The following is a 144,179-nucleotide window of genomic DNA, read 5'->3' on the forward strand; positions in this document are numbered from 1 at the left end:
CTGACCTACACAGACATTTGAAAGACCTGCAGAGTTTAATGCTAGACCCTTTTTAGTCTCTGTTTATTGTATCCACTGAAGTGAGCTCATCCTTTTCAGAATCCTTCTACATGTTGGTGACTCCCAAATGTTTATCTTCAGACCTGACCTGCCACCTGACTTCTGAATGATCTTGGTTACCTACCTCTAATATAGGCCCACTATTACTCTGAAATCTGGGTAGACAGCAGCTTATACATGTGTCCCCGCCCTAAGCACGCGGCCCCGCCCACAGGCCACGAGAGCCAATCCGCGCGCACTGCCCAGCCCCGCCCTTGCACCCTCCTCTGCTGGGCCCCTCCCTCCGCCCACCCAATGGTCACTTCATCAGGTGGGCAGGCGGCAGTTGGTCAAGTGGGTGGCGGCTCTGCGGGTCTCCCCGGGGGGTGGGGGGGGCGGCCCTGCTCCCAACCGCCAGCGGCGGCGGCCACGGAGCTTCGTGTCCGGCATGGCGGAGGCGGGCGCGGGCCCCGAGGTGGTCCGCGGGCAGGTGCTCAACACGGGCCGCGCTCCAGCAACCTGCGATCTGGGTGAGGGCTCCCACAGCGCGCTGTGGTGAGTGTCCGCCCCCGCCTGGCCTCGGCGGACGCAGCTGAGCCATCGGGCCGGCCCCGAGACCCCAATCCCGAGCCCGGCCCCGACCCCAGTCGGGCTGTCCCGCCGTCCATGCGCCGCGGGTGTCGGGGGGGGGGGAGGGGTAGGGGCCGGGAGCCCGGCACCCAGGGACCCCCCCAGAAAGGGAACAAGGCTCCCCAGCCCTGTGTGCTGGCCTCGCAGCCTAACCCTTGACGTCCCACTGTGAAGCTGGGAAGTCCTTCAGATGCTTGCAGCCGCAGCCGCAGTCTGGAAAGCGGTTGGCAGGGGCCTGTGTGCACAGCCCTGAAATCATTGTCTTGTCTGCCGCCCTCGTCTGCGTTTTCCATGAGCGGCTTTGGTTCAGCACTTTCCCTGGCGCCAGTGGAAATTGCCCATCACGTCCAGGCCCTTAGAAGAAATTAATGCTTAAATGTGTACTGAGAAAAGTCCTTAGTTTCATGACATGTCAGTTGAGAAGTTTTTTGTTCTTGTTTTTTTTTAATCTGTTAACAATTTTTCCTAGCCTTAAGTTGATTTAGATCTGATAACTTTCTATCACGGCTGTCAACTTACATGACATGTCTCTCTTAGATGAAATGTCAAGTCTTAGTGTAATTTTTTTTTCCCTTTCTTAAGTAAGATCCAAGTACAAATAATGGATTGGAATCCTGGGTCCAGATGATAGCTTTTAATCTTCAGGTTGATGATATTTAATATAAGTTTAATCCATATTGTGCTTTATTAGTATTTAGTAAATGTTGGTTAACAGTGCTGGGTTTATAAAGGATTTCTTGATTGAAATATTAATGATATTTAAATAACTGATATATTTAACTTATTTAATTTTTCTAATTGAGATGTAGTCACAATGTGTCAATTTCTGGTATACATCATAGTTTGTCATACATATATGTACATACACATATATTTGGCTTCATATTCTTTTTCGCTAAAGGTTACTATAAGATATTGAGTATAGTTCCCTGTGCTATAGAGAAGAAATTTGTTTTTTGTCTATTTTTATTTTATTTTATCTTCTTGATTTCTTGATTGAAATGTTAATAATATTTGAGTCACTGATATTTTTTAAAGCTTGATGTTTCCAGAAGGACTTAAAGATTTTGAGGAAGAAAATTTTTTTTCATTTTCTGAATCTGTTCAGTAGGAATTTTGCCTTTTCTGTACAAAGTTCTTTCCTAATCATTATGTAGAGGATATAAAGAGTGGAGTCTGAATTGAGCCTTTCCGAGTGGGTGTGGTTTTGATAGGAAGACAATAAGTGCAAGTGACAATCTAAGCTGTGGAATCCAATCCTGGAAAAGGACTTAGGTGGCAAATTGTGGAGGACTCTGTAGGCAGAACGGAGTTTGATTTTATATCTGTGCGATGGAGAAGCATCAGAGTTTTTGAGAAGAAGCAGGCGCATGATCAGTTTTGAGATTTTTTGGAGAACCTACATGAACACTGGTGGAAATGACAGGAGAAAACTGAGGTGGAGAATCAGGCTTTGTGACCTTCTGGAGGTGAAGTGATGTAGTGGCATGGAAGATGGAGATGTTAGAGTCAGTAACGGAGTCTTGTCAGAGGAGTAGTGGACTTTTCATCATGGCAGGTATGGGATGAATCAAAGGATGATGAGGTCTTACAGGGTAAGATGCTGAAGAGGAATTTGGATTTGGGAGAGATTCTAAGACAGGACCTGGTGATGTGGTATGGGGAAGGTTGTTAATTCCAAGGCTTCTAGCTTAGGGGCATGGTGGTTCCTTTCTGTAACATTCCTTGTTAGAGGAGGAATGCTGTAGGCAGAGGAGGTTTGTTAAGGAGAAATAGTGAGTTCTGGTTTGGACTCGTTAAGTTTAGGATGCTGTTGGCCCTTTAGGCTATATCCAGAAGGCATCCTGAAAATAAGAGGGACGTAGAATCTGGAGATGAAAATTTGTGTAAGTGGTAGTCTGGTGTGGATGAACACAGATTCTTATTTGAGATCATAGGTTAGGTGATATTGCATGCATATATTATGCGTGTTTATCTCTTTAGTAGAGAATCTGTAGGGTTCAGTACATTTTCAAAGTGTTCATTATCCCAGAGAGATTAAGAAGCAGTGAGACAGAACAAAAGAGCGAAGAAGGAACCTTGGCAAGCAAGTAGTTTTAAGAGGTGGGAAAAGGAAGAGGAAGCTGAGGACTGGTGAGATGTGTAAGACTTGGGGAAAAGGGAAAAATGGTATGAAAGAGAGAAGTTCAAGTTGTATGTTTCATCATCTAATTAAGTATCTATGTTGGATAAATTCAGCTTGAAACATGTTCTGAATGTGACTGAGAGATTGTGAGGTCATCTCCATAGAGATCGTAATTGAAGCCTTGAGAAGGGACAAGATGAGAAAAAACGTGTGAGTTGAGCTGAAGGAATGCCTGAATTTAGGTGTCCAGAGCAGGCAAGCTACAGAGGAGGAGGAGGAGGTGTGGTCAGAGACCAGAGACCTGGGAGTCCACATTGTCAGCGGAGCTGGGGGACACAGTGGTCATAGGGATCAGTAGTGAGGACTGTAGAGAGCACGGTTCAGTGGGAGGACAAACTGTTGGGTTTGTTGACGTTCAGCTCTCCTAAAAACATAGTTTTAACCAAAATTCCATTGTGCTGACATTCCTGATGATACAGTGTCTCGTCCTGTTAAGGTGTCTGTGACTCTGGCAGGCCAGTCAGAACTGCCATTTAGTCAGCGCTTTCTGTTACTTTTGTTTTATTTTAAGCAGATATTAATCAGTCCTCTTACCCACATTGCAGGGGTGATTCCTTTCAGTAAGTGGAAATTTGAGACCCAGCGAGGTTACTTAATTTGCCCACAGATACCCAACTAGGAAGTGGTAGAGCATCTCTGTCTGGTTCTTAAGTGATGCTCAACCAAAGATCAGAGTTGAAAAAAATACATGCTTTCAATAGTAGAAAATATCTATTGTCTGCTTTCTGTGTGATTTGCTTTGTTAGCCTTTTACAAAAACCTTCCATGCAAGGTCATTCACTTAGAATTCATTGAGCACCAGTTCCCTGCAAGGACTCAAGGGGCGCCTGCCCTTCAGTAGCTCCTGCTGCAGACAGTGGGATGCAGTTGGGTGGGAGCACAGAAGACCCGTGGGGAGGGCTGTGAGGGCAGAAGGCCGAGGTGGCGTGGGGCTGCCTGTGTCTGGCTTCACAAACCTTGGCGCTGGGTGTGGATGTACGACCGGGAGTTTGCCTTGAGCCGTGCTCTCCAGGTAGAGCAGAATGCACATGCCTGGGCACAGAGGTCTGAGCGTGGCACATCTGGTCAGGGAAACCAGGAGTTGTCTGGGAAGGGAGGGTGTGGGTGGGTACCTTGGGGAGAGAGCTGGAGGGGAGGCAGCTGGGATGGGTAGGGCTGAGTTCTGAAGGTCTTTGTTTTCTAAGGAGCTGGGACTTGAGTTGGTAGGTGAAAACCACTGAAGGATGCCCTTTTTCTGCTGGCTCCTCATCAGATTTTGTGTTTCCCTTGTTGTCTCTCTTTGACTTCCTACCCTCTGTGCTTGTTCTGTCTTCTTTCTGGTTACTTAGGGGTACTCAGTGGGTGTGATTTTCCCGTCTCCTGGGGCATTTTGACATGTATGTGGATTTTGTTTTGCTTTTTGTTGTTACGTTGATTGGAGGTGTTACTGGCCTTCGGTGTGCATGTGGTGTGGAGGTGGACGTGCCCAGTGACCCACATGCAGTGCGCACACGGCAGTCAGTCCCTGCACCGGAGAAGCGTCCTGTTAAGATGCCAGTGGTGTTCCCCTCCAGCCCATACCCAAGAATGGATGGGCCCTGGGCAGGTCCTGCCTCTCTCTGAGATTCATCTCCTCCATGACCTTGCCCTTGTTACTCTCTGCTCTAGCCCTTCTCCAATCCCTCCCCGGAACTTTGCTGGGTTTTGGTACCACCTGTTTGAAAGGCAGGACCAGCAGTAGTATAAATCCTCTACAGACATTCCGGACCAGATTCCTAGTTGTGCTGGTTTAACTGTTAATGTAACTTTTAATAAAAAAAAAAATGTCTCTTGTATGGTTTTTGGAGCTCAAAGTTGTGAGGAGGCCATCTCACATGAGCAACAGAACATCCAGAGTTTCTGAACAGATTCGAGTGCAAGTAAAATGCAGACAGAATTCATTTTGGTGTCAGTAACATCCCTAATAGTGTGCTCCTGGTGGTGGCTGTAATTGGCTATAATATATATGCCATTCTGCTGAATTTAAGTTGTATGTTCTCAGTTCTCAAGCATAAGTAAAAAGGTGTTTTTGAAAGGCATCGAAGTTGAGTTTTCCGGGAACTCTGTATAGTTTATTCCTCACCTTACTCACAGTAAGGTACCTGCTAAGTAGAAAACAACCAAATTCCCCGACAGACATCTCCAGCTACCCGACCCCGCATCCAGCCTGCTCTGCCCGGCCCCCCACCCCCGCCTGACCCTGAGATGCTCTTTCTTCCTCTTTGCTTCTGTTTCCTCTTTCACTTCTTAAGGCTCCCATACATTGGAAAGCCAACAGGATGTTCTCCAAGTTCTCTCTCAGGTGCACAGTCTTAGGGCAGGCTCTGGGCTCTGAATCCGGCCATGGCTGGTGGGAGCTGGGGGTGGGGTCTAGGGGTGAGATCTGCGTGGACTTCACCGTGACCAGCTGACTAGTGTTAGTTGGAAGCTTGCCTTAGGTGCTATGGTTTCAAACTCATTTTCATATTCACCTTTGAGGTTTTTTTTTTTTTTTTTTTTTTTTAGCTTACAGATAAGGAAACTGGGTCTCAGGTAACTTGTCTAGGGTTCAGAGCCAGTAAATGTACAGCAGAACTGAGATTTGTTTAGACCTCAAAACGGAGTAATGTCTTTTCCCCTGAACTACTATAGACTTTCCTGTGTTACAGCGAGTTACCTGGAAACGTGCTTCCTGCAGCCTGGGTTCCTGAGTTTGTTGGCACCAAGGTATAAAAAGATGATTGTCATGACCAGCTTGGGCCTGTTGTGGAGATGCAAGAGGGAGGAACCAGAAACTTGGAAGGGGTGAGGGAGGTAGGGTCAAAGCAGCTTCACATTTCTCAGAAGGGTGTTTACCTGTGTTTATCCTTGTCACTCCTCTGTCCCCCATCAGTTTCTTGATTTTCATTCATTTAGTAACGTTATTGAGCGTGTACCTGGCTTGTGTGCTAAGCAATAGGACTGAAGTAGTTTTTACACTTTGGTGTTTACAGCCTAACAGTAAAGTAATCCCATTTACTGAATATGGTGAGGTGCAGAGTGCTCCCTTTTCTACCCATAAAAAGTGGAGCAAAGTTTTTGTGGAGTAGTCTGGGAGGGTTTCCTGGAGGAAGTGCTCTTTAAGCTGGGACCTGGAGAATGACGTGGAGCTAGCTGAGGGAAAGGTGGGGAAGGGTGCTAAAGCGTTTGAGGCACGGCTTGTAGAAAATGAACTGTAGAAATTGGGGAGTTTGTGATTCAGATCCAGGGCTGTTTCTGATGGTGTTGCAGGGACAGGAAGAGCAGTTAGTTTCAGGTATGGACGTAACCAGGAACTAAAAGTGAGACCAAGGCAGCTACTCCCCTCCCTCTTTACATTTACAAAATCTTGTTGCAGCCTGCATCTCTGCACAGCTGTTTTGTTGTTGTTGGTTTTTTTTTTTCTGTGTTCACTTTTACCACATCCCCATGCACTTGGCAGAAGAGAGCTGACCCTAGCTGCCCAGAGGTGTGTGTCTTCAGAGCACTCTGACTCCTGAGGGAAAGGATCTGATCCAGCTTGGGCCAGTGTCCACCACTGGTTGTTTCAGCAGGAGAGGGGCTTTGGGTGGCTTTTAGGGCTCTTCTGCCTTCCTGTCTCTGGTGGTGTGGAGGTGGCAGTCAAGCTGGGCGGCATTCTTTACAATCTCTGTAATACTGGATACATGTATAACATGTGAGTCCTGCAGCCTAACAGTAAACATCCAGGAACCCACTACCGACTGACTGACTTCAGAACAGGTTATCTGGGCCCATGTTCTGATCCGTGGCTGGGCATCTGTACAATAGAGCGGGTGAGAGTCTGGGCTCTGGACACCTGTCTGTGACCTGAGCTTGTTCTTCTGTCCTGTGGAGAAGGGGTAGCGATACCCACCTCAGGGCTCGGAGGATTGGGTGAAACACACAGGTGAGCGCTGAGCCCTAGGCCTCGGGTTAGTGCTCTGGTCGTCACTCCCTGGAAGTGAGTGGGCCTGGTGGGGCTGGGGTCTGTCACCTCAGTCTCTTGGACTTCGTCCTGGAGTGCAAAGCAGAGTCCACGGAAGTGAGACTGTCAGGCTTGGGTCTCACAGCGGTGTGGGCTAGGGCAGCCCCCTCTCCCGGTGAGATTTGTCAGTTAAAGCATCTTCTCTGCCAGGCCCTGGTCCCGTTCCCGGCCTCCCTGAGGGGTGCTGCAGGTCCTGTTGGAGACAGACTGATAAGGAAATAGGTTACTGTGTCACTCTGTGAAAACACTGATATAAGATCATTCAGGACAGAGCCGCTGACTCCACCTGGGCTTCCCAGTTACTAATTAATTCAGCAAGTGGTGTGTGTCTGCACTGGCACACAGACTAGCCATTCAGCTACTTCAGTGAACAAAGCACCAGGTCCCCAGGCAGCTCGTGGTCGGTGGATGGCTGGCTTGGAGAAAGGATTGAAAAGGCTTGATCAGGCCTTGGCTTTAGGTTCCTTCTAAAGAGTTTCTTTTCATTTCTCTTTTTTATTGCACTTATCACAGACACAGGTCTAAGATATTCTTTTCTTTTTTCTAGAGTTTATTGATAAATCATTCGATTTTAAGTGACCCTTCCCATTTTTGTGCATCTAGAAAACTGAAAAAGATGGCTTATGCACAAACCTGTTTTTAAAGTGGGTTGTTCTTTTTATCATAATTAAATGAAGATAAACCACCTCTGAGCAGATCCTGCAGTTAGCAGATACTTTTCTTTTGTCTTACATATGCCCCCTAAAATAATTTTAGAGACTTTGAAGCCGTAACATGATTGTCCCCCCTATTTAAGAATTATATAATCTGTTGTAAGACATAAAACTATGGTTGAGAAATGAAAAATGGGTGGCACATCTTAACCCAGAAGGTGAAGTTTCTTTTTTGGCCAGAGTCTTCTACACACATTCAAACTTTTTCGCTGTAGTTTGCATTTTGTGCTGGCACTGATGGGTTTGTGGTTTCCAAGCCCAGGCACTCCCAGAGCCTCCTGCCCGGGTGCTGGGGGGGTGCTGGTGGTGGTGTCCAGTGGAGACTCTGAGAGTTCCCTTTGAGGCAGCCTGGAGGCGCTGGGCACAGGGGAAGAGTGTGAGACTGCCACTGCTCCTGACTGTCCGGGTCCCACATCTGCAGTTTGGACTTTATTACTTCAGGTTAACGAGCTCCCTTCAGAGGCTCATCCCTGTCTTTATACCATCCTGGTTTTCTTTTAAATTGACCAAACAGCAAGCAGAAGGAGGCTGTCCCTTGTTCTCTGCTTTTTATTTTAAAACAGCTATATCAACATAGTATAAAACTCATAAAATTCAAATGTTCAGTTCACTGCATATTTACAGTTGTGCAGTCATCACCAAAGCCATTTTAGAACATTTTCATCATTCCAAAAAGCTTTTTATCTGGTGTTTTCCTCACCTATAATAATATTTTGAGATTCATCCATGTTATTGCCAGGACAAGTAGTTCTGGAGCTTTTTGTCATCAAACAGTAATTAATTGGATGGCTTCAGTAGATTATGGACATTTGGAATGTGTCCAGTTTTTGTCTGTTGTGAATAATTGTGCAATGAACATTCATCTCTAAGTTCTTATGTGGACATACATTTTCACTTCTTTTGGGTACACAGGGTTAGAGTTTCTGTGAGCAAGTGATGTGTGTGTGTGTTTTGGGGGGAAGGGATGGTAAATGATTTTATTTTAAAGCATAATAAGACTGCAGGTTAACTTATCAAACAAACATGAATACCCTGTGCACTGGCCAGTGTGCGGGCACTGGAGCTGGGTGGAGACCAGACCTGGTCCCAGCGCTTGCAGGAATTTACTCTCAGAGGGGGAGGCGGACTATCCTGCACACATGATGCTTCAGCCGCTGCTAGGTGCTGTGAAGAAAACCAGAACTTGATTAAAAGAGTAGAGAGTGGAAAGGGGAGGCCATGATTTTTTTTTTCTGTAATAAAGATGTTTTAAATGCTGTGTATTTAACAAATTTTTTCAGCAATCTTAAATGTATAGAAATAGTGTAAAGAGAGTATAAGGAAGGTTTCTCTCTGTGTCATGAGAGTGAGTTCCTGGTACAGTGCTCCGTCTCCCCAGCACACCCCACGCGGCACCCCTGTGGGACCGTAACACAGCCGTGCGCGTTGGGCAGGGCGCGCCAGCCGGGACTGCTTCCTGCCCTTCGGCCCCTGCTTGGCGGGCGCATGGTGCACGTAGCCCCTGTCTGTGTGGTCCCCTTCAGGCCAGAGCAGTTCCTCACTTCCTTTGGCTTTAATGCCTTGATACTTTGTCAGATTGATATGTTTTTAATTTTTAAAGAAAGCACCAAACCATTTTCCAGAGTACCATTTTACCCTCTGTCAGCAGGTATCAGGTGTTTCAGTTCTTCACCTCCTTCCCAACACCTCCTTTTGATTCTGTCCCATCTGGAGAGGGTGTGAGTGGTACTGCATGTGGTCTCACTCCGCCTCTCCCTCGTGACTATGACAGTAGTGTCTCTTTATGTGCTTACTTACCAGTTGTGTACCTGGTTTGGTGACATGTCCACTCATGTCTTCTACCCGTTTAAAAATCCTCATCTCTAATTTGACTACAGAGATGCAACCAATGAGGGAACTATTAATAACTGGCAAACTGATTCATGTTAAAAGCCCAAAATTAAACCCTTGAGAAAAATGACTATTTTCTATGCTGTACAGATAAAGTTGGGACTTCCTAATACTGCTGTAGCAGAGGACTAGTTTACCTTGACGGATTAGATAATTTACACATATTTGACCGAAGAGATTTTAAGCCAGTGGCTGGAATGAATGCTCCTGCTGCCGTGTTGTCATTGGGAACAAATGTATAGTGAGAGAATGTGGCGTTTCAGAGAGAGGGAAATTCTTAAATAGAACTGATGAAAAGTAATCCTGGAAGAAAACAAAGCTTAGTGTAGTCTTATTTATAGAACAAGTAGTGTTAACTGAACAGCTAAAGAAAATAAACAAAAATAAATTTCTCCAGTTAATATCTAAATTGCCACTGATCACAGGTCAGGCTTGCAAAATAGAGAATAAAACCTGCAGGATTCACCTGGGTCACAAGGATTTATCCTGGGTCAGTGACTGAGGTCAGGGGACTGCTGTTATTGATTGTTTCAGTAGATATGGGAGAGTGTTGAGTTTGGGGCTTATTTGAAATTTCCTTCCCTTTTCAGTCTGTCATTGCTGAATCCATCCTGAAGCTTGTATTTCTCTCATTGCATCATCTTTCTCTCTGTTCCGTGGTCGAAGAAGATGCTTTTTATCTTTTTAAAGGATCAATATACTGCTTTCCTGGGTGTTAATTGTTACAGTAGGACCATATAGGCCTATAAAAATACCCGATGTTATGTTTCAGACCAGTGACACACCGTTTGATAGTAGTGCTAGGTAACATTTTCCAGCTGTTTCCAGGAATGTCCACCTCTTATTGAGCCATTCCACCTGTTTTGTATTTTGCTAATGTTTTCAAGCATCCTTTCAGGACAGCTCTGATCCCCTAATATTCAAATGATGATAAAGTTGATATTCCTTAGGGGTGTTATCAATTCTTTCTTTAGTCCAAAGTGAGCTGGAAGAAAAAGACGTCCGTGAGTCTCTGTCCGCTCTGATGTACCTGCTAGAAAGAGCCATTTATTTCCTGCTACTAGGAAAGTCTAATAAGACAGAAATTAATCAGGAGAGTGCAGCCAGGCGGGCGGAGCAGGAGCCATGGCGGCTGCGAGAACCTAGTGAGCATGAGGCAGCCACGGCAGGGCATGGCTCCCGGGGCGGGCCGGGCCTCGCCTCAGGGGCCTCTCACAGTGACATGGAAGAGGAGGGCAAGAAGGGCAAGAAGAGGGAGGGCTAACATATGACTGTATTTTTCAGCAAGATCGGAAGTGAACAGAAGGGAATGCACGGTAACTGTTGGCAGAAGGGGAGGAGCCAGAATTCCCCCAAGGAATACCTCCTCAGACTTTCCAGTGGGCCGGGAATTGAGTCACCATTTAAACGAGTATTCCTAAAAGGTGAAAAGAGTAGAGACAAGAAAGCCCATGAGAAGATGACAGAGAAGTGCCCTCTGCACACTGTGGTGCTGTCCCTGCCTGAGCGCGTGGAGCCCAGCAGACTGCTGAGCGACTGTACTGAGAAGGAGATGAGGTACTTAGGGCAGTTAATGTCCGTAGCAGGATAGCTGAATCCCTCCGGTAGGACCGAAATCCCGCGTTTCATAGGCAGTACAGAGAGAGCCCACCAGCTCCAGACACTTGACCCAGGAGCATGATGCTGTGATCAGCCTGCCTACAAAGTCAAGCTGGCCTGGAGGGATGGGGAGGACACCATCCTCAGGGTCCCCATCCATGACATCACTGCCGTGTCCTGTGTGCAGGATGACGCCTCACACCTGGTGATCCTGAAGACAGCCCGGGACCCCGGCATCTCCCCCAGCCAGAGTGTGTGTGCAGAAAGTTCCAGAGGCCTCGCCGCAGACTCCCTGTCGGAGAGCGGAGTGGGGCCCATGGAGGCGTGCTGCCTGGTTGCCGCGGAAGAGCTGTGCTCCCTGCTTTGCAAGTCTTCCAGACTGTGTACCCAGAGTCCACCATCGACTCCCTGGACAGAGCCGTATTTGATGGGGCCTCGACCCCTACCCACCACCTGTCTCTTCACAGTGATGACTCTCCCACAAAGGTGGACATGAAGGAGCCCTATGACACAGAAGCCAGCACTTTCTCCTTCCCTGAGTGCACATGGAGGGCGTCTCGCCCTTGTCCTTCTGCATACAGATGGCACCGCATGCCAGGACGGTCAGCGGGAGCGAGCTGAGCACCACGGCTGCTGAGCTGCTGCAGGACTACACACTCACGCTGCACGCCAAGCTGTCATCACAGGAGACCCAGCAGTTTGCCTCCCTGCTGCACGAGCACCGCGCCAGGGCCTCGGTGCACGAGTTCTCCGTCAACCTGCAGCAGCTCCATGGGGACGGCCGCCAGTTCCTGCTGCTCAGTCTGAGGCCCTTCATCCCTGAGAAGGACAGCCAGCACTTCGAGAACTTCCCGGAGACCACTGGGTGTATCAGTTCCTAGCTTATCTTCTCAGGATTTCTGCTGCCATTCATAGAATTGGTAAGTTCTTTTTTTTTCTAGGGAAAAAAAGGCAGCAAATGTTAGGCTCCTGGATTATAGCTAAAAATGTCCTTCTTTATTAGTTCTCTGATGCTTTACAACAGACTAAAAGGTTTTGCATCATTTTTATAGTAGTACTCAGTGTGTTTATTGTTTAAAATTATCTGCTTCACCATTCCTAGAAGTTGAACTCATGGCTTCCGTGTTCACTTTTGAAAACGGTATCTTTGGATGAATAACTGCATTAAAATTTTGTTACAAACCCAAGTCTTCAGTCTTTTCCTTTTTTCATGGTCTGTGGTTTGGAGTGAAGGTCTGGAAATTATTTAATCAATTCCCCAAGTTGAGTGAAATGCACAGCCAGTGTTTAAAACCCCTAGCATAACCATTCTTTTGCCAAATTATCTTCAATGTCACCTTGGCCATACAAATTTCCACACGATTGTAATTTTGTTCCTTATCTTTTATCCTCTTCTGTTATCCCACCCCTCTCTCTGCTACATTATTACCTCTCTCCCCTATTGTAGGATAAATACTTAAGTTTCTCTGTAGTTGTCACTGTCATTGCTGGAGAGAGTCATTTAAATAAAATATAAACTTATTTTATTAAATGTTGAAGACAAGTAGCTCTGTGACTAGGCAGCCAGAATCCATTCCACTTTGTTCTGCTTTTTTCTGGTCTCCTCATGAATTCCTTCCTCTGCCCAAGGAAATAGAGAAATTCCCATGAAAGTGTCCCTGACATAACAGAAGAAAAACTGGAAAATTCACATATACGTCCACAGTAACAACACAAACAACCAATGGACCCCCCCCAAAAATCAAATTAGAAAATACCTTAAAACAAATGAAAACAAAAAACATATACATGCTGTACCCAAACTTACGTGATGCAATGAAGTATATACTCAGAGAAATGTATAGTTTTAAATGCCCATATTAAAAATAAATATCTCAAATCAATTAATCAAGAAGAATAAACTAAACACAAAATGAGTAGAAGGAAGGAAATAGTCAAGATTATAGTGGAGATAGAGAATAGAAAAACAAGAGAGAAAATAAATCATTTAAAAGGGCAACAAAATTGACAAAACCTTAGCTAGAGTGATCAGAAAAAAAAACAAAGCCTCAAATTACTAAAATCAGAAATGAAGGTAAGGAAATTACTACAGACCTTAGTTCTAAAGATAGCACAGAATTGTACTCTTAAAAATAGTTAAAATGATGAATTTTATGTTATGTAATTTTACCTCAGTAGAAAAGCCTGTATTTGTGTGGATTCATGAACTGTCTGGTTCCATTGATCTGTATGTCTTTCCTTTCATCAGTACCATATTATCTTGAGTGTCATAACTGTCACTTTATAGTAAGTCTTAAAATCAGATTTTCTTCTTTTCAAAAATATTTTTGCTATTATAGTTATTATCACTTTCTATATAGACTTTAAAATTAATGTGTCAATATACACAATAGATAATACTGGGGTTTTTATTGAAATTGGGTTAAATCTATAGATTTTTTTGTTTTAAAGGGTTGATACTTTAACTCTATTGAGACTTTCAATCCATGAGCATGATCTATCTTTCCATTTATTTAGACTTTCAGACATCCTTTGTTTTCTTTCGTTAGCTTTTTTTAGTTTTAAGTATACGGTGCCTGAATGTATTTCTTAGATTTGTATCAAAGTATTTCCTTTTTTTTTTTTTTAAAAGAAGCTATTTAAATGGTATTTAAAAAAAGAGCTGGCTTCTTATTTTTCATTAACATTCTATACAATTTAATTTTTATACATTGACCTTTTATTGTGCAACTTTGCTAAAATTCACCTACTAATTCCAACTTTTTATAGATTCTGGAGATTTCTACTTTCATGATCATATCATCCTTTCCAATTTCTATGCTTTTTCCCCCCTTGCTTTATTGTACTGACTAGTCAATGTAGGATGTTGAATAGGAGTGGTAAAAGTTTTATATCCTTGCTTTGTTCTTGATTCTGGGATAAAACATTAACTCTTTTACTACTATGTATGATGTTAGCTGTAGATTTTTTCTGTAGATGCCCTTCATCAGATGAAGGAAGTCCCCTTGTATTCCTAATTGGCTAGAGTTTTTAATGATGGATATATTTTGAAAGTTTCAGGTTTCTTTTCTGCATCAGCTGATATAATCATATGGTTTTGATTTTTTCTTAGTCCAGGGATCAGCATACTGTGACCCACAGACCAAATCCTGCCCACTGGCTGTTTGTGTAGAGGCAGCAAGCTAAAACACATTTTTTACATTTTTTAACGGATTGTAAAAATAATAATAATATTCTGTAAAAAGTGTATGTCACCCACAAAGCTTTAAATATTTGCTGTTTGGTCTTTTACTGAAAAAAATTGCTGCATCATCCTTTAGTCAGTTAATATAATGGGTTACATCAGTGATGTCTCTTTAACTAGGTTTGCATCATAAGAAACCGCCCCCCCCCCACTTGTTTGTGATGTAGTATTCCTTTTATAAATCTCTGGATTTAATTTGCTATAATTTTACTAGAAAATTGTATGTCTATTTTCATAAGATACTGATTTGTAATTTTCTTACAAGGTCTTTTAAGGCTAATACTAGACTCAAAAACGAGTAGGGGATTGTCCCTTTTTTCTATTTTTTATTTAAAAATATTTTCTTAAGAGGCTGTGTTTATTTTATGTTTATTTTATGTTCATAGCAAAATTGAGCAGAAAATACAGAAGTTACCCCTTGCTCCCAGACATGCACAACCTCCCCTACTACCAACGCTTGTACCAGAGAGTACATTTGTATGTTATTGGATAATCAATCTAAATTGATACATCATTGATACACTACACCAAAAGTCCATTAGGGTTCACTCTGTGGGTTTTGACAAATGTATAGTGACATGTATCACTATTATACTACCATATGGAATAGTTACATGGCCCTAAAAATCCTCTGTGCTCCACAGAGTTATTTCTTCCTCCCTCTTTCTGAACCCCTAGAAATCACTGATCGTTTTACTGTCTGCATAACTGTACCTGATCTAGAATTTCATATATTGGAATCATACAGTATGCAGCCATTTCAGATTGTCTTCTTCCATTTAGTAACAGGTATTTAAGTCTCTTCCATGTCTTTCCATGGCTTGAGAGCTCATTTCCTTTTAGTGCTGAATAATGTTACATTACCTGGATGTACCATGGTTTACTTATTAATTCACCAAATGAAGGACAAGTTGGTTGCTTCCAAGTTTTTGAAATTGTGAATAAAGCTGTCATAAACTTCCATGTGCAGGTTTTTGTATCCATGTGCAGGTACACAAGCTTTTAATTCCTTTGGGTAAATACCTAGGGGTACAATTGCTGGATTGTGTGGTAGGAGTATGTTTAGTTTTGTAAGAAACTGTCCAGCTGTCTCCCAAAGTGACTGTTCCATGTTTGCATTCCCACCAGCAAAAGATGAAAGCTCTTGTTGCTCCACATCCTTGTCAGCATTTGGTGTTCTCAGTGTTACAGATGTTTGGCCATTCTGATAGTTATGTAGTGGTATCTTACTGTTGTTTTAGTTTACAACTTTCTAATGGTATATAATGTTGAGCATTTTTTCATATGCTAATTTCTCATGTTTATCCTCTTCAGTGAGGTATCTGTTCAGGTCTTTTGCCCATTTTTAAATCATGTTGTTATTTAATTTTAAGAGTTCTTTGTATATTGTGAATAACAGTCCTTTATTGAATAAATCTTTTGCAAATACTTTCTCTCAGTTTGTGGCTTGTTTTCTCATTCTCTTGCCAGTGTCTTTCACAGAGAAGAACTTTGTTGTTGTTGTTGTTGTTATGAGTGTACCTTATCAATTCTTTCTTTCATGGACCGTGACTTTGGTGTTGTATCTAAATAGTCATCACCATACCGAGCACCATCTAGAATTTTTTCTATGTTACCTCCTAGGAATTTTATAATTTTGCATTTTACATTAAGGTCTATCATCCATTTTAAGTTACTTTTTTTTTTTTTGAAAGGTATAAGGTCTGTCTCTAGACTCTTGGGTTTTTTAATATGTGGATGTCTGGTTGTTCCACTGCCATTTGTTGAAGAGATTATCTTTTCTCCATTGTCGTACCTTTGTGATTCATCAAGATCAGTTCACTGTAGCTATTCTTTATCAAGTTGAGGGAATTCCCCTCTATTCCCAACTTGCTGAGAGTTTTTTTTTTTTTTTTATCAAGAATGAATGTTGAACTTTGTCAAAGGTTTTTTTCTGTATGCATTGATATAATCATGCGGTTTTTTTTCTTCTTTAGCTGCTGATGTAATGGATTGCATTAATGGATATCCAAATGTTAACCAACCTTGCATAACTGGGATTAATCTCACATAGTCTTGGTGTATAATTATTTTCATATATTGTTGGTTTTGATTTGCTAGTATTTTGTTGATGATTGTTGCATTTGTGTTCATGAGAGATAATGGTCTGTAGTTTTCTTGTAAAGACTATCTGGTTTTGGTAATGCTGGCCTCATAGAATGAATTAGGAGGTTTCCCTTATTTCAGTATCTTCTGTGTTTTCATAGAAATTTTAGAATGATTTGTTGCAATTTTGTGAAAAGTGCCATTGGTATTTTGATAGGTGTTGCATTGAGTCTGCAGATTTCCTTTGACTGTATGGTCATTTTGACAATATTAATTCTTCCAATATATGAACACAGTATACTTTCCCACACAAAAGACCTAAATAGCCAAACAGTCTTGATAAAGAAGAACAAAGCTGGAGGTATCATGCTCCCTGAATTCAAACTATGCTACAAAGCTACACTCATCAAAACAGTATGGTAAAGGCTAACCTTTTCAACAAACGGTGCTGGGTCAGTTGAATATCTATATGAAAGAAATAATGTGACTTGACCCTTAACTTATACCATACATGAAAACTGACTCCATATGGATTGCATACCTAAATGTGAAGAAAAACCAATTTGACTTCTAGGCTAAAACATGAGAACCACTTCATGATACGCACCTGATAGTTGACATCTAAAAGATGGAAAAAGCAAGTGTTGGCATGAATGTGGAGCAATAGCAAATCTCACACACTCTTGATGGGAGCATAAGTTGGTCCAACCACTTTGGAACGTTGGCAGAGTGTATTTAAGCCAAACCCGTGCATACCCTATGACCCAGCAATTCTACTCCTAGGTCTATATCTATCACCAATATGCACATATATTTATTGAAAGACATGTACTAGAATATTCATAGCATTAATTATAGTAGTCCCAAGCTATAAACTGTAAATATCTGTCAACAGTGGTGTGGGTAAACAAATTAAGACACACTAAACTACTATGCAGCAATGAGAATCAGATACCTATAACTGCATGTGATATGGATGAATCTGACAAAGACAACATGAAGGAAAATAAAACTACAGTTGATCCTTGAACAACACAGGGGTTAACCTGTGTGTAACTTACAGTCAGCCCTCTGTATCCATGGTTACTCTGCTTGTGTAGATTCAACCAGCCACAGACTATGTAGTTCTGTACTATTTACTGTTGAAATATATCCACATATAAGTGGACCCACAGTCCAAGCCAGTGCATTCTAGGGTCAGCTGTGTGCAGTATACCACATAACACAATATCTGATTTCATGCATGCAAAGTACAAAATAAAGCAACACTAATCTGTGCCCTCAGATGTCAGGACAGTGGCTACCTTGAGAGGTTCAGGCTAGAGGGAAGTTCAGAGGGCTTTGGGGGTCCCAGTATTGTTCTCTTTCTTGATTAGAATGCTGACTTCATGAGTCTGACCAGATTGTGATATTTTGGGGGGCTTTAGACATGCAATATCACATTTTTCTGTATGTACAGTATTTTTCAGTAGAATGTTTAAAAATGTTTCCACAGCACAGGTGTGTCATAATTTTTTCAAACTTTTCTGTATTTATTGGTCGTTCAATTGGTTTCAGCTTTTTACTTCTACAAATATTGTGAAGTAAAGATCTCCATACATATTTGATTCATGGTGGTCCCCTTTAAGAATAAATCATTCATATGTTAAGTGGCTGAAGTCTTCACACTAAAATACATTGTGATATTTCTTCCCCCCAAAACGGGAAACTCAGATTTTCATTTTTCACTAGCAATGTTTTTATTTTTTCTCTTATAGTCTCATGAGAATGTCTTGTCTTTTTCATTGTGTTTCATTTCATTTCCTCATTTATAATAGATTCAATCATTTTGCTTTCATAGATGTTGCAGCTACTTTCCCTAATATAGCTGCTCTACATTGAATTTGTTTATAGTAGGCTTTCTATAAAACTTATGGTGATTTTAAGTACACAGGTACTTTCATACCATTCCTTTGAAGAGATGGAGGTAAATTCCTCTGTCTTTCAGCATGGACTGGGTTTAATGACTTCCTTTTAATGAATAGTATGTGATAAAGTGACATCCCTATGAAGAGGCTTACATGGAAAGGAGCTGAGGCCTCCAGCCAACAGACATGTGTGTAAACTTTCATAGAAGTGGATCTTTAAGCCCTAGTCAAGACTTCATATGACCACAGCCCTGGCCGATGACTTGACACCAAAGCAAAGCCACCCACCTAAGACAATCCCTAAAGCCTTGCCTTCAGAAATATGTGGGATAATAAGTATTTGCTCATTTAAACTGTTAAATTTTGTGATCAATTTCTATACAACAGATAAGTAATACACAATTTTTAAACTTTTTATTTTGAAACACAGTGTATGTGCAAAGAAGCAAATGAAACATAGATATAAAATTTAGCAAAGTATTATAATGCAAACGCAAATGCAATGGTTATGAAATAGAAAATTGCAGGTCCCCAGAAAGAATGTGCATGTTCTTTCAAGTTCAAAACATCTTACTCCAGTTTGCATGCAATCAAACTCTTGAATTTCATGGTAATCATTTATTTGCTTTGCCTTATGGTCATATCTCCTATGTTTACACCTCTGAACAATACAACTTAGTTTTGCTTATTTTTGAGTTGCATATTAATAGGACCTATGGAATCATAGATTTACTTTGTTATACCTTACTTCTTCTGTTCAACCTTCTGTAAGAGTCACCAGTGTTGCCCGTAGCTCTAGCTTGTTTGTCTGCATTACTGTAGAGTTTTTTTGTTGTTTGATTCCACCGCAGCATATTTTTCCATTTTACCTGTTAAATACTTTCTAATTTGGGATGACTCTGCTTGCTTTTACAATCCTGTTCATGTTCACATGTGCAAGAGCTTCTCAGTGATATATATTCCTAGGAGTGGTAATATCTTTTTAAGATCTTGATTTCATTTTCCTCAAATCTGTATCCCCAAGTGGGATTGCTGGATCATTTAGTAATTGTATCTTTAAATTTTTTAAGGAAACTCCATACTGTTTTCCATAGTGGTTGCACCAGTTTATAGTCCCACCAACAGTGCACAAATGTTCCCTTTTCTCCACATTTTCACCAACACTTGCTATTTCTTGTCTTTTTGTTATTGTTGTTGTTCTTTGTTTTCATTGAACTCAAAATAGCTAGTAACAAAAACATCTAAAAATATCTCCAACATTTGATTCTTCAGTCATTTTTGGTTGATGACATTTGATTATTTAGTTCCTGCTTGTTTCCATCGTGGAGTAACATGTCTATCAAAATATATCTCTGAGAGTTTGCAGCAAGCTTTAAACCTGTATACTTAGATCCTAACCCAAAACCATGATTTAGTTGTTAGTTTTAAATCTAAATTTTTTCTGCCAGACAGAAGCTTATTAAACTAATAATCATAAATAAGCTAGCTATTAATTAGTTTTCAAGAAAATGCCCAAATACAGCACATACATATAGGTCGCAAATATCCTTTCATCCTTTACTACTCATATAATATGAATGTAAAATGTACAGTGGAGTTACATCATAAACACATTTAATTTACATTAATTCAATATGTCATGTCAGTGAAAAGGAAATAATGAGGAGTAAGGAAAATAACAATAAAACCATGGCTAGAAGAAGCTGAAACAAGTTTCAAAGGCACAGTCAAGGAAATCGATACCTACTAAATTAACCCAAACTCTCTGACATACCACTCTCGTGAGTGGTGAAATTCACAGCCCCAGTTTATTTGTTGTCTTTTCAATAATAGCCATTCTGACAGGCGGAGGTGATATGTCATTTTGGTTTTGATTTGCATTTTCCTGATGATTAGTGATGCCAATTATCTGTTAGTCATTTGTAAGTTTTCTTGGGAAAAATATCTACTGAGGTCTTCTGTACAATTTTAAAATCAGACTGCTTTTATTTTGCTCTTGAATTGTGTGAGTTCCTTATTTACTTTGATATTAACCCCTTATCTGATAGATGGTTTGCAAAGATATCCTTCCATTCCATAGGTTGCCTTTTCATTTTGTTGATTGTATCTTTTTTTGAAACATTTTTTATTGATTTATAATCATTTTACAATGTTGTGTCAAATTCCAGTGTTCACAACTTTTCAGTCATTCATGGACATATACACACTCATTGTCACTTTTTTCTCTGTGAGTTATCATAACATTTATTGTATCTTTTGTTGTGCATCATTCTTTTAGTCTGTTGTCGCCCCACTTATTATTATTATTTTGCTTTTGGATGGAATTTCGCAGTGCTGGCTTCTTGACAGTTGAAATATCTTTTTAAGATCAGTACTTTAAGGCTTAAAATCCTTTTTATGATTTAAGGGGTCTCGTTTACATTTAAAATGGTACCCTAGGATACATTTTAAACTTTCAGAGCGGGGCATGTTTCCAGATCTTGGCAAAGGCCTCAAACAGAGAAAGAGCTTTTCCTAACAAATGAGTGAGCTGGAGAGAGCAAAGCTGACACTTATCCCTGTTTTACTCCAGACCAGGATAGGTGGACAGCAGAACAGTGTGGCCCTGCTTCTTCTTCTTCTTCTTCTTCTTCTTCTTCTTCTTCTTCTTCTTCTTCTTCTTTCTTCTTCTTTCTTCTTCTTTCTTCTTCTTCTTCTTCTTCTTCTTCTTCTTCTTCTTCTTCTTCTTCTTCTTCTTCTTCTTCTTCTTCTTCTTCTTCTTCTTCTTCTTCTTCTTCTTCTTCTTCTTCTTCTTCTTCTTCTTCTTCTTCTTCTTCTTCTTCTTCTTCTTCTGTCTCTGTTGGGGGTGGGGGGTAATTAGGTTTTATTTATTTTTTAGTGGAGGTACTGGGGATTGAACCCAGGACCTCGTGCACACACTAAGCATACTCTTTAGCCCTGAGCTACACCCTCCCCCCAAAGATCTAAATTGCTTTTAATATCCTTACTGGAGTTATTTGTCTCTGGTCTTGGAGAATGGTGTTTATTACCTTCTAGGATAACACAGACAAATGAACAAACTATGCTCTGAGGCCAAGATACCTTGTGGAGGGATGAGACATGTACATGATGATCACATTTTTTCCTTTATTCACTACTTCAACAGGTATTTGTGGGGTGCCTACTAAAGGGATCCTGTGTTCTAGGGTTCCCGGGACCCATCAGTAAACCTGGGCTTCATGTGTGCTTGGTTATTAGGGTCACGCGTGGTGTGCTTTCTGTGCATTTCAGAACCTTTGAATACCTCGGTGTACGACCCTTCCACCAGCACTTTTAATGTTCGCTGGGAGCACACAGAGCAAAATCCTCATCAGTACAAGCTCTTCTATGCACCCACAGCAGGTGGTCTGGAGGAACTGGTCACTATTTCTTGTAGGGAAAAGTGTGTGTTAGTTTCAGCTGTAGATTGCAAAGTGAAGATCAAGAGTTAACTAGTGTACCATAGCGCCGAAGGAGTTCATGTTCCTTCTGTAGAACTTGACGGAGGGTAGTCGGTTGGGGCCTCAGTGCCTGGGTGATGGGGGCTTTTGGGGGACTGGGGCTGGGGGATCAAATCATTCCAGGGGCTTTTCAAGAAGGAGCTGGGTGTGTGCAGAGAGGCCTTCATCAACTCTTAGAACAGTTTGTATGGGGGCACATCCTTAGGTCCCAATAGTACAGAACCTGCTTCTTGACTTTGTCTTCAGTTAGTATTTTGAGTGTTTGGTTGTTCAAAGTATTATTTCTTATACAAGATTTTCAAATCAAGTACTTTACATTTTATTAAAATCTTTAGGTGCCAATCCCTGGGAATACCAATGATGCCGTTCTTAGGAATCTGCAGCCAGGTGTCCCAGACACTGTTACAGTGGTTCCCCTTTATCCTGAGGGTGATGGAGGACGTACACCAGACACTGGAAGGACATGGAAGTAAGAAGGCAGACAAATTCAGCATTTTCATGATGCATTTTGCTTTTTAGTATAGCATAAAGTTTAAAGTAGAAAGAAAATTTGGGAAGTACATAACGGTGGAATAAAAATGTAACAATTACACATAGTTTATCTTCCAACCCCCACCAATTATTAATATTTTAGTGTGTGAAGTAAAAGTCACATTCTTCTGAAGTGGTAACTTCAGGATTTCTAAATGTGTTTACAGTTATCAGTATTCTCTGTCACTGACAAAAGTTCATGAGCTTTGCTTTGTGCTCAATAAATTTGTATGAAGCAGTATTTTGTCACTGGCTTTCAGTGTCAGTTGTTGAAATCTGCTGGTCTTGTTACTTGATAGCACATTTCTCTGCTGATGAAGTGCTTTTTGGCATTGAAAATCTCTGTGCTCTCATTTGCTATTAACATGTTGAGAAACCAGTTTATAGTGGTTTTACAATTCTTTGTAGTATTGTTTAAAGGCTTTGGTGCATACCTCTAAATTTTTTTTTGGCTTAAAAATATACGTGCTGTTGGCTCAAAGAAAGCAAGTATAGATGACTTCTTTTGGCAAAAGATTAGTGGTCAAGAAAAATGATGTTATTCCTAAAGTGGAGTTTGGAGATAATACATGGATTTAATTTGCATGTTTTTCTAAGTCCCTATTGGGGCAGTTAATTGAGACCTGAGTGTATCTTTGATTTCTCCCTATGTTTGCCTTTTCTTTGAATCACAGAAGACAGTCAGTGTCTGTTGAATGAGAAGAAATGAACGATTGAAACCAGCTAATCTAGCTGCCCTGATTAGATGGGCGTCCTCCGTGTTGTCAGTTCTCATTTAGAGGCAGAGATGATAGAATCCTCTTGTCTCTCTTTCCATGACCTGTGCTGGAAAACTGAAGCTGCTTTTCCAGTTTCTCGCTCTTGCCCCTTGTCCCTTGTCCTTTTGTGGCCAACCCAGTATTACTACTTTTACGCCCTTGTCTTTATTGACAACAATTTAGCTTCCATAGAGACGAAGGCCCTAGTTGACTGAGTTTGGCTAAATGTGGATTTGGAGAGTTTTCATGTGCTTTTGTGCGTAGATAATTCAAAGTTTAAGGAAGTAAGTATTTCTCCTACAGAGCAGAATTTCGGGGTAAGTGATAGCTTGCCATGTGTAAACAGGTGTAAGAAATATGTGTTGCCTTTTCTTTTCTCAGTGGTGAGAGGACTGGCCAGAAATGTCCAAGTGTACAATCCACTGAACAGCGGGGACATTGGCTGGACCCTGCCCCTGGCTGGTGCAGCAGCACCACGTGTGTGCGCTCCCCTGGCTGGCACGAGGCCCCCAGAACCTGTAAGTACTGTTGTTGGCTCAGAGCTGGCAGAAGAATTTCATAGATTTTATGGCGCCTCCTGCTGTGGTTGCTGGCGCAGGGCAGTAGTTGGTGTGGCCCTGTGTCATGTGCACACTCATTTCCTGATGAACTTAGTCTCATGTTTGTGTCGTGCTTGGCAGCCTGTAGGAACGCAGGCCACAAACATGCCCGCGTACAGTGCTTAAGTGATTGCTTTTGATGAATTAAATCGTAAGGGTATCAACTGTAGGGTTAGTAAGCAAAAATGAATTTGGGGAAAATGCAGATTAGCTATATATGAGTTAAAAAACCCCAATAGTAAATGCAAATCATTCATAGACTCTGTCAATATGGGCTTTCATTGTAACAGACACGTTTTTGTTAGGAACCTACCTGAAAGTTTGCCTTCATTGGCTCTTAACAGATTGCCAATCTATCTTAGTACCATTTTATTTTCTAAGTAGATTAATAATACAGAGAGCAGAAATTACTAATTTGAGTGGGAAGAGTATCAGAACATCGGAGGGCAAGTAAACTTACAAGACTTTACAAAAAGAAGCAGGGACCATGAAAAAAGATAAACAAAACTTGAGCCTGTCCGAATGTTGACTTGCATCCTGTGTGTGGCAGGACGTGTTCAGACAACACTGCTCTCATCCACTGCCTGGAATAGCTGTTTTAATAGAGAGATCTGTCCCTGCGAAGTGTATCTTAGTTGTACATGTCTCTAACATTTGGGATGCTTTGGGGTCACTATCATAAGCCCTGGATGTTGTATGTGAGAACCTTCCCCAGGAACCTAAATGGGAGGTTGTTGAAGTTGCTAATGGTCAAGTGTGAGCTCACATTTAATGGAGAGGGAAATTATGAAAGTAAATTACATCCAGTGCTGTGGCCTGGGCAGATCTCATGAGGTAGCACAGAGGTTGACTTCTGCTGTGTCTGGGCTCAGCCCTTTACTATAAACACTATAATGCTGACTAATAAGACTCGGTAAGCATTTAGGTTGTCGTCAGACAGAATTTGTCAGGTCCTCCCCTCTAGATTGTGGTGCTAGGAAACACCCACACGGGGCACTTGGAGCAGCTGATTCCAGACACACCCTATTCTGGGGACATCATTGGCCTCCACTCAGATGGAAGGGGAATCCCAGCCCCGCCCAGGGCCAAACACACGAGGCTGAAATCCTTTCCACCCAGTTCCCTTGTGACTCAGTGAGGAAGGCTGGACAGGTTGGTGGTGAGGAGGGTGCTGAAAGCTGCCTCCACCTTGTGCAGGTGAGGGAAGGGCTCACGCCTACTTCTGCCCAGGTTCCCCACATTCACATTCAGGCTGAAGGCCCTGTGGGCTGAGTGTCACTGGGCCGTTTTTCTCATCTGGGACCTTTGTTAAGGAGGTTCCTTCCCGTCTCCTGCCCTGCAGTGGGTCTTCTCACCAACTGGGCCCTTTTGAAATGGGAGGGCTTGGCCTCTCTGTTTCATTCAACAGGAATTGGTCAGAATAGTTGAAATCCCTTTCTCTCCCAGTCTGTACATTTAGGTTCCAACCTAGTCTCTGTCCCTAAAAGATCAGCATGTAACCATAGCTCTGAATGGAACACTTTTTTTTTTTTTTAACATTTTTTTATTGACTTATAGTCACTTTACAATGTTGTGTCAATTTCCAGTGTTGAGCACAATTTTCCACTTATACATGAACATACATATATTCATTGTCACATTCTTTTTCCTTGTGAGCTACCATAAGACCTTGTATGTATTTCCCTGTGCTATACAGTATAATCATGTTTATCTATTCTACATATGCCTGTCAGTATCTACAAATTTCGAACTCCCAGTCTGTCCTTTCCCACCCCCCAACCCCTTGGAAAACACGTTTGTATTCTATGAGTTTGTTACTGTTTTGTATTTATATATATATATATATATATATATATATATATATATATATATTTTTTTTTTTTTTTTTTTAGATTCCACATATGAGTGATCTCGTATGGTATTTTTCTTTCTCTTTCTGGCTTACTTCCCCAGGAGAGAGAGGGCAAGACCAGGAGAAGACAGGCCCAGGTGAGGGCAGGTCCAGGAGAGGGCAGGCCAGGTGAGTGGAGGTCAAGGAGATAGTGGGCAGGACCAGGTGTGGGCAGGACCAGGTGAGGGCAGGACCAGAAGAGGGCAGTCCTAGGGGTGGGCAGACAAACCCGAGGGCAGACCCAGGTGAAAGCAGGCTGAGGAGAGGGCAGCCCCAGGAGACAGTGGGCAGGTCCAGGTGAGGGCAGGCCCAGGACCGTGCAGGCCCAGGTGAGGGCAGGACCAGGAAAGGACAGGACCAGGATAGGGCAGGAGGAGAGGGCAGGCCCAGGAGAGTACAAGACAAGGTTAGGGCAGGCCCAGGGTAGGGCAGGACTCAGAGAAAGCAGGCCCATGAGAGGGCAGGCCCTGGAGAGTGCAGGACCAGGAGAGGGCAGTACCAGGTGCTGGCAGTAATTAGGAGTGGGTAGGCCCAGGAGATGCCAGGCCCAGGTGAGGGCAGGCCCAAGAGAAGGCAGGCAGAGGAGAGGGCAAGACAGGTGAGGGCAGGCCCAGGAGAAGGCAGGAATAGGAGATGTCAGGCCCAAGTGAGAGCATGTCCAGGTAAGGTCAGACCCAGGTCATGGCAGGCCTAGGAGAGGGCTGGACCAAGAGAGGGAAGGTCCTCAAGAGGGTACGATCAGGAAAGGGTAGGCCCAGGAGAGGGCCAGCCCAGGGGAGGGCCAGCCCAGGAGAAGTCCTATTAAACTTCCAACAGATGACGTTGAGAGGCAATGGGTATTTGAGTCTGGAATACAGGAGGGAGGTCTGGATTGGAAATAGCAGTTTGGAACTTACCAACTTGTAGATAATACATAAAGCCCTAAGGCTGATGTGGGCGGCAGCAGACAGTAGTAGAGGCCAGAAGACTGAGCCTCAGGGGTGCTGTGTGCCAGCATTCAGGGGCTGGGACTGAGAAGACCGGCCAGGGCTGTGGGAGGAAACCAGAGCAGCCCGAGACCCAGGAAGCCCCATGAAGAAAGGGCTTGAGGAAGTCGGGGAGAGCAGCGGTGGGAAGGGTGGCTGCCGGGCCGTGCGAGGAGAGGACTGAGAGCTCCCCGTGGAGTCAGCACCTGGTGGGTGGTGGGTTACCCTGTCGTGAGCAGTTGCAGTGAGTGGACACACTTGCTTGGATGGAAAATGAGGGGAATCAGAGGAAGTGAATGGGAACAGCTCCTTTGCAGTGGCAGGAGGCGTGTGTGCTGGAGAGCAGAGAACTGGGGCCGCAGTTGGAGGGTGAACGCATCTTTTTTTTATAAGATGAGGGTAATAACAGTGTATGCTAATAGAAAAGATAGTTTAAATGGGGAGGTTAGTAACACCACATTCCCTTAGGTCAGAGGAATTGCAGGTGGGGACACAGAAATGCCCCTGAGAGAGTCAGCTTCAAAACACTTGCCAGGTCCAGTCCACTCAAGACCAGCTCCCAGGAGTGTCAGCCACTTAGGAACTTTACCGCCCCCTGCAGTTTTGATCCTGGCAGGGCCAGAAGCCATAATTAGCCAGCTGAGGAAGGATGGAGTTAGGCAGGAAGAAGAGGCCTGCCCTGCCTTCCCCCCCTCCTGCAAGTGGTCAGCCAGCAGCATGGCCTCACTGAGTAACTGACGTGGTCTTTTCATAGTTATGTGGTTAAAAATTTCTCAAATGTTATACCATGCTCCCGAATAAATCTCAGATTGATTCAAGATTTAATTGGTGGAAATAAAAGAAAAAAAAAATACAGTGAAGAAAGCGTGTAAACATAAGGCTGAGCCACAGAGCAGGGTCAGCAGACATGAGGAAACACATTTTCATTTCATCTGGAGAGCGAGTGTTGGCTTCTCAAGTTTGTACTTAATGATACATATTGCCACAATCTCTGAAACCATGAAAACAGCTTTTTGCTGTTTGCATCTGCTAAATTCCCTGGAGACTGGCTGGGGCCCAGAGGGATGGGGAAAGGAATACACTGGGGGATAAGGAGATACAGAGGTTTTTGGTGGGGAGCTCTCTGGGGGACTAGGCCTTCAGCATCCTGTGGTTCCACCCCACTCTAACCGCAGTTGCATACAAACATGGCTTTCTCAGGGTCAAGCCTCACTTCTGGAAATGTCCCAAAACACTCAGCCACCTAGCACCAACATTTCAAAGGAATCCAAAATGGCCCACAAGCAATTGCAGAGATTTGAAATGCCTTAGGCTCCCACGTGCGCACCGGGCACCCTGGGCCTCTGGGCCTCTGGGCACACTCACAGGGACACTGGCTCTGGAGGGACAGTTGAGGGACAGTTGAGGGTCAGTGCTGTTGCTAGGCTACGAGTGTTCCGGACCAAACATTCCAAGCCGCTGAGCTTCACAGCCAAGGTGTGGCAGCGAGACCTCTGTGGCTCTTCTGCAGCGCCAGCGCTGAGATTGGGAGGTGGCAAGAGACCAGGAGGGAAGTGAGCGGTGTCGGAAGGCGATAAGCCAGATGAAGAAGAGACTCGTTGAGTTCGTGAACTGGGTGGACTTCAGCATCCACCAGAGAGAGCGCAGGAATCAGGAGAAGCCTGTGCCTGGGTATCATGTCCATAGGTGTGAGCTAAAGGAGTTCCACAAAGCCGCATATTTAGGTGACACGCGTACAGTGCAGGAGCTGCTGTCACATAAGAAAAATGTAGACAGCAGAGACAGGAAGAACAGGTAACAGAGGTGGTGTGGGGTGGGGTGGGCCTAGGAGGAGCTGCCAACTGTGGTTGTAAGACATGGATTTTAAATTGCCTTCCCATGTCAGAGATGTTCAAGTGTGAGACAATGAGCATGTTAGAATCATTGAAGTACAGTGTTCTCATCCTTGCAGCAGCAAAGTAGATACACTATCATTTTACTTAATTGAAATGTTGTCTTGGTAAAACAGTAAAGGTAACAATTATAATATTATCTAACAATTATTGAGCTGTTCAACTGCCAGACACTTTGCATAGCTTTTCATTTAAGCATCACAGCGGCGTCCTGTAAGAGAACTACTACTTCATGCCCATTTTGTTGATGAGGAAATTGAGGCACAGTCAGGCTAAGTGAGAGCTAATAAGGGACAGTGTTAAAGTAGAAGTCAGACCCAAGGTGAGCTGAATTTCAACGGCATGCCCTTTCTATTCAAACAGGTAGTTCTTCCATTAATGTGGTGAGTAATAAGAGCTAATAAATATTGTTCTTTCCCCATAGAAAGAACTAAGATAAGAAGACTAAATGTTAGTTTTAAAGGGGTAGGAATAGCATGCTGTTGAATGTTTACAATTACACGAGTAACTGTACCTTTGAACAAGTACGCTCTAATTTCCTAAAAAGTCCTCTCATGTTCTCAGGACTGCACTACACTTAGCCTGTGCCAGCGGCCAGTCATCAGTGGTGGCTCTCCTTATCCAGCGGAAGTGTGACCTGGATGCTCGTGATGAGGAAAGCAAGACAGCTCTCATCAAGGTGTGTAGCAGCCAACCGTGTCCACGTGAGATGGATTCGATTTACTTACTTAGAATAAAAATGAATGTATCTGTTTTAAATATAATGAGCTGCTGGGACTTGAGGAATGTTAACTTGGAATGCCTAGTACTTACAGTCTGTTTCTTGGCTTGATACCAACAGGCTGTACAATGCCAGAAAGAAGTGTGTGTCACTATCCTGCTGAAACAGGGTGCTGACCCAAATCTTGCGGACAACTGTCAGAACACTGCTCTGCATTACGCCGTCTTGGCTGAAGATACATCAATTGCAGCAGAGCTGCTCCGCTATAAGGCAAACATCGAGGCGATAAACCAGGTATAGCTCAACTGACTATTTACAAGATATTTGAAATACAGGGACTTTTCTAGCTACAGGTGTTTTATTTATAGTAGAATGTATACTGAATACACCAGGCCCTGTTGCCATGGAAACAACTCCAAAGCCAAGGCCAGGGGCTAGAGGTAGTGCCCACAGAAAGGGCAGAGCTCTGTCTCCCAGCCGCACTTGTACCCCAGAAGGAGCAACTTCCCATTAGGAAGTGCCTGGGAGTGGGTGGTAGGCTCAGAGCCTAGAGAAGATGAAGGCTTGCGGGGAGTGAAGTGATGGCAAGGGCTGGCTGCCTGCCTGGGGGTGGGTGGGAGGAGGAAGGAGCCCAGTACCCGGCAGGGGGAGCTGGGTGACTGCACCTGGGCAGGGGAGGCGGCAAACCGCAGGCCCTGAGCACCCCAGGATCCCAGGTTCTAGAATCTGGGCAAGTGAGGTCAGGTCATGTTTGACAGCCAGCAGGGGCATTCACCTGTGCTGGCGGCCACATGGCCCTCCACGTACACCTTCACCTTGGGGTCTTCCATGCTCAGCCGGGTGCAGCTCCCCTGCGGGGCTGTGGCCGTAGGTGGGGAGCAAGTGATGGCGCAGGTGGTCCTCCTGCTTTTCCTCCTGGCTCTCCCCTGAAGATTTGGATTGAATAAGTCTACTCAGGTCTGGACACAGGTATTTAGAAATACTTCCCTGAGATTCTGATACAACCCTTGGTTAAGGACTATTGAATGGATATATATAATACATGTAAATTCACAGATCTCAAAAAGAAGACGTCTCTGGAAGAGCGGGGGTTTGATAGATGCTGCTTCTTTCAGTGCTCTCATTTCCAGCCATGTTAGCCTGACTTCTATCCGTCTCTTCCTGGCAATACTACTGGCAGTATCTATTGCCTTGAAGAGTGGCTCCTTTTCCCTTCTAACCACTGATCATTCAGTGGCTCTCAGACAGTCTTAGAAACTTGGTCGTGGTGAGCGACTCAATAAGTAGAGTCGGACCCTTTAAAGATTTTGCACCATTTGTTCCCATCCAGGTCATTAGGTCAACAGGGTTTTTCTGATTGCAGTAATAGGAAATCATGAGCCTTCTTTTGGTAAAAGCTGTGTGACAGACTCTTGCAATATATCTGTTAGATTCACTGAGCCCTAGCATAATCAAGATGACAGCTTTTTAAAATTAAAGTCTAGTTACAGTGTTGTGATAGTTTCTGGTGTACAGCAAAGTGATTCTATTTTATATATATATATTCTTATTCAGTTATATATATATTCTTATTCAGCTATATATATTCTTTTTCAGTTATATGTAAAATTCTTACTCAGTTATATATATTCTTATTCAGTTATATATTTTCTTGTTCAGTTATATATATTCTTTTTCAGTTATATGTATGTACATATATATATTCATATTCTTTTCTGTTATGGTGTATTACAGGATATTGAGTATAGTTCCCTGTAGTATATACAGTAGGACATTGTTGTTCATCTATTTTATATATAGCAGTTTCTATCTGCTAGTCCAAAACTGCTAATTTATTCTTCTCCCACCCCTTTCCCCTTTGGTAACCACCAGTTTGTTTTCTATGTCTGTGAGTCTGTTTCTGCTTTGTAAATAAGTTCATTTGTATCATATTTTAGAGTCCACATATTAAGTGATAGCCTATGGGATTTGTCTTTCACTTTCTGACTTACCTCACTCAGTATGAGACTCTCTAGGTCCTTCCATGTTGCTGCAAGTGGCATTATTTCATTCTTTTTTATGGCTGAGTCGTATTCCATTGTATATAAGTGTACCATGCAAGATGGCAGTTTTAAACATCAAGACCCATGACATTAGTAACAAATTGGAATTGTTATAATAATTTAGTTTCAGCCGTCTTATGAACTGATGATCCATTTGATTAACAATCAGGGAGAATAAGATACAGGTAGATTGTAGTTTTAGCAGGCATTGGAAAAATTCTTGAAGTGGGTATTATGAGTCTTAATCACAATTTTTATTTCATGTTGGGGTGCAGTGTTTTCGTGTGTAAGACATATGATTCTACAGGAAGGCAAGGTTTTACATACAAATACTTGATTTACACCCAACTGTTTGGAAACACAGCAAACATAAAAACACAAGTGGGCTATAGACTAAACATGGCCCTGGGTATGTTCAGTTTGTCTCCACACATTGAGTCAACATTTAAAATTTAGGAGACTTGTGCAGAAATCTGCACATCAGAACTTCTCCTCAAGAATCAAATCTGGTCCCCCTTGAGCCCAGGCTCCTGTGCGGTCTGCCCTGCAGAGGTGGCCCCTTCTCGGTGGGGCATGTGTTCTCCGGTGTGCTGTCTTCACCTGGGACCTTCACTTACTCAGGCCACCTATGTTGCCTCTGTAAGCATTTGAATTTACAATTCCTGTTGTATATTTTGATAAGTATTTCAATATTTTAAAGACAGCCTATATTAATTTATAGTCTACTTCATATTTTATAACAATCCCTTAAGAGTGGGATGGAAGTTTTCTAGTTAGAATTTATAAGTTGGTTAAAGAAAAACCTTTTCTTTACATGCAAGTAGTCATATTCCCATTTGAATGTCTGCAAGCTTTATGAGATTAGTCGTAGTTGTAACTGGATAGGTTATGCATGTTGCAGACAGTATGGTATCTTTCTCCTCAGCGTGGCTCCTTAAAAATGTAGTTGATTCAGTAGCTAAATGGCTCTCTCTGGAGCAGTGTTTAGAGTGTCAGGAGTAGTAGTTGAGCAGTAAGGTAACTAGAGAATGCCTGACACACGCTGCGATAGAAGCGAAGGTTCTTGGAACCAGCAAATGTCTGAAGTGGGTTTCAGAGAATGACTTCACAGGGAAACTTTCCAGGAGGCCAAGGAGGAACCTTTTCAAGAGAAGGGGCACAGAGGGGCGAGGAGGAAGGGGCTACTTGTTATTTACTTTTTTTATAGTATATGTTTTAAGTTCAGAGGCTTAAGTTTTTAAATTCAGTTTTGAAATGTATATGTAATTTTGTACATTATCAAATGTTTTTACTATTTTACAGTCTAACTTCACACCATTTTTAGTCGCCGTCAGGGAGAACAAAGAAGAGATGGTCAAATTTTTGATTGAGAACGGGGCAAATGTACATGCAGTCGACAAGATACAAAGGTACAATAGTTTGTTCTCTCTCTCTCTCTTTTTTTTTTTTGTTTAATCTTAATGTTGTTCTAGAGTAGTAACAGCCAATCAGAAAGATTAACTTAATAAGAAGAGGGTTAACTTGGAATCAACACATCCTCAGTCAGGTAGGAAAGCAATTATTCTGCCTGGTGTCACGAAGAACGGTATGCAGCAGGATTCATCTTCCTTTATGTTAGTGACTGCTGTCATTTGCAACCTGATTTTTTTGGTCATGTGATCTTACCATAGTTCAGGGATTTCATTTTAGTTTTATTAGTATGGACTCTAATTTTAATTTACCTTATAAGACAGTGTTGAATTTCTTCATTCTTTTATAATTTTTTTAACCTCTACTTGGTGTATATTTTTTTCTTAAAAGATGCATATTAAACAGAGAGGAGTTTGTTTTGCCTTTTGGATGATTCTGCTTTAAATTACTTTCTTTGAAGGATAGTGATGTGATTAGGTTATCACTAAGTGAGTCTCACTAAGAGAGTAACTATGACCAGATACTGTGGGCTCATCAGTTTTTATCCTTTTTCATTTCTAGTACAGTTTGATGTTTTTATTTTCAATTGATAATGGTAGAAGGAAGAAAAATAGCTTGAATTATTGAATAAACACTCCCTTTAAAGAAGACAGGTCATTGGTGGATGATAGAGAGGAAGGAGCTGGGCTTTAGAGTCAGACGAGGTTGAATTCCCAGCTCTCCTGCTGGTCAGGTGTGTTACCTGGGGGACATGATTTATCACCAACCAGTACGTTTCCTGTCACGTAAAGGAGGGTCGTCGTACATCCTTCAAGGGTGATTGTGCCTAAGAAAGACCATGCGTAGACTGTTCAGGTTAGTGCCGGGCACATGCTTCTCAGCGTGGTTAACTGCAGCCGTGACTATTTTTGTTGCCATTTTTATTCATGTTACTGTTTTCAGCCTGCAAACAGCTTCTCCTTACCTGACCTCTAGCTGATTTTAATGTATTATATTTCAGACTAGAGAAGAAATGGGGAATCCTTTATTTAAACCTTTACCTACTTCAGATAAGTGACCTCAGCATCCTTTCTTGTCCATCAGAGGACTTTAAGTTAGCAGCTTCTACTATGTGCTACCCAAGTAGGACAGGAGGCTTCTTTTTTGTCCCTCCATTTTGGCCTTGGAGGTGATTTGCAAAGATGAGCACTTGATCATGTAAATGGTCAGTTCTCCAGGGGTGGGCTAGATATTAACTTGGTAAACTAGACCAAATTAACTGCTTGAGTTACGCTAACTAAGTTCCTAAGGGTGAAGTTGTCTCTTTTATTTTAGATCAGCGCTCATGCTTGCTGTGTTTCATGACTCACCGGACACAGTCAAGCTGCTGCTTCAGAAGCACGTTAATGCCAGTTCTCGAGATTTACACGGAATGTCTGCTGAAAGATATGCTTGTCGTAATGGTTTTAAACAGTAAGTGTTTACATTAAAATGGCAGTTATCTGTAAATTGAGGTTGAAAATGACCTAACTGTTACTTGTTACATGACAGGTGAGAGTTCCTAGTTGGGAGCAGGCACTTTGGGGATGGCAGTGAGACCCTCCCCATCACCAGCTGGAAACCAGCAAAAGGCCAGACTAGTGAGATGGAGCAGTGGGCACGGGGTTCTTTATCTCAGGGTTTGTAAGACCTTTATCCTTAGGGTCCTACTGGTCTCCATTTCATTTCAGTGTAACCCGTATGCATGGGGTTCAAGTAATGTCACATATCTGATTTTTCTAACTAGTCATTTGGGTCTTGAAATGTTTAGCAGAGCAGAAAATCCTGTATTTTCCTTTGGGGGCTTTCTTCTATAATCTTCCTGTTGAATTTTTCAAGAACCTAAGGGATTCCCTAAGGCCACAGTGACAATCCTCTCCCAAAGGCATTGGGGCAGGGCGAGGGCATGCTAATCGTTCTCTTGTTTCCCTTGATTCTGTTGCTGCAGCGTTGGTACTAAAACTAGTTTTAACAGGATCTCCTTGGCAGCTGAGTCTGGGTCTGGATGTTGCTCTCTAAAGACCTTTAATAAAATTTTAAAAGAAGAAAAGGAAAAAGAAACTGGTCGTGCAGTCGGGTCATGACTGACCTCTGCTCCCGGGATGCCTGTGCTGATCCAGTTTCCGCGGTCTTCATGGCGATCGACACGTAAACTTCAGCGTGACAGCTTGTTTAGTTCTCATACATATGCTTGTATGAGGTCATATATTTATAAATGAGTTTAGCTACAAGTTATATAGTAGCTGAGGTGTCCTGAATTATAAACCACGAAGAACAGCTAATCACCATACTTTGTAACATTTTCTGAAAACTGCCACATCTAAATGTTACACCTATAAAAAAAACACACATTGGGTTTTATTTGGGATTCTCAAATAGTTCCAGCATTAAAGTTCAAGAACAGATTATTCCATTCTTCCCCTATTTCTCTCAGCATCTGAGGAATACATTATCTCATTAAATCTTTGTAATAGTCTTATGAGTATTAATAACTAATTGCCTAACAAGACAGTAAGATCCCAGTTTTATAAAGGAAGACTTTGAGCTGAAGAGAAGCCCCTTTTCCAGGAACAAATAGCTGTTGGTTATAGAGCTGGGACTTCTGAGTTCGAGACACTTTCCTTATGTCAGGCTCGCTCTAGTTAACTTACTGAGCTGTACTGCCCTCAGTTCATGACTACTTCACCTTCCTTTTCTTTCTTTTTAAATTATACATCCTAAATTTAAAAGTGTAGATTGTACAAGTTTGAAGAATATGGGACAGTTGAAGTTTTGATATTACCTCTGATATTGTCTGAAATAATCTAAGAATTTAATATACTTGGTAATTGATTTTGATATTAGTATTCAAGTAGTAATATTTATTTATCCCATTTTTTAATACACAGCCTTTACCAGCTGATTGTCGACTACACAGATGGAAATATACCAACCACTCCCCCTCAAAATACCGACCTAGGACAGAGTTCTGGTAATAAGTTACTCTTGTTGGGCCTACCATAGATAAGGAAGTAAGATTGAGGAAATTTTGATAATGGAAGAGCAGTGAAAAAAGCCAGTGTGTAAATTTCATGTATGTTTTTATTTTTTTCATTAATTTTTTCTTAATGGTCTAGTATTCAGAATTATTTAAGAAGTTAATTGTAGGTAATTTAAAATGTGAGACCATATTGTCTGAAAACAAATTCATTTATTCAATCATGGCTCCTGAAATGCCATATTACATCTTTGTGTCAATAAGAAAAACAGGGTTTTCACTTTGTTGTACATTTCCTCTAACATTATAACAAGTTGGCCTTGTTACAGAACTGGATCTTTAATTTTTACAGCAAATGGATTACTTCCGGTAAATGAATGCTAGTTATTGCATAATGAGTAGTCTCACTAAAAAGTTATTGTCTTTAACACTGGGAGCTCAGGAATACCTTCCTGGTGCTGTAAACAAATGGCCAACAATTAGAACTGCACAGCTGGGCCAGAGTGTAGCATACTAATAAGAGATTGTTTTTTAAAGACACGTAGTGATAGTGCAGAAGTCAGGAAAGCAGTGTCTTGTTGAGAAGCACTGGTTACTTTTCACATCATTACACCAACAAGGTCTCTTTCTTACCGAGTGCATTCCTCAGAAGTGCAAACTGAATGAGATATGTTGCCTTCATGAGAGTCAGATGTTTTCTTGTTTTTGGGGGATTCTTGTCATGAAACTATATTTTGTTGGAACAAGATTTTCTATTGCCATTAGTTAAAGGATTGTCATAATAAATACTCAAATAGCACAACTCAGGACTCAACAAATTGTAATAAAAGCACAGAAGTGCTTCACATGAAAAAAAGAAGACTATGTTGCCTAGATGTGACCCCTAGGGTGCTGTTCGGTCTGAACTGTATGAGGGCACCTTTAACTTGGTAGGCCTGGATCAAGCAAAGAACTTTTGTTGTAGGAAATACAAAGATGGAATAGACAGAGTTTTGGTCTTCAAGGTGCTCATAACACAACAGGGTTGTCCCTGGTTAATATCTGTATTTTTTTAAAACAGGATTTTCAAAGAAAACATTCTTATCTGTTAATTCATCCACTTAACAGATGACTCTCAAGTGTCTTTTAGGTACTAATCGCCACGCTGACTTTACAGAATGCGAAGAGGTCAAAAGCACAGTTCCTGGCCTCCGGGAGCTCGTTACTGTCATCACCATTTTTAAGATTTGCTTTACTTTATTCTCTGCTTACTGTGTCCCAGAGCCCACGAGGACTTTGTAACTGTCTTTATATTTATTTTTATTGGTATTTAATACGTGCCAAATACTTTAAGTCCATGGTGAGGAAAGAAGTTTTTGAAAAGTGGGTAGGATGTCAGGTAAGCCATGCAGAGCGAGTAGAAGTTTGCCAGGGAAGGAGGCAGAAGGGCAGTGTTTGGTGGGCGGAACATCTTTGAAGATTACATTTGGCAGAAAGGACAGCAGTGCAGAGGCTAAGATGTGCCAGTGAACTTTGCAGGATCTATGAGATTCGTTTTGTTGGTGCAGGAAGGATGCTGAAGGAATGGTTGCGAACGAGGTGACTACCTAGCTCAGGCACGCTTCTGAAAGCCTTTCTAGTACTATAGAAAGGAGGAGGTCTGCTGTAGACCTTGGGAAATGTGTCAGAATGCTTTTAGCCACAAATAATAATAGGAGCCCTAAATAACAGTGGCTACAGCAACAGGAGTCAGGATTGGTTAGAAGGTTCGGTGATGTCGTCAGGATCCCAGACGCTGTCCCTCCTACAGCTGTGAGGCTGCTGGTGTTTGATGTCGCCTTTCCTGGTCTGCTGATTGGCAGCAGCTCCAAGCGTCGTCTTCTCACCTGACAGTATCCGCAGTCCAGGAGGGCTGCTTCCCTCTGCATGTTTCCTGTTAACGAGGAAGAAAACAGACGCTTCCGGTAGACTTCCCCTGGCATCTTACTGGCTGGGCTACATCGCATGCTCATGCCTAAACCAGCCACGGGGGAAGGAGATGTAGTTACTGTGATGACAGCAGAATAATCATTTCTCTTTTTGCAGCTAAGAAGAGATTACCTTCTTCGCGTACTGGGGCAGAAAACATCAAAGAAAAGTTGCAATTGTCTGGCAAGGACGACAAAGAAGAAATGGTTGTCGAGTTGGGAACCAGCAATGGCAGCCGCATGGATCCACTGAAGAATGTTGAGCAGAAGAGTAAGAAGATTCGATGTGAGTCTTAGGGTTTCCTGGTTGTGACATAAGGCAGGGATGCACAAGCTTTTTCTACAAAGGGCCAGAGAGTCAATATTTTAGGCCATGTGGTGTCTGTCACATGTACTCATGTCTGCCATTGCAGTGTGAAGGCAGCCCTAGACCGTATGTGAGCGAAAAGGGATGACCGTGCCCACATAACACGAGGCTGACAAAGCCAAATGGCAGGGTGGTTTAGTCCCATGGGTGTCGTCCAGAAACACCACGCTGTGTGAGCGTGATGTTGTCAGTTTATGATGCTGATTCTACTAATGATTATCATTCTTTTGTGAGTCTTGTAAAGTTTGGTTGGGATTTTGGTCCTTGTAAACAACAATTCACTTCAAGATACCAAACTTGGATAAACACCCTTTTTCTTTTTGATAAATATAAAGGAGTGGTAGTGGTTTTTATGCATTAATTACCTACCAGGAGTATACTCAGTATTCACTCAAGTGTGTAGTCTCCAGGTGTGGTCCCAAAGGAAAGCTTGTTAACAGAACATTGGTCTTACACTTTAAATATTCTGTGTTTTTCTATTGCTGATATGAAGTCTATTTTACTTTTTTCCTTAATAGCGGATTTAGTGGTTGAGGTTTCACCGAGGAATGAAGATATCTCTTTCATCAGGTAGGATTTTATGGATTTTTAAAAATTACATGTTGACTAAGGGAACACAGATAAAAGAAACAAGGCTTGTTGAGTTTCCTACTCTGGGTTAGACACCGTGTTATGTACTTGATATTTGTTACCTCATACAGTCACCACAACAGCTTTGCAGAGTAGCTGTGCTTTTACAGCTTACTGTTAGTTAACTAGGCAAGTGTAGCTTAAGGAGGTTGACTGGTTGACCCATGATTCCATGGTTAGCAAGTAGTTGACCTGTGACTTGACCATCAGGCAGCCTGGCTCCCAGATCTGCTTTCTTATCCCTCAGCATAGACTTTTGTGACTAGTTTGTTTAAAGAAATGAACTCACTCATTTTTGATGTGTATTTTTGCTCCAAAGCGTTTCACCCAAACATGATATTGATGATTCAAGGCCTCCATCAGATGATGACTTAGCTCTTACTCCCAAGGTAAAGTGTTCTCTTGTGAAATTCATTTTTCTGCTCTGAATTTAGTTTTGTGTAGTATTTACTCTTAAAATTTAGCAGTGCTCCGCCTATCATTGTTTTATGTTTGTGTTAGAAAGTTGGTCAGAGTAAACCATTTTATAAAAATATGACAAGTTGATTTTTTTCTTATTCTTTTTCTTTTCTTTTTTTTTACTTTGGTAAATACTGAAGATAAGGCTGAAGCAAAATGGACTAGAACATATATAGTGACAGGAAAACTGTACTGTGAAAAGGTTTCCCACCATAGAGGAAGTGTGAAGCTTGGCCAAGGATAAGTGTTCTTTGACTTTTAAACCACACTGACGGCACTTGTATAATACTCGTGCTTCAGGGACATCTTCAGTGCACACAGCTACTTACTGTGATAATCATGGCCTCTTCCTGGAGGCTTTCAGTTCCAAAACTGCGTAGCATGTGTTTGTTTTTTTCCCCTTGGACACTTTTTCTTTTGGTATCAGAGAGTTGTGAGGAAAGAGGTTTTTGTTTTGTTTGTTTGTTTGTTTGTTTTACTTTATTTCTATCTCTGGTTCTGCATTAAGACTAAAATAATAATTGAAATTATAGAAATTTAGAAATTAAAATTCTGTTTCTCAAAATCCATATTATAGATTCCTCTGTGTTTTCTAAATTATCCCATTAAGAGTATATTCAAAACTCCTCATCTAATTGAAGAATACATGTTTTCCCTGAAATAAGAACCAGCTCTCAATGTAGACTGTTAATAACAACCATATGATAAACCTACTTCAGAATTCTTTTGTACTATAGTTTAAAATATATGTCCTGTCCTCGTGTCCCATTCTAAAATTTCAAGTTTCAGATACTTTGTAGTATAGTTATTTACATATTCATTTTATAACCCCTGCATCAGTATACACCGCTAGAGATTAGGGAATGTAATTGTGCATTTCCTGGAGCACCTAGAATAAAGTCTTAAATGTAAGAAGCATTTTAGTATTTTTTGAATGTGAGTGCATGAGGAGACATGGACTTCTGCACCACGCTGCAGGTTATATAACACACATACTCTATCATAATGAAATCTATTTGATTGTACAGGTAATATAATACACGTACTATGTCATAATGAAATCTATTTGAATTCTAAAAATATGACTTAAATTTCTATTCCCTTTGTTTAGGTTGTAAAAGTTCAGTTGTTATGACAGGAAATCTGTCATAAATGCCAAGGAAATAGATAAGAAGTATATGATGAATAGGAATAAGTTACAGTCTGTTTTCCAGTATCTACCAATTGTGAGCTTAGAATTTGAGATGAAAACTTTTTAACCTTCTTTTTAGCCCCCTCTCATTTTCCATTCAATGTATCTTTTCAAGCTATATATTATCCTTAGAATCCTGATTACCTGTTCTTCCTCTAAGTGGAAAGTTGATGTGTTAGGAAGTTTCTAAAATCTATTTTCCTCTCTCTCTAGTAATAATTCACAATTCTCAGGTAGTGAGAGATGACCGTGTTCAATTGAGCGACTTCTAGTGACAAAATTTAAGTCTTACTTATAGTAGTATTTACAAACAAACGGTTGTAGATTAGTACAAGTCAGTATTATTGGGGATATATTATGAACAAAGGCGTTTGTTTTATATATCATATATTTTGATATTTTTATAAAATTTGCTGAAGAATAATATATATACTTGCATATGTAATTTATATATTTTTATATATATAATAAAAAGTTTAAACAGAGGCTTTCATTCATAGTATATCCCTGACAATACTGATACATCACCGATCTATTATATATAAATGCTGAAATACATGTATTTCTCCACATGCCTTGTTATACTTACATTTTCCTTTTTTTCTTGCCTTAAGTTTGTACCTGACTAGTCATGTTAAAACATAAATGGAGGGATGTTTTGACTTCACTTTCTCACTTTTACATTTGCCCAGCAAATTTTTTTCCTCATTTTATACCACACTTAGTAAAGTCATTCTGTACCACGTGTCATACCACTGCAGACTGCACTTGTGTTAATTTTCCAGACTCACCTAATGAAACTGGTGTATGTAGTGCAAAAACCAAGGGTTAGAAGTTATAGGGAATCGGCTTGGGTTCTGAAGTTACATTTTCTAAAAACTAAAGAAAATAATTCTTTGTCAGCCTGTGACCAGCTGTTTCTTTGTTATAAATGAATGTGTAAAACTCTTAATGAGACTCAGAGAGAAACAGGTTGTAGTAAAAAAAAAAAAAGCCCACAAAAAAAGGGTGTTTTTGTTTGTTTGTTTAACCACTTTGACCTTGAAAAGACAGTGCTTGTGACTTCAAAGTATTAATGTATTTGGATTGTCAGTTAGAGCTGCAAAGAACATTTCAGGAGAAGCAAAAGCGTGGGGAATAGTAATAAGTATGTGGGGTTAAAATACCAGCAGTTTGGGTTAGTGATGTTTTACTGAGGACAGCCCATTTCGGGTAGGGAAAATAGCGTGCACTGAGTACCTTTATGGTGACCGGAGTTGAAGGCAGCTAAGTGCAGGGTAGTGGTGACCTATTCCAAGGTGACAGCCGTGGAAAGAGGTAAGAGCCTGAGCCCTTGGATCCCGGCAGCTCCTGCCTGGTGGCACAGCACTGTACTTGAAGTCAGCAGACGTGGCATCCTGGTTCTGACCCACTGTGGGATCTTGGAAACACTTGTCTGACTTGTTTGAATGTCAGTGACCTCGTTCAAAAACATGGTACTGATACCTACCTCTCAGGTTATGTGTCGTGAACAAAACTGTGGTAACAAATGTGAAAACACATTGTCAACTGTAAAGGGTGCTATCGAAACATAAGACAGAATGATCACAGTGGCCACTAGGGACCTACTGAAATGTTGAGGACACTTTTCTAAAATCTGAAGGACAATAAAATGGGAACGCTAGAGCGGGCACGGGGACTTCTCATTTGGGGTACGTTAAGTGTCAGCAAACTAGTACCGGACATCTCCGATAGGTATGTAGTGCTTTGGTACTTGACGCCTTCTGGGGACTTGAGATGTTTTGACCTTAAATAAACTCCTGTTCCTGAACACCGACTAGCACCAGGCAGCTAGACACTGAATGTAGCAGTTGAGGGGTTAGGCTGTAGTGGCAGGAAAAGAAGAACAAGTAAACAGGAACCCTTTATCAGGGACAGTACGTCCTTCACTTAAGGAACGTGGAGAGCGTTAGGTTAGACAACAGTGGGGGAGTTTGTAGTTAGGCCGGGGGTGGAGTAAGGGTGGAATTTAGGTAGTCAGAAAAGAGCTGAGTGTGACCAAAGCTGCCAGGTGACGGACAGGAAGGAGCCAGTCACACGAAGGTCCCGGGGAGGGATGTTCTGGACAGAGGGAACAGCGGGTCCCATCTGCTCATCACGGTGCTCCAGCATCTTGGAGTGGCCAGGAAGCAGCAAGTGTGTAACCGTCCTTAGGATCACTTTTATTATTGTTGTGTGTAGAGAAGAGAATGTGTATCATAAGGGCCTGGCACATGCGGGTGGTCACTAAACAGTGTTCTTATTCTTCCCTTAGTAAAGTAAAGCTTATGGTACTTTTTTGAAGAGCTGCATAGCTACAGTTAAAATTTCTCTGCTGTTAATTTAAACATAAATGTTTTTCTTTCTACTTTGGTACTTTATTCAACTATTTTTCTTATGAATAAAAGTTTTATCAAATAATCATTAGATTCTGCTAAGCCTTTGTTTCCTGAAATGTAGCAGTTTCCACAGTGTTCTGTTGATACTCAACATGACACATTCCAAGGCTTCTTTTCATGCCAAGTATGTTATTTTAATTTTAAAAGCAATATCTGTCCTAAGAAACATTTTAAATTTATAGCACGTATACTTATTAAAGGATATATTTAAATATGTATATTTTAAATTTTATTTTTTATTGAAGTGTAGTCAGTTTATAATTTTAGTTTCAAGTGTACTGCAAAGCAATTCAGTTATACATATAAAAATATGTATTTTTTTAAATGTCCTCTTCTTTTGTCGAGGAATGCAGAATGGAATTAGGTATTTTGAAGTTAATTCTTTGTTGAAATCTGCACATAAGTCAGTATTTTGTCTATGAAAATATTTGCTCTGGCTTTCCATGCTCAGTTTACAGAGTCAGAAGCCAACTGAAGATAAAAGATAGACTTGATCTAGAGAGTCTATATGAAATTTTCTCTTTCAATGTTTGGGTTTCCAGGATATGCTTATTTTGTTTTTAAGTCTAATTGCTTTTAAAGTAGGAAATTTAAAAATAATAATAAGGTAGGAAACACAGGTATTTTCTTAGAAAGGGATAAGGGAATCTTTATGCAACTCATTATTAATATTAATTTTAACAGAGTACCTCCGAGATTCAACTATGGAGCCATGTTGGTCATTTATCTGGAGCTGCAGGTCTAGGAGAAAAAAATACTTTAAATGGACAAATAGAAAGTAAGCACTGTATTTTATAAAAAAAGTCATTTGACAGAATGTTGATTTAAAACATGGATTTGGATCTATTCTCTCAGCCAAAGAAAATCACCTGTTGAACGTATAGTGAGAAACAAGAGGAAGAAAGGAAGTAAATTGTATATCTTATCAGGTGTCAGCAACAGATTAAACTAGAATGCTGTTTAAGGAGCTCAGTTGTTAGCTTTCTTTCAAGATGCTCTGTGACCTGAGGACAGTCAGGAAATCAGGAAGAGGAAAGGAGGGAGCGAAGAATGAGAGAGGTAGAGAGGAGGGGAGAAAATGAAGGAAAAGGAGGGGGTGTCCCTGGCAGGAGGTGGTAATGAATGTAGGATAGTTCTTTAGAAGAAGGAAGAGGAGTGTTTGAAATGAGGTGGGTATGAAGTGAGCTGCTTCCAGCACCAAAGCTTGTCCGGGAACCTCAGCAGAATGTTCCACTCCCCCGACCCCCGATCATTAGGAAGGCGGTGAGGACTGCGGTACCTGCTCACGCAGAGCTGGGTGTGCCTGCCGTGGGTGAGCACAGGCGTGTGTGGTCAGCTGTCAATGTCTGGACCTTCGTGTCATGCAGCGTGCTGCTGCCTTATAGGATGGTGTCTCATAGGCCAACAGAAGAGAGTGGGAAAGAGGAAGAGGGCAGGGTGCGTTCCGGGGAGGTCAGGGGCGCTGGAGCCTGGTAAAGAGTCCACTGGAAAGTCTGCAACTCCTGATGCAGCTTTCGGGGAAGTGTTACAGTGAGACGCGTGCGGCTGGATTTCAGAAGGATCAGTTAAGTCCGAGTGCTGCAGAAGCAGTCTCGGTATAGACCGGAGTTGCTCACATTTCACTCAGTCACCTGGGGACCCAGTGAAAAGTGCACATTCTGAGCAGTGGGTCTGCGTTTCTAACAAGCTGTCAGGTGATGCCCTTGTTGCTGGTCTTCAGATCACGCTCAGAGGGTAGACTTGTGTTTAGGGGAATCTGGGAAAAGAGCCACTGGGGATTTAAAGACACAACAGCATCAAGGAAAAGCATGATTTTGTGTTTCTTTCTGAGCACGTTCATAGCCAGAGCAAGGCAAAGTGTTGAAGTAGAAATTAGAGACGTAAGCTACTGCCGCTAAGCAGAGAGGGAAAAGAAGTGGTGGGCATCATCCATCCAAAGAATAGAGAAGGGGAAGAATTAAGACCACTGATCTAGAGGTACCTTTGAAGAGGAAAGTGAAAGGAAGGAAGGAGGGAAAAAAGGCCACAGGTAGGTGATTTTGGAATTGAGGGGAAACTTGAGAGAACTCCTTTTCGATGGCGTCAGTATCTTTGCACTGAAGCCAAGTTAGATCACTGCCACTCCAGAGAATACTGGAATCAGGAGGGGGCCTAGAATTGGGGTAAACCACAGCCACTCCTCCTATCAGGCTTCAAAGACACATGTTGTATTGGTATTTGTTATTCAAGTGAGATTAATTTGAATATGAAGCATTGGCTGTGTTGTTGTTGTTTTTAATGATACCTAATGTTTTGATAAGATATTTGTTTCACAATAATCCTTTTAAACATTAGCCTGAGTTATGAAACCAATTTTGGAAATAAAAGAAATTAATAGGATTCATTCCATAAATGCTAAAGTTGTGATTTTCAGTGAATACTACACAGGTTTTGAAATATAAAAGACTTTTAATGTCTAATAATTCTGTGGCAATGAAATTTTTTTTGATCACCAGATTTCAATATTGAAAACTCAGTATACATTCTTTCTTGCATGAGTGGATTAAGAAACTTGGACGGCTAGAGGATCCAAGAAATGTAGGCACACCGGTAGCCCATGTGGGTATGGAAAAAAATGAATATTTTTATGAACGATTATTCTACAAGTGTGTATCCAAGCCGATCAATTCATAACACTTTCTCTGACGAGTAGTGAATTGCACATTCAAATGAACTGCCATCACAACTGCGGACTTCCTAAATCACAGGACGAATTGAAGAGCGTGGTAAATACTTGTAGTCTAATGGTGTCAGTCGCATGGAAGGTGTGCTGTTGCGTTTTACCGTCAGCTTTCACATTTGTCTTCTTGGAGCCGTGACTTGTTCCTCTGATTAAAGATCGCTTTTCTCCCCCTCGGGCAGCATGTTCACCCTGGTACATGTGCACGTTTCTAGTTTATAAAGTCATTTGAAACGTAATCGTACTTTTGAGATCTTACCTGCATGTTTTGTTAAACCTATATTCCTGCTCTTTATTCAGTATCTATAATGGACTCTTATTTCTGCCTTGTTGCTGTCCTAACTGCCCCTGAAAATCTAAACACCGAAACCTAACGTGTTCATTTCCAAAGCAAGCATGAGGATTGCGCTCAGTACTAACTGCATGACTGGATAGTTGGCTTTCATATTTATTTATAATTGATTATGTGTCTCTTTTGGCTTTTAGATGCTACTGAAAAATATCCTCACCTGAAGGTAAAAACTTTTATACTTTTATCTTGAATTTTTTTTTTTAATGAGGGTACTGGGAATTTAGCCTAGGACCTCATGCACTGCTAAGCAGGCACTCTGCCACTGAGCTAGACCCTCCCCCCTTGAATTACTACTACAGATTGTATCAAATGTACATTATTAATCGATTTGTTTCAAAAACCATTCAGCCTGCAGTTGGAGTGAAAGATTCTGTTCCTAAAAAAACAGGAGCAAAGAAGAATTTACAAAGATTCAAATCAGGTAAATTTTGCAATACAAATTTAACTCTGAAATGAAGTACAGTCTTCTTCTTCCTAATTCCTTTTACTTTTTCAAATTTAATTGAAAGATGACATAAGTAAGGCAGATGTTACGATCGGTATCCATGTTTGAAAAATATATATAAGCATAAGAAATAGATTTTTAAAATGTCAGCTTTGACTCGGATGTTTCTATTGATGTTGGGAGACACTAAAGTGCTCAGTTTGGAGTCCCTATACTTCTCGGTGATTCTGAGAGATTGCTTATTAGGTTCTAAGATTTTTCCAGTTTTAAAATGCTTAATTGAATTCTGACCTTTACGTAGGGTAAAGCTTCACTTGCTAACATGTCAGTTTTATTTCACTTTAATGATTTCATCGAGTGCTATCACATTGCTGATATTTATTTATTTCTGTACTTATTTATTAATGGAGGTCCTAGGGATTGAACCCAGAACCTTGTACATGCTAAGCATGTGCTCTACCACTGAGCTATTTCCCTAGCCCAAAGATCTTAAGCCAACTGGATGTTTTGATTAGGAGAGTGTGTGTGTGGTGTCTTTGATTATTAAAAATGATGGAAGTTATTAGTCCTACCTTAGTATTTGGTAGACATGATCTTTTCAAAAATAATCCTAAAAGTTTTGGGGTTTAGGATATTTTTTATACTATGAAAAATTATTGAGAATTCTGAAGAACTTTTAAGTGGGTTGTATCTATTGATGTTTAGTATATTAGAAAATGAAACTGAAAGATTTAAAAATCAAGCACAGAGAAACATTGCATTAGCCATTAGAGCTATAATGTTATCACATGTCATGTATCTGGAGACCTCCACTGCACACTTAACGGAGAATGAGAATGAAAATAGCGTTCAGTATTATTGTGAAATTAGTTTTGACCTCCTGGACTTCCTAGATGGAGGGAACTTGGGGCTTCAGGGCTTTTCGGGTGGCACGTGAGAACTGCTGTTTTAAACAGGGCTCATGGATGTGAAACCAGTGATATAATCAGAGCTGTAGTAATAAGTCATACAATATTTTTTCTGCTCCTATAGTTTTATCTTTTCTTTCCTTACCTGTAGAATTAATGTCGTATTTACAAAAGATTCTCAGTTATCTCCTATAGTAGTGACTACAAGCTATAAACTCAAAGTTTTTCTAATAAATAATGTTTATACAAAGATACTTTTAAGAGTTTGTCCTCTGCAGCAGAGGAGCAATGAGGATAGACATGTAAAGAAATAGTTTAGAGTTCAGCTGGTGAAGACACACTAGAAAAATCTGTGAAGTACCAAGGTAACTCCAAGGAAAGAGATCCCTGTGTCTCTGCAGAAAGAGAGCTGCAATCAAGGAGGACTTCACAGAGCAGGCTGAGTCTTCAAAGAGGAAAAGGCACTTGTCAGAACAATAGAGGGAAACGTTCAGATAAAGGAAAGATGAAAGCATAAAAAGTAACAGTAATTTTGGAAAGCATGAATAACATTGCTCTTGAAGCTTGGTATGTTGTTAAAAAGGTACTGTTAGGAGGTAGAGAAGGTGACTTTGTATATTTCTACTGTATTTTTAAATTTTGTTTTATTTCTTTGTTTTGTTCATGTCTGGTGAATCAATTTGTGAGTGAAACTTTGAGATATTTGTATGCCTTTAATCTGGTAACATCTAGTATTTCCCAAATAGTTTGTTGAAATTTTAAATAATTAGAAGTATTTCTTAAAGAAGTAAATATCCAGCTAAAGATTAAGCTTAATTTAAACTGTCAATTGATGAAATGTGTTTTACGTTTTTATAAAGATGATGCCTTTTATCTAGCTGTACTAAGTAGTGAATTTTAACTAAGCATATTCATTTTTCAGCAGACCTAGACTTAGAAAGCACATCTGAGGAAGAGCAAGAAAGACTTGATGGAAGTGAAAATAACCACTCACAGGTATGTAAAAATGTAAATTTAAATTTCTTGTTTAATACTGTTTTTTGTGCTTTGATAACACAGTTCAAAAGAAATTGCCTTTCAAACTAGACTTTTAGAGTCAATAAATAATTATTTAATATCTAGTTTTTAATAGCATTTTATCTAGTCACAAAACTTAAAGTATTGTTAGGATCTATAATAATTTATAGTTAAATTTTATCCTTGGAATTGAGGCAAAAAACCTTCCTGAATATTGATTTCCTGTAGTAAAAAAAAATTATAAAAGATAGAGTGGAAAAACAGAAAATCCTCCTTTGTTGTAGAAACGTTTACTTCAAAATCATTTAGAAACACTACTGATAAAGTTAGCCTTTTGACCGAAATCAGTTCTTTCGAGAAGTGTCTGTGTTTTTGCTCTCATAAAAAGATGGATATCGATCACCTCTGTACACTGAGCATATTTGATAACAATGTTGGAGACACTGTGAAATAGCATTATTTATTTGTAGGTCAAAGAGCAGATGAATTCTCTGGATGGCCTCGATGACTTACCTTGGTCACCGGGGACAGCTTCCAAGGATTGCGAGTCGCTTTCCCCTAATTATAAGAACACCCTGAGGCTAATCGAGCGACTTAGCCCGGAGAGTAAAGGTAGGACCCCCGTGTGACTACACAGCCTTTCTAAGTGTCTCGCGGTAACGTGTGCACACCTAGTGCCGCCCAGGGAGCGCGGCTCCGTTACAGTCCGCTGCGTTTCAGGATCCTGCACTGTGTTAAAGCAGAAGCAGACGTGTTGTGCGCTGCCAGCCAGGGGCTGTGGCCGTTCCCTCTCCCTGTGCTTTCTGTTGACTCTGCTGTTCCTACGCCTTCACCCAAGGTCAGGGTATCACTACTTCCCTCCTAGAACGCTGAAATCACCTCAGGACTTTCTTCTGCACCATTCCACCTCCTGGGACCTTGGTCTACACCGCAACCATGATTACTAGACAGTTTTTAAAATTCAGGTCTTTGTTACCTCCTTGCCTAAAATCCAGCTCCTGCCACTCGTAGCTCCATGGTTAAAGGCCACCGTCCTCTGGCTTCGTCTTGTTTCCTTTTATTACCCTTCTTTCCACGTGAATTTTAGAATCAGCTTGTCAATGTGAAAACAAAAAGTCTGCTAGTGTGCTGGAAATGAGATGTAGATTATGTTGAATCTGTAGATTAATTTGGGGAGAATTGACTTCTTAACAAAATGAAATTTTTAATCCCGAACAAAGTTTATTTCTCCATTTATATAGGTCTTCCTTGATTTTCTCAGCAATATTTTAGAGTTTTTAGTGTCTGGGTGTTTCCATCTTTTATGAGTTTACCTGTATTTCTTATTTTTCAGAGAGATTATAAGTAGTATATTTTTATTTATTTATTTTAAAATAATATATTTAAAATTTTAGTTTCTGATGATAGAAATACAGTTGATATCTGTATAGTGACTCTCTGCCCTCCAACCTGGCTGAACCCATTTGTTAGTTCTAGTAGTGTTTTTATGGATTCTCTCCGATTTTCTAAATAACCAGAGGTGGTCCAGCTTTTTCTTCTTTAAACTACTGTGTTACTAAGGATAGTTCACATTTAAGACTTGCAGCCAATAAATACATTCTCTGTCACAGCTAATCAGCTCTGTCACCGTTGCAACAAGAGTAGCCATAGACAATACACAAGTTAATGGACGTGGCTCTATTTCAGTAAATGTTTATTTACCAAAGCAAGCAACCCAGCCCACAGGTTGGAGTTAGCTGACTCGCACCATGTAGTCATATTCCCCGCTGATTAGCAGATAGTTTTACCTCTTCATTTCCCATCCAGATGCCTTTTGGTTCTTTATTTTGCCTGATTGCACTGGCTCCAGTACAGTGCTGATTAGAAGGAGTAAGAGAAGCCACTCCTGTCCGGTTCCTCACCTTCTGGGAAAAGCATTCCGTTTTTCACCGTTGCGTATGGTGCCAGCTGTTGGCTTAGCACGGATCTTTGTCATAGTGAAGACTTTCCCTTGGTTCCCAGTTTGCTGGAAGTTTTTATCAGGAATAGATGTTGAGGTTTGGCAAAAAGAGGTCTGCCTCTTTTTATCCACTGACACGATCATATGGTTTCTTTTGTAGTTTGTTAATATGATGAATAACATTGATTTTTACGTGTTAAAACAGCCCTGCATTCCTGGGATACACCCGACTTGGTCACGATGAATTATCCTGTATTGTTGGATTTAATTCGCTAATGTTTTGTTTAGAAATTTTACCTCCATTTTCACGACATTAGTTTTCTTTCTTGTAATATCTTTGGTTTTGGATTCAGGGTAATGTGAGTTTCATAGAATGAGGACATATTTCTTCCTCTTCATTTTTTGAGGAGAATTTGTGTAGAATTGGTATTAAATTTTCCTAAAATATTTGGAAGAATTCACCAGTGTAACCATTATGACTGGAATTTTCTTTGTCGTAAGGTCTTTAAATAGGACTTTTGTTTTGGTTTTGAAGATGTAGGGCTTTTTAGCTTATTTGTTCTTTCTTAAGTGAACTTTTGTAATTCCTCTCTTTCAAGGAATTTTACCCACTTCATCTGAATTGTCAAATTTATTTGCATAATGTTCATAATATTACTTTGTGATTCTTTTAACATCTGCAGAGCTTAGAAGAATGTCTTCCACGTTATAGATGCTCAATATCCATTTGTTCAATGTATGGATGAATGAATGTGAAAATGCACAGTCCTTTATACACAAAAATTATTCATATATTTTGTTTCTATTTTTGTTTTCTTCCTAATGCAGATTCTGATAGGTTATTGAAAATTCAGGATCCAGTTGATTCATTCCGATCAATAGAACTTAAAGAATCTGACTGCACACAACTTAGAGGAAAACTTAAAGAAATGGAAAAGAAGGTGAACTGGCTACACACAGAGCTGCTGAAAACAAGAGAAGCAAAATCACAGTTAAAACTTCAAAATATGGAGTGGGAACGAGATCTCCGCCATATGAGGTACTGAATTTCTTGATTTTAAAGAAATATTTGAACTCTTTATACTTACTTTAATACTGTAGGTATGTAGGAGAAGTCATAATTGCTAACTTCCCTTTTGGGATTTTACAGGGGAGAAAATTTCATTAATATTGTGGAATGTGAGACTCTTGGAAATAACACAGCAATATATATATATATATCTCCTCATTCTATATTTCTTTAAAAAAATTCTTTGATCTTTATCTCTCAAGTGTTCTCCAGAAAGTTTATATTACTTTACATTCTCACTTGCAGAATTATGAAATGACCATTTTTCTCAAGGCAGAAACTTTCAAAAAATTTATGCAGTTTGATTCTTAACCTATGAATGGGTGGACTGAAAAGTAAAGTGGAAAGTGATTACTGGTTAGTTTATTCAGCATCGCTCTCATACAGAGATAAGATTAGTTCAAAGGTGTATGCTGAAAGCGTGGATTACTCTTTATTTTTTAATTACTTACTATGGATCCTGCCTTGTACCATAAGGGATTTAAAAATGATTTACTAAATAAATAATATTCAACAAGGTAAGTTCAAAGTGTTGCAAAAGAAGAAACAAAGTGTAGGGCATCAGGGAGTAGAGTCCCCAGCCTCGCCTTGGATTATGCTAATTAGCGGGTCTGTGTTCTGGAAAAGGCACCTGTGGTTGTTACCTTCCCCTGGAGATCATGTAGGAGTCCCTGTAATACTTCAGGAAGTTGAAATTTTATCTCTCATGAACTTATAAACTTGTTTCTAAATAGCAACTTCTCTTTTAACTAGTAACTAATTTCTCTGTCCCAATGAAGGAGTAACTTATGACTATGTGGGGAAAAGAGGGTAATTTTCAATTCAAACCTTAGTGAATAATTGCAAAATTTCTTTCCTACACTATTGACCAGAGTTACTCTTGATTGAAACTCAGTAGCATTTTTGTCTTTTCATTGCTACTTTTCAAACGTGTGTGTGTGTGTGTGTGTGTGTGTGTGTGTGTGTGTGTGTGTATCTTTATGAAGAGATTGAAGTGAGGAATTTAAAATGTGAGACTTAGAAATGAAAAAAAAAAATTGAGAACATAGAAATTCCATTAGGGTAATAAATCAGCATGTGAAGAACCAGATAATAAAATGAACTTTTTATTTTCTAACAAAATAAATTTTAAGGTAAGCATATTTCACTGCAGATTCACATTAGAACAAGAAACAAAGAAGAAGAAAAATGCTTATACATTATATGAAAAACCTGAGGATGATTTAAAAAGAAAAGAGAAACAAGACAATGAGCAAGTTTTCCTGAAGCAACAGATTGAAAGCACTGCCCGAGCACTAGAATGCAAACCGAAGGGCGTAAGGAATAAACCAAATCAGGTAAATTAATCTTAACGTGAAAGTTTCATATCTCTAACACTGTTTCATCAATATTATTTATAATATTCTTTTGAATGAATCTATATTTTCATTTAAAACAAATAAAAGTTATCTCATCCTAGATATGAACTATGACATTTAGAGCTTAATTTACTAATTTCTTGGTGTTCTTGGCATCTAACAGATGCTCTGTGTCTTTTCTGAATGAAGGAATGGAAGTTAAATTGAGCTTAATCATTAACATAAGGTTTGACAGTTTTGGTCCGTTCAACAAAATAACAAGTCTAATTCAAATCCATGTGTTAATTTTGGCTTTTTGAAGTTAAAATCCAGGTTAAATCGCCTTGAGACTATGATGGAACTGGTTAAATGCCTTATAAAGAAATTTTCTTTCACTGGGATTTCAAAATTTGTAGATACTGACAGGCATATGCAGAATAGATGAGCCAGATTATACTGTATAGCACAGGGAAATATATGCAAGATCTTGTGGTAGCTCACAACAAAAAACAGTCACAATGAATATATATATGTTCATGTACAACTGAAAACTTGTGCTCTACACTGGAATTTGACACAACATTGTTAAATGACTATAACTCAATTTCAAAAGTGTTAAAAAAGTTTTTCTTTCACGATACTACATCCCTTGTGTTTTTGCTCTGTGATAAATTTAGCTGTCATGTATATTAGAATTTGAGTTATTTATATGCATTAAAGGTCCCTGTGCTTAAAAAGGCTACTTCTTTTTAACAGGTTTAAAAAAATTTTTAAAGATTCCCCTCCTAAGCTTTTTTTGACTTTTTTTCATGGTATAAAACCCAAAACCTAATGTAATATGTCTCCAGGTTTTAGAAGAGCGAAATGACGCTGAGAGACAACGTTCTCGAGTGCAGAATGCCAGAGTAATACAAGATGACATCCTGGCCCATCATCTTTCCCAACAAAAGGAGGCAGAAAAGGCTAATAAGGAAATGAATGCTGAGGTATTTTCTTTAGTCATCTTCAAACGTGTGTGTATGAATTTGTATACTTACATAGTTTAAAAACCAATACTGTAGGTACAGAAAGTATAGAGGGTTTTAAAAGCCTATATATGTAAATATATTTTCTGGAGGTTTCATTTCCGGTCCATTGGATAAAGCAATATTTTGAATTCAAGTCCACTTGCCGGCAACAGTGACGTAGTGACATTCACAATGGCCTCATCCAAGGAGAGGCTGTTAATATTGCCCATAGGAATCGATGAACTTTCCATTATCTCAAAACTGTTGCTCCTAACGGCAGGCATTCTAGTTTCTGGCAGTGATCTCACTCCTTTGATAGACGAATGGAGAGGTAACTTTATCATTTCCACTGATGGTAAGGAGGGAAAAGCGCAGCCAGTTCAGAAACCGTAGTTTGGGTGTCATTCTCCTACGTGTGATGAAAAGGAACGCTCTGCTCCATGTGGTATCCGATTTCAGTACAAGGAGATTTCGAATATAGTGATAGATATGCCGTACTCTGTACTGAGTGATAATTTATTGATCAGTATTTTATTTTTAATAAAGCGGTTCACTGTATTTCCCTGCTATTTCACATCCATTACTGTTATAAACACCATGAAGAAGAAATCAAAATTATTGCAGAAGCAAATAGTCTCCTGATTTTCTACGAAGAGCTCTGTAAATTTGACCTTGTTGACCTTTAGTGTGTTCACCATTAGGGAAGTAGAAGGCTTCTGTTGTGTTTATGTATTTATCGTAGAGAAGTAGCTTTGGTTTGGTGTAAGTGTCAGAGAGTCAGAAGCCCTGGGGGAAACCCTGCAGCTTGCTTGTGTTTTCAACCCTTTATTCCAGAATTGTCACAGCTAAATGAGTTAACTGATGTTTGTAGATGTGCTTAGAACAGTGCTTAGATTTATCATTTATCTGTAGATGTAATTCTTATAACTCGTTCTAAAAATGATAGGAAGGGAGAATATTTATGGAATATTCTCAGGAAAGAAGTTTTTAGGAAATCTAACCTGTCCCAATTTATACAGAGCTAAGGCTCTTACTTTGGGGGTAGCTGTAAAGGTAAGATATCAGATATAATTTTTAAGTGTAGTCAGATTTATTCATTTTTTTAAGCCTTTTGGGTTTGTTGTATTTCAGAGAAAGAAAGGCCTTTCCGATTCTGAGCTTCTTAAACATCCTTTTGTGGTTTCTTTTTTACTTTCATGGATTCACTGTCTTTCATTAAATTTTTGAACTTTGGGGATTTCTGGTTGTTTAAAGTTTGAGATTTGTATCCACCTTAAGTTTTTCCAGTTGGATACCCAGTTACTGCAAACTTTTTGTTGTATAAACTTAGAGATTAGTCTTTCACTTCAAAGGAAACTATGATATGTCAGTTTATTGCGTACAGTTCAAAGAGTAAGAGATGAGGGGTTTCACTTACAGGACACGATGGATTTTAAGCTGTCTGACCCGAAAGATAGCAGCGAGGTGCTTCCTCAGCAACTTCCTGAAGCTGAACGTCAATTCCGTGGCCCAGAAATTGAGCTCCGTCCCAGGAAAGATGCTCTTAGACCAACGACGTTGGTATTAGAATGCGTGCATAGAGACCGAGGCCAAGCCCAGCATTCAAACAAGGAAACTGAACCCTTGTCTCAGAGCAAACAAGGGGAAGTCAGCAAATACACTGGGAAGCAGGCGTTCTTGAAGGAGACAATATGCAAACTACAGAGTGAAAACACGTTGCTTCGACAGCGACTGGAAGTTGCTCAAAATGAAGGCAGAAGCGAAGAGACAATACTTAATGCCCCACAGCTGTTTCTGGATCACATGGGAAAACTTGAAGCCATGAGCAGACGAGTTCTGATGCTGGAGGAAGGAAACAAAGAGTTAATCGATGAATGCAGATGTTTAAAGCACAGACTGTGTCAGTATGAAACAGACAGAGCAGAAATGGAAGTAAGTACCCAGAAAGGGAACCAATTTTCAGACTTCCTCAAAGAAAATTCAAAGTAGTATCTGATGAAAGCTGAACTTTGAAACTAGTTGAATATGAGAAATGTGCGGTCTATAAATATATACACTGTAAAGCAGCCTAAAGGCATTTCTTGTATCCAGCAAACAAAAATTAGACCTGAGAGGTGCTTTACTTTGAGTAAAGATGCCGTGTCACCTGAAATTCTAAGAGATTATGCTATAAGTTGTTGACAGATACAGGCAGGTCTTAGTAATTTATACTGCCCAAATCATTTTAATCTTTCTGTCACCACATTTTAGTATCATGAAGCAGATAAATGAAATGCTCAGAACTAAAATGAGTATTTTGAAATTAAGATTCAGTTGTGTGAACAAATGAGTAAACAACAACAACAACAAAAAAGAGAGAGAGAGAGAGAGAGAGAGAGAGAGAGAGAAAGAGAGAAGATTCAATTGTGTGGATTACCTTGACAGTTAAATCCAGATTTCCCAGATGAACTGATGTGTAAATGGTGTATCTTGCAGTACTTTTCCTTCAGTACCTTTTCATACATTGTTCGTTGATATAACTTTATTTTTATTCATGTCAATTGGAATTAAATTTAGAAATACTTCCATCTCAAATCATGTATTGTTATGACCTCTCCACTCCTTAAAGACATCTACTTTTCATTCAGTCATAATTTGGGACAAATGTAAATTTTAGCAAAATTGTGTTTGACTTAGTCTCCCCTGTTCTATTTATAATTTACTTTGAACATTTTTTCAAATAATGTGCTCACAGTTCTCATTGCAAGGCTCAGTTACTGTCATTTGGATCTAAGTTTGTCCAGTACAGAGGAACTGGAGCGCTCTGTGATGTTCGAGTTTGGCACTGGGGTCCCATTTTCAGACTGAGGAGGAGCAGCCAGAGTCCTGAGTGGCAGGAAGGGAGTGAGTGGGAGGGGTGGGGGGAGCCGTAGGAGCTGCAGTCCAGGAGGCAGGGGAGGCCAGGTTGTCTCGGGTCCGCAAAGGCCATTGGAATAACCTCGTTTTTATTGTGAGATGGGAGTCTATTGGAAAGCTTTAAACACCAGATTGAATATGTGAAGAACTCTGAACTTAAGCCTCTAATGAGAAAGAGGGAGAATGTTCCACAGTGTGGAATTTACCACCACTCATCCCACCAACACACCCCTTTCTGTTTGAGACTTCACTGGGGAGAAAGCTTGGCCACTTCCTGGGAGGGGCAGGGAATGGCTGGTGGGGCTGCATCCATCGTCTAAGTTAACTTACTGTCGGTAAGGCAGGAGGGTCATGCTTTCTGTGTCTTTAATGGAACTCAGTAAACAGGAATGTGTGCCTATGAGGAAAAGAAGGCGAATTGATGTCTGTGGGGATAGTTCTCAATGTCCATTTGTTGGAGTTATATATTATTAATGTAACTTAATGATAAGGTGACTTAAAATTCAGTAACAGAGTTATCTCTTTAGGCCCATATCAGACAGCTTGAACAAGAACTGACTGACACCCGAAAGAGAGTGTCCATGTTGGAAGCGTCCCTGGAGGTGACAGCACATCATAAGACTAATTCAGAAAACAAGAGACGGGATGGAGAGAGGAAGTCACATCAAACTGCGAATCCAGTACGTATGAAATTCAGCACGTCGGCCGTGAGTGTGCAGCACAGAGTGTTGCAGGACACTAGCTTTTCAGGGACAGCTTTCTTTTGCATCTTCATTATAATTACACTTTTATTATCTTTATAATGCACTTGTTTCTTAAACTTTGACTTTCATTCTGCCATTCTTTATTTTTTTCTTATAATATTTACCCTTAGAGAAGTTGAGATTTATACCTCTTTCCTCACAGAAGTGAACTTTTTTTTCCCTATTAAACAGTATTTTTTAGTGATCTCTCACCACAATGAGGCAAGCTAGATCAAATCAGAGGATAATGTTTCATGGAATGTTCCAGAAAATTGTCATGTCTCATCTTCACTTTTGTGAATGGATATCGAATCTGTGTGTATTTATTTCATGGATTTCAGAATGCCTTGTGCAGAAAGGTCATTATACAAACCAGTTGAAGTTAGGCATTGCCTTCATTTTCTCTTCATTTTAGACATGTTGTCAATGCACGGAGAAATTCAGATCACATCTGCACACCCAAAATAGAGAATTAAGAAAATTGTCTAGATCCTGCCTTTGGATTTTTTTTTAAACTTTGTTCAAATATAATTCACATATTATAAGGGGATTGCATAACTCAAGTGGTAGAGTGCATGCTTAGCATACACAAGGTCCTGGGTTCGATCCCCTGTACCTCCTCTAAAAATAAATAAGTAAAACTTAATTACTTCCCTCCACCAAAAAAGAAAAAAATTCACGTATCATATAATTCGCCCATTTAGGATGCATAGTTAGTATCTCCTAGTATATTAAGAGATGTGCAGCTGTCACCACAATCAATTTTAGAACATTCCCATCACCCCAAAAAGAAAGCCTGCATCCCTTGGCCATCACCCCCAGCAATGCAGCCCCCCATCCCCTGGCAACCTCCAGTCTGATTTCTGTCTCTATAGATGTGCCTGCTCTGGGTGTTTCCCAGGAATGGAATCACATGCTGTGTGGTCCTTCATGATTAGCTTTTTTCATCTGACAAAACGTCTTCGAGGTTCATCCATGTTACAGTGCTTGTCAGTGTTTCTATTTCTGTTTATTGTTGAACAGTACTCGGTTGTGGGGCTAAACCATTTATCCATCCATCAGTTGATGGACCTTTGGGTTGCCTCTGCTTTTTGGCTATTGCTAATAATGCTGCTGTGAAAATTTCTGTCCAAGTTTGGATGTAAACATGTTTCCATTTCTTTGGGGAATATACTTAAGAATGGAAATGCTGTCATATGGGTCTTATGGTAACTCTGATTAACTTTTTGAGGACCTGCCATACTGTTTTCCAGAGTGGCTGCACCATCTAACATTTTTATCCAAATTGTATAATTCTCCCAATTTCTATGCATTCCTGTCCCTTCTGGCCACCAGCTCTCCTGGTATGTGTGAACTGGCATCTCATTGTGGCTTTGATTTGCATTTTCCTGATGACTAAGAATGTTGGGGATCTTTTCATGTGCTTATCCATTTGTGTATCTTTTTGAAGACCTGTCTGTTTAGGTTTTTGCCCATTTTCAAATTGGGTTGTCTTTTTATGATTGAATTGTCAGAGTTGTTTTTGTATCCTGGGTGCAAGTCTTTGATCAGATGTAAGATTTTCAAGTATTTCCTCCTATTCAGGAGCTTGCCTTCTTACCTTCTTTGTGGTGTCTTTTGAAGAGTAGAAGTTTTTAATATTGATGAAGTTCAGTTAATCTATTTCTGTCTTTTCCTTTCCTAAGAAACAAGTGCCAGATCCAGTCATGAAGACACACCCATGTGTTTTCTTCTAAGAATTGTGTAGTTTTAGTTTTTTCATTTTCAGTTAATTTTTTATATATTGTATGAGGTAGAGGTCGAATTTTGTTCTTTTGCATGTGGATATCCAGTTGTCCCAGTACCATTTGTTAAAAGACTATTATTGTCTCATTCAGTTATTTGACACTCGTATTGAAAATCAATTGACCGTAAATGTGAGGGTTTCTTTTAGATTCTCAGTGGTGATGCATTGATCTATGTCTGTCCTATGCCAGTACCAACGCAGATGTTATGAGAACCCTTTCCGAGTCTTCTTGCATATTTCCAGTTGTTTTACATAATAATAAAAAGTCAGTGTCACGGAATGTCTGTAACTCTACTTCTGTGGAGATTTGCTGCTTAGTGAAGGGGCCTGTGGCCAGCTTATGCCTTGCTGACTCTGTGACATGACAGAAAGTAGGCTTGCAAAGGTAAAGTCCATCCCTTCCCCCCCATTCAGACCTTTAGTTTCTCACCCAGTGCCTCCCACTTCACTCCAGTTTCCATCAAATCATGGTCACGGGATCTGCTGACTCAGTCTGCAATATACTTCATTATGTTGCATTCATTATAATTCATAGACTCATCCATAGATTTCAGTATCTAGAGGCAAAAGGTTAAGCCTGGAAAAGATTAAAGCAACCTTCCTCTTTGGAAACCTCTCTAATCCATCATCTTGCCGTTCACGATGAAGTCCTCTTTTGGCTTGGTTCTTGTGTGTAACACTGGTGCCGATCTTGTTCTTGGTGTACATCCTGCATCCTCAGCTCCCTGTGTCTACCTCCTTTTACTTAAAAGGAGAGGCGCCTAGCTGTATTCTACAGCTTAATGCATAATTAATGAAATAAATATTTCATCCCATCCAAGGAAAATTTTCCAAGAGTACAGCTGTTAAAAATTAGATAATATTCAATCAGTTTATCAGAAACAGATAACAGATTAGTAATTTGAATTTCAAAAGTTCAAAGCCAATCTCTGATATGGAGAAGCATTGTGCTACAACATGAAGCTGAGACAATCTTACCTTCTCTTACCAACAAGCTTTTAAGTAAGGTAAAGGAAAAATTGTATTTAATTTAAATACTGTGAAAGGACATTACATTTATGGTTCCATAATATTTTATTTTGTCTCTGAGGAAAGGAAAATGAAGAGTGAGTGCTAGATTAATACGTTCTCAAAGCTGCATGTCTCTTAGAATTTCAGTTAATTGAAATGAGGTAAAAAGGCTGATTTTGGTAAACTGACTCTTTGTATTTGTTTTTCAATTATTAGACTTCAAATCCTGTGTCTTCTTGCTCACCAGTCTTCCTTAACCTCAAAGTTGAGGGGAAACTGTGAAATACATGCCTGTTTGTAAGGAGCTGTAATGGGATGGAGCTCTAAAGTATCTTCCCTCTCGCTAGTTCTGAGGTCTTTCTTTCAGTTATCTGCTGCTTCTCATCAGCACTTTGTCATTAATAAGTTAATCTCAACGTTTGTTACATTCCAGTGTATAGGAGACCAATTTCTACTATATTCAAGTTACATTTCTTACTGTCTTTTTTCATCCACTTTTCTGCTTATCTGTTTTTGCCTAACAAACTCCCCAAAGTTCAGTGGCTTAAATAAGAATTTATTTTGTTCACAACCTGCACTTAGGAAAAGTGTGGCCAAGACAGCTGGCCTGTATTCCTCTCAGCTTCAGGTGGGGCAGCTCGAAGGTGGGGGGCTGGAATCATGTGAAGGTTCACCCATTGATGTCTGATGGTTGATGTGGGTGGTGGGCTGTGGCTTAGGTGGGGCGGGAAGGTGGACCCCCTCCGCTGGAACATGTAAGCTGTCTCTGTGGCCTGAGCTTGCCCACCTGAGACTGGGTTCTAGGGTTAAGAGCGAGGCAGAAGCTGAATTGCCTTTTCAAACCGAGCCCTGCAGTTCACTTGGTGTGACTTTCACTGTTTTCTGTTCATTAGGAGCAAGTCACTGAAGGTTGGCCCATATTCTACCTTTTTTATGGAATTTAATTTTGAAAATTTATGGAGACACTCAAAAACCAGCATAATCTACTCACTAGCCACAACGTTTTCTTACTGCTTCCACACGAGAAATCCACTTATCCCCACTCAGTCCCCAAGCAGGCCTCGGTCGCTGTGGTGTTAGGCTCAGGCTCCAGTGTAGGGCCTTACTTTCCCATCTTCCCCAGGTCCAGGTGGGGCTCAGGTTCCTGGGCGTGGTGGTTCTGGAGTACAGCCCTTGGGAACACTCCCCTCAGTGCTGAGGCTTGAGGATAAGGAGACACGGGTTATTTGCCACCACACACCGGACATTCTTTTGAACTGCTAAGGACTCCCTCACTCACAGCTGGAAGGTGGGAGGCACACTGGCTCGTAGCAGTTCTGAAGTGCAGCCCGATGCTGCCGGCTCTTTGATTAGGACTTAGTCATAACCCTGGGAGGGGTTCTCCTTCGCCGCCCTCTCTGAGCTCTTGGTTCTGTCCCTTTCATGAGCAGTGACCTGCGTTTGCAGCTGAGTGGTTCTCTGAAGCCAGCTTCCTCCTCGTAGACCTTCTAAGGAAAACCCAAAGGCCTCTTCCCATTTTGCACTGTCTTGTCTCTTTCAGTCCAAGCTAGCAAGCAGTAGTTTTGCTACCACAGTTCTCTTTAAAACTTTGAGTTTCCTGTGAATTTTATTGGGGTTCCTGCCATTGGAAAAGCTATTTTCATGTCTTTTTGAGATAAACTCTTCACCTTGGGCTTCCTGTGAAGCTGTTGTGGGACCGTGCCTTTGAAATTCTTATGCTTTTAAGATCTTTAAAGGAATCTGAGGCAGCACGTTAAACCTTTCCAAGGTCTTAACAAAGTCTTGGCTTCATCTTTAGACTGTTTTCCTGGCAGCACCCTAGATTTGATCTTCGCCCGGAAGCCATTTCTCTGCTTACCCATTATGTGACAATTGGGCATGTGGAGATGCTTTAAATGGGATAGAGATATTTGAACCCAGTGAGTCCTGGTTCCTTTCTATTTAATAATCTTTTTGCTTGTTTTAGCTTATCCCTCTCATCAATTTTACTTTCAGCTGTTCGGTAGCAAGAGTCCCGTTCCCTCCGGTTTCAGTGTCATTTTCTTCCCTGGCCTAGAATCCTTCACTCTCAGCCCTTCAAGGGCCCTCAGGCTTCCACTAACAGTCTCGTGGACACTTTGGGCTTTCACTCTTACTCTTCTCTACATCTGTTCAGGTTTCACCTACCTCCAGGTGCAAAGGCATCCCCACAGTTTGGGTTCTTTTCTAATGGTTGTGCCCCATTTTTATTATCAATATGTGTGCCAGTGATTTATTGCTAATAATTTATATAATAAACTGCCTCAAAACCTGGTGACTCCAAACAGCATTTGCTTGGTTCCCAAATCTGTGTTTAGACAAGGCTCAGTGGAGCCAGCTCATTTCTTCTCCACTTGGCATGAAGCGGGCACTAGAATAATCTAAAGGCTTGTTCATGCACATGTCTGGAAGTTGGAGCTGGCTTTGGTTGAGGACATTCCCTGGGGTCATCAGCTGGGACAGCTGTGTGTACAAAGACTCAGTAGGTGGCCTGGGCTTCACAACGTGGTGGCTGGGTTCTAAGGGTGAGCATCCCTATGGAGTGAAAGTCAGAGGCCATTTAGCCTTAGAAACCACACAGCGGTGCCCCTGCATTCTGTCCCCTGGAAACCAGTTAACTGAGGCCGGTACATACTTCAGGGGAGGGAATTTCGCAGGGGAAGTGCCAAGGAATTTGTAGAGATGTTTTACAACCACCACCTCCGCCTGCCTTGTGTCAGCAAATAATCCTTCTATCTGAAGGAAAGCAGTTCTTCCCAAGTCAGTGTCACTGAAATTCCAGCAAGTTTTTTTGTTTGTTTTTGTTAAGTATGTTCTCTTGTTTTGTGGAGAGCCACAAAGGATTACAAGAATTAAGGCTTTTTTGTGTGTTTAGAAAAATGTATCGGTCATCTTACTAAACCACTACACTAGGAGATGGATTTCTCCTTAACTCTGTGAATCATTCATTGCTCCTTGGCATGCAATTCAAACTAGCATAAAATATTTGTAGTTCAGAGAAAGGCTTATGGCCTTAGAATCCATATTTGTAAGATGTATTAATTGCAGTCTTTTTTTTCAAAGTCTTGTTTTGGGAGGCATTTATTAATTCAGCCCTAAGTAACTCAATATGATCTCCCTAAACTTTAAAAATCATGAAGAGTTGAGACTTGGGGAAGGAAGGGCTAAGAGACTTTCTACTAAGAGGTGACTTGTAGTCATTTTATGTAGGAAAGACATGAAACAACTACAGAAAATAAGATTGTAAAATCAAGTACAAATGTATAACAAAGATGATGAAAATAAACAGTATATTTTTGTGACTCTTGGTGGTTTGAACTTGTTTTCTTGATTTTCTGAGTAATTTGAGTTTCTCCATTCCACAAGGTAGATATGCCACTTTATTGTAACTGAATTTATTTCAACCTTTGATGCTGGGTTAGAGTTAGGCTGTTCTCAGTCTGCTAACCTCATTACCAAACAATTTTATCTTTTTCATGCAGAATGCTGATCTGCCAGCAAAAGAGGAGTCTACATCTTCAGTAGTTCTCCATCTGAGTGCAGAAACTCAGCTGCTTCTAAAGGAGTTGTTACCTGTGAAAGAGATGCAAAGGAAATGTGAAGCACTAGAGGAGGAGAAGAAGAAGTTGGAGGAAGAAGCAGTAAATCTGAGGCGTCACCTCGAAATGAACCCAGTGGAACGCAGCCAAGTGGAGCATTACAAGCGGGAGCCTGGAGAGCAAGCAAGACGGGATGCAGTAGAAGCACTGAAAGAACTCAGGCAGGCTGTGCAGCACAGACAGGAAACTGAAGAGAAAGCAAGACATGATGTAGTAGAGAAACTAAAAGAAATCAGCCAGTTTTTACAGGTGAGACACTGATCTGTAACGTGCTCTAACTCACTTTGCTGAGAATGATAGTTCTGATGTGTACATTTTATGTGTTTCCTCTACTTCCCATATAGCAGTTGGTTTTGTAGATTTCTGGAAGGAAGGCTGCATTTGTTACTCCCTTTAAATAATTCAGTTTCCATCATCACTATCACTAAATGGATCTTTCAGAACAATTCTCACTAGAGAATCATTTTTAAGACCAATTGGTGTAAGTGAAGACTACTAGGAGGAGAAGAATATATTGTGATGTAAATACTGTGCCACACTCGGGGATTGCTCTTAAGTTGTATTGTTCAACTTTTAAAATTTTAAATTGATCCTTTTATTCTTTGAACTATCACATTACATGAGTACTAATATAAGAGTGATTCAACTTTAATTTTGTAATTCAGATTTAATTCACTTGACATTGATGATAAGTAGTTTAACATTCAGCTTTTTTCTCACACTTAAAATTGCTCTCTGAGTCATTGACTCAAAACTAAAGGGAACAAATAGACTGTAATTACTCAGGTTATAATTATTTTTAAAGTTGTATCCTTTTAATTTGCTTTAGGCACAAGCAGGATTTCAAGAAAACGTGTTGAAAGAGTATAAGCGTGCTTCAGTTAGTCAAACGGAACCCAGAGTTAAAGATCTGGAGCCTGAACTTAAAAGTGATTGTAATGAAAACAGATTGGAAAAATACAAACAACTCTACCTGCAAGAGCTAGAAAATAGAAAGTCTTTGGCAAGTGAACTTACCTCGTAAGTCAAAACGTAGAATTATAGAAAATAACTCAGGTCATTAATTTGCCTCTAAGGCATAATTCTTACTGAGCCAGGTTCATGAGGTGAGCAGCAAGTGAAAACTAACTAGATAGTGTAATTTGGGGAAATGATGTTAGCAAATGAACTCCCCTTTAAAATGTCAGTCCAGGGCACTTTGCATCTCCCTGCCTTTTGTTGCTTTTACACGACTTTATTTTTTATATTTGCATATATTTAACCTGATCTAGTCTTTAAGCTAGGGGTTTTGCAAACTTTGCAATTTAGACAGCCATATTATCACAAATTTCTAGCTGGAATTCCCATAAATAGAAATGTTAATGAGTTTAAAATTGACTGTGTTTTGGAAGAGCACAATGTAAACCCAAGGGGCCCCATGCTGGTGTTTGGTGAATTTACGTTCTTGATTGTGATATTTGGTGTCACCGCTCGTGGGCACCCTGAGACGAAGTACTGTACCCTTCTAAGTTTGTCTCCGCTACATAAAGGCATGCTTGGGGAATAGGGGGAACTTCACATAGGGGTGAAGGGCAGCATAGTGGTTCACAAAGTGGCTAAGAAGAATGTGGTGGCCTGCCCGAGGGGGTGTGTGGGGGACAGAAAGGGCGGGTCCCACCTCCGGTGCCTGAGTAGCAGTGTTACAAGCTACAGGTCTCCCCGCTATCCAAAAGTAGAGCGTTCCTATGAAAGTTGTCGATGTAAAGCAAAGAGGCAGTTACCTTAGGACACATCTTGCTGGTGGATGCATGAAATAAATATGCATAAAGCACAGGCGCTCACGGACACAGTCCTAAGCCGTGGCGGCGTGATGCCGGGACACTGAGTGTGGTTCTGCGGAAGGAGCTCGGTGGGGCCCCTCTCGCTGCTCGGGGCGCTCGTTGCCCCTCTGATGGCTCGGGCTAAAACAAACACCCAGCGCTATTCTGGCTTTTTGCTTTTTTCCCATAAAAGTGAAAATCCGCTTGAGAGTTTGTTTGATTATGGAAAACAGGTGCTGATGTAGGCCTCTGGTAAAAGCGAAGTAACAAAGTGAGCTTTGGGAAATTGGGGGACACTTGAAATTGCCCCTGGCGCTGTCGGAGTTCTTTCCCACCATCGACTGTGCCGCCTGGTGCCCCCCAGAGGTGGTGGCTCTAAACTGTTGCTCAGTGCCGCATGCTTCCTTTCTCCCAGGTAATGAGTGAAATGTGTATATAAGGGGGGTGAAAGCAAATGCTTGAAAATGGCTTTGAGGAATGGTTTATCTTTTATTTCTAAACTGGTTTACTGAGGGTGAGTATGTCTAGATGCAGCCGGTGCAGAAGGCAGTGGGGGTCCTCTGTGGGGGCGTCTCCATCTCTGACTGTCCCCACTTTGAAGTACTTGTTAGTTACGCGCCCCCCCCCAGGCACGTACGTCCTTCTTTAGGACAGTTTTAAACTGTAATTGTTTACAGTAGGTCTTCGCTGATGTATTTTTGGTGTTAAAACGCAGTTTAATGGGACAATCTGTTTACTATTATAGCAACTGTAAAAATACACATCACTTAGGAAGAAAATGAATGAAATCTGTGTTTTGCGATCCTCGCAGGGTTAATGAGAGGCTGGCCGAGGTGAGCACTAAGCTTCTGCTGGAGAGACAGCACAAGAGCTCTTTCCCTGGCTTTGTTCCTGCAAGGCCTGTTGGCGCACCGCCTTCTGCTGCAGGTACTAGAGTGGAGGCCAAAAGGAGTCCTACTCGAAGAAGGCGCTTCAGGACTTTTTCCGACCCTTCAACTAACTTGAGCGTTCCCTTGTTCCGGGTTAGTTATATTATCTTTTTTTCCTTGGGTTTCAGATTTCTGATACAATTCTTGTTTTTAATTTGATGAAATTCTGAGTTGTTTCTTTGACTTATGCACACTAAGTAGAAGCCATAGTTAATTGTGCTAATAAAGAAAGGAGACAAATTTTATAATTTTTTAAAGTCCCTGGACTTGTAGTTTTCAAGAGATACCTGTCATTAACTTTATTCAATAGATGCAACTAAACTGACAAATGTTAAATTTCTTAAAAAGCTCCGTTTTAAATTCTATTTTAGAAGTTAAGTATTAGTGCCAAATAACTAGAAATACACTTTCCATCGATTGGCTTAGTTTCTGATTGATTTCGTTTTGGCATTGGTTGATAGTAATTTTCAAGTTTTGCTGCAGCCCAGTTTTTCTACCCCTAAGCATAAGTAAATGATTGGCATTGAGCTACTTAACCACATGCGGATGCTTTTTAGTTAAAGTAATCCAAGATTAATTCTTTTTATGAATTCAATAAACTTGTAACACTAAACATTTTAAGTTCCATTTTTAAGTTTAAAATTTTTATCATTTTCTTCTGTAAGAGTACATCCTTAATTGCTATTTTACTTCTAGCATTGTTATTTTTATTGTTATAAAATGTGTTACTGAGCAGTTGTAGAACATTTCTAAATATGTAGTCAGGGAAAGCAAATACTTCAATTTTTAACAAGAAGTTCACTTATGTCTCTGTCTTGCCCTCACCTGCAGGAATGCCGAGGTGGCAACGATAGGGAGTGTTTAAATTACAACCAGTTTTCATTGTGTATCGTTGTTAAAATAGCCATTTAAAGCGGTACGCGTTGGTTTATGGTTTGATGGTGTTTTCATGATCTTCTTGATGCAGAGAAGGGTAACACGAGCCCTTGTTATGTGAGGTCTCAACCCATTTGTTCTCACTTGGCTTCGTGTCATAATAAATCAAAGAAGAAAAAAGCTCAGGTTTCGTAGACAGTGTTGTGGGTAAATTGAGTCTAAGTGCTTCAGAGTCATGAAACCAGACTGCGTGGTGTTAAAAAAAAAAAATGCCTGGCTAACACTTCCGCCAGTGGCTAAGCATGATGCAAACTCGAAATGTTTTCATTAGTTGTCACCAAAAAATCGACAGTGTGTCACTTTGCAGGATGATGGTGGAAGAGTGTGAGTGCAAAAGCAATGCAAGAGAAAGCTCCTGAGGACAGTTTTCTCCTTTAATGTTTTTGGGGAAAGAGGTGTCTATGTTTTAGTACTTCTAGATACACTGGAAAATGATTTATTTTAACCTCAGTGTTGTAGTTCCGAGGTACACGTAGTTCTGTGGGGCCGTGGGGCCGAATCATGCTAGGTTTAGCAGGGAGGTTAACAAACCCCACTCTGTCCGGGTGCAGAGACACGTCTCCCTCAGCACTGCCGGGCGCCTCACAGGAGTTACTGTACAGTTACTGCTTACAGATTTCTTAGTCAGACTTAGAGAAAGAAGGTGACTTGTGGAATTGCTAGGGATGCAATTATTTCTGCTGGGAAAACATAAAGTAATGCTATGAAAGGTGTGAACATACTGTTTAAAATGACAGGAAGGGATGGGTTTTTGCATGGGGCTTAACAAAACAACAGACTTCCACAGCTTTTCAGCTATGGTTCTAGAAAGCAAAATGTTAAAAATGGCATTGGGGTTGAATTTAACATTCTCCTTTATGTGGAAGGTTTTAACATTTTGGACTGTTCCTACTGTGAAGTTCCAGCTTACTCAGCATTTTTTTCTAACTTGACAGAAGTGTTGCTCTAAGTCTGTGACTTCAGTCGTGCTGGTTGTCAAAGCAAGTTTTTTCCAGTTTGTAACACTTGGGTTTATTGCCTGTCTTACCACTGAATGAAGTATAGCCTTGTCACGTGACATCGTTGTAGCGGTGACAGATGGACCCCGCATCTGTTTTGCTGATTTTTACCCTCAGATTTCACATTCTAGTTTATTTCTGGGGTGTTTTGTCTTACATGTCAGAAGCAATTTTACAATTTTACTCAATTGTGTTATTTAATTATATTACTATAAAATACAAAAAGTTAAAATTATCCTGAGCAGATACATCACTGTTAGATTTTCTTCCACATAGAATTTTTTTCTGAGAACTGAAAACTTAAAAATGGATTCCAGACAGTATTATAACAGACAAAATTTCTCTGTTTTAAAGATTATTTTGTGTTCAAGAGTGTTTTAGTATTGGTATGCCTAACGTGAAGCATGGCCACAATAGTTAATAAATGTCCTTCAGATCTATTTTAAATAGGAAGACTAAATGTTACACTCATTGATTTTGGACTTTTGGTGTATTACTGACACTTTCAAACATTTTCTAATGATTTATTTAAGTAACTTAAATTTCTCAAATGTCCATTCCGTTTAGCAGCCCTTTTTCTAAAAGGGATTATAGCAGTGCACCAGAGCTAAAACGACTAACATTCCTAAGACTTTAACTTTTGACATGACACAGCACTGCGTCTCAGCAGAATCTGGTCACGTTTCTTTTAAAAGTAGGCTTCCAAGGCAGGGCACATCCACTGTGAATTTTAATTCTAATCAAACTATCACAGTAGTTAAGCTCACTTGTCATAAGGCAGAGGCAGAGTTCAGTAACCTTGTTTCTGCTATCAGCTCTCTGCCCTGTGGACTCCCTCCTGCCCTCATTTCATTTTGTCTGAATGGACAAATGAGGAAGCGTGCTATCTTTTGAAAGACAATCACTCAACTTCTTCCAGTTCTTTTTCTTTCATTCACTTTTTTCTCTGTACTTAATTTTTTAGCTCCTTGATCAACAAATACTTTCTCATTTCCTTTCTCTGCAGCAAAATACATGCATTTAATAGTTACAAACTGACAAGTGTCATTTCCTTCATACATTAACCTATTTACAACAGGATAATGAATCAAAGCAGTTAAATGACTTGATTTTATTTCATTTCTGGAATTGTACTTATGTTTATAACATTTAAAATAAGAATGGTACCAAATTTTAACTGCAAAGTATCAATAATCTGAGAACATATTCACTTTGGAAATGAACGTGTGTGTATACGTGTGTGGCAAGTGTGTTTTTATCAAATTGATCTCGGAAAGAGAGGGCAGCATTATCTTTCAGCCTGTGACCTCAGTTTTGACCTCAATCCTGCCGTGTCCCCAGTGGGACCTTCCATTTCTATGGGACATAGTCTGCAAACTGCCAGTTAGGAGAGAATGCTCCTAATTAAAAACCATTAGAATTAAAACTTGCTGATACCTTGTCTTCCTGTGTATAATTTTCTCACCTTTCTGTGTTTTTGTTAAATGGAAAAGTTTAAGTAAAGCTGCAGGTTCCTTCTCCTTATTAATGTTGGACTTCAGACCACTTCCACCATCTGGACATGGGGGTCCTCACCTAGAAATAAACATAAAGGTCCCAGAAGTACCTATTTAGGAAAATAGCTTTGCAGAGGAAAAGATAGTAATCTTACATTCAGCACATGTGAAAGTGTGATCTACATTTTGCATAGTGCTTATTAACGGTTATATGAATTTATTTTAGTAAAGTCTTCTCCCTTCATCTGTTAGGCGTTTTTCACTTCACAGGACCCACCTGGCACTGTTGTCACGTTGTTGATGGCAAAAGGCCTCTGTAGAATGCTCTTGTCAGACACTGTTATGGAAAACAGTCTCTGAAAATACTGGCAAATGGTAGCCCCAAATTTTGTCTTTGTACCTAACATTTACAAAGGCCTCGGCTCTCGTGTCGCTGTTACCACCGCAGTGTTTATTATGTCTGGTGGACTAGTTTAGACCCTGTTTAGTGAGCGGGTGACTTTTATAAGAAAGGTTTTTAAAAGAACACTCTAGGTGGGGACATTTGTAGTTTGAAAGTCCCCACACATTTCATAATTAAATACGTAACTAATTAAGTCAAGTTTCAAAAAGTTGGCCCTAATTTCTAGAATGGAAACAAAGTTACATTTAAAGAATTACGTATTGTTTTCCGTATTTCTAACTCTAGGAAGTTGTGAATCAGAATCCAACTTTTCAAACTGTCGCTGGTCTCTCCTTTTCTTTTCTTCAAGCAGATTTTTTGATATAAATATTTTAGTGATATACAGAGAGCAAAATACATTTGCTTAACTTGTTTGCCAGTAGAATTTTCACTTGACATTATAACAGAACACTTTTCTCCATTTTATGCATCTGCAATTCTGTGCTAAAAAGATTAGCAAGAACAGACCTTAAAATTAAAAGTGCAGGAATGGAAATCTCATTTTAAGGAAAAATCCATTAACGTTAAAAAAAAAAAAACTAAACTTTTATAAAGGGCAGTTTTTCTGAGAACTGCAGAGTAATGCATTCAGTGTAGAACATGACTTGAATTGTTTAAACTCTTTGTGCTAATGAGATCGGGCATCGCCCTCTGAGATTTTGTGTATCTGACAGGGCAGTGTTTATTGTACCTTCCATCAGGGGAATCTAAATAGCCTTACATATATATGTTCTGTATTATCTAAAATCATAGTAAGTAGGAATTTATTTGATTTTAGTACTGTGATTATTTTTTCTATTTAAGCAATCCTCAAGTTAGGTCAAGTCCCTGAAATTATTTATTTAAAGGCCACATTTCATAAGCTAGCTGTCATTCCTATGATAGTGTTTCTTGTTTAACTTACACATTAAAAATAATATTTGACTTATTTCAGATGCGGAAGTAGTTGGAGAATAATACAGATAGAGAATTAAAACAAGGTATGTTGCCAACATTTCTGAATTAAATTTAGACATTGGTTTCCAAAATACACTGTAAACAGTAAATGGCACCTCTTTCTATTGTTTGAATAACAGATACTATGTTAAATTTTTTTCTTACACATATGTAATGAAAAATGTGAAAGCATAATTTCATTCATAATGATAAGTGTACTTATTCCTCATTTATTCATCATGATCCATAGCTTTAAAAAAAATCTCAGGAAGTCTGTGTTCTCTCTCTATTTCTGGCTGTGCCCTTCCTCTCCCGCTGTCCCCGTGGGCCTGTCACCTGCACACGGACCTGTTCTCAGAAAGCATGGAGGTCATCAGCTTCTCGAGTTTGGTAGTGACTGAGGCCAAAATCCCAGACTCAAGCAATCACAGTTCATGTACCTGTCCCCTGGTGGATGACAATTAATTTCCTGTCATTCACTTTGTCAGGGGTTAACATTTTGCCCTCAGGAAAAATTCCAAATTCCTTAGCTTGGAAGAAAAACACCCACATCGATCTGGCTCTTGCCAAAGGCTTCAGCCGTATCTCTTTACTCCCCTGTTCTGCCCCTGTGCTCCAGCGGCTGGTCCGACTGCGTCCGGCTCAGTGGGCGCCCCTTCTGCCTCTGCTCTGTGTGTTTGCTTCTTGCCTCTCCCTCCCACACTTTCTCCTCCTCCTTCGTGTATCTGCTTACACGTCATGGCCACCAAAGAGGGGACACTATTGACACAAAGCTGGACGTCCCTTCTGGGTGTTCCAACTGTGCCCTCTTTTATACCTGTCATGGCATTTATGTCTCTGTACCGAAATTGCCGGTTTATCTAGTTTTCCAGTTTACGGTACATGATTTTTCAGGGTGGGCTCTGTCATCTTCATCTTGTGATTCCAGTGCTTGTCATAGTGACTTAGTACATGGTTGCCGAGTAAATGAATGAAGAATGAGAAAACCGGGGGCTCTGATCCTTAGCCACAGGAGCAGTTAATTCAACATGCAGCCCTGGGCAAAGTCTAGAGTAGTAATCTTGTATTTTGTGTTGTAATCGTATGTAGGTATTTTTCGTTCTTCTTAAAACTTAGAAGAGTCTCAGCTTTTCTTAAAAAATAAACTGACATTTAGTTACCTATGAAGTATTTTAAGTAAAGAATCTAATTCTTTCATTTTCTTTCTAGCTGCTACTGAACTCGGATCTAAGTCCTAGAGACTCTCTCACAGCCTTGATGGACGAATCAAGTCTAAGTCCAGATCTGGCTTCGAAAGCACGTGAAGAATATGTGGAGATTTTGAAGAATAATTATATGATGTGCAAGATAAATAGTAAACATTTACCTGCTGGGCTGTTTGCTTAACATTTTATTTACTTTCCATTATGTAAGATACTGACCCTGTTTATTAAGGGAAAATACTCTTGCATTCTATGGGCATGATTAAAATTGATGTAGTATTTTAAATCACGTTTCTCTGCATCTCATTGACTTTTAAGCAGATTTTGGGAATAAAACCCAGCACTCTGGAGTATTATATACTCAAACTGAGCCCAGATGCCAGCTGTTTAAACAGCACCCAGCCACCCACCAAACTTGTCGATATTGAGCCGTGTTGATTGATAGTTTTTTGAATTTTCCAGCGTTAATCAATGTCTATAGACCTAAAGATTTAGACGGACAGGGCTTGGATCTGCTGTGGCTGTTGCAGTGTTCTGATGGATCACAACAATCGTTACAGTGCCATCAAGCTTTCTATATGTTACCTTAAACACTGATTCACAGATGTTTCCTCATGGAGAAACGAAATCTGCCTCAGGCTTTTCATTTTCTCTATTTATTTACTTTTTGGAAACAGTCTTAAAATTAGAGACAATTTCTGAGCACCAGACTCAAATGGACATTGTCACAAACATGCCATCTCTCCCATACATTCTCCTAGGGCATTATCTATCTTCCCTAAATGTCACTTGTTCTACCATAAGTGCCCTTTCTCTCCCCTCTCACCAAGAAGTCATTTGTTTTTCAGAAAATGCCTTTCTCCTTTTCCTGTCAGTTATTAAATTGCATATAAGCCCCCACTTTTAGCTACCTCTTCAAATCCCATTGCTTTGTGAACTCCTGCATGTATTCATACATAATTTTTTTCTCACAGTAATCAGCTTTAGTCAATTTAATTTGCAGGTTCCCAATCACTGAATGTAAGATGATAAAGGAAATACTCTCCTTCTCAACAATTTCCAGGAGCTAAATTTTTAATAACTCCTACTTAGATCCTTTATCCCCTTTTCTGTCTTTTCAGTGTGCTTACTTGGCAAAACTCCCAACTGCACAACAGACTGATTGTCACTCTTCCCCCTTACATCCCCCCAGGCATCTAAGTGCTGCTGAAGAAAGTCACGCACTGCCCAGCGATCCTACTACTTTTATTTAGTTAACTTGCACCTTCTTCCTTCTCAGTGACGATTTCAAATTTCCCTCTCTGTAAACATCTCCCTCTGTTTCTTCCCTCTCATATGAACCAGACAGTCTTACTTCTGACGACAAACTTCCTGAAGGATTTGCCTGCTTCCCCACCAGCAGTCTGTCCCCACCCACTCTGGTGTGTCTTCCCTTCCTCCATTCCCACGCAGCGAGTCACTGATGACTCCCACGTCTAAACCAAAGTGACACCTTTCCAGCCCTTGTCTAACTGAACTTCTCATTCCTCCGGGCATCCCATGTAGCTGACCTCTGTAACTGACCACTGCCTGCAGCTTCCTCTTTAGTCTTTAGCTGAAGAGGATGTTGAAGGTGAGGGCTGCAGCCTTCTTGGTGAGTTCACTCAGTTTACCCTGGCTGTCTCCCATGGGTATACACAGGAAGTATACGTGTTATTCAATTTTTATTTTTCTCCTGTTAGTCTGCCTCATGTCAGGTTAATTCTTAGACCAGCCAGATGAGTATAGAAGTGTGGAGGACCGCTCTCCGCCCCCACCCCAGCTCAAGCCTTAGCACAGGTGGCTGTGCTCATTCTCAGCTGGCGTGGGCCCTGCAGCGCCTGCAGGGAAGAGGTCGATGGCAAACGCTGCTCTTCCTCCAGCACTAGCCAGTGAGTTGAAGCTCACCTGAACGTCCTCCAGGCTGAGCTGGAGTCACTGCTCCCAGCAGCAAAAGACTGCCTTTGTGAAAGAAAAACAAGAATGGAGTCTGCATTGCTCGAGAGGGCTCATGAAGGAGGTGAGACTTACGCACGTCTCAGCCCACAGAGAACCCGGCCCTGTGAGCATTTATTGCCCTAATGAAGTCATCCGGAACACCTGCCAGAAACTTCAGCTACTTACTAAGCCCCCACCCTGAAATAAGCTGTGATTCCTTAAGGACATGTGTTTCCTGACTGGCTCACGTCAGTGTCAGTCACAATTCTCATCAGGCAACTTTTGACAGCCTCTTGGCTTTTTGTCTTTATAAGCCCCTGACTCCCGTCCTTGAAACACTCAGTTTTACCCAAATCTGTGTCTCCCAAGTCGCCATTTATTTCTTCCAGTTTTATTGAGAGATTATTGACATGCAGCACTGTATTATAAGTAAGTTTAAGGCATACAGCACCAATTTCACACCGCCCTTGCCCAAGACCCCCCAGCTTACCAACACAGGTGAGGCAGAGCACCGCACAGACCAGGGGCAGGGGCTCAGGGCTGGGATGGCAGAAAATCTGAACTTGTAGAGATGTGCCCAGGGTCAAGCTGGCTGAAGCCAGGAGCCCTGCCCCCTAACGGGTCTTGGGGAATCTGGCAGGGAAGAGAGGGTGTCTCGGGAAGCTCTGTGTGCTCAAGTTGGGGTTACCACCCTGACTCTCCCTTTAGCCTTCTCTGTGCCATTTATTTTTCCATGCGTCAATTGGCCCATCTGTAAAATGGAAACTATATGTGAGGGACTCCACTGAGACCTGCGTCCCATTGCTGCCGACGACCACTGTGAGCCTGGGCGAGACTCCACTCCCCTTTGGGGCTCCACTTCACCAGCCATAAGATGAGTGGTTTGGAAGGTGCAGGCTTTAGGGATTCTCTGTTCACGGTGGGATTCAGATAAGCCTCAACTTGAGCCCAGGAAATGTGGGTTCTGTGACCTTGGCCAAGGCCCTTCACCTTTCTGAGCTGCTTCAGTTTCCTCACCTGCAAAATGGGGACCACACAGGTCCCCACTTCAGAGGATGGGCGTGCAGCTCTGAAACAATCACATAGAAGACTGATCCCACAGGAGCTGCCCAAGGACCCCCAGCTCCTGTTAGCAGAGGGAGTCAGTGCAGAGCTCAGGAGTCAGGCAGCCTGCGCTGGGATTCAGAACCCACCCGGTGAGGACATCCCTGGAATTCAGTTGCTGTTCTCACTGGGCCTCAGTTTCCTCAGCTATAGAGTGGGGATGATAACGTTTCCAAAGGGTTGATTTCAGGCTATGAGGATGAAAGAACCACGTGACATGCCTGTCATGGTGCCTGGCCCACAGCAGTCACCCAGTACCTGCCAGAGGTGAGGCTGAAGATGTGGGTGATGAGAAAGCAATTCCGGGTAGATGCAGCAAAGCCCCTTTGTCCCCCGGCTCTCCACACGTACATTCCCTCCAGCTGTGTCTCCCTCAGCTCTCTGGCTCTGATGTCCTCATCTCAGCCAGAAGGTTCAGGATCTTGTAGGGGCCACACGCCCCTCAGTCCTGGGAGCCCCTAAATCCTGTGGTTATTAGACCCCATGTGCCAAGCCCCAGCAGTGATGTTCGCCACAGGCAATTGCTTGGATCTTGGCCAAAAGTGGGGGGAGGAACTGAGGACCTTTCTGACCACCCTCCTCAGTCCCTGTGATCCTTAGGGCCAAGGAACGTAGAGCACTCGGGGAGGAGGCCGGATTTGGTGCTGGAATAGGAAAGCTTCGATCTGCTGCAGACTGGCGGAGTACCTCCAGGGGCTTCAGCATCCTCACCTCTGAAGTGGGGAGATGCTGCCCTCTGGCTTGAATGGTCAGGGAGTTCTGGGAAAGGGCCCGGCTCACAGTAGGCGCTTCAGTCATGTCGGCATCTCCACTCCCCTAGAGGGGGAGGAAGGGGAGTCAGCTCATGTCCAGAGCTCTGCCCTGGTGTGTGTGCCCGGTGGCACTGGGCGTGTGGGGAGGGCCAGCTGCCAGTCTGAGGTAGGTTTGAAGGAACATCACGGTGTATCAGGAGCTGAAACTCTGGCCCTGAGCTCTGCCTTCAGAGCCGCTCATGTGGGTCAGAATCCCTGCAGGGTAACTGAGCAGCGATGCTGAAAGTCCGGGAACACAAGCCGCCCTGTCGCCCCCTCACCTTGCAGGCAGTGCACGTGCTGCTCCGTTATCATGGTCATCATAGTGCAGATTGTCCCTGTCACAGCTCACCAGCAGGATGGCTCCACACCCACCAGGCCCCCAGACCCACTTCTGCTGCCAATGGCAAAGCAGAGCTGGTGGTGGGGTCGCAGACCAACCAGCACCCCCCCCAGTGTCCCCCTGGCCATCCTCTGAACCCCATCTGTTCATCTTCACCCCACCCTCTGAGGATAGGTCCGCTCCTGCTCAAGAAATGGAAATGGCTCCCTAGTGCCCACACTGTCAAGTCTAACTACACGGCTGTCTTTCAGGGATGTCCGTGTTATGTCTCCAGCCAGCATCCTCTTTCCCTAGGCAACTTCCTGACTGTAAGATTCATTCCTCCCTTCAGGTGTTGGCCCCTGCTGTCCCCACACCTGGAATGTCCTCCCTCTGGCATCGCTCTGGAGCTCAGCTCAAGTGGACTTAAGTAACTCCTCCTTGCTCACAAACCCATCCTGACCCTTCTTCTCTGAGCTCCCAGGGCACCAAGTGCCACCACAGTCCAGCCCAAAGCTCATAGTTTCATCCTTGGTAGCTTTCCCTTTCCACCTGGGTTATGGGGTTGACATACTACTGCTCAGCCACTGCCTGTTTTTCTGAGTGGAGTTTTACTGGGACACTGTCACCTCCCTTTGTTTCTGTGTTGCCTGCGGCTCTCTCATCCCACAGTGGCAGAACCAATTACCTGCAGTGGAGACAGTATGGCTCCAAAGCCTTAAATATTTACTAGCTTGCTCTTGGAGTAATGTTTGCTGACCCCCAGTCTAGACTGAAAATCCAGAAGGACTTTTCCCTTCAAAGGAAGGTTTGGGCACCTGTGTGCTTGAAAATTCTTGATGATTTTTCTCCCAGTGGAAGACCCCCAGCCATGCCTGGTTCCTCTTTGGCCCCCCCCGACCTCGGCATCAGCTGGGAGGCAGGGGGACACCTGAGGGGCCTCATCCCTCTTAACCCAGCCTGGAGCAGCTCCAAGCCCCATCCTCTTTTCTAGGCCCAGCCAGAGATCCCCTGCCTTGTCCACAAAGCCCTGTCCTGCCTGACTTCACAGTTCAGGTCGCAGTCCAGGGCTGTGTCTGCAAGGGGAGGGCAGAGGGTAAGTCATGACAAGGTTCCCAGGGGCCCAGCACAGGCCCATGGCCTCCACCTTCTAACCTGTCTCAGGACCCATCTGGGGCCAGGCAGACAAGTCATTTCCAAGAAGACACTGCCCAGAGGTGAGAGCATCTGTAGCCCCCACCCTGGGCTAGGGGTGCAGGGGCCTTGGGGAGGAGGAAGGGTCAGAGCAAAGGTCAACTGCTGCCCCCTCCAGGAAGCCTTCCTTGAACTCAGTCTCTTCTGCATCCCTACAGTCCTCGCTGTCTGGGATGTGCCCTGTACAGAGCCTGGGTCACCCTGGACCCCCCTGGTCTGTGTGAAGCTGCTTCATCTCCTTGGGATGGGGCAGTGAGCCTGGACTCTGGTGTCAGACAGTCGTGGATGTGAATCTGGGCTGGCACCTGCTGGCTGTGTGGCTTCTCTGAGCCTCAGCTTCTTCCCAATTCCCAGCCCCCTTCCCACCTTCTTAATCTTTCTCCCTAGAAATGTGGGGAGATTTTACAACACCAGTGAGACACTGAAGGGAGAGAGAAGACCCCCAGCCCCCAGTGTAAAGAGAATTTGAAATGATTTTTAATCGTGTGAAATGACACCCGATCACCATGCAACAGGGCATGAATCTCACAAACACAACACAGGGCAAAGGACGTGTGTGATATGATTCCATCCACAGAGAATTCAAATATAGGCCAAAATAGACTGTATTATTTGGGAGTGACCACAAGTTAGTGGTTACCTCTGCGGGAGGGAGGGGCTTATGATCAGAGAGGAGCTTGGGGGCAGGGTGTGCTTTGGGGTGCTTGTCACATTCTGTGTTCTGTTTCTTGACCTGAGTGATGGTTGCCCAAGTGTTTGCTTGGTATCTATTCATTAATGTATGTGTATGCCCGCACACGCGTGCACACACACACACACACGTAAAATAAAGCTTTGTGTACGTTTCTGTATGTGTATTTTCTTTTTTTAATTAAAAAAATTTTAATTGAAGTATGGTCAGTTATAATGTGTCAATTTCTGGTGCACAGCCTAGTGTTTCAGTCATACATGTACATACATATATTCCTTTTCATATTCTTTTTCATTACAAGTTACTACCAGATATTGAATATAGTTCCCTGTGCTATATAGTAGAAATTTGCTTTTTCTGTATGTGTATTTTCCAATGAACAGGGATGTCTGTGTGTTCTGGGAGGGGGAGGCAGAGAGATACCCAGCCTCAATCCTAACAAAAGGAAAGCAAATTAAAGCAACAGTGAGAATCTGTCTTCCCAGATTGTCAAAAAAGAAAAGTGGTTGATAATGTGCAGAGTTGGCAAGGCACTCCCAAATGTTGTTGGTGGGTGTGTGAAGTTGTACGGTCTTTTTTGAAAAGCCATTTGGCAATATCTACCAGAATTTTAAATGTACATTGCCTAGCTCACCGGAATCTGCTTCTAAAAATGCTTCCTGCACACAGAAAACAAACAATGGTTCCCAAAGGGCACAGGGTGGGGGAGGGATAAATTAGGTGTTTGGGGTTAACAGATACACATGACTCTATATAAAATAAACAATAAGGTCCTACTGTAGAGCACAAAGAATGATATTCAATTTCTTATAATGACATATAATGGAGAAAATTCTGAAGAGAAGAAATATATAAGTATTTATATGTATAACGGAATCGCTTTGCTGTATGTGCCAAACTGTTACCGAGTCCAAACTCTGCTCACTGCACAACAGGCCAATAAATCAAAAGATGAGGTGTTGGGGCAAAGAATGGCAACTTTATTTGGAAAGCCAGCCGACTGAGAGGATGGCCGACTAATGCCTTGGAGAACCATCCTCCCCCAGTCAGAATACATGCTCATTCTATACAAAAAAAAAAAAAAAAAAAAAAAAAGAGTGGGATGTGTGCTAGTTGTTGTAAACTTCTTGCTGTAGGAGTTCTTTGCTCCTGCAGCTGTCCACGTGCACCAGGTCATGGTGCTCCTGCAAAACCTCCAACAAAACAAATGTTACTTTCTAGTCTGCAGCTTGTTGTTCCGGGAGTGCAGAAGCGCTGACAGCCTTAAAGCCCAGTGCCCGGAGAACAGGCTCTCCTCTCTATTTTAGGCTAAAGGCAACATTGTTTCCCAAAAGGTGCAGAGCCGGCAAGGCTAAGCCTGGAAAACAGGGCACAGGGTTAAAGCAAAAGGAACAGATCTAACGTGGAGTCAGATTTGTTCTTTTCTATTACATCACCAGTATTTGTTATTGTCATTATTTTTTAAACTGCGCATGAAAAGATGCTCAGCTTCGCTAATAAGTAGAGAAATGCAAATCCAGCCAACAATGTATTGAAAAATCCAAAGTAATCAAAAGCAGAGCACAGGACAGTGAACCCTCTGTGCCCATCTGCTGCAAGGATCACGAACTCTTGCCACTCTTGTTGGACAGATACTCAACATCCCTGCTCCTAAGCAATTCAGGGGGGTTTTTTTGGGGGGGGGAATGAGGCTTATATATTTTAATGGAGATACGGGGGACTGAAGCCAGGACCTTGTGTAGGCGAGGCACACACTCTACCACTGAGCTGTACCGTCTCCCCCTCCCCAAGCTTTTCTGACACACATCCAAGACATCATTTCAGCCCTAAATACTTCAGTGATTCAATACTCAGTTAACTATATTAAATTACCCATTATCCCAATGAACAGGCACTAAACTCAAAACAAAACGCCTTGAGCCCTCTGGCCACACAGATGTGCCTCCCCATCCTGGTCAGAGGACACTGTTTCACATTTCATGTGGACTCTTGGCAAGATGTTCTGGAAAGGGGCTGCGTGCATCAGGTCACATACTTCTAAAGACCAGAACAAAGAGAGAAGAAGGTCACATTAGGTAGTTTATCTCACAGCAAAGATGGACAAAGAAATCAGTGCTGAAAACAAGGCACATCTTTGTCACTTAGTGTAAAATAAATGGAGTCTCCGGGCTGGTGGAAATGTTCTCTGCTGTCCACCGAGGTAGCTGCCGGCCACCTGTGGTGATCAAGTCCTTGGAATGTGGCTGAGGAACTGAATTTTCAGTTTTCTTACTTTTGACTAATTTCAATGTGGACACATGCAAACCCAGCCTTGAACGTGGCCTTTACTTTCCAGCACTGACAGCCGTCCCTGCACCGCAGAAAGAAGGCACTTCCTGTGCAAACAGGGCAGGAGGCAGGAGGAAGGGATGGCACCAGTGTCCCCAGAGCCCCAAAGTTCTGAGCAGTGGCCCTGAATGTGCTGCTGGGTCACCAGCTTCTTTAGAGAGGTGATGACACCCTACACCATGCACGGCCCATCCACTCTCCAGGAGAACCCAATGTGGAGAAAAATTTACTTCCAGCATCACAGGGGTGACAGAACTCCCAAAGCCCCACTGTGCATCCACAGATGGTCAAGCACAGGGCGCCCTTCCCAAGTCTGGGGCCCACAAACAGGAAGGCTCCCCTGACTGGTGCCTTCACCTCAGGGCAGAAGATGAGCATGAGTTTCTGCACCTCCTACTCTGCACCTAACCTGAGAACATAAAGCAGGTTATTAAACAGAAATCAGAGAGTCAAAGCATATGACTGCCAAGAGTTTCCCTTGAGGAGCTCCCCCAAGGTGACAGCAAAGCTAAGACCAAGAGGAGGGAGAGAAGGCTTTCTGTCCCCAACAGGTGAGGGTCCTGTTGTCACCTAACAGACACCTAATGCAGCGGTCAGCAGCCATCCCCGGCTCCACCAGAACCCCCCAGAGGGAGGCTGACCCCCCAAGCTCCTGGTCACCTGTGCCTGAATCCTGTGCAGAGTACATGTGACAGGTGCACTCAGAGCACCCACACGAGCTGTTCCTGGGCCTCCTCTAGAAGTGTGTATGTGTGGCAGGGTTGGGGGGGGACATGCTCAAGGAAGGAGAGCACCGGATGGTGAGGCACAGCTTGCAAACAGGAATGAGGGTGGTGTCTGTGGGAGCCTATGCATCTACAGAAAGGTAGAGGAATGTCACCACTCATGTGCTGTGGTCTCCAGGACATATTTACTGGCAAGCGAAAAATGCAAAGTGGAGACGAGTGATCGGCCAGCCTGCGCCAGCAGGGCAGGAGGGCATTTGGAAGGTGACTGATGAAAGAAAGTGGCCCGGCCAATGGGTGGCATCACGGGGACAGTGCCACACAGACAGGGGTCTCTACCGGTGGTAAAGCACCTGCCTACCAGCGGTGGCCCTCCAGACGGGCCATCCAGCCATCTATGCTGCTTCCTGCTGCCACAGCCAATGAGCTCAAATTTTTGCCCCCAAACCAAACCACAGAAAGAGGGTGAGTGGCTATAAAAGTCAGCATTAGAAACAAGCAGGCAGCAATGTGGGTGGATTTGGAGAGTGTCATTTTAAGTGAAATAAGCCAGGAAGAGAAAGAAAAACACCATATATCATTCATATGTGGAATCTAAGACACTAATGAACTCATCGACAAAACAGAAACAGACTCACAGAGTTAGTAAACAATCTTTTATTACTGGTGGTGGGGAAATAGGGGCTGAGAAGGGATAAATTTAGAAGTTTGAAATTTGCAAATATTAACTATATATAAAAATACTTAAAACAAATTTCTGTACAGCACAGGTAATTATACTCAATATCTTCTAATAACCTTTGGTAAAAAAGAATATAAAAATGAATATATGTATGCAATGCATGACTGGGACACTGTGCTGTACACCAGACATTGACACACTGTAACTAAACATCAGTTAAAAAAAACAAAACACAGCAGTGTAAAACTATTGTAAAACAAAAAGTTTAACAAGTATACACACATACAAGTTAAAAAGAATAAACTACATTACCAAAAATTTCAGGTTGGGTTTAGATGGCAGAATTTGAAAAACAAAATAAAACAACCCTTCTCCAGAAAGCAGAGATTCAGAGCCAGATCAACACCTTCGGTTACTGAACAACTTCCCGGTGCCAGCCAGGGCCACCAGCACCCTGGGGCCTCACCACAGGCACGGTGTCCCCGGCAGCTGGGGGATGGTGAACCCATTTGTCTAATTTGTGGCAATTTGAAGGCCACATCCACCCTTAACATCTCTATCTATATTAGTGGGAGCCCACATGGATGCCAAATGTACTTTGCCACCACTTTCCTTGGAGACACGAAAATCACCACCAAGGAGAGGTCAGTGTCTGGAGTCTGGATGTGATGGGATGGAGTGCGAGGAGCCAGGCATCTTCCACCTTCCAAATTCCACCCGGTGGACCAACTGGAAGACATTACCTCTATTTCTAGAAGGACCAAAGCAACAGTGCAGAATTCCAGGCTGGAGCTGAGGAGGCTGCACTCGGCTTAGCTGCAGGCCGTCTTTTTATCTATGTTTCAGAAGCAGCCATCCACTCATAAGTCAAAGCTTTAAGATCAACTGACAGCTATTCATAACATCTTTTCTAGATGCCCAGTGCTATGTTCCTCACTCAGGGGAGTCATTACACAGTGCAGACTAGAGACCCAGGTGTCACAAGGAAGGAGATACCAAGGATGTGTGTCCGTGGGGCAGCGGGGCCCAGCCCTCATCCACCTCCTGAGAGCTGGAAGGTCTGTCCAATGTGGGGGCTGGTCTCCCAGGGCTGGGGGGCCTGTGAGAGTCCCAGACACCTCAGAAAGACTGTGCTTGTGTCCAGGGATAGACAACGAGAATTTAAGGGTCTGGGCAGGTAAGGATCTCATCGGTCCCAGATTTTTCTTTTCCAAAGTTTTAATTTTTTTAAGTATTTTTCATTACTTTATTTATTTATTTATTTATATTTATTTTTGTGGGGAGGTAATTAGGTTTATTTATTTATTTTACTGGAGGTGCTGCGGACTGAACCCAGGACCTCCTGCGTGCTAAGCACCCGCTCTACCACTAAGCTATACCCCTCCCCTCTCTTTTCTGAAGTGTCTAACACAGGATCACACTCCTTCCAGAAGCCAACAAATGTCCAGGTGCTGCCCTGACAACTCCTTTCAGCTGATGAGAGATGAGTTCTGCCCCTCCAGCTTCAAACTCCTGTGGGTCCATGATTATATTTTCCTCCTGTGGAACAGAATATAGTTATTTTATTGTATTATTGTGCTATATTACATTACATTATACTGTAATGAGATATACTAAGATTATTTTATCATCAAGGTTACCCATTTGTAGGTTAGTCACCGGTGAACCCAACCCATCTTCAGTTATTTCAGACAGAACAATGAAAAGTCAGCAAGGAAACATTTGCTGAAGAAAATCAATCATCTGAAAACTAGAAGTTTTTAAAAACTAAAGGGTAGTGATTTACAAGTTGCATTAGTTTCATGTGTATAGCAGAGTGACTCGGTTATACATGTATATCTCTGTTCTTTTCCAGATTCTTTTCCATTATCGGTTATTACAAGAGACTGAATACAGTCCCCTGTGCTGTATGGTAGGCCCTTGTTGGTTATGTATTTTAGATGTATCCGTGTGCATCTGTTAGTCCCAAACTCCTAATTTAGAAGTTTGTTTCCATAATTATTTTTTGTTCATACAAGGCATCCTTGACATTGTCTTTTTTGTAAAGGAAAAGCTTTTGACAGTTAATCTTACCTCCTAAAAGGGCAGCTGGACCAGAAGAGACACCAGCCTCAAAGGGGTCCCCGCCACCAGCCTGATCAATCCCACAGGGCGGCCCCGCCCTGCCCTGGGGCCAGTGACCGAGGGGCACCTTCAGGCCTGGACACACATGGACGAGGCTGTGCTTTATGTGTGTGTTCAGGAAAAGCCACACGTGAGGGGAACTTTCCTGTATTTAACATTTCAATCTCATGATAAGTGATTACTATTTAAAGGAATATTCCCTAACTTACTTGGTTGTAAAACATTCACATATATTTAGGGCAAAGATTCAGCTCTCCCTCAGCTGTCCCTGGGGCAAGGCTGCCCTGGACACCAGCTCCTCAGGGAGCCACACGCAACCTCCCCACCACCCGTGCTGCAGGTCAGGGTGGCCATGCGAGTCACAGGGGGCAGGACAATGAGGGCCTGGGGATCCCCTCTCTCTGGAAAGGGTCTCCTTGGAGCAGAGCAGCAGAAGGAAAGCTGCAAGATGTGGATCCTGACCAGAGGTTGTACCCAGCACACCTTGATTTTTGCAGACACAGGTGTGAGGCAGCCAGTCCCATGGCACAGCCAGCCCCTACAGGCCCGGCAGTCTGACTGTCATGCCCAGCACAGCGTACAGGGCACCCTGGTCTCGGTCATTGCAAAATGCCACCCTGTCCCTGCCAAGCTGCCAGGGCTCTGGAGACAAGAGACTGCTTTAAGAAGCAACAGAGCAGGAGGAGAGGGGACAGCTCAGGTTGTAGAGCATGTGCTCAGCATGCACAGGGTCCTGGGTTCAATCCCCAGCACCTCCATTTAATAAATAAATAAATAAATAAAATAAGATAAAATAAAAATAAAATAAAAAAGACAATTAAATTGAGATCTCTAACAAGCCCAAGGTCACACAGCAATTAGAAGACAGTGCCAAGGAGACAACTTTGGTTTCAATCTTCATAACTTTAGAGAATAATTTTATTACCCTCATCATGAACAAGGTAAGTTACTGGTTCACACTTTTGCTATGACTAAAAAAAAAAAAAAAAGAAAAGAAAAGAAAAGAAAAGAAAAGAAAAAAATTATCTAAATATAGCATATAATAGGGATCTTTTAAACCAGTTTAAAATCTAAACTGACATCTACCTTGAAGATGTGGAAAAACATGTAACAAAATAATACAGAAGAATGTACTTCTTATACACCAAATATATATATTTGATTTCCACAGCTAGTGATTGAAACTGGCACAGCTTCCCCTACAGGAGCCCATGCCAGTCTCCAGCTCCTGTGCTACTTGGCTCCGTCAGATGCCACAGAATTGCCTGCTCCCACGTGTGGCGTCTGCACCTACTTAACTGAGATCTGTTCCTATACCTTAGCAACCAGTCAAAAGCTCAAAAAGTAGGGACCGATGCAGCTCTAACACCAAATCTCACTGATGCACTTAAATATTCACTCCCCTCCTCAGCCACATTTGAATAGACCCTGGCCTCTGATCTACTCGTATTTGTATCTTATCTCCCCTTTGATACAGACCTGATGCCCTAGTTCCAAGATGCCTACTTGTCTACTCCAGTTCCTAATCGGCTACCCTATTCCTGACCCCTGTTACTGGCTAGACTCTCCCAGGTTCCATCAACCTATGGAAATATGTGCCCTAATAAACGCTGGCAATATCATTGCTTCTATAAGAACAAGCACGAACCAAGAGACATCATGAGCCAAGCAAAGGAACACCAGACACAAATATGAATACAAGGTTTTGTGTTTCTTGCAAATCAACGTGCAAATCCTACAAAGGAAACCTGGCCCAGAATCTACAGACTTTTCCATAAATGATAAAGCATTCTCCATTATGATCTCATTCAATTCCCATACTTCTCAAACAATATTCTTTTACTTGAAGTATTACTGTATTACTTGACAATAATACTGGCACCCTGCCCACTTTTATCTTCCTCAAGACTATCCAGGTATCCCCAGAAGCAGGAGTATATCCCATATTTACCCCCAAAACATCTTGTGAAAAACATCAACCCTAGTGGAGAGCCCTGCCTCTCCAATGCCCCTTGTGTATCACAAACACAAGCTTTAAATGACCAGGGGGAAACCTGTCACAGCTGTCTGAAAATTGCACAGCATTGGCAAGACTTCAGCAAGCATACACGCCTGCTCAGCCAGAAGCCAGGTCTCCAGCGATGCTCCTGATTAGAGGAGCTACTTAAGAAGGCTAGTGTACGTGTCTGTGTCCTAGTTGCAAATGAAAGGCTGAGGAGTCTAAATTAGGGAGATGGAATTCTTAAGGCTGAAAATGTACCAAGCAAAGCAAGATTTTAAAGGTTCTAGACAGTCAAAGCTCATGACAAATAACTGGCCTCCGCTCTCGCCCAACTGCAGTCCCCTTTTCCCACAACAGCCAGAGGACTAATGTTGAAGTGAAGTCATATCATGTCAGTCTTCTGCTCAAAACCTTCCAAAGGTTTCCCAGCTGCTCGAAGTCCTAGCCATGGCGTACAAGGCTGACACGATCCTTACAGGAGGCTGCATTTCCCCCACTCCACTCCCGTATCTGTCTCACCTTACCTTCTGCCACTGTCCCCTTACTCTGCAGCCACATGAGCCTCAATGCCTGTCCCTCTGCCTGGACCGTCCTCCCCCAGAGCAGCACTGGCTGCCACACTTCATTCAGACATCTACTCAATTTCTTCACAAGCTGCCTCTCATTATCCTGTCTGAAAGCCTATGTCCCAATCACACTCCTTCTAGCCCTGCTTTGCCTTCCTTCACACTATCATTTATTGACACATCCCTCCACGACCTGAATGTAAGTTCCATAAGAGCATGGACTTAGATTTGTTCTGTGATGTACCCTCATTACCTAGGACAGAGTAAGAAAGAAAATAGGGGCTCAGTAAATGTCTGCCATAAGAATTAAGGAATCCACTTACTGGTCCATGGAAATATCTGTTTTCATTTATATTTATTAAAAAAAAGCAGCCTATACCTTGCTGATAAGACAGCCATGCATCAATTATCAGGAAATGTGATCCTATGATACTCATCCAAGAAGTATCAGAATGTCTAATAGGTCTAGCATTTGCAAAGTGCAATTTGTTAAAAATAAAATTATTATAGATCTATTCACTAGATAAGGTTTTAAAAAAATCTTCCACTGATGCTATGAGCGCATTTCAGATACCGGTCTCTGCAACTACCCATGCAACTTTCAGCACCATTTTGCGTGACTTTCTGGACAGCATTGTAACTGTCATACTGCTGTTGCAACTAAGTTTTTCAATAACAATGGAAGTACATGGTCAACGTCTTACTTCATATTTCAATAGTTTAGCAAGCACTAGCTTTTATTTATAAGTAGAACTAAACTGCATGGGTTAGAACCCCAGCTCTGCCACTTACTAGCTGAGTGATCTTGGACAAGTTACCTCCCTCTTTGTGCCTCACTTTCCCTGTCTGTAAAATAAGTGAAATGGCAGTATCTATACCTAATAGTGTTGTTACCTGGATTAAATGAATTAATGTGCTTACAATAGCATACAGTGCCTAGCAGGTAAGAATTCAGTAAATTATGGCTTAATCAATCAATGAATATACTATCTCATTTAAACCTCAAATCAACCATATAAGACAAGTACAATTAATCTTAAGATGAGGCACGGAGATGTTAAGTAACCCAACCAAGAGTACAAAACTTTCTTCTAGCACTAACATTCTGTGAGTCCAAATTTACCCCAAAATGAAAAGGGTTTTTTAAAATAAGGTTTCATGTCAATAACATAGTCAATTTTACACCTTTTATTGGATAGAATCAGATAACCATGAAGACATTCTACATTTCCCTTTGGTCTAATTTTTGCAGGGAATGATAACTGCTAAGTGTTTAAAAAATATTTTTTTAATAGGAAGACATAGTAGTTGAGAAAAAGCAATTAAGTTTTTATAGAGAAAATTCTAACCCATTCAGCCTAAGTAATTTTTTTTAATTAATAGGGAATAAAAAAATACTCAACAGGGAAACAAACCTACAAATCTAGGAGTAAAAATAATAAAACAATGAACAATGAAAAAAATGAATATTCTATTGTAGTCCCTGAATACAGACCTGGAGCTGCTTTTATCACTCGGATACATTACCCAAGCAGGGCAACAGGAACCACAGGGAACAGACCAGGAAAGACTCAAAGGATGCTGAACTTTAACTCCTTTTCTCCCTTCTGCTAAAGCATATAACACTCACTGAGGCTGTCCTAATCATGTAAAGTCCTCAACAATGGAGAAAACAGATCTGTTTCCTGACAGTGATGAAGACAAAATCCAGTTAACCGAGACTACAGTAACACGGTAGTGATCTGACATCAAAGGAAAATGACAGGTTCCACTGAGGAAACTTTCTAGATAACTGAAGTTTATCTATGTGTCAGATACCTTTCCACTTGGACTAGTACTGGGTTTTGTTTGTTTGTCTGTCCTCTACTTTAGCATCTTCTTGAGCCAGGCTCATCCTTACTAATATCTTTATCCTAAGAGGTCATAATGCTATGATAACCTCTAGGCTATTGCCTTATTGTGCCATTGTTCTTATATAAAATGCTCCATCCTGCAGGGTAGTTATTTGTCAATGTCTCTTTTCTCTACTATGACATTATCTATACATAAAAAGCAGACCAACAGCATTTTACTTTCCAGTCCTTAGTTGTAATCACCAGAAATCTGCATAAAATAAATTCACATGGCGCCTAGTACCTACAAGCTCCATGGGAAATTTGAACATCCCCACACTTAAAAAGAGAAAACAATCTTTTTGGTTATGTAAGGACAATGCCCTTAAACTTGTAAGAAGCAAACTGAGGTATTTAAGGGTATGAAATTAGGAGTTCAAAACAAAAAAACAATATATATTAAGAGAGAGAAAACAAATGTGGCAAAAGATAACCGTTAGTAAACTTAGGTAAAAAGTATATAGATGTTCATTGGACTATATATATTACCAACCTTTTAGAAAATATAGAAGTTTTTAAGATAAAAAGTTAGGGAAAAACAAACATAGTATATCAAGCAAATGCCTATGTGTAAAACTGGCAGAAGAATAATTAGATTGTACCTGTGATATGGAGAAAACAGATAACTAATTTTCACAGTTAAAAGAAAAACCAGGGGAGGGGGGATGTAAAGCTACACCAAAAACTCACCGACCTACACACACACAGGAATAAGAGGAAAATGGCCAGCAGACACTAAGCAGAAAAAACAGAACTTGATCTCCTTGCCACTGGAGAGCTTAGCAGGTCTATTCATTTTTGTAATTTGAGAAAGGCATTTTATTTCCTGTAACTTTTTTGAAAGACACCAGGATACTGGTATTTACTAAAGGTACTGCCATTAAAAAATGTTTTTTTTTCCCCTGATGTCTTTTGTGAGTACTTGATCACAAAATTACATAAGGGATTACTTTTCTAATAGATACTTTTGTAAAAGATAGAACCCATATCTCACCATCCAGAGATTTATTACCTGTCCTCAGCTTTTAAAAAATGAATACATATATAAATTTATCTCTGACAAAACTGAAATGGTATTGTGTATAAAATGTTTCTGTAAGCTGCTTACCCTCTCTTAATTGCAAACACTTTCTAACATCAAAAATGAAAACAACCAAAAACCTTGCAAAGAACTTGACTGACCAAAAGCCAAATGGCTCAAATACTCTAAGCACAAAGAGCCTCAATTATGCTCTGATTGTAAAATGATCCAACCTTCTTACAGAGGCAGAATCTAACAAACTCATTATATTTTTTAAAGCATATGTTTCTTAGAGGTAGTTAAGTTTTTAAGAGCATGAATTCTGGAGCCAGACTGAACACATTCAAATCCTGGCTTCCCCAGTTAATAGCTAAAGGGCTTTTCTGACTTGGATAGCTTACCCTCCCTGATCCTGTTCCCTCATTTATAAAATGAGAGTAACAGAGCCTTACAGAGATGTTGTGGAATGTGAGTTGATACACCCTAACCTGGGCATTTGGTGTATCAACTCCATCCAGAAACCTGGCATACAGTAAGTATGCCCTAAGTGCCAGCCCTTAGGGTTATTTCTCATGTTCCACCGGGAGACAGCATCTTGCTTCCCAGGAATGCATGCAAACAAAAGCTTCCTTCCTAACTCCTAAATCTAAAGCCTACGATCTTCTGTTCTGATCTAAATTAAATGTAACAGGGCAAAAAACATAGAATGAACATGCCATTGACATCAGAGGAGAAGAGACCATCCGCACAGCTCACTGACGGTGGCTCAGTGCCATCTTTGTGTGGGAGAGCAATATTACATAAGAAACAAAGTGAATCATGTTCCTTTTCTATGAAAGAAAGTTGATCAGACAATATTATGAATAGAGGAAGAAAATCTGCAAAAATCTTTTGACATCACAGATCTTCGTGTTTACAGGAAAACTCAATTACAATATATGAGACGATCTGTAAGAATAAGCTAAGGCTGGCACATTCCCATTCCTCAGGAAAAATCACTTGTAATTGAGGTGTTCTGTACAGCCTTTTCACTTGTGCAATTTAAAAACCAGATAACAAGAGCATTTTCCCCAACATAAAATTGTATTTTCTTCCTAAGGAACTTGAGACATCAACCATGTCTTAGGCATCACACTGTGCTGACCAAGGCTTCTAACATTTATGTATTCACTCTGATCTTAAAGAACTAAATTCCATTAACAAAGCTGTTCTCTTTTAGGACAAAGGAAGATTTCAAGGAACAGTCTTGTCTTATGTTTCAGCAACATACTTAAGTGCCTTTACTGCTGCAGTCTTGGAGAAGCGACTTCTACAATGCGACTTCAAACCTAGCTACATTATCTATTTCTTCATTAGAAACTAGTCAAATTATTTTCTACAAATATCTACACCAAAGAGCTACAAGTGAAAGTTCAAGATAGGAGAGTGTGTCTACAGTTATACGCATATTCCAACCCACCCACTTTTTCAGACAAGCTAGTCTCTAAGAATTAAAACTAATACAGTTAGCTGGCACAAAGTGAAATAATAAACTATAAATTATAAACTAAATCAATCACAAAGGACATAAAACATTGATTTAATACTGAATGTATTAAATTACATCCACTTATGAAATATAACTTAAAAATCCAAAAGTGGAAACATGTACATAATTTAGATGTCCACACTAATTTGAAACTCCTGTACACCATTTCAAGTAAGTGCAGACACAAGGAGAGACATTAGCAACCCACATAAAGGACTGTAACTTTCAACCATCTAACATACACACTCACACACACTCACACACACACACACACACACACACACACACACACACACACACACACACACAAACACAATGGCTCTGGTCACTCCCCCAATGTTGATATCTGTCTATCCCACATCCTGCAGTATATCCTAAACCCACCCTCATAACCTCACCTTTCTCCCATATTGCACCTCAAACCATCTGCCTCTGTCTCTTTCCAGGAAATCTGGATGTGTAAATAAAACAATTCTGCCAAAAATGTTACAGATGAAAATAAAGGGAGAGAGGGATGGAGTTATGAGAAAGATATGAAGATTTTTTAGGACTTCCGAGTTAAAAGTTTGAGGAAAATAAATTGTGAAAAGTTGAAGCTGAGTAGAACTAATTGTGAAGCTACATTTGCAGAGTAAGTTGCTGCTTAAGTGCCTTAAAAATCTTCCTCCACAGAAACTAAAACCCTTCTAATCCAGGCTCTTCTGGGTTAACAAGCAACTGGCTTGGTCTGGTTTTGAGATAATCCCCATGGGCCATCATTCCATCACTGCTATAAATTAACAGAATCAGATATTCTTCCCAAACACAAGCTCAGAGATGAAGAGAAGCACGGGCAACCCTGGAAAGCAGACGCCACTTGTTCTGACTGCAGTGCCTGAGCGCTGGAAGAGGGAGGCTTCACAGGGTAAGGATACGGGAAGCTTACACAACTGGAGTAATCAGTTAAGACAGCAAGCCGTGGGAAATAACAACAATGCAAAAAAAGACAAAGAAGACAGTGACAACAGTGACAAATCTCTGCTAGGGCGAGGTTTCTCAACCTCAGCACCGCAAACATTTTGGGGCAGATAATTCGTTGTTGCTGGGGGCTGTCCTATGCATGTAAGCTGTCTACCAGCATCTCTGGCCTCTAGGCACTGGGTGCTGGGAGCACCCCTCCAGCTGTGACAACCGAACCGCCTCTCCACCTCCTACAAGTGCTGCGGGCTCTGCTCTGCATATACATTTTTAAATACAGGTTAATTTCTTGAAGGATACAAAACTTTATAAATACTATGATGTAAACTCATAACAGGCATTTTAATAGACTGAATGATGAATATTAAAAAGTGATAAAATCATATTGGAGAAGGAATTAGGAATTTTTCAATTCTATTAGATGATGTTTGGTAATGATGTTCCAGTATTTCAACTTCTAAAAATACATTTATTTATCCGTATTTTCTAACCGATGGATTCCAAAAGAAACTAGGTCTGGAAACAGCATGATTTTAACAATATTTGCAAAGCACTTTACAGTTTCTTCACCATTTTTACAAACTTAACCTACTTAATTCTTAGGAAAAGAAGCAGTGTATAAATACCCCACTCAATTCCCAAGTATACGATTCTACCTGTGTTCTTTTGAAAACTAAATCCAAAGTTCAAAGTTCAAAGATGTGTATGTGTGTATCCTTTGCCATCAACAATGCAAGAAGAGATGAATGAAAAGGTAATTCTGCTCCACAAATCATACATATACATTTGCCTCCAATGCAGAGATCACAGTTTCCTCCACCTTGTCTGTGAAACAGGAATTACAATTCACATATAATCAATGGTATCAAGCATATTCTTGACCTGAAGTGTCTAATTCCAACTTAAGGAGAGTAAATATATACCTGTAAAGGAGAAATATAATTGATAATGTATCTTTACATCTAATTTCTCCCCTCCTCTCCAAATTCACCAAACTTCTACCTCCCAACTATCTGGACCAAAGCTCCCCAAATGACTAGGCACAGGTTACTGAAGGACTGTGCAAAGTTTTAACCAACCCCCAACAAAAGTATTAGCTTGCAAGTAGGATAAAATCGGGCTTTGACACAAACCCCAACCTATAACCTCCTATCTGGATTCAGAATTTTAGACATTTTCAACTTCAAAGACTGAGTTCCTCAAAGTTTTATAAAATCAGACTCTTCCCAAAACAACAGCATCTGTGGTCCAAATTCAACCCAGAGAGTGAGCCCTCAAGAAATTTTGATAATTTCACATTAAACATTTGCCAAGTTTGACCAGTTTTTCTTCCATGTAATGTCTTGTTCTACTCTTATTTATTCCTGCAATCACTACCTTAATCCAGGACTCAATCACCCAGTTCATCCAGCAGCTAATTTATTTCCTATTGTGTTATATCCCAACTGCTCAACCAACCAAAATTCCAAATACTCTGCCTCACGGTTATCGTGGCCTGTTACGTGAATAATCAGAGTCGCAGTTACCATGGTCCTGTTAGCATCTCCCCTCATTTCCTGCCTTGGATTCCGCACTCCAGGCAGGTAAACCTGCACGCTCCTCACTAGACTCCATGCCATTCCCTGCTGCCTCAGAAAGCTCCCCCCAGCTGGCTGATGTCCTTCCTGCTGAATAAATTCTCATTTCAACTGCAGCTAAACACATAACTGGAACTCTAGTTTTAGGTCTTGGCATTTCTGTCTACTCCGACAAACTGTGTTTTTCACGTCTCTTCCCCCTCCAGGCAGTGGCGTCATGACTCCTGGAGTCACAGACACACCAGAAAGTCTGGGGACTGAGCAGCAGAGCCCTCCCTGCGCACGTCCCCACGCTGTTGAGTTGGAACCGCAGTAGCTTCGGGATGAATTCACCCAACAGCAAAAGGAACGCGCACTCCCTGAGAACTGGTCTCAGCGCTGCTGCTGCCGCAGCCCGGCCAGGACAGGACTGGCCCCACGAGCACTGAGCCGAGGCCTGCGAGCTGCCGGGCGGCAGGGCCACCGCCTTCCGGGGATCTGACTCGGGGGGGGGGGGGCCGCCCCGCGCTTCCCATGCGCCCTGAGCACGGCTTCCTCCAGCTGCTGTGCAGCTGGGCCGCTCAACTACGTGAGGGCTAGCCCTGCTGGGGTTTCATTCAGAACAAGCAGACTTCAGAGTTGCTAGGAGAATTAGTAACAATCATTCAATAAATCAAATCCTTCTTTAAAAAAAAACCCGGGGGCTGTTTGCCCAAGCATGTCACACAGACTTGCTCATGTGAAAACACAAAACACAAATCAAGTCCTGCAGCCTGGAGTGAGTGCCCTGCGACTTGGGGCTTGGACTTGAAGGCACCATGTGTTTCTCTGTTCACAGCCTTTCACACCTACAATTTGTTTCCTGCAACTAGTGGCCACATAGGCCTCTCATTTAACTTTGTGTTAGCAGTTATAGCCAGTGACTGCCCTTGCCCTGCCCCCAAATCTCTCCATGTAAACAAACTCCATTTTTTGATACCCCATATAGACTGCATTTGAAGCTAGGACACCCTAAATATATACCTCTAACTTTGGCAAAATTTTCCAGACCATTAGAATGTAGTAAAATTCAAAGATGAACAAGAAACTTCACTTCATGTGAATCATGGTCACCAAACCTGTAATGTAAAACACAGCAGCGACTTACTACAAACTAACAGCAAAACAGAACATCCAGAGCCCCTGTCATCTACCTCGTGCTTAATCTTTCCTTTAAATACAGAAAGTACTTTTTCTTCACTGATAATTTACATTTCTGGAGAGCGTATTACAATCAGACATTTTAGGCTATGTTTAATATCAATAACCTAGTGTATTAGTTTAGAGCCAGAGTACTCAGGATTCAAATCTCAGAAATGATCTACCCGAAGCCTAAGGAATGTGCATTTTATTTGCTGTGTCTTTCCGGTTATTCATCAGTTTCTTCTCTCCATCCTACTTTGCCTCACTTTAACTAATACATCATCCCAGTTACTTACAAAGTAACAGGGCAATCTCAACACTAAACTCTACACAGCCAAAACAGGTGTTTAAAAAAAAAATGACTAAAGCTCATATATCTTACTGCACAGAAGATTCAGAATTTATTTATTCCACTTTACAGGCAAATGTCAAGTATGATTACTTTCCCCACAGAAATTATATTAGAAACAGTTAAATCAGAAGGTGACATCCTCAAGGTTGCAGGAAAATCAGGAAATTTAAATAAAAAGTTGGAAATAGTATTAAAACTAGATACAAGAATAAGAAACACCATCATCTAGTGTAAATTTAGAATGCCCATTCAGTTGTTTCTGGAAAAATAAAAAACAGAAACTACAAGAGAGCTGAAAACAGTAAGTTGTTCTTATACTAAACTTCAAACATTTAAGAAAAGATTAAACTCAGTCCACCTTAGGGACACAATAAGTATGTAATACATTTCAGAAAAACTTCCATCAAAAACAAACAAAGTTTTTAAGTCTGGTCCCAGAGACTTGTTACACAGCAATCTTCTCTTTGCCAAACCCATCATCTACCAACAATGTTAGAAAAATGCTTATTGTTCAATTTCTTATTCCATTTCATTGTCTTCATTTTGAAAGCAGAGTTTATATTTATAACCCATTCTTTTAAAATTGACATTTAGTCAGTTTACAATGTTGTGTCAAATTCTAGTGTACCATGTTATACATCAGTCATACATATACATACATGCATTCCTTTTTTTTTTTTTTTTAGTATTTATTTATTTTAAATAAATCCTGATCACACATACCTTTTTATATTCTTTTCCATTATAGGCCACACAAGATATTGAATCTAGTTCCCTGTGCTATACAGTAGAGAACTGTTGTTTATCTGTTCTATATAAAGGACTTAGTATCTGCAAATCTCAAACTCCAGTTTGTCCCTTCCCACCTGGTAACCATAAGTTTGTTTTCTATGTCTGTGAGTCTGTCTCTGTTTTGTAAATAAGTTCACTTCTGTCTTTTTTTTTTTTAGGTTCAACAAATAAATGATATCATATGGTGTTTTTCTCTCTTTCTGGCTTACTTCACTTGGAATGGATAATCTCCAGGTCAATTCATGGTGCTGCAAATGGTATTATTTTATTCTTTTTTATGGCTGACTAGTATTCCTGTGTGTGTGTGTGTGTGTGTGTGTGTGTGTGTGTGTGTACCACAACTTCATCCAGTCATCTGTCATGGACATTTAGGTTGTTTCCGTGTCTTGACTATTGTAAATTGTGCTGCTATGAACACTGGGGTGCATGTATCTTTCGAGTTAAGAGTTCTCTCTGGATACATGCCCAGGAGAGGGACTGCTGGATCACATGATAAGCCTATTTTTAGTTTTTTAAGGAATCTCCATACTGTTTTTCCATAGTGGCTGCACCAAACTACTTTCCCACCAGCAGTGCAGGAGGCTTGCTGTTCTCCACACCCTCCCCAGTGTTTATCATTCATGGACTTTTAATGGTGCTCATTCTGACTAGTGGGAGGCGATATCTCTATAACCCATTCTTAAAAGAAAAAAAGTTATTTATATGATCTTCAATCAATTTCTTTTTTTGTGAGTCTCATCCCAGTAAAAAAGTAGTGTTTTTTTTATTTGCTCACTGAGATGAAGAGATGTGGAAAAATTATAATCATCATTCTTTAGAACTTGCAAATTGTTACTATTATAAAAAACAAAGTTTTAAAAAATACCTAACAAGCTAACACTGGATTAAAAGTATTATGTATACCACAGGTTTTATTAACAAACTTTTAGGACTTCTGAATAAATTAAGAATGACAAGCAATATATTAGAAGTTGCATAAGTGGTCACAGTCCAAAAAAACGTTTTGTTTTTAAAGGTTGGAGTCATCCATGCAAGGGGAAGCTGGGGCAGAGACGTGAATGACACACCTACGAGGACTGAGGCGGGTAACAGAACATCAGTGCCGTAGGCCACGCACGTCACCAGCCAGGGTGAGGGGACCGCGCTGACTGCACACACACCCCGATCTACAAACGGCAGTTACTGCCCCACCACTCTGCCCCAGAAGGTGGGAACACAGCCTACCAGTGACTGGATTTTCAAGTCATCCCTAAAAATCCAGAAATCCATAAGCCTCATCGAGAAATTTCCCAGTTTTTCAATGCTGATCACTAGTTGAAATTCAAAGACACTGCAAATCAACAAAACACATCTCTAAGATGGTCAGTCCAGAGGCCACCTTTAGGCTAAAACATGAAAACTGCTTTTAAAGAGATATGAGGGTCAATGAATAAAAAGCTCAGCCTTTGAGACCAAACGGTTTGGGTCTGAATGTGTAGTTCACCACTAGCAGGTGCATGATGATAGAAAAATTATTTCTTTAAGCCTGCTTCTTCAAATGGAACACTCTCATAATTGTTGAAAAGTGACACTTTGAACACAGTACCAGATACACAGCAGACATCACAGAAGTGTCCCTCACCCTGGCTGCCCCAGCCTGCAAGTCTGTAGGATAATTTAAAAGATACCAGATCATAAACACCCTGGAACACTTTAAACAAGTTATAAAAAGGAGATCAGAAAACTGAGAGGTGCTTTGATGCCCACTTCCCTCAAACCCTGCTACTCAGAGAGGCCCTGCACATACATAGGGAAGGCACTGTTAATGTAGGGGATGAAATGGGCCTTCTTAAAATGAGACCGCTAACTGGAGTATCAATCTCAGTTAAAAAGCTGAAGAGTCCGAGCCCCTTAAAGCTAAAGACAAAAAAAGGCTTTCTCATTAATTTCACAGGCCCTTACTTGCTGGTAGAAGTGAAACAGCTTAAGCTTTGATACTTTTGTAACTTTTGGCCAAACTTCCAGGAAACTTATTTCTATATAATGCCTGGAGCAAAGCATTTATACCAGATTTTTCAATGTAAAAAACCTGTCATAATCTAAAGTTCATTTAAAGTATGACTCCATTAAACCAAAACATTATGGGACTAAATTTACTGCTACAGTTAAAATATCTTTTGACCACTCATACACACCAATTAATTTTTTTTTAGGAGAAAAAGACAATAACTCATTAACATATGATTTTTAAAAAGTAAAACACATACATAGAAATTCATTAGGCTACACCTAATCATGATACTTCTGATACATTTCTAATGTGGTTACAAATAAGAAAGAAAAGCACTTCTATATACGTGAGCCCATGTCTATATAGACACTTACTGAACTCTAGAAAGTTCATGATGTCTTCCTACAAACACAGCACAGGCTGGGGCACGTGCTAGAACTGGAGGCACTAGGGAAGTTTAAGTTTTATGACTCTAAACACATGAATTCTCCTTTCCAGCTTCCCCCTCCTCACATTAAGTGCAAGAAAAACTAATGCAATATAGAGATTGACAAATTGGATGGGGGAGCAACTGAAAAAGGATTCAGTACCTAAAAATCCACTATGATGTCTCCTTATGGACACAAACATATCCATCCTCTCATATGAGAACCTGAATGTGTTCTATTCTACACATCACCCTCATATAAACTCCTTACCAACTGGACCATAAATAGCTCTGACTTGTAGATAAAAATACTATATATTAAATAAAATCACATCAAAAACTAAGTAGCCTTTTAGCCAATGTTTAATGCAAAATGATACTTTTAAGATGACTCTAGAGTTCTGAATTTAGAAAATTTTTGTTTAACAAGGGTCTTAGCCCACGAAGATAAAAAGTAAACTTAACTTTTTTCTTCAATCATCAGGCTACACCAGTTTCTATTCTCACTGTTTCACGTTTGAAAAGCAGAGGCTGTCGTACATACCACTGCTTATCAGTAGTTTAAACTGCCTCACGTGGTTTGTCTTATTTTCCACTTCATAGAAATCAGTGTCTAACAAAAAGTGAAAACGGACACAGAAGTGATTTGTTAGAAGCCGTATGTAGAACGTAAATACAGACATTAAAGAAAAGGCCCTATAGAGGGTCTGCAGCTACAATAGTTTAAGCTAAACGCCTCCTAGAAGCTCCTAACTTGAAACATTTCTCTGGCAAATGAACACCGCGAGTGCAAAGCAGAAGTCTACCTACAAAGCATCATCCAGACCAAACAGAAGACAGGACAAAGCTAAGCGTGGCTCCGCAGTCAGACGGTTAAAGGGACAAAGGAAAGAAAGGCAACAATCATGACATGGAATATGCGGATATTTTTTAAATTACCAAATTAGTCTATAAGCATCCAAAGCATTCAGGAGAAAATTTCAATCCAAAGCTTTTAAACACACTTTGAGGTCTTTAAGCACACTACGGGGAAGTCAAAAAGCTAACCCTGAAATAAAGCACTTTGCACACCACCACATGATGCAGCTGGTCCTGGAATACACTGGAAATAACAGTCAGCTTCAAAACCCGAGTAATCAAGAAATTACATGCTTTTAGCAAACTTTAACGTCAGCTGGGGGGTGCAGGGCTGCCACTGTTCTCACAATCCACTAGCTGCAGTAAACGTCTCCTCCACCTGCGAGCTTAAGAAAACTCTTCAAGTTGGGTCACCCAGGGGCCATCCCTCTAAAAGACTCAAAATAACGCAGCCTACAGAGCAAACAACATTTAGAACCGGCGTTATCTTCCTCCCCCCAACCCTCTCCCCTGGGCAGCAGAATGTTTTTACTGACCGTAAACACAGCCTCTTGCTCTGTCTCCGCAAACCCCGGGCGGGGGCGGGGCGCTGTGCGGAGCAGCGGCTGCCCGGCTCGGACACGCAGGACGCCGCTGTCGCCCCTCCGCCGGCGGCCCGGCCGCGGAGCCGGCTCGGTTCGGACCGTCGCGCCCGTGAAGATCGGCACAGCGGCCCGGCCGGCGGCGCGCAGCCCCCCTGCCCGCGCCCTGGGCGGCGGCTCCGCGCGGCGCAGCGGCTCCGGAACCGGCCGCCGGGCGGGCGCTGGGGGCGGAGCTGGGGTTAGGGGTTGACAATGTCTTACTTTGCACTAACTTTTTTTTTTTTTTTAACTTTTTTTTTTATTGATTTATAATCATTTTATAGTGTTGTGTCAAATTCCAATGTGCAGCACGATTTTTCAGTCATACATGGACATACACACACTCATTGTCGCATTTTTTTCTCTGTGAGCTACCATGACATTTTGTGTACATTTCTCTATGCTATACACTATAATTTTGTTTATCTATGCTACGATTTTCAAAATTGTACTTGGCACTAACTTTAATCCTAAGAGTTATGCCCCTCTTGGGGTCTCACAGATCTCCTAAGAACCTTTACTAGATTGCTGGTTACTCACTGGTGGGCATTTGAAAACAATGATACAATATAAAACTTGAAAGCAATAATGAAAATCAACCATATTATTTGATATATAAAATACTGAACTAGGAAAAATATATGTTAAGAATAAGGGCAATAACATAATGGTGTGTATAGCACTTTATGAACAACTAGGGCTGAACACATTTTTTAAAAATTTATTCTATATTTCATTGAATAACAATCTTGTGGCTTGAGTTTGCTCTTTGTGTATGACGGATGTCTCATTTTTAACAATGCTGCTGTAAACACAGATTGATGAAATTGGGTCTAGGCTATGCAAATGTCCACAATCTACTGCTCAAGAGACAAATTATAAAAATTATTTATGTCACAAGGAGACAAGTCTCAAAATAGTTATGTGATTCATAGAGGAGGCACATTTTTATTTATATTTTGTAGATGAGCAGTTTGCAGTTTGATGGGAGCTGGGCTAGAGAATGAAAATTCTAAGTTGAAACAAGTGTTGCAAATGCGTGGAGACAGGAAAGAGTCTGCAAGGAGGACCAGCTGCATATTGTTTACAACGCCTTTTGTGGGGTGACTAGTAGAGTATATGGGGGATACATAGCAGCCTGAGAGTTAAGGGTGTTGTGCTCTCTGCTGGCTAGTCAGAAGTTTATTTTATTAGTAATGTGTAATCATTGAGATTAAAACACAAAAAGCGTGGTCATTTATGAGTTTTAGTAAGAATATTCTGCTAACAATATAAAAGTTTTGGGGGAAGGGAGGGGTATGACCTAGAGCAGTGATTCACAATCCAGATAGATTGTAATAAAAGAGTTACACAGAGAGTTAAAAAAAAAAAAAACTCCACATATTCTGGTTAACATCCTAAACTTAAAGAATCACATAGGACTGGAACTTGAGAAGCTATTTTTTTAAAAGCCCCCTTAGTAGTTATATATTGCTAGATAAAAAGTTATCACAGAACTTGCAGCTAAAACAACAAACATTCATTATCTCAGAGTTTCTATGGGTCAAGAATTGGAACATTGTTGAGCCAGGCCTTGAGCTTCAAAGTCTCTCACAAGGATGTAATCAGGATGTTGGCCAGGACTGGAGTTTCATGTGATAACTGATCAAACACTGTTGAAAACATTTTTTCAACTTCAAGAATTAAAGTCAAGCCAAGTGTATGGATTCATCATAATACAATGTTTAAAAATGATGATAAAAATACAACTAGAAATTTATATATATATTATATATATATATAACCTATAGGTCAAAGAAAATTTTATTTTGAAAATTATAAAATATTTTTAAATGAAAAATACTGATAATACTATACATCAAACTTTCAGGATGCAACCAAATCACTAATTTCAGTGAAATTCATGTCCCCAGAGCCACATGCTAGTAAAGAATTAAAGTTGAAGACAAGCTAAATATCAATCTCTACACATGATACAAATACAAAGTAGAATAAACCAAAATAAAAATGAAAGCATACTTAATGAAACAGAAAACCAATATACAGTAATGGGATCAAAGCATCCAAAATGTTGGTACTTTGTGAAACTGGTAAAGCTAGACTGACTCATCAAAAGAAATGAGATCTGTGTTCCAAATTGCTAAGAATCCAAAATGCCTAAAAAATATTGTCACAGTCTGAAAAACAAGAAAGGACCAAATAATCTACAAAATCATGCTTTTAAAAATCCACTACAGGTTATGTCACAAGGTAGGAATATAAACTGAATTCCAAAGGGTCCAAATCTCCTTTGAGAAGCCACATAAACTTTTTGACCACTAGTAAATTTTAGAGATTAGAATAAATTAAATAAAATGTTAATGAATTTCTTGACGACTGAGTAATGGCTAGAATCTTGAGAAAACTTGACATAAGAGGAATCCACACATACTCATAAAAAATGTCCCATTGGCCTCCATCAGGTGCTCACAAGAAACAGCAGGTGTCAGGAAGGTGTCAGGAAGAAGATGTGTGACATCCTTGGCTGGACAGGCTGACTGCACTTCCCAAGGTTTGAGGGGCAGCAGGAAGACCTGGAGAACCCAGGAGCCTGTAAGCACGCAACAAAGCCTTGCACTGAGTAACAAAAGCAGCAGTCTACCATTGGAATAGGTCAAGGGCACAGAGAGAGACTGTCTGTAAGACAGGTCAGCAGGTCTGCTAACAGTTGAGGGTGGAACAGGAATACTCAGGAAATCCTCAGACCTGCCACTCAGAGCAATGCCATGGCGGAGTTCCAATGGAGGAATGGGAAGCTTTCTGTCTGCTTGATGTAGCTGCAGCAACAGCAGAGCCCAGCCAGGTGGGGTACAGCTGCATTGGATCAGTGCCCCCCACAATCATCCTAACTGAAACTTTTCAAACATAAATTATTATCTCAATATCTACTTTTTTACAATGCCAAGCATACAATAAAAATGGAGTCAAGCAGAAAAACAGAACATGTTAAAACTATGAATCATAATGAGATAAAATGAGGAACAGAACCAAAATCAGAGATAGACCAAATGTTGGAACAATCAGACAGGGCAGGGATTTAAAATCGCTATTATTATTATGTTGAAGGATCTAGTGGGAAGGTGAAGAACACACATGAACATATGAGAAATGAAATGGCAACTACTTTTAGAGTTAAACGAAAATCCTATAAAAGTAAAGCACAGTATCAGTGGTTAAGAATTATTTTAATGGAATGAACTAAAACAGATGTGGACAAATTGGTGGAAAAAATCAGAGAGCCTGAGATAGAGCAATACCAGTTAACCACATGGAAAGCAAAGGCAAACAGAAAAAAATGACAACTGAGCATTCAATAGCTGACAACTTCCCACAGGACAGTGTCTAAAGGTTTACTGTAGGTAACTGGAAAAATCAAAATAGAAGAAGTTAAGAAGAAAGGGAAAAATATATTTGAAGGGAAAATGGCCAGGAATTTTCTAAAAGTCATGAAAGTCAAACAAATGTCAGATCAAAAGCTCATTGAACCCCAAGCAAAACAAATAGAAGATAGATATGGCCATGTACCTCACAGACTAGCAATGAAAACCAAGTATAAAGAGAAAAACTTGTAGGCAATTAGTGAAAAAATGAAACACTACATATAGAGCAAGAAAAATTAGGATTGGAAGCAAACATTGCTAGAAATTACAAAAACGAGGAGAAAGTACAACAACATCTCTGCAGAGCTGAAGGAAAAATGTCAACCAGAATTATCTACATAGTAACAATGTTTTTAAAGTGAATGCAAAATAAAGACTTGAAGTATAGCTTTTGAACCCTTGTACCCTGTTGGTGGGAATGTAAAGTACGTAGCCACTATGAAAAACAGTATAGGGGTTGCTCACAAAACTAAAACTACAGCTATCATACAATCCAGCAATTCGATTCCTGTGTTTGTATCTGGAAAATCAAAAACACTAATTTGAAAAGACACCTGCACCCCAATGTTTGTAGCAACACTATTTACAATAGCCAAGACATGGAAGCAACACAAGTCCGTATCAACACCTGAATTGATAGAGAAGACCTGGTGTATGTACATGTAAATATATACATAAAGTAATATTACTTAGTCCTATAAAAGGCTGAAACTCTGCCATTTGCAGCAATGTGGGTGGGCCTAGAAAATAGTATGCTTAATGAAATAAGTCAGACCGAGAAAGACAAGTACTGTGTGAGATCATTTATCTGCGGGATGTGAAAAATAATACAAATGAGTGTGTATGCAAAACAGAAACAGGCTCACAGGTGTAGAAAACAAACTAGTGGTTACCAGTGGGGAGAGGGAAGGGTGGGAGGCAAACTAGGGGTACACCATTAAAAGACACGCACTACAATGTATAAAACAGACATCTAACAAGGAGACATTGCACAGCACAGGGAAGTATAGCCATTATTTTATAATAGCTTTGACTAGAGTATAGTATGTAAAAATGATGAATTACTATGCTGTACACTTGTAATGAATATAATTTTGTAAATCAACTATACTTAAAATTTTAAAAAAGTGAAAAACATGGAGGCAGGGGCTGGGAGGGGGTCAAGTACTGTGAAACTTTAAGGACTAACCACTTACAATATTAAATACATTTTAAAAAGTCAAAAAAAAAAAAAAAAAGCTGACAGACTTTATTGCCATCATGCTTTCACTTTAAGAACTGCTGCAGGCGGGCGGGGCGTCGGGCTGGGAGCGGGTGGCCGTCTCCACAGCCGGTCCCCCGCCCGGCCGCCTGCTCTCCCGCCCCGACCCGCGCTGCGCCTCCGCCTGCGGCCGCCGGGCTCTCCCCGCCTCCCCACGCCCCGATCCCGCGGAGCGCAGCGGGGAGCGGGGAGCGGGGAGCGGGGAGGGTCCCGGCGGCCGGCGGGGCGGCGGCCGTGCCCGCTCGTCGGCCGCGCGCGCTCGGGGGCCGTGCTGGGCGGGGGCAGCGGGCGGTGCGGGGCCCCGCGGGCGCGAGGAGAGGAGCCCCAGGAGGGCCGCGTCCCCCTGGGTGCCCGAGGGCTCTCGTGGGGTCCAGGGTGGTGCAGATCCCATCCCCCGATTCGCCTTGACGCGGGCGGAGGGGGACCGGACCCCTCCTACCTGAGTGCGTCTTGTCTTTCTCTATTTGAGTGAAAAACTGCGGTGCAAAATAAAAGCGCAGAGCAAGGTGGAAGCTGATTGAAGAAAAAGTCACATCTTAGATTAGCTGTTCAACTGCTGCCTCATACTGGATACAATTTTGGTTTCCTATGAGTACAGATTTTAAGTATTAACACTGAGGTTTTAGGAATTTGACCATTAAAAGGTTGTGAAGTTTAAAAGGCTAAGTTTTGTTACTTAAAAGTCTGAGTACCTATGATCTTTCATTTTCCTAATCACCGTTGAAACGAGATTGTAGAATAGTGTCTTATATTTCATGCAATCCTCGCATAATAAAACGAAGTTTCAATTCTGTAGGCGCTAAAATGAAAGGCTTCAGGGTATATTGTGTTTGATACTTTCAAGGTAATACCATTTTACATTCATTTTAATGAAAAATTGTGTCTTTTAAATTCCTTTTTTATTATTTACAGATGTCAGGGTAAGAGCTTTAATGCTTTTAGTGTTGGGAAGTATGTTGGTATATTTGAGGTCAGAACTAACTAGTAAAGCATGGATGATTTAAAGAGTGACATTTTAGTATTAAAATTTTAATTACTGTCCTTGCTATTTGAAATCGAATGTGCTTGTGAAGGGGGCCATATCTTTCAGAGTTGTGCTTAGTACCTACCTATAGTCTCTTGAAAATGTAGTAATGAAGTGGTGTGTTTTAATTTGATAGTTTTCATTTTGTGGATTTCATTTTTTATTTAAACATGCTTTTTTCCCTCTAATATGGTACATAAGAGAGAGTATGGATATATTTTGAGATTAAATTATGTTAATGGCAGATACTTTAACCACATATAGTCAGTTTTGGAAGTTGAATATAAAATATAAAACTATAAAAAGTTACTGATTATTAACTATATTTATAAACTATAAAAAGTTACTGATTATTAATATATTTATTGTACATTGGAAGCCTGCGTTTTCTAGTTTATATTTCAGCTATCTAATTGTTACATTTACACTGGTTTTAGATTTATGAAATTTTATACCTTAGCACAGTGAAAAATAATATATTTTAGGCAGTTATTGATGTTTTCTTAAACCACTGAAATTTGTTTTGAAACTGTTGCTAAAAATTGTGCTGGTCAATTTCATATCCCATTTGTTCCTTTTCTGTACTTTACATCATTGACAGTATTCTCCAACTGGGGAAGGAGGAGTGCAGAAGCAGTTTTGGACTATGTTTTAAAACTATTTTAAAATTACACTTTCTATTAGCTATAATTTTGTATTGTTTGCTTCTTGGTGGCATGGGAGGGAAGGAGTACCTGTGTAGTTGTGAAATTTAAAATTAGGTGAGCTCGATAGACATACTGTACATGTTTTGTTTTTTAATCAAAAGTAAACATCTATCTTACTGTCAACAATGAACTAATTAACTGGTGTATGTTAAAAATAAAATTTTGAACTCCCAGTCTGTCCCTTCCCACCCCCCTCCCCCTTGGCAACCACAAGTTTGTATTCTATGTCTATGAGTCTGTTTCTGTTCTGTGTGTGTGTTCATTTTGTTTTTTTTAGAAGTGACTTTGAACCTCAATAAGCTTGTGAGAGCGTCATTTTGGTGAGCAAACAGTGAAATTAAGACAATGATCAAGTAGTTCCACACTGACAGTAAAAAGAAATAAGAGAATCAAGAAAATTGTCCATAAAAAGAAAATCAGTCTATTTCCTGTATCACATGTCAGTCTAGGTTACAGCAGTAAAGGCACATTTTGCAATACCGAAGCCTTGTGACTTTTATGTGATTGACATAAAATACGTATTCATAGCAATCTTACAGCCCTAACCAGCTGATTTAACACATCATGTACCAGAAGTGTTTGATGATGCTTTCTTAAGGCTTTTCATTTTTATAAAGTGAAGCAACCTTGATTGATAGTATGAAGAGGATATAAAAGCTGTAGATGTTGATTTATTTCAACAGCTATACTTATGCAAGATAATGATTTCTTTTAGATATTCTGCTTTCTGTGCTGTATTAGGTGTCAAACTTAGTTCTTTCAAAGAAATTGTATCCCCAAATCAGGGCTTATATCTGTCATTTCTACATCTGTACTCCCTGAAGATTCTATTTATGTTCATTTTAAAAATTTATAGTAGGGTTTAGAAACAGTGTTAAATATATAGAAATGTGTTTTTTTCCTTTACATAATGAACACACTAAGAACAAGGATAGCACATCTCTCTCTCTCTCTTTAAATTTGTGTGTGTGTGTATATGAGAGAGAGAGAGAGAGAAAGAGACAATTTTGCCATATAAATAAAATTTACCAGTGTTCAAATGAGCTCAAAAGCATTATCTCATTTATTTCTTGTGAATTTTCAACAGTCTTGATAGTGTAAGCCCTTTCAGATAAGAAAACAACAATTATGACATTTTTAAAAAAGTGCATACACCTCAGTTCTCACAAGGCCAAGATATAAACCTATATACTCAGGTAACAAATTGTTTTATTTATTTTTTGTTGCTTATTTATTCTGCAATTGAAGCATTATTGATTCAAGTGTTAATTAACTGACACAAAAGATATATTATCACTAAAAATTTAAAGCATAACATTTTACAAATCTGAAATTTTACTGTTTTTGTCACACTCCCTCTTGCATTACCATTTCATTTTCATTCATTCTTGAGTTACTACAAAAGAATCATGGGCATTTTATTTATTTGTAAGATATCTTATCCTACTTAGTTTAAAGAAATTTAGCGATTTTTAAAAAAAGCACTGATGAATTCACACAGAAAAATATTAGAAAACATCCAATGATAGGCTGCCTACGAGTGACTCCACTTAGATTTAGGACGCACGCAGACTGAGTGCAGGAATGGAAGTAAATGTTTCAAGCAGATGTTAATGTAAAGAAAGCAAGGGTAGCTACACTTACACCAAACAAAACAGACTTTAAGCAAAAGATAGTTAAGAGAAAAAGAAGCATTACATGATAATGAAGGAATCAGTCCATCAAGAATATATTTGTAAAACTGGGTATAGAAAAAATGTATCTCCACATAATAAGGGCCATATATGATAACTATACAGTGGTGGAAGGTTGAAAGTTTTCTCTAAGATCAGAAGCAAGACAAGGGTGTCCACTCTCAGAACCCTTATTCAATGTACTACTGGAAGTTCTAGCCAGAGCAATTAGGCACACACCCAAAAAATTAGAGCCATCCAAATTGGAAAAGAAGTAAAACTCTTTTGTAGATGACATGATCTTTTCTGTGGAAAATCCTAAATACTTCACCATAAAAAACCTTAGAAATAATAATCCAACTCAATAAAGTCACAGGACATAAAATCAACTGACAACAAAATAGCAGAAAAAGAAATTAAAGAAGCAATCTCATTTACCATCACACAGAAAAGAATAAAATACCTAGGAATAAACCTACTGAAGCAGGCGAAAGACCTGTACTTGGAAAACTGTAAGGCATTGACAGAGAAATGGAAGACAACACAATCAGACGGGGAGATATTCCATGTTCTGGGATTGGCAGAGTCAATACTGTTAAAATGACCCTGCTACCCAAGGAAACCTACAGATTCAATGCAGTCCTTCCTGCTTTGAAGTATATAAATCATGTTAAAAGTACTCCATGTCAGTATTATAAATGAGTGTGAATAAAGTACAATATTGCCCAAGGCAATTTACTCCCTCTGAAGAACATTTGTTTCTAAATCTCTTAAATATGGTGTCTGTTGTTAAACTTTTATCGTTGTTTTAAATTAAATGAAGAAAATTAGAAAAGGCATGGAAAATCTAGAGTGAAGTCATTCTTCTATTTGGAAAAGTGAATCAATCAATCAATTTCAAACAGTCTCAAAAAACTATGAAATAAGTTTGACTGTTTTCCCTTCTAAATCAGCTTTCAGCTGGCAGCTTAAAAGTGCCTTTGCCATGATACTAAAGCCCAGTGATTGTCTCATATATTTTATGTCCTGAATGCCAAATATCATTGAATTTCAGAAATATATTTGGCAGTCATAAAGAGGAGAAATGATTACTTTTACCATTTACAGTAACCTTAAAACTCTTTCCTTTTTTTCTTATTAAAAGTTCCAGTGTAAACTTCTTACAACAGTGGTATAACATTAAATAAAACAATTAATTAATTGATTAATTAAACAACTTCAGTTTTACTTTTCAAGATAACATACTTTACACTTTTTTTTTTTTTTTTTGCTATGGTTAAATTCCACCTTTTCTGAAGAAGGAACAATACCTCAACTCCTTTAGCAATATATCATTTGTTTCCACAGACTTTTCAATTTTCTCACTGGCACTGTTTCTCACAGCACAACCAGACATTTCTGGTAAGGTCGCCATCCCAGGAAACGTACATCCTTAGCAAGCTAAGAGGGACTCAAATACCCATTTGAATCCCTTTTGCTTTTTTAAATAGTTAAAAACTTAGTTAATGTTTAATCATTCATCTGTTTTAATACAAATCAAGTATTATTTTTTAGCATTTTGTTATATTATTTAAAGTCATCTGTGGTTGCATTTTGCTATTATCTAAATATTTAAATGTAGTATTTGTTAAATATATTTCCTATCTGTAAAGTGTATATCCAACTGAATAGTTTCCCTAAAAAAAAGCAATGTTTTTGTATAATCAATCTTTACCACACTGATTCAGTCTTTACATCCAGAAACTTAAATGTTCCACCTGTTTCCCCAAATCAACTATTGAATATTTTTTCTTAAACATACTTCATAAGTCTAGTTTCTTATAAATAATTTCTTATAATATCCTCTGAACACTGGTTTTCCCTATATAAACTGCTGTAACTGTTGAGTATTCCTTCTAATAAATAACCATTGGAGTAGAATATGATTTTCCTCAGACTTTGGCTCAAAATATAATAATCAACTCAATGTGTTTACTTATTTTATTTCAAGTCAAGTTAGACATATTGAAGCAGTCTTTCCAAAGCAAATTTTCTAGCCTTAGAAATTTGGTTAAATGATACTATTTACAAATCATTTTTTAAAAAGTTTAGAACATTGATCAGAATATTTTATTACATGAGAAATATTTAAAGAAATCAACCTATGCATTTGATTAGTCATTAAGTAGAAAACAAGTGTAGCTATGCTAGATTAATAGCACTGAACTGCAAAATAAATAAAGCTCTAAAAATAAGCTAATTTGGCATGAGTTGATAATAACCCACTTCACTGATGAACATGAGTTTAAGACATATTTTAACTCTTTGCCCTCATAAAAAAGACCAAATTGAACCAAATTAAAAATAAAGAATTCACCAAGGCAACTTTCCCTTTGGGAGTGATTTTAGGTAACTTTATTTTTCGCTCGGGTTTTTCTTATATCTACCTTTTACATCAGTAGTCTTAATGAGGAAATTCAGGGACAATGAGTTGTTCTGGGTCAGTTGTGGTCATTTAAAGTTTAGCTCATTCACCCAGAATGACACCACTGAGTTCCTGTCATCATTACTGAAGTTACAGAAAATGAGTATTAAAAGTACGTGATTGACTTATTAGAATGTTGTGACATAAGACAAGCACATAATTTTTTAAACTGAAATTTACTTTATGTTTCCTGATTTCTATATTCAGTGATCAAATGGAATGAGTAATTTTACTTTTCTTTGCATGAAAATTTAATGAGGTGATATCACACAGTTTGGGTAAAATTATGTCATTTAACTTTGCACCTCATTTTAAGAGTTCCAGTCATCAACATATTGTCAGAAGGAATTTTTGTGAGTTGAGACAAAACGCTTGCAAAAAGACATCCTAACTTTGTGAAGGACAGCTAGAAAGATTAAACAGAGTTAGCTCTCAGGTGACAACCAGGCTGAGGAAGTTTGGTTATTGACAAAGAATTAGCGAAGAAAATTCCTTTCTCTCTTTTGGTAACAGATGCAAGAATAATTAGAAACTGACCCAGACATGTTCATAGTAAACCTATTAAAAATATAACGGTAGCAGCCAGCAAAAAACTGTCACATTTATTCTTTCAATACATACAACATTCTTACAGTGGCCACGCATTTGCCAGCAATTTTCATTCCCTTTTCTGCTCAACCCCTGATTTAGGCCAGAAGAAATTATGAAGAGCTGGGGACAGGAGGTGGGAAATATACTTAATATATTTGAAACATATACAAATATGCTCAGATAGCTACAGCTCTCTTTTCTCTCTCCCTTTGACTCTCAGTCTAAGGAAACAGTCCCTCCTGGTAACAGGGAGACAGTATCAGCGAATCTAAACTTTGAGTGACTATTGTTCATTAGAGCTTCTCTAATCATTTTCAGCTAGTAAATTTATTTTTGTGCTAAAGATAAATCTTGAAATTTCTGTGTACTTATTTCCTGTTGCTGCTGTAATAAATTAGTATAACGTTAGTAGTTTGAAATATTTATTATTTTATATTTCTGGAGATGAGGCATCTGAAATCCATCCTGCCGGGATCAAGTCAAGGTTTTAGGATGGCTCTCAGTGGAGACTTGTTTTAGTGCCTTTCTGGCATCTTGTGGGTACCCACATCCCTTGGCCAGTGGACTCTCCCTGCATCTTCAGAGAACATCACTCCAATCTCCGCCTGCCACCACATCACTTTCTGTGTCCCTGTCTCCTTCTGGGGCCCCCATATATGGATTCATGTGATTAAATCAAGCCCATCTGGATAATCTAGGATACTCCCCTCCTATCAAGAACCTTGTCTTAACTGTATCTACAAAGTTTCTTTTTCATAAAAGATAACATTCATAGGTTCTTGGGATTAGGACATGCACATATTTCGGGGTGCCATTATTCAACCAACCATACGCTGGATTCCCAGAAACTGCTCAGGAAAGTGATGCCTTCAGTTTATGTGGTATCTACTTCTGATGCTCCTGATCACAGATACTATGGCCTTAACTCCTGTTCATGAGCATCTGGAGGGAAAGGCACTGTCTTGATCTAAAATACAACACAAATGAGATTCATGTCAATCACCACACTTTTAAAAATAGTTTCGCCAGTGATTTCTTTTAAATTTTTAAGAGGCAACTTGTAAATTGTAAAAATTTCTCCAAGGGTGATTTTTTTCCTATTCATTTTTCTGTGTCATTATTAATGAAGACATATTGGCACTTTTACTTTCTCTGAGGCATTTCAAGTGTTTATATTTGTTTCTTACAAATATAAGCGTTTCAACCATTCACAGAAATCGCACTAATTTAGAGAAATTAAGCTGTCACTTCTTATAGAGCTGTTTTAATTCACTTTATTACTTGATATAAAAATTCTACTGAAAAAAAGCAAGAGAAATAATAAAATATATGCTTATAACTTCTTCCGTTCTTGCTCTTATAATGGTATGATATAAAATCAAGTCAAATTTTAAGTGTGAGAGAAGTTTTTGAATATATTCATGACTTACATCCCTCTTAAATTTCTCCCTATGACAAGACTAGAGCTAGTTGATTAATAATCAGTAGGAAATGTGTGGAGTCACAAAATACTACTCATCACAGACCAGTTTACACCTGCATGGACAAGTGACAGTGACATAAGCACATCTCCTGAGTGTTTTTATTTTTGTCTTGGAACAGCTATTAAGACACCTATACATTTCCTGTACAAAAGCTATTGAGAAACAATAGAAGCTGTGAGGTAACTTCAATTTCCCTTCATCTTTCTAAGCTGGGACTCTGTGTCGCTTTATTACTGCCTGCCGCCTAGCTACAAACGATAATTTTCTCCAGCTCAGAGAAATTGTCTATAATTTGATTAATTATTGCTTCTCCTTCATGTGTTCTTTTTACTCTTTCTAGAGCTGCTATCATTCACGTGTTAGACCAGCTCGATCTATTCTTCCAGATGCTCAGCTTTCTTCATCATGTCATTGCCTAATTTATCCACTAAATTCTTCAACAAATAACTCTTGAGCTCCTACTGTAGATAGTTATTCTTCCAAGTAGGTGCATATTTTGATGAACAAATTCCTTTCCCTCACGTAGTTTATCTTTTAGTGGGAGATGACAGAAAAGAAAAATCAGATATATTTCAAGAGAAACATAAAGCAAATGAAAGTGGACAGGAAGCTCTGGTAGTTGCTTTTCCCCCAAAGTTTGCCAAGGACAACTTCATGGGCAAATTACCACCAGTCTAGCAGAAATTTAGAGTAAGAGTCATGTATACAGCATAGAGGTCAAAGCAGATCCCCGTTTCTTTATTTTTAACTCCACTTTAAAATAGTTCTTCCATTGAAACATTCTAGATTGCTGTAACTTGAGTCACTATTTCCCTTTGAATTTTTAAAATTAACTGTTTAATTCAAAAGTAGTTTGTAGCTGCAGTCTTGCTGTGCACACAAAATGTCTTTGTTCTCCTTTTGAACCTCTTTCCATATTTTAACTATAGTTATCTAAGTTGTCCTCTCTTTTCTCCAGAGACTCTAACCCCTTCAAATTGCATCCATTTTATTCTAACCCATTTTTATCCCTTCCATCCTTAAATTCAAAACTGAGTAGATTCTTTGTGGTAAAGGAGATGGAGAATACCTAAGTAGACTGATTCTGACCCACCTTCACTAGCGAAAGTGTACTGATAACGTACCCACTCTCTTCTGCCTATTGTCCCAGTGTTCCTTATACTAACTTACAAATGCTTACCTAGCTGACAAAGTCAGAAAAGTCTGCAGAATTGCTTTGTTGAGAGAGGCTGAGACCTAACTCATTTTAGTCACACAAGGTTTCCACCGACAATTTTGGTCAAAGAAGGCGGTTGCTTTAAATATGAGGAGAGAAGTGAGAAACCCATTTCAGATCATTATTTGCCTAGAATAGCCAATGGATAGTTATATTTTATACAAACTATTATTTTATAATCAACATGAAAATGTTGCAGAAACCTGAATTCTGTTGAGAGACAAAGTGACACTCAGAGGGTTGGAGTACTCGGGTTTATTTCACCTGTGGGCCCAGAGGAGTTAACACTCCAAGCTCTGGACCCCATTTGTAGGTTTACACAGGATTTTATAGGGTTTTAGGTTTTGATTAAGTTTGCACCATGTGCAAATTAGGTGTTAGAAATGGACCAATCTGGAACGAGCTTTTGAGAACCAATGGAATTTTAGGGGTAAGTTTCATTTTCCTAGAAGCAAGCAGATTTACAGAAGCACAAAAGTGGGAAGGCAATGGCCTTGCCTTGGAGGTCTTGCTGGTCCCTTTGTGGGTTTTTACCCTTCAAAACTATTAGGAAACAGAAAATATTTTCAGGAGACTGGAGAGTAAGTGGGATATAAATGATTATGATGAATAGGTTAAAGGTATCATTTTCAGTGGTAAAAAGGGAGATAATATATGGAAAAGCAGAGGGGAATTGCAAAGATACACATAAAGAAAGAAAAGAAAGATAATGGAAATAAAATATCTCAGTGGAAAAGCTAGGAGAAAAGAAAGAAAACAACTTTATCCTCTCCCCCTGTGTTTGTTTCTCAAGATGATTTCCTATAACTGCCTTAAAAGCATCTCCATTATTGGGCTGCATTTTGTCAGTTAGGCCAATACTTATTGGACAATTGGCTTTACTCTCTTTCTTGGACAGAGTTCCCCAAACTTTGTTCAATTACCAATGACATACATGCTACTCATTTTAAAGAGAAGTGTCAGGCTATGAGGGGATGCAGCATCCAGAAGTGCAGAATAATGTCAGCAATCCCAGACCAAAATGGCATCACTGGCATTGTGGTAAATCCTTCAGTAATACAGAGATGCCGGCATTAATTGCAGCTGTTTATTTTTTAAGTGTAGAGAACTCATAAAATAAAATAAAAAATCAGTGAATGTAAATATTTAATATATTTCAAATACAAGTTGTTAGAATAGACATTTTTTCAATGTATCTAGGAAATTATAAATTTTATAAAATAAAACAATGTATAATGCCATTGTAAGTGAATGGTAGAAAATTATTGAAGCAATGCATTAAATAATGAAGTAACCATAAAACATAGAACAAAACAAAGAAACTTGAAAATTAAATATTATTTGATTTTTTTAACAAGCTAGCTTCAAAGACAGTATGCATCAAAGACAGTGTCCCTTTTGGCTACTTAGTATATCCTTGCTTAAAAGTTTTCAGCTGAAAGAGCTGAAATAGCTCTTTGAAACTCAATACTATTCCTGGAAATTGAAAGGAGATAGTTGTAAATTAACTCAAAATTGTTTTCTCTGACTCTGTAATCTTGAAATACTCTTATCACTTGTTTGAGGACTTGGAGGAGGTTCTTGGTGTATTTTGGGGTGGGGGGCTGAACTATTCTATTATAAGTAAGTTGTAATTTTTGTCTCAAATAGAGCTTTGTGTTTACTTTTGTCATCTTTGGATTCATCATGTATAAATGAAGATTCCGATGCAGAGTTACTTGCATCAATTTCAACACTGTCATGTTCCATTTCTTAGAAAAAGCCTTTGAAGTAAGTAAAACCATTCTTAAAATAGAAGCTTTGCAATATTGCTGGATGCTCAGTCTGAGACTCTTATGGGCACAGACAAGTGTATAACAATAGATCACTCATTTCATCAGTTTATCTTTTTGGCATAAACTGGACAACTGAGTCACTATCCAGATCTAAAGACACAATGCATCCTATTTCATAGGTTCTTCAAACCTTAAAATTAAGTTATCAGAGCAAGTCTCTGTATTTTGGCCATTCAAATGAGCATGATAGACTTTAATCCCAGGAGACAGAAAGTCAACATTAAAAATAATAAAACAGCCATTTCTCTGGCTTACTGTGTGCTTAGACTGTGGCACAGAAAATCATAAATGCATAAAATATAATGATAGACTGTGATAAGGGCTATAAAATTTAAAAAATAAGGACAGGTTAAAGCAGAGAGAGTAGTGGAGAAGAGCTGTTTTAGGAATGTTTATTAAACTCAACAAGAAAGACATCTTTGAGGAGATGGTATTTGAGTAAAATCCTAAATGAAATGAACATTGAGCACCATAATTTCTGGTTAAAATGTGTCATAGATAGAAAACCAACAAATACAGGGATTTGAAGCAGATGCTTAAGGTATTCAAGAAACTTCTTGTGGATCAAAGTGGCAGAAACTCAGTACTCAGAGGCACTGTAGTAGAAGGTAATGGTGGAGGGAAAGGCAGAGACAAAATACAGCCAGCATGATACACATTTAAAGTACTTTAGATTTTATTTAAATGTTACAGGAACCCACTGAGGGAGAGTGGCAGGGGAGTAACATGATTTTAAAACAAATACATTCTCTTGTGTACAAAAGAGATGATAAGGAAGAAAAAACATTTCAATTCTGCTTTATCTGTAGCTCTCACCATTCAAATGATGGCAATTCTGCCTTTTAACTGCTCAGCTAAAAACTATAGAATCATTAATTATACTCTTTTAAACTCAAACCAGTATAAGGGAATATCCTATCAAGTCCATCTTAAAAGTCCATCCATAATCTAGCCACTTCTTACATGTCCCCTCTCCCATCCTGCTTCGAATCGTTATCCTTTCCTGCCCAGATCACTGCATTAGCTCTTAACTGAGCTCTTCGCATCTATCTGTCCTTCTCTACAGTTGTTCTCCAACATGGCAGCCAAAGCATCCCTTTAAAGTATATGCAAAATAAGTCACCCACTTGCCAGCAGCCCTGCTGTGCTTCCTATTCACCGTAGGGTAAAAGTCAACGGCCTTAAAATGGCATTCCCGGTCAGCACGTGCCCGCAGCTCCAGTTTCCTGCCCATCCGCACTGCTTCTCCTTGTCTTCCCCTGACCTGCCACACCAGCCTCATGAGTAGGATCTGAATAGACAGGGACTTGGCATTGGGTTCTGCCTCTGCTGTGAATGCTCGAGATAGCGGCGTGTCCCTTCGCCTCACTCTAACCACTGCCCAGACACTCGCTTTCTCAATGAGACATTCACTCACCATCCTACATACAGTTGAATGGGGAGTCAAAGCAGGGACGGAACGTGGGAGGCTAACGAGATTTCCAGATGAGAAATTTTGGTAGTTTTAACAAGAGAGTCACTTTTATATAAATAAGTGAATAAATGTAAATAGTAAATAGTAAATAGAAAAAGTAAATAAATGAATAAAAATGTTCATACACATGATATATATTTATGGGGAACTTAAAAGATTTACTGATATACCAGAAGCAGGCTGAAAGACAAATGAAAGAAATGATGGATCAAATAAAGAACACTGGCAGAAAAGCAAGTTTAATCCTGGGATTAAAAGTCAACCACAGGGGAGGGTATAGTTCAAGTGGTAGAGTGAATGCTTAACATACACAAGGTCCTGGGTTCAATCCTGAGTACCTCCTCTAAAAATAAATAAATAAACCTAATTACCTCCCTTACCAAAAAAAGGCCCTCGGGCAGGCCCACCCTGCATTCCCCACATTCCCCACTGCCTGGGGCGGAAAGAATTTCCGACCAAACTTGGCAAACCAGAAAGGACCGTGGTCAGGCTGCTCCCTCTGGAAGGTGCTATGTAGCCCTGGCAGCCCAGAGAAACTTTTTCCTCCCCAAACTCCCTGCTAGCAACAACCAGGCGGCCCCCACACCCTCCACTGAGGCTGCAGCCTTGTCTGAGCCCTCCCCTTGCTCGGTTTAAACCCTCTTTGCAAGAGAGGAATTAGACAGTGAGCCCCGAGAGTCAGGGTTTGCATGGTTCCAGAACACATTCCCTTGCTGTGTTGGGGGAACCACCCACCTCCAGGGCATTTCTGGAGATCAGAGCTGTTTTCCATTAGGACTGCATTCCTGGTGCAGGGAGCAGACCCTCAGGCCCTCTGGGGTAAGTGCCGTCAGCACCAGCCGCCCCCCACCCGTATTCCCACACAATCATTATTCCCAGGCAGGGCAGTGGATCCTTCCTGCAAACCTATGTCTCTCTGCCTGAGGGTCTTCCCCGAGCCAGGCTGATTTTGCCCCCAGGAGCCATTTGGCAATGTCTGGAGACAACTTTGGTTGTCACAACCATGGGATGATACTGGCGTCTCCTAAATACTGCTCAATATCCTACAATGCCCAGGGAACCCTCCCCTTCACCGACATCCCCTACCCCCAGCAACAGAGAATTATCTAGTACAAAATGTCAGTAGTGCTGCTGAAAAAACTTGTTCTATGTCAGTCATATAGCTCTGATCTGGACACAGAGTAGATATCCCTAGGACAGTAGTTCCTTTCCATTTTATTTATTTATTGTCAAAGTGTCAACCTGGTATGGTGATCCTGGGTGGTGTCTCGCTTAAAAAAAGCATTAATTCATAAACGTGGGCTGAGGAGACAGAGGCCCTGGGCCAGTGCTCTCTACCAAAACATGATGCAAGCCACAAATGCAGGCTCCACATAAGTGTAAACATTCTCTAGAGCACACAGTAAGAAAGGAAAAGGAACTGATGAAATGTTATAATAGTTTTAGTATTTTATTTAACCCAACCTGTCAAAGATGCTCGTCTTTTAACATGAAATCTATGTAAAATATTATTAATGAGAGCTTTCATATTTTGTGTTTAAAAAAATCATTTTTGCACTAAGCCTGTAAAATCCGGCATATATGTCAACCTTGCAGACCATCTCAGTGTGGACTTGCCACATTTCAAGTGCTCCATAGACACACGTGGCTCGTGACTCGTGGCTCCTGCACCAGACAACACTAATGCTAGACTAAGACTTTTCCCCTCGCAGGTGCTTGCTGAGGAACAGGTCTTGCTGGGAGAGAAAGAAGATGAGGAGAAACAGGAAGAGAGGGAAATGGGAAGAGAATCTTCCGAATGTACAACCAGGAAGCAGGGCTAACATTTCCAAAAAAGGTCTGGAGTCCTATTCTCTGCCTCGGCCTCCTGGAGGGCAGGAGGCAGCATTTGGACTCTGTCCCTTCCCTCCGGGTTAATCTTGCTTCCAGACACCAGTGGCCAAGAATGCTGGAGGGCGGTGTGTGATGACCACCCGAGCTCAGGGAGCTTGCTCTCTACCAGCTGCCTGCAGCGGGAACGCAACTCCCGCGAGTCTAATCAAAGACACTGCTCGCACAAGCTTCATCCAAGGCTGGCTCTTGCAATATTTTTAAATCACCTTTGGCTTAGGGAAGTTGAGTGCCTGCTCATTTCATCAAGTGATGACTCCCTGGACGAGACGAAGCCCATTTCCACGGCTAATACGACAGAGCACTTGGAGAGTGCTGAATCCATTAGGAACCAAAGTGGTTTCCCATTGTCATCAGCTGAAATCCAGATGACAATACAGCTCAGGGTCCAGGGCAGAGGCCCCCTGGGATCAGTGCACGGATTTCCAGACCAATTGCTAAGTCAGAGCATCTGATGAGAGCATGTAGGACCATCTATGAAGTAGTTAAGGGCAAAGGTGCTGGGGTCACGCTGGCTGGGTCCACAACACTGGTCCAAGTCCCAGCTATGCCACTTGCCATCTAACTGGCAAGCAGTTTAATCCCTCCAAGTTCCTTTCTTCATCCATCAAGTGAATTAATAATTGTTATTCCTTCCGGACAGTCTTCCCCCAGGCATTCACTTGACTCTCACACTCTTTTTTCAAGCCTTTGTTCAGATGCTACCTCTTCCAAGAGAACTTCCCTCCCTGCCTTGGTCAAAACCACAGCTTTACCCTTGGCACCCTTCATCTCCTTTCCTGGTTTTGATTTATTTTTTTCACAACGTTTTTAACAGAATGTATTATATCATGGATTTATATATTTTGTTTGTCACCTGTCTCGCACCAGTAGAATTTTAGTTCCAGGAGGGTAGGGTTTCGTCTGTTTTCTTTACTGATGTATCCCCAGAACCTAGAACAATACCTGGAATGAAATAGATGCTTAATAACATTTGTTGAAATAATCTCGTAATTAAAAATCAAATGTCAACAGTGCCTGGCACATAGTAGTTCAATATTATTACTCAGATGTTGGTCATAAAGCAGATAAGTGCTACACGGTTTCCACTTTCACTTTATTAATTCATCTAAAAAATGTTTACTGTGCATATACTATGCACCAGCCAGTGTGCTAGTCTCTGCTGATGCAGGAATGAGCAAAAGGACTCATAGATCAGTAGAGGTTGTTGTGAGAATTAAATGAGCCGATGCATGGGAAATGCTTTGCATAGTCCAGGAACAGACTGTTTGTATTCGTCAGCTTTTGCTATGATAAAGCTGTGTGACAAACTGCCCCTGAAGCTCAGTGGGCTCCAACAAAGTTAACTGTTAGAATTACAAGTCTGAGTGTTAAGTGGGTCAGAATTGAGTCTGTTTCATGTGTCTTCTCAATTCGGGGCCCAGGCTAACAGATGAAGATAATCCTGTTTGGAAACACCGTTCTCTGAGGAGAGAGCAAGAATTGGCAGAAACTGGTCATGCCTGCAGGTCACTGCCTAGAGGTGGCACATTATCACTTCTGCCTACATTCCATTGGCCAAATCAATCCACATGGATTGGAATATACTCTCCTCACTAACCAGGGAGGGGAGACTGAATATGTGCTGGATGATAGTACAAAACATCCTGTGTTTAATAAAAGGTCTTTATAATAGGGAAGAATATATACTTCTTCTAAAGAACTCAATGCACGTGGTGATCCGCAGTTACATATTAACCTAAGAATAGCACCTGGATGGTGACAGAGTTGGAAGTTGGAAACCCACTGGTGTTTGTATAAATCAAAGAGAGAACCACCTTGAAATCAAAGCAGACTCAGGATTTGAGCCTCAGCTTTATCACTTAACAACCAAGCTTCTTGGGCGTCCTTTTCACCTCCCCAGGAGTCATCTTTAATATTAGGCTCCCACGTGACCCTTGGGGTTGCTGTGAAGATCAGAGGACTAATATATGGACAGACCCTTGGTGAGTCACAAACACCCCGTTGTCGTTGGTTATTATTCAGAGCCATTAATGTGGTGCTGCTGAGTGGCTGGTGAGGAAGCATCCTCAGCTCAGTGAGTATCCAGCTGAGCCTCAGGCCGTTCCTGATGCAAAAATGCACACACACACACACACACACACACACACATTTCATACACACACACACATATATATGAAAAGATGCATCCTTGATTTGTATCAACTATGTGCATATGTATATGTAATATTTATCAACTTAAAATTTAAGAAATAATTATATATGAATTATATATATATATATTTGCACAGTCCCTGAAACATGGCAAATGGTAATCTCACTGTTACTACCATTATTCTTCTATCATTACCATTCAAACACTGTGTCAGTTAGCTACTGGTGCCTAAGAAACCACCCCAAAACTCATAGTTTAAAACAATAAGCAATTTTTTTTAAATCTCACTGCCTGCAGGTCAGTTGGCGCTTCTTCTGGCCTCAGCTGGGCTCACGGATGTGCCTGAATGCAGCTGGGATCAGGCAGGTGGCTCTGCTGTCTGGGCTGGTCTGAGCTTTCTCCCGCACTTGCAGGTCAACTGGCTGTGGGTTAATCTAGGATGGTTTTGGCTGACATGACTGGGTTATGACTCCTCCACAAGGTCTCTCATCCTCTAGCCGGCTCACCTGGGCTGGTTCTCACTCTCAGGGTGGCTGGGAAAGATTCCGAAACAGAGAGCAGAAGCGTTCCAGTCCTCTTGACCCCCGAGACTCGAGTTTTAGGGAGACAGACTCTATTTCTTAATGGGAGCAGCTACAAAGTCACATCGGGAAAGGGGCGGATACAGGGAAGGGCAGAGAAAGGCGGTCCTTTTTGCATCTGCCTATTGCACAAAACTCTGAAATCAGGCGTTATGAATGCCGCCTTCTGGTTTTGCCTGGGTGACAGTCCCCGGCCAGCAAACCTCCAGAAGAGGCCTTGGTCCTCTCTGAAGCTGTCCCCAGCCTCTTCCTCAGCTGTATTTGCATATTTTGATTGGCTCCCCTACTCTTCATCTGTCCCAGCAGGAAGGGACTTTCTTGTCTCCAGCCCCTGGAGAATGATTAAAATCCCACACTATCAGCCAGACCTTGATATGAGATTCCTGGAGGCGGAAACCTGACTTGCCCTAATTTTCCATAATTAATTCGTCAAGACACCTGGTGTGGCTGTTGCTCCCTGCAGGGACTCCCTGGCATCCTCCCAAACCGCCCAGCGAGTCTCTGCTCCCCTCATCTCGTACGCAGGGCAAGGGAGCTATGTTTACGGGAGACCTACTGTGAACCCAGCCCCAGAGTGGGTGTCTTATCCGTGTGAACTCCTTACTCTTCTCAACAGCCCTGCACGTGGATGGTATGAGTCCCATGTTACAGAAGAGCTAACGGAGGCTCAGAGAAACAGTCACTTGCCTAAAGATACACCATTGGGAAGTTCCAGAACCCGGGTTAATGGTTCCTTGGTTACTTGGGGACCATACCCAGGCAGATGCCAGAGAAATGGTGGCTTAAAGGCAATGCAGGGTCCTGTCTCTGGTCAGGGCAGACGTCCTCAGGTGATATGATTTATTTCCCCGACTGCTTGTCACAAGGCTTGGAACCCCTCCATCAAACATTCCTTTCATTGGGTTTTTTTTTTTCTACCACTGTCACCAAAATTAGCACCAGGCAAGGAGACCCTGTTAAAAATACAAATACTGTGGATCTACAATTAAAAACACAGGATTCTCAAACATCCCTTCAGCCCTTTTAAAAGTGACTTTTGGGGAACAAGGCCCCGGAATCAGCATTTTGACATCCTCCTCCCTGATGCACAAGATGCTGACTGCATCTCACACAGAAAAACGTCCGCGTTGTGGTCCCTGAGTGAAACAAGCACGTTGTGTAAAGCACGTTCCCAGTTTTGGCCGGAAGTAGAGATCTTAAACGGGCACAAGAAAAAAGTCTGGAAGAATGTGTTAACAGTGGAAAGTTCCCACTTAGAATGGGGTTCTAAGAACCAGATTGCAGTTATCTCTCTGGCCTGAGCACTGGGCACTGAGGATGTGTTCCCTTGTAATCGGAAAAAGCAATAAGGATCTTTTAAGGCAAATATCCTCGAAAGAGAGAGAGAGGGCATTAGCGGCTGGAAGGCAATATTGAAAAGAGACTTCTGGCCGTGGTAGCTAGCTGGGAACAAAGATTTGTGGGCGAACGGCTTTGGTATAGGCACCTGAGGGAGCAATACAGGGAGGTGTGCAAATCCCAGCAGTGAAAGCTTCCAAAGCCCAAGTCTTTCTGTTTTCATAAGCTGTAATCTTGATCTTTATGCGAGACCATTGACAGATCTCAGTGATGGCCCCAGTACTCCATCCTTCCCTGTGTCCACGTCCCTGACCATGTGGCCACAGTGCTCTTCATGTACGACTCAGCTCAAGCATGTGACTTGCTTAGGACAATGGGATTTTCGTGCACACACTTTCAAATGACTCCAGAACCCTGTACCCGCACCAAAACTTGTAAATCTTTTAAATAATGTATTGAACTATATACCAGGAATTCTGCTCTGTGCTTTAATCCTCACAAGAAGTATAGTGGTTATCACCACTATGAGACTTTAAAAAGAACAAAAGATAGCTCTAGGAAAAAGCGGTAATGCAGGTAAAATAGAAAATCCATATCGTATTAGGGTAATGGCATACTATGCTAAAAAGCTCTCACAAATTGACAAGAAAAATGACAGATGCCCTGATAGAAAAATGAGTAAATGATAAGAATTCATGGAAGAAATCTGGCCAAAAATAAACAGAGGAAAAGCTGTTTAAATTCTCTGGAAGTTAGGGACATGCAAATTAAAGAACCAATGGAATGGCACTTTATGCCTATTGAACTGGCAAAAATTAAAAAGAGCTATGACACCTCCTGCTGGCAAAGATGAGGGGAAAGGAAGCTCTCATGAACGGCGGGTCCATGACCAGAAATTGGCCCTTGGAAGTTATTTGCTTCGCTGAGTTAACTAAGATAGTGAATGTCAGAGTCATCGTTTAAATCTCCAAAGCTTATGCTATATCAACCACTGAATAAATGGAAGGAACTTAATGATCTGATCTAGAGGTTTTCAAGCCTTTTTCTTCTTATTTTTTTTTTAATTTAAATTAAAGCAGCAGAAGCCTCTCTTCCAAGAACACCTTGCAGGAAACCTCAATCCCATGAAAGAAATACCAAAAGAGATGCTGCGCTTGAAGCTGGAGGTGAGGGTTCCAGTCTATGCCCCTTTCTTATTACGTGGCCAATGAATATCTAGCGCTCCATGGAGCAGAGTCTGCAAACAATCGGTCAAGCCCCACCCCATCATTTTATAGATGGAAGCCCAGAGAGGGCAAGAATTGCTTGTGGTCCTACAGCTCATCATGGCAGAGCTGGGACGAGGACCTGGGTCTTCTTGCCAGCAGAACAGCTGTCTTTCTGCTATGTGACCTTCCAAGTTCTTAACATTCACAACTGTCATAATCATCCCCATGGTTATCATTCACTGAGCATCTTCTAAGTGTCCAGCAATAGGCATACATTATGTCCACTCCTGAACAACCAACATAAGTTACCCGAGACAGGACATACCCAACGTCACATAGCTAGGAAGTGGCAGAGACAGGATTTAAACCCAGATCTACCTAAATTAAAAATAGGAGTGGTTTCCACGGTACAAAGCTGCCCCAGGTAAAGCGGCTGATGGCTATGGAGAGTCTGGGCTTTAGCCTGGCACCAGCATGGATGGTTTCCCCTCTCCCCTTGTGATGTTTTGCTCTTCTGGAAGGATCTTTCACCATCTTCTCTTTCTTTGGGTATCATTTTCCTACCCGCCCCCTAGCACCCAGCACTGCCTGTGGTGGGCGTTCCACATCTCTCTGCTGACTGCTCACTCCCAGACACCAGCTATGTCGCTGGTGGGAAGATGAAGCTGGAGGCAGAGTCCTGGGTTCACAGTCTAATTCAGACATCTCCTAGCTGTGTGACCCTAGACAAGTTAACCCACTTCTCTGTGCCTGCTTCTTCATAGCTAAATCAAGGTTCTACAATAATAATGCTAGATTGACTAGGAAGCTTTGGTGATGCAGATGACAGAAACCCCAACCTCTGCTGGCTAGAACACTAAGGATGTCTGTGATGTAAATGTAGAGCGGCCTATGGGGTCAGAGCCTTAGTGGCGCAATGAGGTCAGTAAGGATCGAGCTCCTCTCATCTTCCCATTTTCAGAGTTAGCGTCATCGTCTGTCTTCCGGCATGTAGCAGGATGGCTGCCAAAGTGGCCGTTGTCACATCTGCACATACTGCTGGTGATGGAGAAGGATGTCCATCCCTTCCTATAGCTCCTTCTTAGTAAGGGGGCAAAGTGTTTTCAGAAGCCACGAACAGACTTCCCTCCATTTCTCATTGGGTAGAACTGGGTCCCAGGCTAACCCCTAGGCCAATTATTGGCAAGGGAACAGTTTTGCTGTGATTAGCTTAAATGTGTTGGGCTGTGGCGGATGGGAAGCCAACTACCTACCTACCTTGAAAAGATACATTTAATGGGGATCTGGTGTACAAAGTGGCCAACACGGTGGGACTTCTGCTTCTTTCAACGTTAAATCCCCAGCCCCTAAGACACTGCAGACACTCAGCAACTGGTGAGTGAGTGGGAGAATGAAGGAGTGAAGCAGTTCTCGACTTGCCCCACTGCCCAACTGTCATTTCTTGATGACCTCCGTGCCCAAATGAAGCCACAAAAGATGGGGTAATGGGGACAAATTGGGAGATACTCTGCATTCTCTCTGGAAAGGACTACTGAAGAAATGAGTTAATCTGGGCCAGGCTCAAGTTTCCTGCATCCAAAAACATTCACCAACTCATCACCAGGCTCCTGGGGGCGACAGTGGGCACCGTACGGCTGACTTGTTGATTTTGTTATTGTTGCTCCTATTGAGACAGGAAGCCCCATTAAAAAGACCAGCAGGACCCCCTAGGCAGGGCCACTACTCTCCTGCCAGCACCATCCGGTTCCCTGGCCCAGAGGCTCTACCTCACTTTTCAGCTCTACCTCTGAAACGGCTTACTTACCCCTAAAATTCTATTGGTTCCCTGAGTTCACTCCTGATTGGTTATTTCCTTCACTCCTAATTGGTCCTCTTCCCTCACTCCTGATTGGTTATTTCTCTCCCTCCTGATTGGTCCATTTCTACAAAGCTTGTTAGTAATTAGTCAACTTTCGTTATACCTCATTTGCATATGATGTTGCAAAGTGTAAACTGGCAGCCTATAAAAGCCGGTTTAAACCTACAGACGGGTCCAGAGCTTGGAGTGTTAACTTCTCTGGGCCTGGTGGTGTAATAAACCTGAGTTCAACTCTGTGAGTGCTGTTTGGTCTCTCACCTGGATCCAGGCTGCTGTCACAACTGAGCTGTAACACATTTTTCTGCAACACTATTGTTTTAAATGAACTGTTCCTGGCATCGGGGTAGCATTTTGGAAGCCTTGTTTATGAACATAATTAATAACAGCCATTGGTGTCCAGAATAAATAGCCAACCTGGTTTTGGCAGTAGAACAAGCAGAATTTTCAGCCAGAGGAAATTGAATGGGCAGTATTGGCCAATAGTACTTGGCATTTCGGTGGTCACTCTCTAACAGGGGGGCTGTTTTGTTGTTTTCCATCACATTGGATACACAGTGGGAGTGAGCCCACTGGAAGGCAGTTGCCTTCACATTCCAGTAGTAAGGTAGGCTTTCCTGGGGAATTCATGCTGGAGGTAACCTATCAGAACCCCACAGAGTAAAACGCACAGCGACCTTGTGGCTAGAAAGTAAATCTTGTAGGCTGTGTGGGCTGTCTAGTGTCTGTCCCACTACTCAGCTGTGCTTTTGTAGCATGAAAGCAGCCATAGGCAATATATGAATGAATGTCCATGAGTGTGTGCCAATAAAACTTTATTTACAACAACTGGCAGTGGGCCAGATTTGGACTATGGGCTGTAGTTTACTGAACTCTCTGCCCTAGGAAATTCGAGAAAACCAGGGCTGGAATGTCCACTGTACATATTCAGGGCTGCTGTTCTTCAACTTGGATCTCAGGCTGCTTAATTAATTGTAGGGGGTCACCGCAAAGGGAGACCTGGGGATGGAGGGAGCCTTCTTCCCTTGGCAAGCGAAGGAAGACATCATAATGCACTGAAGCCTCGGCTTTCGACTCAGACAGACATGAGTCCAGAATCAGTCTCCATCATCTGTTGTGTGTGACTCTGGGTAAGTGACCCCTCTCTGTTCAAGCCTCAATCTCCTCGTTTATACAATGGAAATAATAACAACCCTCAGTTCACAGGCTCTGGGGAGGACTCATCACATCGAATGCTCAGCTACCTTGGCAGCGTCTGTAAGGACGCCTTCGAAATGCCGAAGGGAGCTTTACCTTGACCCTGGGCAGCAGGAAGGGAGGAAAATTGAAATGGAAAACGTTGACCTTCTATACGGGGACTTTCTCAGCAAGACCCTGTAAACCGCTTAACTTCCAGCAAGGCTGACGTTTGGGGAAAGATGGGCTCAGGTGTTGTACACAGCCACGGTTTTTTTTCCCAAAGAGGACGCCGAGGGTCTCAGCGTGGCAACCCCACAGCTGCAATCTCATCCCAAACAGGTACAGGCAGAGGTTGGGGTTGTGGTACCTCTGGGGCTCCAGGGCCCCACGTTCATCAGGGTCTGAGCGCCCAGATCCCCCCAGGGTGGTGGAAGATGGAGGTGGAAAATCCTACGGGTGGGTATTGTTCCCCGATGATCCGAAGTGGAGGGGAAATTTAGGGGGAAAAGCACGGATTAACACTGGCAAGCAAGAGGATTAGAAAAGGATTTAAGAGGGTAAAGAGAGACGAAGCCTGATCTATCGGATCCTTCTGGTCTCAGAACGCCGGGTTTTCCCCCGATTCCAATAAGCTCTTTAAAAAATTTGTGAGGTTTTTGTTTCTCTGCTTATTTATTCGGGTCCCCAGGATAAACTCATGAAAAGCTGCTTCTCATCGTGGGTGAGTCCCAGGGGGGAGGTATAATTTGTATAGTTCAGGCTAATAAATTACACAGTGTCAAAACGTTCAGTCACTGCAGCCCCATGGCAATCCCAGGCCGTCTTAATGAGGGGTGGCCAGGATAAGGAAACCTTTCTCTCACTTCATTCCTTCTTTTCTTTTTTTCCTTCCCTTCCATTTCTGAAGGACTTCTCAGCGCCCAATCTGGGACCAATCTCAGGCTGTCTGGTCTCAAAGCAAAACTGGATCCACCTCTGAAGGTGTTAGCAAACGACAGGGACTTTACTGAAGGTTTACTGGAGGACAAAGGGTGGAGATTACAAAGTGCATCTGAGAGCAGAGCTTCCTAAAAATCCCCTTCAAGTGTCTCTGTCTTCCCCAGATTTTGATTTCTTTTGCACTTTTCCTTTCCTCTCGGCACCTTGCTTCTCCAAACCGCCTCAGCTTGCACACCCAGTGGTAAATACCAAAGCCAGCTATTAGCCATGCCCACCCTTCCCCAGCTTCTCCAGCCTGCCCCTGACTTCTTCTCCTTGAGTCTGAAGTTCCTCAAGCATTAGTTCCATCTGGCTTCACACTGGAATGTGGTTAGAGACTTTGTAGCGTCATGTTGGGATGTGGTTAGTGACTCTTCGGTGAACAAGATGGGCTCTAAATTCCGACTTAATCTTTGCAAGCTGGGCGACCTCAGACAAGTAACATCACCCCCCTGGATCTGTTTTCTTGTCAATAAAACGAGCATTCTATGAGCACATGTCCACTAAGATTGTTGTCTCAAATGAAAAATGATGCAGGAAAAATGCTGGTCCGTAGAGAGTATGCAGTAACTGTTAGCCATCCGCACTATTATTTATCCGCTGTAAAGTTCTGCAAGGTCCGTAAGGCAAGGACTATGATTTCCATTTTGAAATGAACAAACCAAGGACCAGACTGGTGAGTTGACTTAACTCAAGGCTGCACAGGACAAGCAGCCAAGCCATATTGTGTTCCTTGAATCTAGAGTCTTTGAATTGCAGCCCAGTTCCTTGAGGTCAAGTCCTGAGAAGGCAGGTACTAGTGAGTGGGGGGCCCGCTTAAACATTGGAAGCTACTTAAACATCCTAGGGAGGAGAGATTCTGTCTTCTGGCTTCAGGTTTCGGAGCCTCAACATTAAATTATGATAATGTATGATATGGAATCGTACCGCCTGCTAGCCTCCGATAATTACATTTCTCCCAGGCTTGACTCCAGAAAGCCCATTTTGCTGTTCTCAGCAGAGTCTGGAGTGACCCATTCTAGTCCCTCTGTTTGAAACAGGATATTTGGTGCCCTTGTGAGCCATGTCTCACAGTGGCCACTCAGGGACTTCTATGTCGTTTCTAGTTTGGCTGCTTGGTGCCCCTCTTTGGAGCACTGTCATCACTAGCTTAAAGCACAGAATTCCAAGGCTGCCTGCTACTGGACACCCGGACAGGTGCCAGAATTCCCTCCCCCAGCCCCCTGCCGTCGTTACACTGGGCACTTCACAGTATAGCATAGTGTTCAGGGAATTCTGGTGTCAGACAGATATGGGTTCAAAGCCTACATATGACACTTACTGACTGTGAATTTGGGTAAATTACTTAGCCTTTCTGAGTCTCCATTTCTTCATCTGTAAAATGGGTATTTGGATAATGGAAAGCAGACCAATAATACTTCACAGGACTGTGGCGATTCTGTGAGATTGTATCAGTTAGCTGCAACTGCAATTATGCTGCATAACAAATCACCATAAAACCTTCGTGGCACATGACAGTCAGAAATCCATGGAAGAAATATAATTAGCCAACGTGCACATACGAGGGCATTAGTAAACAGAGAAAGTCAAATTAAAGAAAACCCAAGATACCATTTTTGATCTGTATCAAACTGGCAACTTTTAAAAAAGATGTAGCTTATTTTGTAGAACAGTTTTTAGATCAACAGAAAATTAAGGAAGATAGTACAAAGAATTCCTGCTATTAATACCTTCTTATCTTAATACAGTATATTGGTTACTACTGATGAATGAATATCAGTAGATTATTATTGACTAGAGTCCATATTTTATTCATATTTCCTTAGTTTTTGCCTCGTATCCTTTTTTGGGTTCAGAATTTCACCCAAGATAACACATTGCATTTAGTTGTCATGTCTCCTTTGATGTTGCTGACTTGACTCCTTTTTGGTGACTTTGGCAGTTTTGAGGAATACTAGTCATTTTGCAGAATGTCTCTCTACAATATTTTCCTCCATGAATTGACTGGGGTTATGGGTTTAGGGGATGAAAACCAGAGAGGTAAAATGCAATTTTCATCATATCCAATCAAGGGTACATAGCATCAACGTGACGTATGAATGTTGATGCTGGCCTGACCACCTGGCTTGAGGCCAAGTTCAAAATGGGATGTAATAGGGATGTCCTAGGCATAGCTCATCTTGATACCAGGCAGACAATAAAACACAACACAAGACAGAAGTTCAGAAAACAGATCATTTGCTTCCAGTGGGGCTTGGGACCCCGGGGAAGATCAATCAGTCTCAATGGCAGGATTTCAAGTTTTCACTACTGTAACTGACCATACAATGACTATATGTTTTTGCATTAGTCCAAATTGTATCTTAGGATAAATTCCTAGGAGTAAAATAGTTGGATCAAAGAGTATGTACATTCCAAGGTTTTTTGATAGATACTGCAAGATTTCCCTACGCGGGCCAACTTATGCACCAAGGCATGAGTGGCCAATGTGTCTACAAAGGCCTTATTTCACTTATCATTCTTTTTAATCTGCTTGCTCCAAGGGATGATGCAAACTTGTTGGTGACCATTCTCCTTTGTCTTCCTCTCTCCACTGAGCTCCGGGTGAGAACCTCAAAAATCCCCCACGTGCCACATCTGGAAATGTCCCTGGATGCTCTGTCTTTCCCCATGAAGACTGGAAAACAGACGGCATATCAGTTCAACCTCAAAGCTCTTTGTCTCTTTCAGGTCAGGTACCGAAAACCTGGGCTGGAGGCAAGGAGGCCTGTGTTGTAACGAAGGGAAGGCCTGGCCTTTAAGAAGAATACTTTATTCATGCCCCTGGGTGTACCGGCATTTCTGCAGCCATGTCTGTGTCTTCCCCTCACCCAGATCACTTAGGGCCTCCAAGACAGAGCTCTGTTACTGGCGTCCCTGTCACTCTGGACACACACATTACATCCCAGCTACTTGTGAGCTGATATGTCCATAATTGGGGGTGGCAGGGATAGTGGGAAGCCCTGGGATCTTGAAAGTAGGGGCTTGGGGCGGCATTTAACAAAGAGCATGTGTACAATTTCTAGTTCTGAGCTTCCCTATGCTTTGAGTAAACCAGGCTCAGGAGGGAGGAAAAGTGAAGCACAGAGAAGGGGTGATGTCCATCTGAGGTCACACAGCAAATCATCCTGCCTAAAAGCCTCACACTCCGAGTCCTGTCGGACCTCGCTGCCTCCCCCACGGCAAACTGCCAGTTCTAAATCTCAGCACACTGAGTCGCACGCAGAGGCTTGTTTATGGTGTTGTATTACCAAGCTTTTAAAAGTCCAGATGGTTCCAGTTGTGGGGGTCTATGGGCCATAAAACTGTCATCCCTACAACTCAAGCCTCTCTCATGGTAATGATGTAATCTGTTTGCAGAAGTAGTCCCCAGTCCAGGCTGTCACCAGAGCAGTCATCCCCACAGAGGTGGCGTAGGGAGCATTTATGATGATTCTGCGTGGAGTAACTTTCCTTTATCTGTGTTCTCCAGTGCATAAGGGCTGGTGTGTTTGAGGAGAGTACGAATCAGACCTCTGTACCCGTTTCATCTCCTACGCCTCCTTCCCAAGCAGAGCTGCGATACACACCCTTCAGTCCCCTCCAAGTCCTTGCACGTGACGTTTATGCTGCTGGGAATGCCCCTTCCTATTTTCAGCCTCAAGACCAGCTTGGGACTGTGGGCACAAATCTTGCCTCTGAGGTGATCTAACTCTGTGACCCAGCACAAACCCCTGGATCTGTCTGATCATTTATTTCCTCATCTCTAAAACAGTGTCAGTAATTGATCCAGCATCCCAGGGATGCTACAAAGATTAAGCAAAATAACCCTCCCAGGCTTAGGTTGAGAACGTTTTGGTTGTAACAAAAGTCCACTGAGATCAGCTGAAGCTAAACAAGGGAGCATGAGGATTCACTCAAAATGGGCATTAACCCAATCCTAGACTTAGGGTACGAAAAAGTCACATTGCATTTACATTTCTAGTTGATCCCTCAAGACCCTCACACCCAGGAGGTCCAATATCCTCTTTTTAAAAGTCCCACCTGCACCCTCACCCCACAATGACCCTTCCTGGGTGGTTCATGGAGCCTGGGGATGGGGCATCCGTAAGCAGCAGCTTCTACAGCAGAGAGTGGAGGCTGGAGTCCGACCTGGCGGCTGTGCTTTGGTAACTGCTGTGAAGCCAGTTCTGATGTGGCAGAAATGCTATGCATCCAGACTCTCGCACAGACCACTCACCTGGCATCAGAGAGGACAGTCCCACCCCTGGGCACCAAGCTAGCTAGCCTCCAAATCACCATGCTCAACTCAGCTTTGCCCACTTCCCACCTCCCAAGTCACATCCTACGTCCCAAGAGTCCGGCATGGTTGTCTTATTTGTCACTGTGTGGCCAACATCTGGAACAAGGGCTTGGTGCATAGTAGCCACTGTATGTTGAACAGATGGAGGGATGAATAGATGGATGGATGGATGGATTAATAAATGGATGGATGGGTGGAAGGATGGTGAAGATGGCAGGAGGGAAGGAAAGCAAGGAAGATGGAGGAAAGAAGGGAGGAAGGATAGATGAATAGATGGATGGATGAACAGATGGATGGATAGATGGATAAGCGGATGGATACATGGATGAATAACTGGACTGATGAACGGATGTATGGGTGGAAGGATGCCAAGGATGGCAGGAAGAAAAGATGAAAGAAAGGATGATGGAAAGAAGGAAGGGAGGGAGGGAAGAAGAATGGATGGATGGATGAACAAACAAATCATCAGCTCCAAGTCATAGCTGAGAAAAGCTTATAAGTGAATATCTTTGGTAATGTAGCATTTTTAGAATAGCTGGATACATTATCTTTTTTAATGGAAAAATAAATCAATGTATTAAAAATCATAGTCTAAGAACTTGCCGATTCTGCATGAATTTGCCATCTTCACACTGTATTATGTTGCATTATGTGATAATCATGGTTACACATGTAAATATGTTTTACAAAACACACAGTCTCTAACTTCATGTTGTGATTTCTATTGAGGCACCTGGGAAAGAATTGGGTCAAAAGTCGCCAGAAAGAGAATGAGAGACACTATCTACTTAGTGTCAAGTTGTTTTATGACAACATTACCCTGTCAGATCCTCTCAGCTCTGCACAGAGGGTAATTCCACACCCGTTTTTCAGGTGAGAAAACTGAGAGGCTAATGAGATTATGGATCTTGCCTGAGACCACAAGGCTGGTAAATGGCAGAGCTGGCTTTGAATTCTGCTTTGATCAGCCCCAAATTCTGCGCTGGTGTGACATCCCCCCATGGCCTGCCGGCGAAGAGCACCTTACGGAAGGGAGGGAATGGGGTACCCACTGTGGAAGGGTTGTGTTAGCTCATTAATCTCACAGCAATCCTGTAAGGATTGAAATGTTATTATCTCCATCTGGCAGGTGGGGAAACTGAGGTCAGGGCTGAATGCCGCATCTGAGGTTGTTGATTTAATCATTCTGAAAGCTTTTTTTAAAAGTCGACTAGATTTCATGGCAATGTGGCCCCAGCAAAAGCAGACAGTGGACTTGGGGCTTCACGGACTTGTTCAATGCCCTAAATTCCTTCATTACACTCTCCGTGCAGTCAGAGCATTTTGACTCTGGTTAAAATGCAAATCATACCTGGAAGGGATCACACAGAAAGCCATTATCAGCCTGGAGTAAAGCCAGGGCACATTCGTGTCCATATTTCATTCTCAGTACCTACCTCTTTTTAATAACTTAAAATTTTTTTTTTTGTAATTCATGTTCATTGTAGAAATTTAGGAAATGCAGTGAGGCAAAAAAAAAAAAAAAAAAGAGGGGGGGAGAAAAAAAAAAAGCAAAAATTGCCCCAAATCTTCCTGAGGCAGCCATTTCTTCCTGTTATAGGTAGAAGCAGTATTCAAGTTTTGCTCTAGGAAAACATACATGCCCCACTCTCCACCCAACTAATTAGGGACTAACTCTACCCACAGGCAGGTGGAGGGGAAGGAGCATGTGACTCAAAAATGGCCAGTCAGAGCATACCAGTCCTGGTGACAGTGTTTGGTTCACAGAAGGGAGCACAACCAAGCCCAGCTAATTAGAGCTCTGCCTAGAACTTTCCCTAAAACCATTGGGAAAGAGGGCTTTTTCTCCTGGTCCTAAGCTGCAAAGAGGCTGGGAGCAGAGTGGTTATTCTTGCCCCAGTCTGCAGAGAGCTTGCCTGAGAATGAAGCCAATTCTCAGGAGAGGAGAACTAACGTATGCGGAGAGAGAAATTTCTTGACATTGTCTGAGCACCTGGATCCAACAATACCTGAAGCCAGCCAGTCTTTCAATAGACTTTTCAGTTATTAAGTCGAACCATATACAATTGCCAGTATTTGACAATTTTTGACTTAAAAATGACAATTTCGTATTCTTCAACTTAATACATGAGATAACAAATTCTCTTTCCTACTTAAATAAGTTTAAATTGAGTTTCTGACCTTTGCAACTCAGAGTCCTGTCCAGTACATCCATCATCCAAAGAAAATCAACCTTCACATTTTAGTATTATATAACATATAATATGATACAATAAATGTATGATATTTTAATTTAACTTATCTGTGTAATTAGTTGTTCAATATCTGCTTTCCCCCATGGAATGTTTCAGAAGAATATGTTTTATTCCAGCTGAACAGTGTCAGGACCATAGTAGGTATAGCAAATATTTGTTGACTATACCAATACATGTATATACTAAAAAGCAGAATCCAGTGTGAAAGAATGATTTCGGGAAAAGCTAATCTGCAGCCAGGCATAGAGCAACTCTATAAAAGTGAGATATACTGTCCCATTAGAGTAGGGCCCAGATGCACAGCAAACAATGAAAACCTAGCACCTGCATTAAAATATAAATGGGAAGCTAGCTAAACCTGGCAGGTTAGATAGAAGACTGGCAGTTGCTGAGGGAAATGTGTTGTTCAGCTCATCAGCCTTTTACAGAAGTTGGCAGGGGGCCAGGGTGGAGAGGAGCACAGAAGAGAAATCCAACAACAAGATCCAAGGTTTGAAACCCATAAAGGAAGGTTCAGCAGAAGGTTTATTTTCTTTCTGTCTTTTTTTTTTTTTTTTTTTTTTTTAAATGAATCTTCTGAATGTTCATGGCTCATACCACGGGCCGGTGACTCACTACTGCCTCCTTGAGGTGGTATGGCAAAATGCAGGTGCAGAAATGAAAGGCAATTGATCGAGCAATTAATCATGCCACTACTATGGTAAATTGCCATAGGCTCCCTGAGTATCAGAATACAGAGGTAAGTTCTGTTGTTGTTGCTGCTGTTGTGATTGGCGCCTCATCAGTTCGTACATCAGCAACAGTAAGAGTGGCGGGTATTGCCTGGCAAGGTGCTAAGAGGTTCCCTTGGATTATCTCATTATCACTTCCAACACCCTATAAGATAGGTACTGTTACGTACCCATTTTATAGATGGGCATCTGGGGCTCAGAGAGGTGAAGCCACTCGGCCAGGGGCACACAGCAAGTGGCAGGGCTAGGACTTAAAGCTGAGGTCTTCTTACTCTTTCTGCTCTGCTGATTTTCTAGAGGATCTAATCAACCCCCTCATTGTACAAGTAAAGACAATGAGACTCTGAGCAGCCAGCGTAGTCCTGAGGCGGGAGAGGATGCCAAATAGCTATTAGGACCTTTACATGGTTGCACCTAGATACTGAACTGTTGGCTTTCCAGAAGTGATCCTAAGCAGAGGATGGGGAAGGGCCTGGTGAAGTAGGACCCAGGTGGGGTTAATCAGAAGATACTTGCCGACGTTTGCATCACACGAAGGGAAGGTAGCCAGCCAGGGGCAGCCATTCTGAGGGTTGAGTCCATGTGGCCCATGACATGACAATCCACTGCCGAGAAATCCCACTCGGGGCCACACGGGAACACATGAGGATGCTCACCACCTTGTCTGTGGTGGCATCAAGTTGGGGCCCTCTAGAGTCTGCTCCTAAATAAACAACAGATGAGTTAAATATGATGGGCACACAGCAGGGAGTACCATGAAGCAATCTGAGGTGCAGGCAGGCAGGTGGAGCTTCAAACCCACAGTGCCGTAAAGAAAATAATAAACAGGGTGAAACCCACAGCGCAGTACCATTTAGCTAAATGAAAAATATATGCACACAAAATATGTTTCCCTGGAACAAATAAAAATAAAAAGACATCACATGGATTAGACGGCCTGCCTGGGGTGGGAGGAATGAGAATGGGGCGCGAGGATCAAAGGGAATGAATGAATGAATGAATGAATGAATGAATAACACACTGGATGCTTGCACACCATAATGGGAATGTGCATAAGCCAAGGAACATGACTACCTCCAGCCTCAGCACCGCAGCCAGACTCAAAAAAATAAATAAAATAAAAACACAACCCCAAATCAAAATCACTCTGCTAGGCCTTATTTTCTGGGAAGGTAGAGGAAAGACATCATTAGATGATATTAAGAGAAAAGTTGTGACAATTCTATTAAATGCTCCTTTTCTGAAAATACGTGCATCGCGTGACTTCACATAGATAACAGTCTGGAAGGGTCTGTGTCCATGTGCTCGCAGGGAGTTGCTGGGGGCAGGGATGAGTCTGCACAGGGAGCAGGGACGAGACCTCGTCACCAGCACACCCAGCTGAGCTGGCCCACAGGAGGACTCAATCACATTCACATACACAACTCTTTGGAATGTGAAATAACTTGATGTCATCTGTATGTCATGGGAGAGCACAGATACTTTTTTTATATTAAAAAGGACAATGAAGCATTTAGTTTGGAAGGAAAAGTTTTGTTTACTGAGAATGAAGAGCGGGACTTTGCGGCCAGCGGTGTCTGAGAGCCCCATCGCCCGTGGCAATGACGGCACATCTATTTTCAGGGATCCGTGAGCACAGCTCAGGGCAGAGGGCTCCAGGGGGACAAGAGGACTACAAGGGGGGTTAACAGTTAGCAGAAGAGCCTGTGGAACCTGACTCCAGACTAGCCTGTGATGCTGGGCAAGTCCTTGAACTTTCCTGAGCAAGTTCTTTGACCTTCCTGGGCCTCTGCTTCAGCACCTGTGAAATGGGCACAGGACCAGACATGGCATCAGGATTAAATGACAGACTGCATAGCAGGGAATTAGCACCGAGCCTAGCACACAGCAGGTGCTCAGCATGTCATCATCTTGTTATTGCGGCTTCCTGGGGAAGCCCCTCAGCTGGCGGGAACTGCGGGGACAGAGACACGGAGCCCAGGTTGTGCCAGGTCCTGCAGGGGTCTTATTTTCAGATTTCTACTTTTAAGGAATCAGAACCTGAGGAGGCTCGTTCCTTGTCCTTCCCCAGCCTCCCTCAAAGCTGTGCCGGGGAGAGTCTGAATTCCTGGATAAAAAAGGCAATAAAGGATCATTTGTGTTAATTTTGTTGGTGGAGCACTCCGTGCACTGGGGAAAAGACAAGGAATTAAGGAATTAAGGAATTATAGCACAGCCCTTGGCTTCCAGGCTGTGGCCCCAGATCGGGTGCTTAGAAACGAAGGGATGGGGTCCCAGATACAGAAAGAGGAGGAGTTGCTTGAGGATGTGAGCCAGCTCCACCCAGACCAAAGCCCTGGGAATAAACACGCACATCTATGAGGTTCTGGCAGGCGTATGGATCCTGGGGACAGACACACACACACACACACACACACACACACACACACACACACACACACACACACACACACACACACACACACACACACACACACACACACACACACACACCAGCTTAGGGAGCCCTGTTTAGAATTTTCTCCTTTCACTGAAATCAAATTAGAGATGATGTCCCAGATTGCCCAACCACAACTCATCAAGTCTCTTGCTCTTCCCTTAAAAACGATACAAGTATCTGTAACCGGCTGAGTATTACTACCAGCCAGGGGCTGTGCTAACATCTCTCTAGGATTTAGCTCATCTAATCCTCCCAACAGCAAGTATCAATTAGCATTTGGATGGGTTGCAAGGACACAAAGGAAAAGAACAGTGGCTTGAGGAAGAAAGTTTCTTTCTTTCTTATGTTAAACAAGTTCAGAGAGCTGGTTCAGGACATGTGCCAATGACTAGAGTCCCTTCTTTCTTAAGGCTCTGCCATCCTCATGTGGCTTTCTCCTCATAGCCCAACAGAGATGCTTGAACTCCTGCAGCAGAAATGTTGCAAAAAAAAAAAAAATGTGTTACAGGTCAGTTGTGACAGCAACCTGGATCCGGACGAGACACCAAGCAGCACTTGGAGACCAAGCAGCACTTGGAGAGTCAGAGAACTCAGGGTTATTACGCCAGTGGGCCCAGAGGAGTTAACACTCCAAGCTCTGGAACCCAGTCTGTACAGGTTACACAGGTTTTTAAAGGCTGCCAGTTTACACTTTGCAACAACATATGCAAATAAGGTATAACAAAAGTTGACTAATTAGGAACAAGCTTTGTAGAAATGGACCAATCAGGAGGGAGAGAAATAACCAATCAGGAGCAAAGGAAATAACTAATCAGAAGTGAGCTCGGGGAACCAATAGAATTTTAGGGGTAAGTGAGCCGTTTCAGAGGCAGAAAGTGAGGTAGAGCCTCTGGGCCAGGGAACTGGACGGTGCTGGCAGGAGAGCAGTGGCCCTGCCTGGGGGTCCTGACGGTCTTTTTATGGGGTTTCCTGCCTCAAAACCACATCCCAGCCAGCAGGAAGGAGGGACAAAGAAAAGCTCTCCTCTCTTTTAGGATCCTTCCTGAAAGTTGTCCCTGACATTTCTCGCCCTGACCAGAAGCAGTCACATGACTACCCCTGGCAGCAGGGAATGACAGGAAATGAAGTTTTTACTACAGGGGACCATGAATCCACCCACAGGTCAGGGAAGGAAATGGGAGACTGGCTACTGGGTGGAGGAAGAAAAGTATGGTCTTGGCCACAGAATCAATAATTCTGCTTTTTAGGGGGAAACTGAGGCCCAGGGAGAGGCACTGGATTGTCAGAGGTCACCCAGATAATACGCAGCAGAGCCAGGAGTTGAAGCAGTGTCTGTCCGATTCTGAGCCAATTTTGAAATCTGTATCAAAAGATATAGATGGGAAGTTTCACAGACAGAAGAAACCCACAGAGGCACACCTCCAGAGTCTCTGGCTTCAGGGCTTGGATTTTATATGCAGAATTTCAAACCAGAGCCATTTTGACAACTGAATCCAAATCCCAAGGAAAAAGTTGTTTCTGATGGTGGCTATTGCAGAGCGTTAATTACAGCAGCCTACACGATGCCACATCTGCAGGTGTCAGGGAGCAGGCTGTGAATTGTTTAGAATGTCCCTTCCTGGCCAGTGAAACCAGGGAGGAAGGAGGTTCACGCCAGCCCGGGGACTATACCTGGAGGTCCCTCTCTAAGGTGGTGGCAGGGTTTTGTTTGTTTGTTTGTTTGTTTTTAGTTATTTTTTGAGGGGGAGGTAATTAGGTTTACTTATTTGTTTTTGGAGGAGGTACTGGGGATTGAACCCAGGACCTTGTGCATGCTAAGCACACGCTCTACCACTGAGCTATGCCCTCCCCCAGCAGGGGTATTTAGTAGGGGCTGTTTGTCTTCTGCCCTCTCTGGCTCTGATGTGCAAATAATCTTGATTATTTGAATTGCCTCACAGAGCCGGGAGATGATGAAATCCCGCCAAGGAGCTGGAGAGGAGAGACACCTCCAAGGTGACCCGTCTCCTGCTCGGTGCTGACAACCTGGGCTCATGACACCCTGGCTTTGGAGCTGAGTCCTTGCCCCTCTTTCCCCTGCTGCACCGAACATTGGTGCAAAACACCCCACAGGGGAGAAAATGCGAATCATGACGCTAAGCCACCCCGCGGCAAACATCTGACTGCCTTGTCACAACGCCTCTGTGACGGACATACATCATCCCCAGTTAACAGCAGAGCAAACGGAGCCTTAGTGATATAAAGTAAAATGTTACAACCACTTTGGAAAATCTGTTTGTTGGTTTCTAATAAAGTAATAGATACACTTACCAAAGGACCCAGCCATCCTACTCCACTGTATCTACCGAAGAGAAATGCTAATGAAGAGACCTATACAGACCAAATGTCCACAAACAAGAGAATGCATTTAAAAAATAATTATGGAATACTACTCTGCAGTGAAAAGGACTGAGCCATTGACACATGCAATAGCATGCATGAACCTCAGAAATTACGCTGAAAGAAGCTGGCCACAAAGGGTTATACACTATAAGATTTCATGCATCTGAAGGTCAACAGGCAAAGTTACTTCATGCGGATGGAAATCAGAAGAGTGTTCACCTCTGGGAGAAAGGGTCCTAAGTAGGGAGGGGAAGCTTCTGGAGTGATTTTATTAGGTAGTTAAATAAGTGGGGGCACCGGGCAGATAGGTGGAGGAGGAGGATGGTCCGGAAAATGGCGTTATGCCCGCCTCCAGCATAAATGGACTTTACTTGTTCTAGATGAGTTCCAGCAAGAAACTGGTTAGAACATGACAGTCACAATTGCTCAATAGCAAGAAGGACTTAACTGGACATGACCCAATGCTCATTGCAATATAATTAATACTGTGGTTTAGGTACCCCCCAGCCCCCGTGGGTTTTTCTGTGTACACCATGGGTAAGGACATGTCCTGATGAAGCCTCTGCCCCAGGACAGAGGACAAGCAGACACCCCAGGGCCATGTGGAGATGGAGGAGTCGGGGACAGTGGACCCCCCTGGAGGGAACTGAGTCCAGATTTCCTAGAAGAAGATGCAGCAGAGTTAGAAAGGAATAAGGAAGGAGGGAACGTGATGCCAGGTAGAAGGAGCAGGTGGGGCAAAAACTAACCGAAGAGTGCAGAGCATCCGACTCCCTCCAGTCACACACGGCTAGTGAGCACCAGAGCGGTCGAGTCCCAACTGAGATGTGCTGTGAGTGTAAAATCCGTGCCAGATTTGAAGACTTTGTTTGAAACATTTCATAAATAATTTTTCATATTGAATGCACGTTGACATGATAATATTTGGACGTACAGGGTTCAATAAAAGAGATTATTAAAATTAATTTCACCGGTTTCTTTCTTTAAAAAAAAAAGTGGCTACTAGAAAATTGAAAATTACGTATGAAGCGTTGATTAAATGTCTTTTGGGCAGAGCTGCCCTAACCACTCTGCTCCAGTGTGTGGGGTGAAGCATGACGCTTGCCTTCCAGGCTCTCCACGTGGGTTCTGATGTTGTGCTTGAACTTGAGTCCATGTGTGATGAATTGACTCCTTTGTCCCTCACGCCTTTATGTGTGTGTGTGTGTGTGCACGCATGCATGCATGTGTCCTCTTCAAAGACATTTCCTGCTGGTTTCCTCCTTTGCTCATTTTAGCATCACCCCAGCTCACTGAGGGTGGGAGAAAGAAGGCAGAGGGAACCCCGTGCAAACACAGCATTGTAGCCCTTCGCTGCCTCTCCTGCTGGCCACTCCATCTGATGGCCCACAAACCATGCAGTTCCAGGTTCTGGCCCCTGGCAAGGTTGTTGAAGCTGAGATCGGCTGTCCTCCCTCTCGGAGGGAAAATAAAAGCATTCTAATTAAAGCTGGGAAGGCCCTGGGAACAATAGTGCTGGTGCCAGGCTGATGGATGTAATTCACTTTGGAGCGTGAAGAGAAGGACTCCAGGCTCTTGTCATTATCAACCCGAAGGGGGGAGGCAAAAATGGTCCAAAAGTGGGTTCAATGAACGCAGGTCAACCCCCGAGGGGGTGGAGGTGGGGGCTTGAACCGAGGGACAGAAAGAGTCCTGTTCCGTCTGCAGCCAGGGAAGAGGCAGGGTCGTGGGATGTGGGGACCCAGATTCACCTGGCTCTTCCAATCCCCAGTTCCCCCATCTGGGAACAGGTGCTCGTCCTGGTACCCTACCTCCTAGGTCCCCGTGAAGACTGAACGAAGTAATGCAGGTTAAGCGCTCAGCTCAGGACCCAGCCCAAGAGTACGTGCTTAATTAAAACAGGAGCCCGACTCTTTTATTCCCTTCCCGCCATGGTGACCTTGACCACCCTCAGTTCTCATGTTCTCAGCAGATGCCTGGCATTGCATACAGATGCCTGGGTCTGGGTGATGCTTTCAGAAAGCAGTGAGGAGGGTAGTAGGGGACATCCAAGATGAGAGTCCCTGTGCTGACCTGCAGTCGTAACTGTAAAAACAAAAATTATTGCAATTAAGTGGAGAAAATGTTATTATACTAACAGCTGGCTACTGAAATCTTAGGGTCAGGAATAGAAGGTTTGCTATGACAGCCAGATCTCCTAAAGATTTTAGAGAAAAGTCTGAAGTGACTCTGGAATTGACAACAGGAATAATTTATTATTATTTTTCTGGAGGGAAAAGTATAGAAGAGAGGTTAGAAAAGGTTGAAGAGAGAGGAGGAAGGGGAAAGCCAGCAAGATGGTAAAGGGCTGGATCTGGGTGCGGGAAAGGAGGGTTGAATCACCCCATCACCACCCACCCCCCAAAGTGCTAATTAAGTGATGTCTTAAAAATCATGCTACCTAATGTTCTGTTTTGAAGTTGTTCTCATTAAAGCAATGTTAACCCTTCCCGCTGTTCAACCTTAACCCCCGAAATCTGCAGAAAATCTTACTATTCTCAAAAATGGTTTGAACAATTGGATTTCTTTCTTTTTTTTTTTTTTTTAATGAAACTCCAGCAGGAAACTGACTTTCATGTCTGGAGTGGTGTGGGGCTGCAAAGTTTCAAAGCAAGAATCGTGGAAAGCTGAGTCCTTCTGAGAACTGGCAGAAATCTTGAGGAGGGCTCCCAGCTGGAATTAGGACGTTAAGACATCCCACCACTCTCCCAACCCCCTCCTCCCAAATCCTCCTGCAAAGGAGAAAGTCCAGAGAGTTGGGGTCCCTCCTTTCTACTGGTGGCCAGCTCCGTTTCATTTTGCAGTCTTTCAATGGACAGCTGAAAACAGATCGAGTCTAGCTTTAAAGTCAAGGGAGGGTAAGTTGGAGAGTTACTAGAAGCTGATGGAATTGAAACACAAGTTAAACAACAGATGCAGAAAAGGCAGGAACCAGGGCGGTGCCAAGCTCGGGAGCAGGAATGGTGCGCTGCCTCGAAGGACAGATCAATTAATTCTTTTTGTCCCTGTGGTCTCCGCTCAAGATTCAAATCCCCAAGAAAGGGACTCTGACTGGCCCAGCTGGGGTTCCGTGGTCACCCCAGGAGTCAGAGGGATGGAGGTCTGTTTTGGGCAGCCCCAGTGGCATGATGAGCAGGGTGGAGGGACAGTTTCCTAAAGAAAGGGGGTGTTGTTCTCAGAATAAGGAGAGAGAGGATACTGGACGGACATCCCCTATTTCATTCCAGTCATTGGCTACCCAGCCCCACATTTCTTCCCACACGTACGAATTTAAAAACGGACCCGTCACATAACACGATTATTCCCCATGTAACTACAAACACACGCACCCCTCCTCAATGAGAAAAGGGCAAATGAAACAGCATATCTATTTGGAAATACCACCTTCAGGAATAAAAGCAACCATTCCAGGAAGCTGTAAGAATTGTCAGGTGCGGGAGAACAGGCGGAGCTTGGGGACTGGCTCTCAGATGAGAACAGCTTCCTCACCTCCACCTCAGCAAACAGGAGGACTCCAGATCCAGGGGAGGTGGGTCCACTCAGGCCAGTTACGTGGGCCATTTGTTCCTCAGGGTCTGGTTCTCACTGTGGCTCCATCAGAGAAAAAGTGATGCTGCCCAGTGGGACTTGGTCAGCCCTTGGAAGACACCGTGATGGAGGTACTTGGATCTCACTGGCTGGATGAGGAATTTTACTTGGGCAGGCAAATTCCTCCTTGCCCATATGCCCTGAGATGCTTGATGCCTGAAACTAAGCAAGTGAATAAGGACAAGTGTAGAATAGCAGTAAAAAAAATACAGGCTTTGGAGTGAGGTAGGACTAGGTTCAGATCCTGGCTTTATGCTTCTTA

At 41.6% G+C, this 144,179-nt stretch overlaps 3 protein-coding genes and 1 pseudogene across 5 annotated transcripts; 3 read left to right on the forward strand and 1 right to left on the reverse strand.

Moving 5' to 3' along the window:
• Positions 1-339: 339 nt before the first annotated feature.
• On the forward strand, positions 340-12,233 carry LOC105079701 (cerebral cavernous malformations protein 2 homolog; annotated as a pseudogene).
• Positions 12,234-21,334: 9,101 nt separating this feature from the next.
• On the forward strand, positions 21,335-37,705 carry LOC141578871 (uncharacterized). Its single transcript, XM_074372519.1, has 9 exons — positions 21,335-21,437; positions 22,107-22,240; positions 23,442-23,578; positions 25,552-25,679; positions 28,972-29,086; positions 29,249-29,422; positions 32,473-32,579; positions 33,895-35,569; positions 37,640-37,705. The coding sequence occupies exons 1-8, from the start codon at positions 21,343-21,345 to the stop codon at positions 34,034-34,036; spliced, it is 1,032 nt and encodes a 343-aa protein (XP_074228620.1). The 5' UTR covers positions 21,335-21,342; the 3' UTR covers positions 34,037-35,569; positions 37,640-37,705.
• Positions 37,706-45,174: 7,469 nt separating this feature from the next.
• Positions 45,175-72,455, forward strand: LOC141578869 (ankyrin repeat domain-containing protein 26-like). 3 transcript variants are annotated; one of them, XM_074372505.1, is made up of 15 exons: positions 45,175-45,351; positions 45,792-45,820; positions 46,006-46,078; positions 47,933-48,006; positions 48,498-48,639; positions 50,795-51,005; positions 52,189-52,372; positions 53,221-53,358; positions 54,799-55,311; positions 56,802-56,954; positions 63,315-63,680; positions 64,261-64,451; positions 66,042-66,252; positions 70,966-71,011; positions 72,177-72,455. In XM_074372505.1, exons 5-14 carry the CDS (start codon positions 48,510-48,512, stop codon positions 70,975-70,977), a joined length of 2,109 nt encoding a protein of 702 aa, XP_074228606.1. In that variant the 5' UTR covers positions 45,175-45,351; positions 45,792-45,820; positions 46,006-46,078; positions 47,933-48,006; positions 48,498-48,509; the 3' UTR covers positions 70,978-71,011; positions 72,177-72,455. The 3 variants fall into 3 exon arrangements, with proteins under 3 accessions (XP_074228606.1, XP_074228607.1, XP_074228610.1); XM_074372506.1 differs by having other exon boundaries at positions 47,936-48,006; XM_074372509.1 differs by lacking the exons at positions 64,261-64,451; positions 70,966-71,011; positions 72,177-72,455 and having other exon boundaries at positions 66,042-66,177.
• A 9,473-nt stretch (positions 72,456-81,928) lies between these two features.
• Positions 81,929-104,900, reverse strand: LOC141578969 (uncharacterized). Its single transcript, XM_074373069.1, has 3 exons — positions 104,528-104,900; positions 99,746-100,011; positions 81,929-83,501 (listed from the first exon to the last, which is right to left on the reverse strand). The coding sequence occupies exons 1-3, from the start codon at positions 104,898-104,900 to the stop codon at positions 83,367-83,369; spliced, it is 774 nt and encodes a 257-aa protein (XP_074229170.1). The 3' UTR covers positions 81,929-83,366.
• Positions 104,901-144,179: the final 39,279 nt, after the last annotated feature.

The sequence above is a fragment of the Camelus bactrianus genome, chromosome 1, assembly GCF_048773025.1.
Source record: "Camelus bactrianus isolate YW-2024 breed Bactrian camel chromosome 1, ASM4877302v1, whole genome shotgun sequence".
Classification (NCBI taxonomy): Eukaryota; Metazoa; Chordata; class Mammalia; order Artiodactyla; family Camelidae; genus Camelus; species Camelus bactrianus.

Excerpts from the sequence above, each read along its gene's own strand:
- LOC141578871 (XM_074372519.1), top strand. The coding sequence starts at position 21,343 with ATGAACAAACTATGCTCTGAGGCCAAGATACCTTGTGGAGGGATGAGA. Across the intron at positions 23,579-25,551 it reads GCACGAGGCCCCCAGAACCT|ATTCCACATATGAGTGATCT; the intron begins GTAAGTACTGTT and ends TTTTTTTTTTAG. Across the intron at positions 29,087-29,248 it reads GCAAGACAGCTCTCATCAAG|GCTGTACAATGCCAGAAAGA; the intron begins GTGTGTAGCAGC and ends TGATACCAACAG.
- LOC141578869 (XM_074372505.1), top strand. The coding sequence starts at position 48,510 with ATGAATTCTCTGGATGGCCTCGATGACTTACCTTGGTCACCGGGGACA. Across the intron at positions 55,312-56,801 it reads CAGACAGAGCAGAAATGGAA|GCCCATATCAGACAGCTTGA; the intron begins GTAAGTACCCAG and ends TTATCTCTTTAG. Across the intron at positions 63,681-64,260 it reads AAATCAGCCAGTTTTTACAG|GCACAAGCAGGATTTCAAGA; the intron begins GTGAGACACTGA and ends AATTTGCTTTAG.
- LOC141578969 (XM_074373069.1), bottom strand. The coding sequence starts at position 104,900 with ATGGGATCTGCACCACCCTGGACCCCACGAGAGCCCTCGGGCACCCAG. Across the intron at positions 100,012-104,527 it reads CGCCCCGCCCGCCTGCAGCA|CGCCCGCCCGGCGGCCGGTT; the intron begins GTTCTTAAAGTG and ends CTCCGCCCCCAG. Across the intron at positions 83,502-99,745 it reads AGCAAGAGGCTGTGTTTACG|GAGGAAAATATAATCATGGA; the intron begins GTCAGTAAAAAC and ends TCTGTTCCACAG.